The sequence below is a fragment of the Tachypleus tridentatus genome, chromosome 13 (genome assembly GCF_004210375.1).
Source record: "Tachypleus tridentatus isolate NWPU-2018 chromosome 13, ASM421037v1, whole genome shotgun sequence".
NCBI lineage: Eukaryota > Metazoa > Arthropoda > Merostomata > Xiphosura > Limulidae > Tachypleus > Tachypleus tridentatus.
In genome coordinates, this window is record NC_134837.1 from 6261970 (window position 1) to 6390973 (window position 129004).

At 32.6% G+C, this 129004-nt stretch overlaps 2 protein-coding genes across 2 annotated transcripts; both read left to right on the forward strand.

Annotated features, from left to right (window-relative positions):
• Positions 1–25822: 25822 nt before the first annotated feature.
• On the forward strand, positions 25823–66416 carry LOC143239825 (protein lin-10-like). Its single transcript, XM_076481367.1, has 7 exons — positions 25823–26202; positions 27661–27828; positions 30587–30769; positions 33338–33550; positions 35800–35919; positions 37429–37569; positions 63278–66416. The coding sequence occupies exons 1-7, from the start codon at positions 26179–26181 to the stop codon at positions 63347–63349; spliced, it is 921 nt and encodes a 306-aa protein (XP_076337482.1). The 5' UTR covers positions 25823–26178; the 3' UTR covers positions 63350–66416.
• Positions 66417–78674: 12258 nt separating this feature from the next.
• On the forward strand, positions 78675–109842 carry LOC143239215 (agmatinase, mitochondrial-like). Its single transcript, XM_076480106.1, has 7 exons — positions 78675–78988; positions 81363–81488; positions 88601–88785; positions 98317–98523; positions 106664–106808; positions 107557–107651; positions 108669–109842. Exons 1-7 carry the CDS (start codon positions 78757–78759, stop codon positions 108771–108773), a joined length of 1095 nt encoding a protein of 364 aa, XP_076336221.1. The 5' UTR covers positions 78675–78756; the 3' UTR covers positions 108774–109842.
• The last annotated feature ends 19162 nt before the right edge of the window (positions 109843–129004 follow it).

Sequence of the window (129004 nt, forward strand, 5' to 3'; positions counted from 1 at the left end):
CTTAATGGTGAGTTGGCTGTTTTGTAACATATTTGTTCTATACTTAGTAAATGTTAACTCTAATCTATTGGATTGTAAGTTTGACCTTCATTCAGTCCAGTTTCTCATATAACTCACAGTTTAAAGTGATTCCTGTGTTTAGTTTATTGCAGTTTTCCCAGATGGGTTGGTTTATTTTGAATCCTTTATGTGAAAACGTCTTTGTAATCAACCTTGTATGTTGATTGAATTCTAAGTTATTTCCTTAATTTGACAGCATGTTGTGTTTATTGATGTAGAGTTCTTTAGTGTATGTTCAGAACATTTCCCAGTTTATTGGTTACACAAATATCACACAACTCTTTGTTTCTCCTGTAGGGGCTTTAGAATAGACTGTATAATTAGAAAGATTAGGATATGTAATATTCTGCACTGATGCTTACTCATGAAAAAATATAGCTCTTAAGTGCCTGCCAAAGGATTCTTTGAAACTTGTTAAGTGTCTTATTTCAGTATAAAACAGGCACTGTTGATAAAAACTGCAACACTTATTTGAACTTGAGTCATTTTATATGGTGAAGAACTTGTCACATCCTGAAATTTGTTTAATAACTTTCTCAACAAGGCCAGGTTCACTATTCAGGTTATATGTTTGATATTGATGAGGGACCATTTTCAAAATTCATATTATCACCAACACTATTGAATAACTACTTTTTTTCCAGACTATTATTGAGTATTTAATTTACTCAAAGATTAAGTTCACATTGGAGCTTTAGTACAATCTGCTGTTAATTTCTAGCTATAAGTAACTTACTTATGATTCTATTTCATTTCTATGAACTAATGTAGCAGCCTTTATTCCTATACTGCTGACATGGCTCTGTTTTCTAGTCCCTGGTAAGTTAAAAATTTGTTATAGATAGTAGTGATAAGTAATTGATGACTAAATTGTGATTTCATTTAATAATTAAGTTTCTTGCATATTTCAGATTGGCTTTCTGTTTAAAGATAGAATAAATAATAATAATAAAATGTCTCAACATGTTGCCCTTTCATGAGAATATTAAAACTTGCATATTATTTCATGCTTAGTATGATTATTGTTTTATGTGTTAGAAACACATCTCATTCATGTTGGAGTTTAATTATAGTATTCAATAATCTTTTGCTCATGGATAGCTGAAAATGTGTTTTTACAGTTCCACACAATTACATGCTTTGTCTATGAAAATCTTTTTTGAAAAGTGTGCCATCTTACATTCATTGCAAGCTAAAGAGTTCTTTCAGAATTGAATTTTTCATGATAGTTTTGACTGCTTTTGTATACAGCAGGCTTTTACTTGGCTTTTCAAAGAGTAGTAGTAAACTTGCAGAATTTCTGAGGAAATAAAATTTGATGATAAATTACCAATAATTAAGTTGTTATGATGAACTCTGCATTATATTGTGCTTCTCTTAAGACTTCGTTCAAATCACATATTGGACCTTCAGTGATGGTTAACAATGTTTAAAGTGTAATATTCATTAACATAAGCTGTTTAGTTTAAAATTATAAGGACTGAGTCCTATTCCTTGGTCACAAAAAACAAATCATATTTATATAATAAAGTTAAGCAAGAGTAAGTATCTATAGCTTCTGCACATTAGTTAAATTGTTTGTTAGGTAAATAAATTGTACATAAAGGATGAAACATGGTGTTGTATAATGAAATAATACAAGTGTTGTAGATTCTCAGTTATAATATCTTCTGTTAGTTTCATGTATTCCGACATGGAATAACAATGTGAATTATTTATGGTATCATACACTAGTAGATTTTATCATTGAATTCACTCAGTGTGTAGGCTTAGATTAATATTATTATGATTAATAGCACAATATGTAGGTAATCTTATAACATATTAACTACAAGTGTCTTCAGAATAATTAGTTCTAAACATTTTTAGAAGAATTATGTTTATTTAACAAATGCAACCTTGTAAGATTTACAACAAAAACTTTTTGAACAACGGACATTGTAACATACAATTCCTCAGTTTGTTTGGCAATCTTCAAACTTTGGAATGATTTCTACTTTTGGATTGCCCATGGCTTACTCATGTGCCTGTTTGTCCCCAAGTGGCACAGCAGTATGTCTACAGATATACAGTGCTAGAAACCAGGTTTTGATACCCTTTTTGGGCAGAGCATAGATAGCTCATTCTGTAGCTTTGTGATTAACTATAAACAAGTGAAGGAACACATGCCTGTTTCATTGGCAGAACTACTTGAGTAAGATGTATATACTTAACACTTGTGGCGTAAGCAGGCAAAACCGTCGTATTTGTTATAAATGGCATGAGTAATAGGTGGAAGAACCTTATATAAAACTTCTACTCCGTTGAATTTTCTAGCCATTGTGGATAATGGAACAAATAAAATCAGGCCTAATTTGATTAATATGTTATTTTCATGGTACAAAGAAATTATCACTGAAACAGTAATGTTGTTAAAATTGTAATGATTATTAAACAAAGATTACATGAGATCTTAACATTGGTGTCACTGGTATATACGATAATTATCCTTTAAACATCACATGACTACAGTTAGTTTAAAAAAACCAATATCTGAAAAGGAATTTGTGCATGACTATTTATTTTAACTAATTATATTCATTTTGGAAATATCTAGAATAACTTCAAGTTTTTTGTGTATTCATATAAAAATATAATCATTAGAGCAGATGGATGGTGTGTTCCATCATTAGAGCAGATGGATGGTGTGTTCCATTAAGTAACAACATTTTAATTAATTTTTCTCATATATTTTTTGTACTCATATTTCTGTTAATTTCAGTACTGATGAATTAAAATATTGGTTGTAGTTTCCTCATTACCAAAGTCTCCAGCTGTAAATGTTGTTGAAACAACACATCATGGATGTTCTTTTTTGTCAGTAGTCCTGTCGCACTCCTTGTATAGATCTCTGGTCATCATATGTTCTTTTATATTCTGTTCCAATCCATGTATGGTTGTTCGACAGGATTTGATCCACATCAAGAAAGTATCAATAAGGATGGATGAGATTGTATAGAATTCATAACATGTCATGTTGAACAGCTTATAAGAAAGCATCTATAGGCCTCTTCTGGTAAATCTTCAAATATTTACAGATACATAGACCAGGAATGTCAGAATTAGTGTTTGACTGGTATAAAAAAAATCTTGCCTGGATTTATAGTTTGAGTGAGTATCCTGAACATTTCTGACTACTTTCAACAACAGTTTCTAATAAGTGCAAGACAAGATGGTATGAACCATGATGTCACACAGTTTCAGTTTAGTTCATGTGTAATGTTATCTTTATTTTTCTAGCAAAAGATATACCTAAAATATGAAGTTAAGAATGTTTGGATGGAACATTAAACAATACAGTAGATGATACAATTACAAATGAAAGCTGAAAGTTATCTGTGAAGCTTTTTGTAGTTATCATCTACACTATAGCATGTTAACTTACAAAATATAGGCTACTGTATGTATTCTCACCATAGCCCCTTGGTGTGGAGTCCTGTATGTGGTGAGGGGAACTTTCCAGGGAAGATTCTGTTCTTTCAGTTTACCTCCTCTGGGATCTGGAACATCCACCCATGTATTTTCCATGTGTGGCAACCCATGAAAGAGAGGAGAGGATCCATGTGGTTGAGGGGTCCAACCCTAACTCACCACTTTGGCCTTGAATTACTGAAGATGGGCAGTCTGGGGTAGCCCCTCTTCATTGGCTCGGCTGGTTAATCCTGGGCTAGGGTCAACCAAGTACCAGTGTTGGATGTTCTCAACAGGTGTTGTGACACATTGTATCTGAAGTTGGTGTTTGGTATAGTGCTCACAAAACCCTGGCATTGCTGCAGTGTCCTTGTTTGGCATTGCAGTGCTTCCCCTCATAGGGGCTTCATGGTGGGTGTGGGGTCAGTGGGCACTGAAATTTCCTTTTTTTATTATGGATCCTTCAAATAAAAAACTTAAATAAAATACTGAAAACACGGTCCATTGGTAAACAACCACATCTTGAAGATTCTGAGCAGCAATCTGTAACACCTGTTGTACCTCATTTTCTTATCCTACGTTCTTCTTCATGCAAACCTTTAGGGCAGATATCTCCCCTTTTCATTCAGAAGGAACTTGCTGCTCTCCAAAATCAGTAAAGAAGTTATGATCTGGTGACATATTGGTGGAAGCATCCAAATGTCAACACAGTGAACTTTGCATTCAAAGGCAATTGAGGATATATACCTATTGAGGTTATATCTCATGCTAGTTTGAATTCATCACGAGGTTATTGTTGAGAGAGGTTTGAAGAACATCTCTAAGTCAGATTCTTGCTGGTTTCTCCACTCAAGGAGTTTCTGCGAGTGGCGCATCTCCACTTGCAAAGATGGAATTACGATGCCGCACAGTATCCACATTCTGACATTTACATCACCACATCCATCTGCCACAATAAAGGCAGGTTATCTTAATTGCAGGGTATGGCCATACATTCCAAACCCTCTCTGATGTTTCCAGTGTCAGCAGTTCGGTCACTCAAAGATATATTGGGGTTCCTTGACGTGTGCTCATTGTGGTGGTAAGGACCAAGATGCCTATGAGAGTGAAATGGACCCTCATTGCATCAATTGCAATGGCTCTCACTTGTTCTACTTTTGTTCTTGCCCTAAATGCTTGTAAGAAAAAAGAGGTGCAGCATTTGAAAATGATTCATAACATTACTTATCCTAAGGCTCGAAAGTTGTTGTCCACCACTTCATCTTTGGACGTATGCTGCTGCACTTGGTTCCACTACTACATTGAAGTGCAGACAGATCTTTCTGTGCCTCCAAAAGAATTGTTGTCAAAACAAATTAAAAAGTCTTTTGACCTCCATGGTAAAAAAGCATTGATGAATCAACTTCAACACCCATTTCTGTCCCTCACATATATTCCAACAAATCCCAAGATCCACTTCCTGTGTTTCCAGGTACAGGCATTTCCTTGGACATCTCTCTCACCCCAAGATGCAAAACACTCATTCGCTTCGTCCTCTTAGTGACTGGAAATCCCTTCCAACAGCAAAGACCGCCCATTCAACCCAGTGCAGGATCCATGGATGTTGATAAACTTCCCTCAAATAAAGACAGTGAAGAAAAAAGTTGTGGTCGTAAACAGAAGGGTTCTCAACCCAATTTGCCTACATGTAAATAGAAATCACCACCTTAATACAATGGAACTGTCGAGGTTTATGTTCTAATATATCTGGATGATATCAAAACACTTATTGCTTCCTACCTTCCTGTATGTGTCTTTCCTTACAAGAAACATTTCTGAAACCTGCTGATACAGTCACCTTTCAGCAGTTTCCTTTGTACAGAAGTGACAAGCTGTGTGTGATGGACAAGTGCATGGAGGGGTGGCAATGTTGGTTGATCAGCACTTGCCCACCTGTTTTACCCACTCGACACACCCTTGGAGGACATAGCCATCCACGTCCTTGGGTCATACCATCACTGTTTGTTCTACCTGTTGCCTGAGAGGTGTATGATCAATGAGACCTTGATGCTATCATTTGAACAGTTGCTGTTTCCCTTTTTAATCCTGGGAGACTTTAATGGACATCATCCCCTCTAGGAAAGTCCTGATATTGATAGAAGGGTTGCTTCATAGAGCCGTATGCTCTCTGATCACTTTCTCTCTTTCAATACTGGTTCTTCTACTTATTTTCATCCACCTTGTCAGTCCTTTACTGCTATTGATCTCTCAATTTGCTCCCTTCACTATTCTTCCATTTTTCATGGAGGGTTGAAAGTAATCCACCAGACAGTGATCATTTTCCCATAATTTTGAGAGAGAGACTGGCTGTGGTCCATGCCACCTGACCCCTGTGCCCGTGGAAGCTGGATCACACAAACTGGCCCTCTTTCACTGCTCTTGCAGAACTCTATCCTGCCATCATCTGTAAACTATCAATAGATGACTGTGTGGCAGCAGTAACTGACTGTATTATACAAGCAGCTGCTCAATGTATTCCTGAAACCTCAACACATTTTCCACTATATAGGTCATCCATGGTGAAATCCTTTCTGCCACATGGCACGGAAGGCTAAAAACGGACTTGGGATACTCTTCTATAAATATTCTACACTCTCAAACCACATCACTTTCCATTAGTTTTGTGCACATGCTTGGTGAGTAAAGTCAAAGCCAGGAGGAATCTTGGATTCATTTCACAATCAGCATACCTTCTACCACCAGTTCCAAAGTCATATGGGACAAGATTCAAAGGTCAGTGGGCAATATAATACTGTTCCCCTCTCAATCTTGTTCTCAGATGATCAAGAAGTAACTGATCCCCTGAGTATCACCCGATACTCTAGGTGAAAGCTTTATTCGGGTATCTAGCACTTCTGCTTCTTCCTCCACCTTTTTAACCATCAAGACCTGGGCAGAGCGATCACATCTTTCATTTCTAGCTGATTGTCTCTATGACTATAATCATCCCTTTACACTGATGGAATGCAAACTTGCTCCATCGTCGGGTCTGGCAGTGCATCAGTTGGACCTGATGATGTACACTATGAAATGCTGCACCATCTCTCTCCTGCTTCTCTTGCTATTCTTCTGATTGTTTTTAACTGGATCTGGCAGGAGAATATTTTTCCTGATGTCTGGTGCCAGGCTATTGTCCTACCTTTCTCTAAGTCTTGGAAGGATACCAAAATTCCCTCAACCTACCGTCCATTTGCTTTCTCAAGAGCTGCTCTCTGTAAGACCTTAGAGAGGATGATTAATGCTCGCCTTGTTTAGTTCGTCAAGTCAAACAAACACCTCTAGCCAACCCAGTGTGGGTTCCAACAACAGCATTCTACAGTGGACCACCTGATTCGCTTGAAACGCCAATCAGAGACTTTCTCAAACAACATCTTGTATCAACATTCTTTGATCTTGAGAAGGCTTATGATACAACATGGAGATATGGCATTTTGCAAAACCTCCATATATATTGGTTACGTAGCCATTTGCCCATTTTTATTAAAAAATTTTTAATGAACAGGAGATTCTACGTTCCTGTGGGTTCGACACTTTCCCGTTCTTTTTACAGGAAATTGGAGTCCCTCAGGGCTGTGTTTTGAGTGTCACACTTTTCAGTGTAAAAATTAATGCCATCACTGAACAACTCTCTCTCTCACAGTTGAGAATGGGCTCTATGTCAAAGACTTTCACATCTTATGTCAGTTATCAAACATGGGGTATATTGAGCAGCAGCTACAGACTGCCCTCAATCATTTACTGAAGTGGACCACAGCAAATGGTTTTAACTTCTCTCTCTCTTAAACCATTTGCATGCACTTTTGCTGCCAACAGCGATTTATCCTGATCCTGAACTCCGTATCGGTGAAGTTGTGCTGCTTATGGTCCCTGAGACAAAGTACTTGGACCTTATCTTTGACCGTAAGCTGACCTTTTAACCACACATAAAGCAGCTATGGGTCAAATGTACAAGAGCACTGAACATCCTTTGTGTCCTCTCTTCCACCACTTGGGAGCAAATTGATGTTCTGTGCTAAAGATATATCGCGCTCTTATTTGATCGAAACTCAACTATGGATCACTGATCTCTGACAGAATCTCAGCCTTAAAGATGATGACCCCATTCATCATCAAGAACTTCAGCTCTATACTGGGGCTTTCTGCACTTCCCCAGTTCAGAGCTGAAGTTCTTGATGAACTTCAATGAACTATGAGCTTCTTTGCACCTCTGTCCTTTGCAACTGTCTTTACTATCTGCTTTGAAACTTCATTCCTCACCAAAGCATTCCATCTGGGGTTGTGTTTTCCTTCTTTGTTGGGCCAATTATTTTTCAGAACAGATAATCTGCCATTGCTCTTTTTGGCCTTTGTATCCAGGTGCAGTTGGATGAATTGGGGCTGTCCTTGGATAACATTCCTGTATTCACTGGTCAGCCCATCCCAGCATGGCTTCTTACAGTCTCCAAATCTTTAACCTATCTTTAAGTCATCTGAAAAAATCAGACATTTCAAATTGGAAATACTGTCTGTTATTTGCTGAACATCTTTCGAACCATCCTTTCATTCCTATTTATACAGATGGTTCGAAATCAGGTGACTGTGTGGGCTCTGCCATGGTTTGTCGTGGTTACTAACTCTCAACAACAGCACCATTTTAAACATGTTCTGTCCCAAGGTTTGTCCATAAGTTAGACGGTGTTATTGGTGATGGTGACACTGTCCACGGCCATTAATCTTTTTAATGCTATTTAAGTTTTTCATTTTTACATTAGACCTTTTTTAATGTGATTCCCTTTTAAGAATCAAAGTATATCTAGTTCAATTTGAAATTGGAAAATGGCTGTAATGTTAAATAACTTAGAACCAGGACTGGAAAGGCTAACTTCAAGTGACTAACACTGCTGTTTGAACTACCTGTTAGTCATCCTGGCAAGTTATTATTAAAATTTTGCTACAAGTCTTTTAAAACTTTTATTTCTTTACTTTTTTGAAAATGGCCATAATGTCAAGTAACTTGGAACCAGGACTGGAAAGGCCAACTTCAGGTGACTGATGGTGGTTTATGTACTTTCCTGTTAGTCTTCCTGGTGAGTTATAATAATTACAATTATGCTACAGAAAGTCCTTTACAACTTGTGTTACTGTAGTTTTGTTCTGACATTGTAGACTAGATGTAAACATTGGTTTTATGATATTTATTTATTTTTTTAACTTTTCGGTTTGTTTTACCTTAATTTCCTTTTATGAATTTTACTAAATTTACTTTAACCTTTTACTGGATGTTTGGTGTAGATAGTTTAGTTGTGCTATAATATACCAAATCAACCAACCAAGCAACTCATCACAGCCATTGTGTACAATATAGCATGTGCCTACAAAGTATAGGCTACTGTATGTATTCTTACCATAGCCATTGTGTACAATATAGCATGTGCCTACAAAGTATAGGCTACTGTATGTATTCTTACCATAGCCATTGTGTACACTGTAGCATATGCGTGCAAAAGTATTGGCTACTGTGTGTATCTCACCATTGCTATTGTGCAGGCTATAGCATATGGCTGTGAAGTTTAGGCTACTGTATGCATTCTGCAAGAGGAACAAATTCAAACATCTGTCTGTTTTTTTAAGTTTTTCCTCAATTAGTAATGAGCACTGATTTAGTGGTCATGAAATTAGTTTCAAGATATAAATCTTCCAACTGTTTATTGATTGGTTATTATTAACTTTGATGCTGGTAATAAAACAAAGTAATATTTGCTGACTGTCCTTACACAATACACCCATACTGTGAAGGCAATGTGTGCACTTTAAAATGACACTTAAGTTGGAATTATATGTTTATGTATGTACTTTACATCATCTACAGAGGCCTGGTAATAAAACACACTGAGAGAGAGTACAAGACTTCTGAGTGCACTTGCACTATCAGAAAAGTTAGCACAATTGATGGACAGAGTTTACCTCAAGTATTTCAATCAAACACTTATATACTTCCCATTGAGATTAGTGTGTGGATTTCTCACCTAAATAGTAGTGAAGTGAAACAATGACTCTCCTGGCAATGACTTCCATATCCTAACACTTCAAATTATGATGAGCAACAGCTAGCTACAGTTGAAACTAGTTATACAAAACTGTAGAAATGTTTGGAAGATGACATTTATATTGATACAATAATTTACTATATTTACTATTACAAATCACAGTTACCAGCTTTGAAAGTCTGTGAGATAGGTGTCATTTCTGTTCTAGAATGTCAGTTGTGTCACAATACCAAATGGTGGTAACCATGAACTGACTACATGTAGTGAATCAGTCAATAATCGTCTTACAAAGAAAAATTTGAAATAGATTATTCAAAATTTGGTGTCAATTCTTTGACTCCTATATTCATTCTTGTTAATGGGCAGAGGTAAAAGTTAGTTTGTTATTAGCAGACATAAGAGTTGAATAACTTGGTTTATAAGGCAGTTAAAGGTTTTTGTACATTATAAAATTAAAAGGTCAGTAACTTATTAACCAGCGTTGCTGATTCTCCCCTAGTATTTAATGTTAGTCTCTGTCACTATGATTGTTTCCCCTAGTATTTAATGTGAGTCTCTGTCACTATTATTGCTTCCACTAGTATTTAATGTTAGTCTCTGTCACTATGATTGTTTCCCCTAGTATTTAATGTGAGTCACTGTCACTATGATCACTTCCACTAGTATTTAATGTTAGTCTCTGTCACTATGATTGTTTCCCCTAGTATTTAATGTGAGTCTCTGTCACTATGATTGCTTCCACTAGTATTTAATGTGAGTCTCTGTCACTATGATCACTTCCACTAGTATTTAATGTGAGTCACTGTCACTATGATTGCTTCCACTAGTATTTAATGTGTCTCTGTCACTATGATTGCTTCCACTAGTATTTAATGTGAGTCTCTGTCACTATTATTGCTTCCACTAGTATTTAATGTGAGTCTCTGTCACTATGATCGCTTCCACTAGTATTTAATGTGAGTCACTGTCACTATGATCACTTCCACTAGTATTTAATGTGAGTCTCTGTCACTATGATTGCTTCCACTAGTATTTAATGTGAGTCTCTGTCACTATGATTGCTTCCACTAGTATTTAATGTGAGTCTCTGTCACTATGATCACTTCCACTAGTATTTAATGTGAGTCACTGTCACTATGATTGCTTCCACTAGTATTTAATGTGAGTCACTGTCACTATTATTGCTTCCACTAGTATTTAATGTGAGTCACTGTCACTATGATTGCTTCCACTAGTATTTAATGTGAGTCACTGTCACTATAATTGTTTCCCCTAGTATTTAATGTTAGTCTCTGTCACTATGATTGTTTCCCCTAGTATTTAATGTGAGTCTCTGTCACTATAATTGTTTCCCCTAGTATTTAATGTTAGTCTCTGTCACTATGATTGTTTCCCCTAGTATTTAATGTGAGTCTCTGTCACTATTATTGCTTCCACTAGTATTTAATGTTAGTCTCTGTCACTATGATTGTTTCCACTAGTATTTAATGTGAGTCTCTGTCACTATGATCGCTTCCACTAGTATTTAATGTGAGTCTCTGTCACTATGATCGCTTCCACTAGTATTTAATGTGAGTCTCTGTCACTATGATCGCTTCCACTAGTATTTAATGTGAGTCTCTGTCACTATGATCGCTTCCACTAGTATTTAATGTGAGTCTCTGTCACTATGATCACTTCCACTAGTATTTAATGTGAGTCTCTGTCACTATGATTGCTTCCACTAGTATTTAATGTGAGTCACTGTCACTATGATTGCTTCCACTAGTATTTAATGTGAGTCTCTGTCACTATAATTGCTTCCACTAGTATTTAATGTTAGTCTCTGTCACTATGATTGCTTCCACTAGTATTTAATGTGAGTCTCTGTCACTATGATCGCTTCCACTAGTATTTAATGTGAGTTACTGTCACTATGATTGCTTCCACTAGTATTTAATCTGAGTCTCTGTCACTATGATCACTTCCACTAGTATTTAATGTGAGTCACTGTCACTATGATTGCTTCCACTAGTATTTAATGTGAGTCTCTGTCACTATAATTGCTTCCACTAGTATTTAATGTGAGTCTCTGTCACTATGATTGCTTCCACTAGTATTTAATGTGAGTCTCTGTCACTATGATCGCTTCCACTAGTATTTAATGTGAGTTACTGTCACTATGATTGCTTCCACTAGTATTTAATGTGAGTCTCTGTCACTATGATCACTTCCACTAGTATTTAATGTGAGTCACTGTCACTATGATTGCTTCCACTAGTATTTAATGTGAGTCACTGTCACTATTATTGCTTCCACTAGTATTTAATGTGAGTCACTGTCACTATGATTGCTTCCACTAGTATTTAATGTGAGTCTCTGTCACTATGATCGCTTCCACTAGTATTTAATGTGAGTCTCTGTCACTATGATCGCTTCCACTAGTATTTAATGTGAGTCTCTGTCACTATGATTGTTTCCACTAGTATTTAATTTGAGTCACTGTCACTATGATTGCTTCCACTAGTATTTAATGTTAGTCTCTGTCACTATTATTGCTTCCACTAGTATTTAATGTGAGTCTCTGTTACTATGATCGCTTCCACTAGTATTTAATGTGAGTTACTGTCACTATGATTGCTTCCACTAGTATTTAATGTGTCTCTGTCACTATGATTGCTTCCACTAGTATTTAATGTGAGTCTCTGTCACTATTATTGCTTCCACTAGTATTTAATGTGAGTCTCTGTCACTATTATTGCTTCCACTAGTATTTAATGTGAGTCTCTGTCACTATTATTGCTTCCACTAGTATTTAATGTGAGTCTCTGTCACTATTATTGCTTCCACTAGTATTTAATGTTAGTCTCTGTCACTATTATTGCTTCCACTAGTATTTAATGTGAGTCACTGTCACTATGATTGCTTCCACTAGTATTTAATGTGAGTCTCTGTCACTATTATTGCTTCCACTAGTATTTAATGTGAGTCTCTGTCACTATGATCGCTTCCACTAGTATTTAATGTGAGTCACTGTCACTATGATTGCTTCCACTAGTATTTAATGTGAGTCACTGTCACTATTATTGCTTCCACTAGTATTTAATGTGAGTCACTGTCACTATTATTGCTTCCACTAGTATTTAATGTGAGTCTCTGTCACTATGATCGCTTCCACTAGTATTTAATGTGAGTCTCTGTCACTATGATTGCTTCCACTAGTATTTAATGTGTCTCTGTCACTATGATTGCTTCCACTAGTATTTAATGTTAGTCTCTGTCACTATTATTGCTTCCACTAGTATTTAATGTGAGTCACTGTCACTATTATTGCTTCCACTAGTATTTAATGTGAGTCACTGTCACTATGATTGCTTCCACTAGTATTTAATGTTAGTCTCTGTCACTATGATTGCTTCCACTAGTATTTAATGTGAGTCTCTGTCACTATGATCGCTTCCACTAGTATTTAATGTGAGTTACTGTCACTATGATTGCTTCCACTAGTATTTAATGTGTCTCTGTCACTATGATTGCTTCCACTAGTATTTAATGTGAGTCTCTGTCACTATTATTGCTTCCACTAGTATTTAATGTGAGTCTCTGTCACTATTATTGCTTCCACTAGTATTTAATGTGAGTCTCTGTCACTATTATTGCTTCCACTAGTATTTAATGTGAGTCTCTGTCACTATTATTGCTTCCACTAGTATTTAATGTTAGTCTCTGTCACTATTATTGCTTCCACTAGTATTTAATGTGAGTCACTGTCACTATGATTGCTTCCACTAGTATTTAATGTGAGTCTCTGTCACTATTATTGCTTCCACTAGTATTTAATGTGAGTCTCTGTCACTATGATCGCTTCCACTAGTATTTAATGTGAGTCACTGTCACTATGATTGCTTCCACTAGTATTTAATGTGAGTCACTGTCACTATTATTGCTTCCACTAGTATTTAATGTGTCTCTGTCACTATGATTGCTTCCACTAGTATTTAATGTGAGTCTCTGTCACTATTATTGCTTCCACTAGTATTTAATGTGAGTCTCTGTCACTATTATTGCTTCCACTAGTATTTAATGTGAGTCTCTGTCAATATTATTGCTTCCACTAGTATTTAATGTTAGTCTCTGTCACTATTATTGCTTCCACTAGTATTTAATGTGAGTCACTGTCACTATTATTGCTTCCACTAGTATTTAATGTGAGTCACTGTCACTATGATTGCTTCCACTAGTATTTAATGTTAGTCTCTGTCACTATGATTGCTTCCACTAGTATTTAATGTGAGTCTCTGTCACTATGATCGCTTCCACTAGTATTTAATGTGAGTTACTGTCACTATGATTGCTTCCACTAGTATTTAATGTGTCTCTGTCACTATGATTGCTTCCACTAGTATTTAATGTGAGTCTCTGTCACTATTATTGCTTCCACTAGTATTTAATGTGAGTCTCTGTCACTATTATTGCTTCCACTAGTATTTAATGTGAGTCTCTGTCACTATTATTGCTTCCACTAGTATTTAATGTGAGTCTCTGTCACTATTATTGCTTCCACTAGTATTTAATGTTAGTCTCTGTCACTATTATTGCTTCCACTGGTATTTAATGTGAGTCACTGTCACTATTATTGCTTCCACTAGTATTTAATGTGAGTCTCTGTCACTATGATCGCTTCCACTAGTATTTAATGTGAGTTACTGTCACTATGATCGCTTCCACTAGTATTTAATGTGAGTCTCTGTCACTATGATCGCTTCCACTAGTATTTAATGTGAGTCACTGTCACTATGATCCTTCCCACTAGTATTTAATGTGAGTCACTGTCACTATTATTGCTTCCACTAGTATTTAATGTGAGTCACTGTCACTATGATTGCTTCCACTAGTATTTAATGTGAGTCTCTGTCACTATGATCGCTTCCACTAGTATTTAATGTGAGTCTCTGTCACTATGATTGCTTCCACTAGTATTTAATGTGTCTCTGTCACTATGATTGCTTCCACTAGTATTTAATGTGTCTCTGTCACTATGATTGCTTCCACTAGTATTTAATGTGTCTCTGTCACTATGATTGCTTCCACTAGTATTTAATGTGAGTCTCTGTCACTATTATTGCTTCCACTAGTATTTAATGTGAGTCTCTGTCACTATTATTGCTTCCACAAGTATTTAATGTGAGTCTCTGTCACTATTATTGCTTCCACTAGTATTTAATGTTAGTCTCTGTCACTATTATTGCTTCCACTAGTATTTAATGTGAGTCACTGTCACTATGATTGCTTCCACTAGTATTTAATGTTGGTCTCTGTCACTATTATTGCTTCCACTAGTATTTAATGTGAGTCTCTGTCACTATGATCGCTTCCACTAGTATTTAATGTGAGTCACTGTCACTATGATTGCTTCCACTAGTATTTAATGTGAGTCACTGTCACTATTATTGCTTCCACTAGTATTTAATGTGAGTCACTGTTACTATGATTGCTTCCACTAGTATTTAATGTGAGTCTCTGTCACTATGATCGCTTCCACTAGTATTTAATGTGAGTCTCTGTCACTATGATTGCTTCCACTAGTATTTAATGTGTGTCTCTGTCACTATGATTGCTTCCACTAGTATTTAATGTGAGTCACTGTCACTATTATTGCTTCCACTAGTATTTAATGTGAGTCACTGTCACTATAATTGTTTCCCCTAGTATTTAATGTTAGTCTCTGTCACTATTATTGCTTCCACTAGTATTTAATGTGAGTCTCTGTCACTATGATCACTTCCACTAGTATTTAATGTGAGTCACTGTCACTATGATTGCTTCCACTAGTATTTAATGTGAGTCACTGTCACTATTATTGCTTCCACTAGTATTTAATGTGAGTCACTGTCACTATTATTGCTTCCACTAGTATTTAATGTGAGTCACTGTCACTATGATTGCTTCCACTAGTATTTAATGTGAGTCTCTGTCACTATGATCGCTTCCACTAGTATTTAATGTGAGTTTCTGTCACTATGATTGTTTCCACTAGTATTTAATGTGAGTCTCTGTCACTATGATTGCTTCCACTAGTATTTAATGTGTCTCTGTCACTATGATTGCTTCCACTAGTATTTAATGTGAGTCTCTGTCACTATTATTGCTTCCACTAGTATTTAATGTGAGTCTCTGTCACTATTATTGCTTCCACTAGTATTTAATGTGAGTCTCTGTCAATATTATTGCTTCCACTAGTATTTAATGTTAGTCTCTGTCACCATTATTGCTTCCACTAGTATTTAATGTGAGTCACTGTCACTATTATTGCTTCCACTAGTATTTAATGTGAGTCACTGTCACTATGATTGCTTCCACTAGTATTTAATGTTAGTCTCTGTCACTATGATCGCTTCCACTAGTATTTAATGTGAGTCTCTGTCACTATGATTGCTTCCACTAGTATTTAATGTGAGTTACTGTCACTATGATTGCTTCCACTAGTATTTAATGTGTCTCTGTCACTATGATTGCTTCCACTAGTATTTAATGTGAGTCTCTGTCACTATTATTGCTTCCACTAGTATTTAATGTGAGTCTCTGTCACTATTATTGCTTCCACTAGTATTTAATGTGAGTCTCTGTCACTATTATTGCTTCCACTAGTATTTAATGTGAGTCTCTGTCACTATTATTGCTTCCACTAGTATTTAATGTTAGTCTCTGTCACTATTATTGCTTCCACTAGTATTTAATGTGAGTCACTGTCACTATTATTGCTTCCACTAGTATTTAATGTGAGTCTCTGTCACTATGATCGCTTCCACTAGTATTTAATGTGAGTTACTGTCACTATGATCGCTTCCACTAGTATTTAATGTGAGTTACTGTCACTATGATCGCTTCCACTAGTATTTAATGTGAGTCTCTGTCACTATGATCGCTTCCACTAGTATTTAATGTGAGTCACTGTCACTATGATCGCTTCCACTAGTATTTAATGTGAGTCACTGTCACTATTATTGCTTCCACTAGTATTTAATGTGAGTCACTGTCACTATGATTGCTTCCACTAGTATTTAATGTGAGTCTCTGTCACTATGATCGCTTCCACTAGTATTTAATGTGAGTCTCTGTCACTATGATTGCTTCCACTAGTATTTAATGTGTCTCTGTCACTATGATTGCTTCCACTAGTATTTAATGTGAGTCACTGTCACTATTATTGCTTCCACTAGTATTTAATGTGAGTCACTGTCACTATAATTGTTTCCCCTAGTATTTAATGTTAGTCTCTGTCACTATTATTGCTTCCACTAGTATTTAATGTGAGTCTCTGTCACTATGATCGCTTCCACTAGTATTTAATGTGAGTTACTGTCACTATGATTGCTTCCACTAGTATTTAATGTGAGTGTCTGTCACTATGATCACTTCCACTAGTATTTAATGTGAGTCACTGTCACTATGATTGCTTCCACTAGTATTTAATGTGAGTCACTGTCACTATTATTGCTTCCACTAGTATTTAATGTGAGTCACTGTCACTATGATTGCTTCCACTAGTATTTAATGTGAGTCTCTGTCACTATGATTGCTTCCACTAGTATTTAATGTGAGTCACTGTCACTATGATCGCTTCCACTAGTATTTAATGTGAGTCTCTGTCACTATGATCGCTTCCACTAGTATTTAATGTGAGTCTCTGTCACTATGATTGCTTCCACTAGTATTTAATGTGTCTCTGTCACTATGATTGCTTCCACTAGTATTTAATGTGTCTCTGTCACTATGATTGCTTCCACTAGTATTTAATGTGAGTCACTGTCACTATTATTGCTTCCACTAGTATTTAATGTGAGTCACTGTCACTATAATTGTTTCCCCTAGTATTTAATGTTAGTCTCTGTCACTATTATTGCTTCCACTAGTATTTAATGTGAGTCACTGTCACTATGATTGCTTCCACTAGTATTTAATGTGAGTCACTGTCACTATTATTGCTTCCACTAGTATTTAATGTGAGTCACTGTCACTATGATTGCTTCCACTAGTATTTAATGTTAGTCTCTGTCACTATGATTGTTCCCCTAGTATTTAATGTGAGTCTCTGTCACTATTATTGCTTCCACTAGTATTTAATGTTAGTCTCTGTCACTATGATTGCTTCCACTAGTATTTAATGTGAGTCTCTGTCACTATGATCGCTTCCACTAGTATTTAATGTGAGTTACTGTCACTATGATTGCTTCCACTAGTATTTAATGTGAGTCTCTGTCACTATGATCACTTCCACTAGTATTTAATGTGAGTCACTGTCACTATGATTGCTTCCACTAGTATTTAATGTGAGTCACTGTCACTATGTTTGCTTCCACTAGTATTTAATGTGAGTCACTGTCACTATTATTGCTTCCACTAGTATTTAATGTGAGTCACTGTCACTATGATTGCTTCCACTAGTATTTAATGTGAGTCTCTGTCACTATGATCGCTTCCACTAGTATTTAATGTGAGTCTCTGTCACTATGATTGTTTCCACTAGTATTTAATTTGAGTCACTGTCACTATGATTGCTTCCACTAGTATTTAATGTTAGTCTCTGTCACTATTATTGCTTCCACTAGTATTTAATGTGAGTCTCTGTTACTATGATCGCTTCCACTAGTATTTAATGTGAGTTACTGTCACTATGATCGCTTCCACTAGTATTTAATGTGAGTTACTGTCACTATGATTGCTTCCACTAGTATTTAATGTGAGTCTCTGTCACTATGATTGTTTCCACTAGTATTTAATTTGAGTCACTGTCACTATGATTGCTTCCACTAGTATTTAATGTTAGTCTCTGTCACTATTATTGCTTCCACTAGTATTTAATGTGAGTCTCTGTTACTATGATCGCTTCCACTAGTATTTAATGTGAGTTACTGTCACTATGATCGCTTCCACTAGTATTTAATGTGAGTTACTGTCACTATGATTGCTTCCACTAGTATTTAATGTGAGTCTCTGTCACTATGATTGTTTCCACTAGTATTTAATTTGAGTCACTGTCACTATGATTGCTTCCACTAGTATTTAATGTGAGTCTCTGTTACTATGATCGCTTCCACTAGTATTTAATGTGAGTTACTGTCACTATGATTGCTTCCACTAGTATTTAATGTGTCTCTGTCACTATGATTGCTTCCACTAGTATTTAATGTGAGTCTCTGTCACTATTATTGCTTCCACTAGTATTTAATGTGAGTCTCTGTCACTATTATTGCTTCCACTAGTATTTAATGTGAGTCTCTGTCACTATTATTGCTTCCACTAGTATTTAATGTTAGTCTCTGTCACTATTATTGCTTCCACTAGTATTTAATGTGAGTCACTGTCACTATGATTGCTTCCACTAGTATTTAATGTTAGTCTCTGTCACTATTATTGCTTCCACTAGTATTTAATGTGAGTCTCTGTCACTATGATCGCTTCCACTAGTATTTAATGTGAGTCACTGTCACTATGATTGCTTCCACTAGTATTTAATGTGAGTCACTGTCACTATTATTGCTTCCACTAGTATTTAATGTGAGTCACTGTCACTATGATCGCTTCCACTAGTATTTAATGTGAGTCTCTGTCACTATGATCGGCTTCCACTAGTATTTAATGTGAGTCTCTGTCACTATGATTGCTTCCACTAGTATTTAATGTGTCTCTGTCACTATGATTGCTTCCACTAGTATTTAATGTGAGTCACTGTCACTATTATTGCTTCCACTAGTATTTAATGTGAGTCACTGTCACTATAATTGTTTCCCCTAGTATTTAATGTTAGTCTCTGTCACTATTATTGCTTCCACTAGTATTTAATGTGAGTCTCTGTCACTATGATCACTTCCACTAGTATTTAATGTGAGTCACTGTCACTATGATTGCTTCCACTAGTATTTAATGTGAGTCACTGTCACTATTATTGCTTCCACTAGTATTTAATGTGAGTCACTGTCACTATTATTGCTTCCACTAGTATTTAATGTGAGTCACTGTCACTATGATTGCTTCCACTAGTATTTAATGTGAGTCTCTGTCACTATGATCGCTTCCACTAGTATTTAATGTGAGTCTCTGTCACTATGATTGTTTCCACTAGTATTTAATGTGAGTCTCTGTCACTATGATTGCTTCCACTAGTATTTAATGTGTCTCTGTCACTATGATTGCTTCCACTAGTATTTAATGTGAGTCTCTGTCACTATTATTGCTTCCACTAGTATTTAATGTGAGTCTCTGTCACTATTATTGCTTCCACTAGTATTTAATGTGAGTCTCTGTCAATATTATTGCTTCCACTAGTATTTAATGTTAGTCTCTGTCACTATTATTGCTTCCACTAGTATTTAATGTGAGTCACTGTCACTATTATTGCTTCCACTAGTATTTAATGTGAGTCACTGTCACTATGATTGCTTCCACTAGTATTTAATGTTAGTCTCTGTCACTATGATCGCTTCCACTAGTATTTAATGTGAGTCTCTGTCACTATGATTGCTTCCACTAGTATTTAATGTGTCTCTGTCACTATGATTGCTTCCACTAGTATTTAATGTGAGTCTCTGTCACTATTATTGCTTCCACTAGTATTTAATGTGAGTCTCTGTCACTATTATTGCTTCCACTAGTATTTAATGTGAGTCTCTGTCACTATTATTGCTTCCACTAGTATTTAATGTGAGTCTCTGTCACTATTATTGCTTCCACTAGTATTTAATGTTAGTCTCTGTCACTATTATTGCTTCCACTAGTATTTAATGTGAGTCACTGTCACTATTATTGCTTCCACTAGTATTTAATGTGAGTCTGTCACTATGATCGCTTCCACTAGTATTTAATGTGAGTTACTGTCACTATGATCGCTTCCACTAGTATTTAATGTGAGTCTCTGTCACTATGATCACTTCCACTAGTATTTAATGTGAGTCACTGTCACTATGATCGCTTCCACTAGTATTTAATGTGAGTCACTGTCACTATTATTGCTTCCACTAGTATTTAATGTGAGTCACTGTCACTATGATTGCTTCTACTAGTATTTAATGTGAGTCTCTGTCACTATGATCGCTTCCACTAGTATTTAATGTGAGTCTCTGTCACTATGATTGCTTCCACTAGTATTTAATGTGTCTCTGTCACTATGATTGCTTCCACTAGTATTTAATGTGAGTCACTGTCACTATTATTGCTTCCACTAGTATTTAATGTGAGTCACTGTCACTATAATTGTTTCCCTAGTATTTAATGTTAGTCTCTGTCACTATTATTGCTTCCACTAGTATTTAATGTGAGTCTCTGTCACTATGATCGCTTCCACTAGTATTTAATGTGAGTTACTGTCACTATGATTGCTTCCACTAGTATTTAATGTGAGTCTCTGTCACTATGATTGCTTCCACTAGTATTTAATGTGAGTCACTGTCACTATGATTGCTTCCACTAGTATTTAATGTGAGTCACTGTCACTATTATTGCTTCCACTAGTATTTAATGTGAGTCACTGTCACTATGATTGCTTCCACTAGTATTTAATGTGAGTCTCTGTCACTATGATTGCTTCCACTAGTATTTAATGTGAGTCACTGTCACTATGATCGCTTCCACTAGTATTTAATGTGAGTCTCTGTCACTATGATTGCTTCCACTAGTATTTAATGTGAGTCTCTGTCACTATGATTGCTTCCACTAGTATTTAATGTGTCTCTGTCACTATGATTGCTTCCACTAGTATTTAATGTGTCTCTGTCACTATGATTGCTTCCACTAGTATTTAATGTGAGTCACTGTCACTATTATTGCTTCCACTAGTATTTAATGTGAGTCACTGTCACTATAATTGTTTCCCCTAGTATTTAATGTTAGTCTCTGTCACTATTATTGCTTCCACTAGTATTTAATGTGAGTCACTGTCACTATGATTGCTTCCACTAGTATTTAATGTGAGTCACTGTCACTATTATTGCTTCCACTAGTATTTAATGTGAGTCTCTGTCACTATGATTGCTTCCACTAGTATTTAATGTTAGTCTCTGTCACTATGATTGTTTCCCCTAGTATTTAATGTGAGTCTCTGTCACTATTATTGCTTCCACTAGTATTTAATGTTAGTCTCTGTCACTATGATTGCTTCCACTAGTATTTAATGTTAGTCTCTGTCACTATGATTGCTTCCACTAGTATTTAATGTGAGTCTCTGTCACTATGATCGCTTCCACTAGTATTTAATGTGAGTTACTGTCACTATGATTGCTTCCACTAGTATTTAATGTGAGTCTCTGTCACTATGATTGCTTCCACTAGTATTTAATGTGAGTCTCTGTCACTATGATTGCTTCCACTAGTATTTAATGTGAGTCACTGTCACTATGATTGCTTCCACTAGTATTTAATGTGAGTCACTGTCACTATGATTGCTTCCACTAGTATTTAATGTGAGTCACTGTCACTATGATTGCTTCCACTAGTATTTAATGTGAGTCTCTGTCACTATGATTGCTTCCACTAGTATTTAATGTGAGTCTCTGTCACTATGATTGTTTCCACTAGTATTTAATTTGAGTCACTGTCACTATGATTGCTTCCACTAGTATTTAATGTTAGTCTCTGTCACTATTATTGCTTCCACTAGTATTTAATGTGAGTCTCTGTCACTATGATTGCTTCCACTAGTATTTAATGTGAGTTACTGTCACTATGATTGCTTCCACTAGTATTTAATGTGTCTCTGTCACTATGATTGCTTCCACTAGTATTTAATGTGAGTCTCTGTCACTATTATTGCTTCCACTAGTATTTAATGTGTGTCTCTGTCACTATTATTGCTTCCACTAGTATTTAATGTGAGTCTCTGTCACTATTATTGCTTCCACTAGTATTTAATGTTAGTCTCTGTCACTATGATTGCTTCCACTAGTATTTAATAGTCTCTGTCACTATTATTGCTTCCACTAGTATTTAATGTGAGTCTCTGTCACTATGATTGCTTCCACTAGTATTTAATGTTAGTCTCTGTCACTATGATTGCTTCCACTAGTATTTAATGTGAGTCTCTGTCACTATGATTGCTTCCACTAGTATTTAATGTGAGTCTCTGTCACTATGATTGCTTCCACTAGTATTTAATGTGAGTCTCTGTCACTATGATTGCTTCCACTAGTATTTAATGTGTCTCTGTCACTATGATTGCTTCCACTAGTATTTAATGTGAGTCTCTGTCACTATGATTGCTTCCACTAGTATTTAATGTGTCTCTGTCACTATGATTGCTTCCACTAGTATTTAATGTGTCTCTGTCACTATGATTGCTTCCACTAGTATTTAATGTGAGTCACTGTCACTATGATTGCTTCCACTAGTATTTAATGTGTCTCTGTCACTATGATTGCTTCCACTAGTATTTAATGTGTCTGTCACTATGATTGCTTCCACTAGTATTTAATGTGAGTCACTGTCACTATTATTGCTTCCACTAGTATTTAATGTGAGTCACTGTCACTATAATTGTTTCCCCTAGTATTTAATGTTAGTCTCTGTCACTATTATTGCTTCCACTAGTATTTAATGTGAGTCTCTGTCACTATGATTGCTTCCACTAGTATTTAATGTGAGTCACTGTCACTATGATTGCTTCCACTAGTATTTAATGTGAGTCACTGTCACTATTATTGCTTCCACTAGTATTTAATGTGAGTCACTGTCACTATGATTGCTTCCACTAGTATTTAATGTGAGTCTCTGTCACTATGATCGCTTCCACTAGTATTTAATGTGAGTCTCTGTCACTATGATTGTTTCCACTAGTATTTAATGTGAGTCTCTGTCACTATGATTGCTTCCACTAGTATTTAATGTGTCTCTGTCACTATGATTGCTTCCACTAGTATTTAATGTGAGTCTCTGTCACTATTATTGCTTCCACTAGTATTTAATGTGAGTCTCTGTCACTATGATTGCTTCCACTAGTATTTAATGTGAGTCTCTGTCACTATTATTGCTTCCACTAGTATTTAATGTTAGTCTCTGTCACTATGATTGCTTCCACTAGTATTTAATGTGAGTCACTGTCACTATTATTGCTTCCACTAGTATTTAATGTGAGTCACTGTCACTATGATTGCTTCCACTAGTATTTAATGTTGAGTCTCTGTCACTATGATTGCTTCCACTAGTATTTAATGTGAGTCACTGTCACTATGATTGCTTCCACTAGTATTTAATGTGAGTTACTGTCACTATGATTGCTTCCACTAGTATTTAATGTGTCTCTGTCACTATGATTGCTTCCACTAGTATTTAATGTGAGTCTCTGTCACTATTATTGCTTCCACTAGTATTTAATGTGAGTCTCTGTCACTATTATTGCTTCCACTAGTATTTAATGTGAGTCTCTGTCACTATGATTGCTTCCACTAGTATTTAATGTGAGTCTCTGTCACTATTATTGCTTCCACTAGTATTTAATGTTAGTCTCTGTCACTATTATTGCTTCCACTAGTATTTAATGTTGAGTCACTGTCACTATGATTGCTTCCACTAGTATTTAATGTTAGTCTCTGTCACTATGATTGCTTCCACTAGTATTTAATGTGAGTCTCTGTCACTATGATCGCTTCCACTAGTATTTAATGTGAGTTACTGTCACTATGATTGCTTCCACTAGTATTTAATGTGAGTCTCTGTCACTATGATCACTTCCACTAGTATTTAATGTGAGTCACTGTCACTATGATTGCTTCCACTAGTATTTAATGTGAGTCACTGTCACTATTATTGCTTCCACTAGTATTTAATGTGAGTCACTGTCACTATGATTGCTTCCACTAGTATTTAATGTGAGTCTCTGTCACTATGATCACTTCCACTAGTATTTAATGTGAGTCACTGTCACTATGATTGCTTCCACTAGTATTTAATGTGAGTCACTGTCACTATGATTGCTTCCACTAGTATTTAATGTGAGTCACTGTCACTATGATTGCTTCCACTAGTATTTAATGTGAGTCTCTGTCACTATGATTGCTTCCACTAGTATTTAATGTGAGTCACTGTCACTATGATTGCTTCCACTAGTATTTAATGTGAGTCTCTGTCACTATGATTGCTTCCACTAGTATTTAATGTGAGTCTCTGTCACTATGATTGCTTCCACTAGTATTTAATGTGAGTCTCTGTCACTATGATTGCTTCCACTAGTATTTAATGTGAGTCTCTGTCACTATGATTGCTTCCACTAGTATTTAATGTGAGTCACTGTCACTATGATCGCTTCCACTAGTATTTAATGTGAGTCTCTGTCACTATGATTGCTTCCACTAGTATTTAATGTGTCTCTGTCACTATGATTGCTTCCACTAGTATTTAATGTGTCTCTGTCACTATGATTGCTTCCACTAGTATTTAATGTGAGTCACTGTCACTATTATTGCTTCCACTAGTATTTAATGTGAGTCACTGTCACTATAATTGTTTCCCCTAGTATTTAATGTTAGTCTCTGTCACTATTATTGCTTCCACTAGTATTTAATGTGAGTCACTGTCACTATGATTGCTTCCACTAGTATTTAATGTGAGTCACTGTCACTATTATTGCTTCCACTAGTATTTAATGTGAGTCACTGTCACTATGATTGCTTCCACTAGTATTTAATGTTAGTCTCTGTCACTATGATTGTTTCCCCTAGTATTTAATGTGATTCTCTGTCACTATTATTGCTTCCACTAGTATTTAATGTTAGTCTTTGTCACTATTATTGCTTCCACTAGTATTTAATGTTAGTCTCTGTCACTATGATTGTTTCCCCTAGTATTTAATGTGAGTCTCTGTCACTATTATTGCTTCCACTAGTATTTAATGTTAGTCTCTGTCACTATTATTGCTTCCACTAGTATTTAATGTTAGTCTCTGTCACTATTATTGCTTCCACTAGTATTTAATATTAGTCTCTGTCACTATGATTGTTTCCCCTAGTATTTAATGTGAGTCTCTGTCACTATGATTGCTTCCACTAGTATTTAATGTGAGTCTCTGTCACTATGATTACTTCCACTAGTATTTAATGTTAGTCACTGTGATTGCTTCCACTCTTTGTGTCCTGATTTTGTTTTTATTTATTTCTAATTTTTCCTTACTGCTTTGTCTTGCAGTTTGTTTGCTGCTCTGTTTACATTTACTTAAACTTTTGCATAGTTTTTCTTTAAAAAGCAGGTAACAGTTGAGATGGGTGGTTATGTGATGAAAACACTGGTGAGAGAGCATTGCTGATGAAAAGAACTTTGACACGTGTTTTTCCAACAATAAACCAGCTGTATGATTCAAGAAGATTCTGACAATCTAGAAACTAAAACCAATATTAAATCCTAATGTATTAGTTAAAGAAATTGTTTTGAAAATGTAAGCAGAGTTTTTTTGAAATATGGTCTAATTTTCTGTGTGAAACAAAAGCCAATGTTATAATTAATTATATTTTTTTGTACTTGAAATAACTTCTCATCATTGTATGGTGACTCATCAGTGATTTAACTGATACTATCTTAATAGGCTCCAGAAGGTGAAACTCAGCCAAATACAGAAGTAGACCTTTTTATTTCAACAGAAAAAATCATGGTGTTGAATACTGATCTTAAGGTAAAACATTTTTAACACTAAGGGAGTTAAAAGTTACATTAGTTTCTTTCTAAGAAGCACTCAGGTGTGAAATTTATCATTAGTGTTTTATATTTTTAAATAAGATTTTGGATCTATCTGTACAATTTATTCTCTAAAGTTCATATTTGTGACTCAGAAGGAAATGTTTGTGTATCTTAAATTTGTACTGTAAATTAGTTGGGGAAATTATTATTTTTGTAAATGGACAATTATCTTAGTGATATTTTAAAATAAAGGGTGTGTCTTAAAACACAACCAAAGGTTCTTGTCACTAGTCATCTTTATTATGTATGTACAAGATGTGATTACCTTGTCTACTTAGGTAGAAATTTGTTTTTATTACAAGATTCTTGATGACATATTTACACTGGAATTTAATATTTGAAGGTTTGGATAACTCCCTTAACTTCTTAAGTTGTTCATAGATTGTTTTTGTGGACACTGTTTGTTTGCAGTAACCCAATAGGAAGAAGTTGAGTTTTAACAGTAAATTGATGACAATAGAATTGAGTAGTTTAAAGTTAAGTTTCACTTCTGTATTCATCTCTAAGTTTTCAAATTCATTACTTTTTTGTAAAATTTGAATCTTTAGAATTAGAATTTGTCATTTTCTATGTTTAACAATGATAGTAAAAAATGATAAAGTAATCAGTATTCTAGATAATAAAAATAAGAAAGTAAAAATCAGAACATATTTAGAATTGAAGTAAGTTTATTTGTTCTTTCGAATGTGGAATTATAGATTCAAATAGTTCTTCACAGCTTAAGACTGTCATATGTATTTAGCTACAAAACATTCCTGCCTGTGACTGACTGGTATGTCACATGGTTGGTAATTAAACATTGGTTGTGGCTTGCTGATTAGTCACAGGGCAGCAAATGTATTTAAAGTTTGAATGATTTGTATCATGCACTGGGAAAGTATAATTACCATAGAGTGGTTTTGTAACATTAGGAACATGGACCCACAGAAGTCATGGGACCAACATTTCACATCTGATTTGAATACCAGTAAAAGCTTGAAAAAAGCTTTTGAAAATGTGTAAAGTTACTAAAACATGTGCATGATGGTGCCTGGCAGAAGCAGGGACCATGAACTGCTGGGTAGTTACTGTCATTCCTGGTCTTCAGTGTAACAAAGGATATAGTAAGGAGGAGGAACATTATAGTTTGCATAGTGTCTTTGTAGTAGTAATAGCATTTAGAGAAATGGTACATATAACAGGAAATTATTCTAACATTGCCAAAAATACCATGTGATCAAGCTGTAAAATTGTTGTTAAGAATAAATATAATTGTTATTAAGTTAGAACCTTGTAAGTATTGTCATGTTTTTGTGGTAATGTGCAATATTTGTTCACTTCCACTTATTTAAAGTGTATTTCATATCTTAATAATTATGTGTGTATGTGAAACCTGTTTTAAAAATTGTTTCAGGAAATCATGATGGATCATGCTCTCCGCACAATATCATATATTGCCGATATTGGTGACTTGGTAGTGTTGATGGCACGTCGTAGAATGATGAATGGTACTGATGATTCCACTGATTCAAAGATTAAGAGAACTCCTAAAATGATCTGCCATGTGTTTGAATCTGAAGAAGTAAGTTTGTGTTTGAATCTGAAGTTGTTGTGTTTTTTTTCAATTTATAATAATCTTATTAAGGTATGAAACACACATTAATCAATGTACATTTGATGCAAATTCTGGATGTGATGAAATATTTTTTAAAACCTCCCAACCTTGCTTCATTCTTAGTAAACACATCAAGTTTATCTATAAATGAAGCTACGTTAAACATCATCTGTTCTGATAACTGGTCTTTAGTATCTTGTGCTCTGACAAAGTTGTTTTTGTACCATTAACCTTATTTTGTTAAAAGAAGAGAAAAGGGAAGTAAAACTAACAAGTGTTGTGATTGGAAACTTTGTACTTAAAATAAAACTTGTGATTCTCACACAGTCTCTGATAGAGGCTGTAATGAAGGATTTTGTCCTCTCTTTAATTTTTTTTATTTACAAAGAAATGCATTTAATTCCACACAATCATAAAATCAAAAAATGTAACTTAACCATGAAAATTGCTATGTTTGCCATGTCATGTATCCTAAATGTTCAAATCCCAGCATTGTTACTTAGGAATGCCATCAGTGATTGTTCTAGCATCCTAAACACCTCAAAGTATACAATCTGGTCTTGTGAATTTCTGTTAAATTCATAGGTTCCACATTACTAATAATATTTCTGTCTTTAACACTTATCTTACTCCTATTTGACATGTAGTAATTTAGGTTGGTGTTTCTGTCATGCTAAACCCAAATAGAATACACTTTACTCGAAACAGTACTCTTGAAGAGTTTTGGGTTGTGTCTTGTATTGTTTAAGCATACATTGTACAAACAGAAGAATCAATTTCAATGTTGTTTATAAGAGTAAGGTAATAATGTATATATATTTCATTTAAAACTAGTGTGATAACATTGTTTCCCTCTTTGGTGTGGTTTATTCTTGATACCTACAAGTTCAGTATACTGAAGATTGGTGTGGTTTATTCTTTATACCTACAAGTTCAGTATACTGAAGATTGGTGTGGTTTATTCTTTATACCTACAAGTTCAGTATACTGAAGATTGGTGTGGTTTATTCTTGATACCTACAAGTTCAGTATACTGAAGATTGGTGTGGTTTATTCTTGATACCTACAAGTTCAGTATACTGAAGATTGGTGTGGTTTATTCTTGATACCTACAAGTTCAGTATACTGAAGATTGGTGTGGTTTATTCTTGATACCTACAAGTTCAGTATACTGAAGATTGGTGTGGTTTATTCTTGATACCTACAAGTTCAGTATACTGAGGATTGGTGTGGTTTATTCTTGATACCTACAAGTTCAGTATACTGAGGATTGGTGTGGTTTATTCTTGATACCTACAAGTTCAGTATACTGAGGATTGGTGTGGTTTATTCTTGATACCTCCAAGCTCAATACATTGAGGATTAGTATGGTTTATTCTTGATACCTACAAGTTCAGTATACTGAGGATTGGTGTGGTTTATTCTTGATACCTCCGAGCTCAATACATTGAGGATTAGTATGGTTTATTCTTGATACCTCCAAGTTCAATACACTGAGGATTGGTATGGTTTATTCTTGATACCTCCAAGTTCAATACACTGAGGATTGGTATGGTTTATTTTTGATACCTACATGTTCAGTACACTGAGGATTGGTGTGGTTTATTCTTGATACCTCCAAGTTCAGTACACTGAGGATTGGTGTGGTTTATTCTTGATACCTCTAAGTTCTGTATAGTGGGAACAACTTCCATGTATATTGATGTTTACAGTAACATTATTTTACAAACTCAAATTATATACAGAATTTTGTTATGTAAACATTTGAAGCATGGTAAATAGAACTTCCAAGTAAGTTTGAAAAGATCATGTTTAGTTATTACTCAAGTGTGAAATGCTTAACACATCATCAAGCTGAGACTTAATCAGTTAAATCATATTCAAATGTTAATCATCAGTTGTCAGAAAATCAAAGCCTTTTTTTTGCTACTGCATGTTTTTCCCAGAAAGTCAATCAAGTAATGTAAATGTAGTTGAAATGACTTCTGTTAGTTTCATTGTCATAGGATGAATAGCACTTAAAATAACAGTAGTGTTGATGGCACTTCCTTCAAACACCATGCCGAGCTAGAGGTTTTCAATATCCCTCTATGTGTTTTGATGTCCATGTTATCCCTGTACACATTCCTTCTGTGGGACTATGGATATTTCAGTTGCAATACATCAGTGTGAGAACTACAGTCACTTGCTAGTCAACACAGCAAAGCATAGAAGTGTCACAGTTTATTTGGTGTGGAGAGACTAAAGTTTCAAAGAGTGACAGTAGAAAGGTCTTCATATGTGTTGCCTAGTAACTAAATACTCTTTACCATATATAATAACAATGGAAATGTTTAAATATATATATTTTAAAATGTGCTCAAAACATATGTTGAAATATTAATGTGTAATGTTGAAATCTGTTTTTCCATTAGTAAACTGAAAACTATTTTAGTAGTTTGTGTTATAAAATGTATTACTACAAAAAAGGTCTTATGGGTGTGTAACTTACAGTTAGTTTGTTTTACTTAATTTTAAACTTATTTCATTCAAATCTTCATATAATTAACTTTTATCCTTTAGCATAGAACTGTGCTTTCATCTTTAAAACATTTGCTGGGATTGTAAAGATTCATTTTTCTAACTTACATATAATTCAGTAGTAAACAAAAACACATTTATTATACTTTATAAATGGAAGATAAAAGATTCAAATTACAATGAAATAGTTTTATTTTAATTACAGGCACAATTCATTGCTCAATCAATTGGTCAAGCATTCCAAGTGGCTTATATGGAATTCCTAAAAGCAAATGGTATTGAAGACAGTAGTTTTGTCAAAGAGATGGATTATCAGGAAGTACTAAATTCACAAGAAATATTTGGAAATGAGCTTGAGATGTTTGCCAAGAAAGAAAAACAGAAAGAGGTGAGAGTTTATAATAATGTAGCTTTGGGTAGAAAACAATTATAGATCAATACTACTAGTGCTTGGTGGCACTACATTTATAGGTTCACTTGTAGGTTTTTATAGTTGTTTGATTTCACTGAATACTGAGTGTGTAATTACATATATATTTCTTACCAATATACTTTTTTCCAAGTGGATCACAGTGGTTTTTGAGTGTGCTGACAAACTCAGAGAGTAGAGCCTCTATTAACATATTTCCATCTTGTCTTTTATTAGGTATAATATATTTATGTAACCAATAGTGCTTGTGTTTTGTTACATACAGTGTATTGTGTACTAAATAAAAGATCGCTGTAATTAATATGATATTAGGAACAATTCAGTTTCAACAGTTGGACTAATAGGAAATGGTGAAAGATGATGTCATTCAATGATTTTTATTTTTCTGCACAAGTTGGAGAAAACAAATTTGGATAAAGCCACAAAAATAACTTGTGTTGGAGTCATCGAGTTTTCTGACATGTGCTGGAGTTTGTTGCTCCCTTTAGAAAGCAGAATAAATGTAATAGCTTGCCTCATCTTTTCTGATAAGGTCCATTCAATGATGCTTCATGTATACCCTGATAGGGAACATGTATTTTCAACTTTGAACTTTAAAGAAAAATGTTCTATCACTGTCCTCTTAATCATCAGAGAGCTACAGTGTTTGATAGATGAGGTAATAGAATGATAGGAAAACAGTTATAGCATCAGACATTCTTACCAGGAAGTGTAAATCAGTTACTGTATAAAAAACAGTGTCAAGTGTGTTATGAATTATTCTGTGATTAGAAGTTATTTTTAACAGCTTACTGCTGAACTTCAGAATTGTTTCTGTAAAGGATTTCTTCAGCCATGATATCACAAGTATTATGGGGCATGTGTAAAGTTTATAAATAAATTTTAACAAAGGTGATATGTTGTTTATGTGATATGTTTCCATTCCTACACTTCAGAGAACAGGGGTTTTGAATGAAGTAGTCTTACAACAACATGTAAATGAAATCCATTCCACCGTGCACGCGTTATCAAGACATTGTTGAAAAAATCTTTCAAAGAGTGAGTGGTCATCAGATATTTTCCATAAATATTACTAACGGCCCGGAATGGCCAAGCATGTTAAGGCATGCAACTCGTAATCTGAGGGTTGCGGGTTTGCATCCCGGTCGCGTTAACATGCTCGCCCTTTCAGCCACGAAAGCGTTATATTGTGACGGTCAATCCCACTATTCGTTGGTAAAAGAGTAGCCCAAGAGTTGGCGGTGGGTGGTGATGACTAGTTGCCTTCCCTCTAGTCTTACACTGCTAAATTAGGGACCGCTAGCACAGATAGCCCTCGAGTAGCTTTGTGCGAAATTCCAAAAAACAAACAAACAAATATCACTAACACAGTATCCATAGCTCACTGCTGTTTGTTTACCATGAGGCACCCACTGTCTTTACAGAGCTGAAGGACATGTGACAGCAAGTAAAGGTCAGCTGTGTTGAAAGATAGATAATTGTGTATAATATTCACTGGATAAAAGCAGTATTGGACATGAATGGTTGTCACATTGATTATTATTAACATGTTAATTGTACAGATTTTTTGATCACTGACGTGGTGATAATTAAGTTAATTTATTTAACCCAATTCTGATGTAATTTGTAGTAAATAAAAATTGGGGGGAAGATTTCTTCTATCCAACTTAATTCAGTTCACTTTGTAGCAGTTGTTGTCAAGATAGTTTTTGCTAAACTTAATACTGTCTAAACCACGGTTTTTGTACAGTTGTCTCAGTCAGCGTGAAAAAGCTGTGTTAGCAGAGGTCAAATCTACCATGGTACCATTATTAGTCAAATCTACCATGGTACCATTATTAGACACTTACCTATCTATATCAGGCTTTGCATGAATCTGTTATGTGTTGACCTTTTCTTTATTATGTTAACAATCTATGCATAAAATATTAATTTCATATTATCTTTTTAGCTTTCTATTCAGAAATATTGTATATTGCTCTACTTAGTTATTCCTTTATACTACTAGTAGCCTTATTTAAAGTTTTCTCACTTATGTATATTAAACAACCTTAAGTTCCAAGTTGTTTGTGTGTTCACTTTCACTGAACCATGTTATTGTGTGTATTTAAAAGTAGGTTGTGTTTTTCATCATACAAGTTTGTGTATAATAACTGCTGTAATTGATGTGAAACTTTGGTAGAGGGATCCATTAATTTTGAACATGGTTTCATATTTCATCTTTGGTGAATGAAGATCTTCCAAATGCTTTGACTATCCACTCTTTTTTCTTTAACTGTGACATGTGTAGATCATATTATGAAAATGTCCATAAATTCTGTCATCACTGATTAATTAATTAATTAACTCTACATACAGTTGATTGTGCTTGTATATCCAAATTTAGTATTTTTGTTGGAAGTTGCTTTGCTTTAGTCAATTCATAGAAACTTAGGTGTTTACTCTTAAGATTCTACATAACTTGACAAAGTTGATAGTAGGCTTAGTTTTTTATGTCTGTATATGATTTATTTTTCATAATTTCAGGTTATTGTACCAAAACAGAAGGGTGAGATCTTGGGGATGGTTGTTGTTGAATCAGGCTGGGGATCAATGTTACCAACTGTGGTAATAGCCAACATGGCTCAGTGTGGACCTGCAGCCCGCTGTGGACAGTTAAATATAGGAGATCAGATAATAGCCATTAATGGAGTCAGCTTGGTTGGACTGCCACTTTCAACGTGTCAAAACTATATAAAGGCAAGTATGATTTGAATTTAAGTAACTATACAGATTTTACTCTTATGTCAGAAAAACGTGTAGTTTCAAGAAGTCTATACAGGGTTATAGAAACCCTATATCCTGAGTTTGCCCCTAAAGAAGAAAGGTCACTTTTTAAAAGTGCCCAGTTTATAGAGTTTTTATTATCTAATACAGATTTTGCTTGCTGTCCTCACTCATTGGGTCTTCAGGCTCACATTTCATGGACAATTTACAGTCTTCTGTTCACAGTCAGTCATAAGAAACCCTTTACTGGGAAGAACATACCTGTACCAGAAATAGTGATATACTCCACAGGTGTACCTCATACTTTCATCATGACACACCTGCTTTATATTTATATATATAATGGTTGCTCTCTGCTTGACCAATAGTTGTTTTTTTTTACATTCACCACACTTTTCAATGTGGGATTCTTGCTATTTGGGAATTGGAGGTTACTGTGTGGGAAATTAATATTTTCTGTCACTAAAAATGTATTACCAATAGGTGTATTCTCCACCTCACTTAGTTGTTGGTGTTTCTGGGTTTGTTTATGGCACTTCTTGAAAGTGAGGATTGAGTTGCAAGGATAGAGGGAGCTACCTACACTATTATCGAAGATGCAGCATGATTGATGGATGGTGGTCACATAATCAGCATGTGTCATGCATATTATGAACTCCAATTACTACTGTTATCAAGTTAGAATATAAAATTAGGATCTCCTATCTTTTTATTTTGCTAATATATACCTTATGCACTGAATGAAATGCAATGGCCCAGTTCATCTCTCTCCATTTTTGGAAACAGTGCTTTAAATACACTTACATAAATATATATGACATGTGAATAACCAATCAACAGCTTAAAATGTCCCTTGGGTGTTTTCCTCACCATTTTAATGTCTGAAAACATTACAACATTCTTTAAATTCAAGATTTCAATAATACAAGTGTTGTTGTTAGTCTGCTCGAACTTTTAATCTAAATAAATCTTACTTATAAGCTTAATAAATTATAGTGTAATTCTGTAGTATCAGTGTAGTTATATATGATTATTTGGTTATTCAACTGTATATATAAAACCTAAAAAAGTTTTGATATCCTTCACATGTGAAACTTTAAAAGGCTTAACAACCTGTGCCTAGCAACATCTGAGTTCAAAGGTCATAGTGAGAAGAGATAACTGTTTGCTTTATTGTTCTATATTAGAAGAATAAGTTTGATTTTTTGTAAGTAGTAATAATCTATATGTACAAAATGTACAATAATTGAAATGTGACTGTAGTGTTAGCTAGGCTTGACTGGAAGGTTAATGTACATATGTGTGTGTGTAAATATATAGTGTTATAAAACCTAAGCTACTTAGACTAAATATTTCTATTTTTGTGTCATAATATGTAGTCATTCTCCCTCGAAAAAAGCATAATTTATATTTATTTCCTAAATTTCTTATGGTAGTTACAAGATTGGTCAAGTGACAGACATCCACATAGTATGTAAAGTGTAAAAAATATAAAATCTTACTAAAAACAAATATTTGAAATGTATTTAGGAGGTTTTAGAGATTACAGAAGTATTATTTGAGATTTTTAAGACGAATAATAGTTTTTAATCATTATATGAACACTCATTCTACCTGAATTAGTAACAAAAGAAACTCAATTTTAACAAACAAATATTTCATCGAAAAATCTGATGTTTTGTATACAAAATGCATGTAATCTCTACTAAAAGTGTACCAGATTTTCTACATAAACATTTATTGTATTAAAAGTTGCAAATACCAAAGACATGCATATGTGTGTGAACTTGTATATATTATATTAAGCCTGTTGTGAAAGGATTAATGAAACTTGTGTAACACTGAAATTAAAATAATAGAGTAATAAATTTAAAAAAAATTTCAGTATTTCACTTTTCTTTAATAACTGATTGGTCTTACAAGTTTAAACCATGTTTTATTATTTAAATAACTGATTGGTCTTACAAACTTAAACCAGGTTTTAATATTTTAATAACTGATTACTGATTGGTCTTACAAACTTAAACCAGGTTTTATTATTTTAATAACTGATTACTGATTGGTCTTACAAACTTAAACCAGGTTTTATTATTTTAATAACTGATTACTGATTGGTCTTACAAACTTAAACCAGGTTTTATTATTTTAATTACTATCTGTTTAACTTCTTTAAATTTCAAGCACTAAAATAATCAAAGGGTTAAATTGTTGTTTAATTTCAGAATACAAAAAATCAGACAGTTGTTAAGATGACAGTTGTACCTTGTGCTCCAGTTGTGGAAGTTAAAATCAAAAGACCAGACACAAAGTATCAGCTAGGTTTCAGTGTACAAAATGGAGTGGTAAGTATACAGGTTTTTTTAATGAATTTTTTTCCATTAACACCTTAAAAGTAAATGTACAGGAGGTGTAACAACAGGACAGGCCACTTGAAGAAAGAACTATATATCTGTAATAAATCATGGATATGTACAGTAGGTGTAACAACAGGACAGGCCACTTGAAGAAAGAACTATATATCTGTAATAAATCATGGATATGTACAGTAGGTGTAACAACAGGACAGGCCACTTGAAGAAAGAACTATATATCTGTAATAAATCATGGATATGTACAGTAGGTGTAACAACAGGACAGGCCACTTGAAGAAAGAACTATATATCTGTAATAAATCATGGATATGTACAGTAGGTGTAACAACAGGACAGGCCACTTGAAGAAAGAACTATATATCTGTAATAAATCATGGATATGTACAGTAGGTGTAACAACAGGACAGGCCACTTGAAGAAAGAACTATATATCTGTAATAAATCATGGATATGTACAGTAGGTGTAACAACAGGACAGGCCACTTGAAGAAAGAACTATATATCTGTAATAAATCATGGATATGTACAGTAGGTGTAACAACAGGACAGGCCACTTGAAGAAAGAAGTATATATCTGTAATAAATCATGGATATGTACAGTAGGTGTAACAACAGGACAGACCACTTGAAGAAAGAACTATATATCTGTAATAAATCATGGATATGTACAGGAGGTGTAACAACAGGACAGGCCACTTGAAGAAAGAACTATATATCTGTAATAAATCATGGATATGTACAGTAGGTGTTACAACAGGACAGACTACTTGAAGAAAGAACTGTATATCTCTAATAAATCATAAATAAAAAATCATTGTTTATTAAACCTCAGTGTATACAGTTTTGAAATTGTCATTTATAAATGTGAAATTATTAATACATGCATATTTTTTGTTTATAATGAACAGAATAGATAGAATTGTTCTACTTCTGAAATCATGTTCATTCTTAATAACAATTCTTATGGTGCCCATGATTTAGTTCAAGCTGGCACAGCAGGATTATAAATAATTCACTTGTCATTACACATCAGTATTAAGCTTATTGTTAGCACTGCATCCTATATCTAGTGCTTTAGAAAGTTTCAATAATTGAAATACTTTCATTATATGTTCTAATTTTTGTTATAATGTACTGTATGTTAGAAATGGTAACTATTAAATAAATTATTACAAGTTCTTCTTTTAAACTCTTATTAATGTTTTACTTTATAAGTAAAATATTTTAGTGTATTTCTTTTTTATTCAGTGGTTTTATTATGCATGTAAACTAATTTAATATTTTATGTAATACTAAGGCTATTATTTTGCAAGCTATGTCTAAAAGATTGTATACAAAACTTCCAAACCTGCTTTTCACTAGTGTGTTATTGGTATTTTTATCTTTGTGTTTTACATTGACAGAAAAGCTCCTGAATTTTGTGCTTAACACTGTATCTTTTATAAAGATAGCTGGCATTAATGTTTATATAACTCTTAGATTTGTAGCCTATTGAGAGGAGGTATAGCTGAGAGAGGGGGTGTTAGGGTTGGACACCGTATAATAGAAATAAATGGTCAGAGTGTAGTGGCCGTGCCTCATGACAAGATAGTGAACCTGTTGGCCACCTCAGTAGGAGAAGTAAGTAATCCTAATATTTAATAAACATTAACAATGTTTGTATAAAACATTGGTATTCTGACAGTAGTCTTGTTTTGTCTCTTCAGTAACACATCACACTTGTCTGTAACACAGTTTTATCAGAATGTCTGTATAAAACATTGGTATTCTGACAGTAGTCTTGTTTTGTCTCTTCAGTAACACACCACACTTGTCTGTAACACAGTTTTATCAGAATGTCTGTATAACATACACTGGTTTTCTGACAGTATTGTGGTTTCGTCTTCCCAGCAACACATTCACTCTTTGTAACAGTTTTATCAGAATGATTGTATAATACACACTAGCTTTCTAACAGTTGCAGTTTTTGTCTCTCCAGTAACACATTCACTCTTGTCTGTAACACAGTTTTATCAGAATGTTTGTATAATACATGCTGGTTTTCTGACAGTATTGCAATTTTCTCTCCCCAGTAACACATTTACTCTTTGTAACATTTTATGAGACTGTTTATATAACATACACTGGGTTTCTAATAATAGTATGGTTTTGTCTTCACTAACACATTTACTCTTGTCTGTAACACAGTATTATCAGAATGTTTATATAACATACACTGGTTTTCTAACAGTAGTCTTGTTTTGTCTTTTCACTAACACATTTACTCTTTGTAACATTTTTATGAGAATGTTTATATAACATACACTGGTTTTCTAACAGTAGTATGGTTTTGTCTTCACTAACACATTTACTCTTGTCTGTAACACAGTTTTATCAGAATGTTTATATAACATACACTGGTTTTCTAACAGTAGTGTGGTTTTGTCTTCACTAACACATTTACTCTTGTCTGTAACACAGTTTTATCAGAATGTTTATATAACATACACTGGTTTTCTAACAGTAGTCTTGTTTTGTCTTTTCACTAACACATTTACTCTTTGTAACATTTTTATGAGAATGTTTGTGTAACATACACTGGTTTTCTAACAGTAGTATGGTTTTGTCTTCACTAACACATTTACTCTTGTCTGTAACACAGTTTTATCAGAATGTTTATATAACATACACTGGTTTTCTAACAGTAGTCTTGTTTTGTCTTTTCACTAACACATTTACTCTTTGTAACATTTTAATGAGAATGTTTATATAACATACACTGGTTTTCTAACAGTAGTATGGTTTTGTCTTCACTAACACATTTACTCTTGTCTGTAACACAGTTTTATCAGAATGTTTATATAACATACACTGGTTTTCTAACAGTAGTATGGTTTTGTCTTCACTAACACATTTACTCTTGTCTGTAACACAGTATTATCAGAATGTTCATATAACATACACTGGTTTTCTAACAGTAGTCTTGTTTTGTCTTTTCACTAACATTTTTATGAGAATGTTTATATAACATACACTGGTTTTCTAACAGTAGTATGGTTTTGTCTTCACTAACACATTTACTCTTGTCTGTAACACAGTTTTATCAGAATGTTTATATAACATACACTGGTTTTCTAACAGTAGTGTGGTTTTGTCTTCACTAACACATTTACTCTTGTCTGTAACACAGTTTTATCAGAATGTTTATATAACATACACTGGTTTTCTAACAGTAGTGTGGTTTTGTCTTCACTAACACATTTACTCTTGTCTGTAACACAGTTTTATCAGAATGTTTATATAACATACACTGGTTTTCTAACAGTAGTCTTGTTTTGTCTTCACTAACACATTTACTCTTGTCTGTAACACAGTTTTATCAGAATGTTCATATAACATACACTAGTTTTCTAACAGTAGTGTGGTTTTGTCTTCACTAACACATTTACTTTTGTCTGTAACACAGTTTTATCAGAATGTTTGTATAACATACACTGGTTTTCTAACAGTAGTGTGGTTTTGTCTTTCCACTTACACATTTACTCTTGGTAATATAGTTAACTAACCACCAGTTAGCTTTTCTGCTAAGAGTGAAAGTTTGTGATGAAATACACAGGTTTCTATACATTTAGGTGTCAGACAATGAGATTCTAATTATGTGTTTTACATAAATACTTAAGAGTAAATTTTGAAACAATTTCTTTCTCACACGTAAATTAATAGTTCTGTTGAACTTTCAATATGTTTACAGTTGTAAAGTAAACTTAGCTATTATACATAATTCATTAATCACAGGTAACTACAGAGAATTCTTATTTATGGTTATAGAACCAAGTAATATCTGCTGTAGTTACTTTAGTTTTCTCTCACAATGAAACTAGTAAAAGTTTGTTTTCAGTTGGCTGTATCATGGTATCTTATCTGTTAGTTTTTGTAAGTTAACTTTCTACTTAATGTTTATATTTATCAGTCACAGGTTATGGTAAACTTGTTGTATCTTATCTGTTAGATTTTGTAGGTTATCTTTCTACTTAATGTTTATATTTATCAGTCACAGGTTATGGTAAACTTGTATCTTATCTGTTAGTGTTTGTAAGTTAACTTTCTACTTAATGTTTATATTTATCAGTCACAGGTTATGGTAAACTTGTTGTATCTTATCTGTTAGTGTTTGTAAGTTAACTTTCTACTTAATGTTTATATTTATCAGTCACAGGTTATGGTAAACTTGTTGTATCTTATCTGTTAGTGTTTGTAAGTTAACTTTCTACTTAATGTTTATATTTATCAGTCACAGGTTATGGTAAACTTGTTGTATCTTATCTGTTAGTGTTTGTAAGTTAACTTTCTACTTAATGTTTATATTTATCATTTGCAGGTTATGGTAAACTTGTTGTATCTTATCTGTTAGTGTTTGTAAGTTAACTTTCTACTTAATGTTTATATTTATCAGTCACAGGTTATGGTAAACTTGTTGTATCTTATCTGTTAGTGTTTGTAAGTTAACTTTCTACTTAATGTTTATATTTATCATTTGCAGGTTATGGTAAACTTGTTGTATCTTATTTGTTAGTGTTTGTAAGTTAACTTTCTACTTAATGTTTATATTTATCAGTCACAGGTTATGGTAAACTTGTTGTATCTTATCTGTTAGTGTTTGTAAGTTAACTTTCTACTTAATGTTTATATTTATCAGTCACAGGTTATGGTAAACTTGTATCTTATCTGTTAGTGTTTGTAAGTTAACTTTCTACTTAATGTTTATATTTATCAGTCACAGGTTATGGTAAACTTGTTGTATCTTATCTGTTAGTGTTTGTAAGTTAACTTTCTACTTAATGTTTATATTTATCAGTCACAGGTTATGGTAAACTTGTTGTATCTTATCTGTTAGTGTTTGTAAGTTAACTTTCTACTTAATGTTTATATTTATCAGTCACAGGTTATGGTAAACTTGTTATCTTATCTGTTAGTGTTTGTAAGTTAACTTTCTACTTAATGTTTATATTTATCAGTCACAGGTTATGGTAAACTTGTTGTATCTTATCTGTTAGTGTTTGTAAGTTAACTTTCTACTTAATGTTTATATTTATTTATCAGTGTTTGTAAGTTAACTTTCTACTTAATGTTTATATTTATCAGTCACAGGTTATGGTAAACTTGTTGTATCTTATTTGTTAGTGTTTGTAAGTTAACTTTCTACTTAATGTTTATATTTATCAGTCACAGGTTATGGTAAACTTGTTGTATCTTATCTGTTAGTGTTTGTAAGTTAACTTTCTACTTAATGTTTATATTTATCAGTCACAGGTTATGGTAAACTTGTATCTTATCTGTTAGTGTTTGTAAGTTAACTTTCTACTTAATGTTTATATTTATCAGTCACAGGTTATGGTAAACTTGTTGTATCTTATCTGTTAGTGTTTGTAAGTTAACTTTCTACTTAATGTTTATATTTATCAGTCACAGGTTATGGTAAACTTGTTGTATCTTATCTGTTAGTGTTTGTAAGTTAACTTTCTACTTAATGTTTATATTTATCAGTCACAGGTTATGGTAAACTTGTTGTATCTTATCTGTTAGTGTTTGTAAGTTAACTTTCTACTTAATGTTTATATTTATCAGTCACAGGTTATGGTAAACTTGTTGTATCTTATCTGTTAGTGTTTGTAAGTTAACTTTCTACTTAATGTTTATATTTATCAGTCACAGGTTATGGTAAACTTGTTGTATCTTATCTGTTAGTGTTTGTAAGTTAACTTTCTACTTAATGTTTATATTTATCAGTCACAGGTTATGGTAAACTTGTTGTATCTTATCTGTTAGTGTTTGTAAGTTAACTTTCTACTTAATGTTTATATTTATCAGTCACAGGTTATGGTAAACTTGTTGTATCTTATCTGTTAGTGTTTGTAAGTTAACTTTCTACTTAATGTTTATATTTATCAGTCACAGGTTATGGTAAACTTGTTGTATCTTATCTGTTAGTGTTTGTAAGTTAACTTTCTACTTAATGTTTATATTTATCAGTCACAGGTTATGGTAAACTTGTTGTATCTTATCTGTTAGTGTTTGTAAGTTAACTTTCTACTTAATGTTTATATTTATCAGTCACAGGTTATGGTAAACTTGTTGTATCTTATCTGTTAGTGTTTGTAAGTTAACTTTCTACTTAATGTTTATATTTATCAGTCACAGGTTATGGTAAACTTGTTGTATCTTATCTGTTAGTGTTTGTAAGTTAACTTTCTACTTAATGTTTATATTTATCAGTCACAGGTTATGGTAAACTTGTTGTATCTTATCTGTTAGTGTTTGTAAGTTAACTTTCTACTTAATGTTTATATTTATCAGTCACAGGTTATGGTAAACTTGTTGTATCTTATCTGTTAGTGTTTGTAAGTTAACTTTCTACTTAATGTTTATATTTATCAGTCACAGGTTATGGTAAACTTGTTGTATCTTATCTGTTAGTGTTTGTAAGTTAACTTTCTACTTAATGTTTATATTTATCAGTCACAGGTTATGGTAAACTTGTTGTATCTTATCTGTTAGTGTTTGTAAGTTAACTTTCTACTTAATGTTTATATTTATCAGTCACAGGTTATGGTAAACTTGTTGTATCTTATCTGTTAGTGTTTGTAAGTTAACTTTCTACTTAATGTTTATATTTATCAGTCACAGGTTATGGTAAACTTGTTGTATCTTATCTGTTAGTGTTTGTAAGTTAACTTTCTACTTAATGTTTATATTTATCAGTCACAGGTTATGGTAAACTTGTTGTATCTTATCTGTTAGTGTTTGTAAGTTAACTTTCTACTTAATGTTTATATTTATCAGTCACAGGTTATGGTAAACTTGTTGTATCTTATCTGTTAGTGTTTGTAAGTTAACTTTCTACTTAATGTTTATATTTATCAGTCACAGGTTATGGTAAACTTGTTGTATCTTATCTGTTAGTGTTTGTAAGTTAACTTTCTACTTAATGTTTATATTTATCAGTCACAGGTTATGGTAAACTTGTTGTATCTTATCTGTTAGTGTTTGTAAGTTAACTTTCTACTTAATGTTTATATTTATCAGTCACAGGTTATGGTAAACTTGTTGTATCTTATCTGTTAGTGTTTGTAAGTTAACTTTCTACTTAATGTTTATATTTATCAGTCACAGGTTATGGTAAACTTGTTGTATCTTATCTGTTAGTGTTTGTAAGTTAACTTTCTACTTAATGTTTATATTTATCAGTCACAGGTTATGGTAAACTTGTTGTATCTTATCTGTTAGTGTTTGTAAGTTAACTTTCTACTTAATGTTTATATTTATCAGTCACAGGTTATGGTAAACTTGTTGTATCTTATCTGTTAGTGTTTGTAAGTTAACTTTCTACTTAATGTTTATATTTATCAGTCACAGGTTATGGTAAACTTGTTGTATCTTATCTGTTAGTGTTTGTAAGTTAACTTTCTACTTAATGTTTATATTTATCAGTCACAGGTTATGGTAAACTTGTTGTATCTTATCTGTTAGTGTTTGTAAGTTAACTTTCTACTTAATGTTTATATTTATCAGTCACAGGTTATGGTAAACTTGTTGTATCTTATCTGTTAGTGTTTGTAAGTTAACTTTCTACTTAATGTTTATATTTATCAGTCACAGGTTATGGTAAACTTGTTGTATCTTATCTGTTAGTGTTTGTAAGTTAACTTTCTACTTAATGTTTATATTTATCAGTCACAGGTTATGGTAAACTTGTTGTATCTTATCTGTTAGTGTTTGTAAGTTAACTTTCTACTTAATGTTTATATTTATCAGTCACAGGTTATGGTAAACTTGTTGTATCTTATCTGTTAGTGTTTGTAAGTTAACTTTCTACTTAATGTTTATATTTATCAGTCACAGGTTATGGTAAACTTGTTGTATCTTATCTGTTAGTGTTTGTAAGTTAACTTTCTACTTAATGTTTATATTTATCAGTCACAGGTTATGGTAAACTTGTTGTATCTTATCTGTTAGTGTTTGTAAGTTAACTTTCTACTTAATGTTTATATTTATCATCAGTCACAGGTTATGGTAAACTTGTTGTATCTTATCTGTTAGTGTTTGTAAGTTAACTTTCTACTTAATGTTTATATTTATCAGTCACAGGTTATGGTAAACTTGTTGTATCTTATCTGTTAGTGTTTGTAAGTTAACTTTCTACTTAATGTTTATATTTATCAGTCACAGGTTATGGTAAACTTGTTGTATCTTATCTGTTAGTGTTTGTAAGTTAACTTTCTACTTAATGTTTATATTTATCAGTCACAGGTTATGGTAAACTTGTTGTATCTTATCTGTTAGTGTTTGTAAGTTAACTTTCTACTTAATGTTTATATTTATCAGTCACAGGTTATGGTAAACTTGTTGTATCTTATCTGTTAGTGTTTGTAAGTTAACTTTCTACTTAATGTTTATATTTATCAGTCACAGGTTATGGTAAACTTGTTGTATCTTATCTGTTAGTGTTTGTAAGTTAACTTTCTACTTAATGTTTATATTTATCAGTCACAGGTTATGGTAAACTTGTTGTATCTTATCTGTTAGTGTTTGTAAGTTAACTTTCTACTTAATGTTTATATTTATCAGTCACAGGTTATGGTAAACTTGTTGTATCTTATCTGTTAGTGTTTGTAAGTTAACTTTCTACTTAATGTTTATATTTATCAGTCACAGGTTATGGTAAACTTGTTGTATCTTATCTGTTAGTGTTTGTAAGTTAACTTTCTACTTAATGTTTATATTTATCAGTCACAGGTTATGGTAAACTTGTTGTATCTTATCTGTTAGTGTTTGTAAGTTAACTTTCTACTTAATGTTTATATTTATCAGTCACAGGTTATGGTAAACTGGTGTTGTATCTTATCTGTTAGTGTTTGTAAGTTAACTTTCTACTTAATGTTTATATTTATCAGTCACAGGTTATGGTAAACTTGTTGTATCTTATCTGTTAGTGTTTGTAAGTTAACTTTCTACTTAATGTTTATATTTATCAGTCACAGGTTATGGTAAACTTGTTGTATCTTATCTGTTAGTGTTTGTAAGTTAACTTTCTACTTAATGTTTATATTTATCAGTCACAGGTTATGGTAAACTTGTTGTATCTTATCTGTTAGTGTTTGTAAGTTAACTTTCTACTTAATGTTTATATTTATCAGTCACAGGTTATGGTAAACTTGTTGTATCTTATCTGTTAGTGTTTGTAAGTTAACTTTCTACTTAATGTTTATATTTATCAGTCACAGGTTATGGTAAACTTGTTGTATCTTATCTGTTAGTGTTTGTAAGTTAACTTTCTACTTAATGTTTATATTTATCAGTCACAGGTTATGGTAAACTTGTTGTATCTTATCTGTTAGTGTTTGTAAGTTAACTTTCTACTTAATGTTTATATTTATCAGTCACAGGTTATGGTAAACTTGTTGTATCTTATCTGTTAGTGTTTGTAAGTTAACTTTCTACTTAATGTTTATATTTATCAGTCACAGGTTATGGTAAACTTGTTGTATCTTATCTGTTAGTGTTTGTAAGTTAACTTTCTACTTAATGTTTATATTTATCAGTCACAGGTTATGGTAAACTTGTTGTATCTTATCTGTTAGTGTTTGTAAGTTAACTTTCTACTTAATGTTTATATTTATCAGTCACAGGTTATGGTAAACTTGTTGTATCTTATCTGTTAGTGTTTGTAAGTTAACTTTCTACTTAATGTTTATATTTATCAGTCACAGGTTATGGTAAACTTGTTGTATCTTATCTGTTAGTGTTTGTAAGTTAACTTTCTACTTAATGTTTATATTTATCAGTCACAGGTTATGGTAAACTTGTTGTATCTTATCTGTTAGTGTTTGTAAGTTAACTTTCTACTTAATGTTTATATTTATCAGTCACAGGTTATGGTAAACTTGTTTGTATCTTATCTGTTAGTGTTTGTAAGTTAACTTTCTACTTAATGTTTATATTTATCAGTCACAGGTTATGGTAAACTTGTTGTATCTTATCTGTTAGTGTTTGTAAGTTAACTTTCTACTTAATGTTTATATTTATCAGTCACAGGTTATGGTAAACTTGTTGTATCTTATCTGTTAGTGTTTGTAAGTTAACTTTCTACTTAATGTTTATATTTATCAGTCACAGGTTATGGTAAACTTGTTGTATCTTATCTGTTAGTGTTTGTAAGTTAACTTTCTACTTAATGTTTATATTTATCAGTCACAGGTTATGGTAAACTTGTTGTATCTTATCTGTTAGTGTTTGTAAGTTAACTTTCTACTTAATGTTTATATTTATCAGTCACAGGTTATGGTAAACTTGTTGTATCTTATCTGTTAGTGTTTGTAAGTTAACTTTCTACTTAATGTTTATATTTATCAGTCACAGGTTATGGTAAACTTGTTGTATCTTATCTGTTAGTGTTTGTAAGTTAACTTTCTACTTAATGTTTATATTTATCAGTCACAGGTTATGGTAAACTTGTTGTATCTTATCTGTTAGTGTTTGTAAGTTAACTTTCTACTTAATGTTTATATTTATCAGTCACAGGTTATGGTAAACTTGTTGTATCTTATCTGTTAGTGTTTGTAAGTTAACTTTCTACTTAATGTTTATATTTATCAGTCACAGGTTATGGTAAACTTGTTGTATCTTATCTGTTAGTGTTTGTAAGTTAACTTTCTACTTAATGTTTATATTTATCAGTCACAGGTTATGGTAAACTTGTTATTTGTATCTTCACAGGTTATGGTAAACTTGTTGTATCTTATCTGTTAGTGTTTGTAAGTTAACTTTCTACTTAATGTTTATATTTATCAGTCACAGGTTATGGTAAACTTGTTGTATCTTATCTGTTAGTGTTTGTAAGTTAACTTTCTACTTAATGTTTATATTTATCAGTCACAGGTTATGGTAAACTTGTTGTATCTTATCTGTTAGTGTTTGTAAGTTAACTTTCTACTTAATGTTTATATTTATCAGTCACAGGTTATGGTAAACTTGTTGTATCTTATCTGTTAGTGTTTGTAAGTTAACTTTCTACTTAATGTTTATATTTATCAGTCACAGGTTATGGTAAACTTGTTGTATCTTATCTGTTAGTGTTTGTAAGTTAACTTTCTACTTAATGTTTATATTTATCAGTCACAGGTTATGGTAAACTTGTTGTATCTTATCTGTTAGTGTTTGTAAGTTAACTTTCTACTTAATGTTTATATTTATCAGTCACAGGTTATGGTAAACTTGTTGTATCTTATCTGTTAGTGTTTGTAAGTTAACTTTCTACTTAATGTTTATATTTATCAGTCACAGGTTATGGTAAACTTGTTGTATCTTATCTGTTAGTGTTTGTAAGTTAACTTTCTACTTAATGTTTATATTTATCAGTCACAGGTTATGGTAAACTTGTTGTATCTTATCTGTTAGTGTTTGTAAGTTAACTTTCTACTTAATGTTTATATTTATCAGTCACAGGTTATGGTAAACTTGTTGTATCTTATCTGTTAGTGTTTGTAAGTTAACTTTCTACTTAATGTTTATATTTATCAGTCACAGGTTATGGTAAACTTGTTGTATCTTATCTGTTAGTGTTTGTAAGTTAACTTTCTACTTAATGTTTATATTTATCATTCACAGGTTATGGTAAACTTGTTGTATCTTATCTGTTAGTGTTTGTAAGTTAACTTTCTACTTAATGTTTATATTTATCAGTCACAGGTTATGGTAAACTTGTTGTATCTTATCTGTTAGTGTTTGTAAGTTAACTTTCTACTTAATGTTTATATTTATCATTTGCAGGTTATGGTAAACTTGTATCTTATCTGTTAGTGTTTGTAAGTTAACTTTCTACTTAATGTTTATATTTATCAGTCACAGGTTATGGTAAACTTGTTGTATCTTATCTGTTAGTGTTTGTAAGTTAACTTTCTACTTAATGTTTATATTTATCAGTCACAGGTTATGGTAAACTTGTTGTATCTTATCTGTTAGTGTTTGTAAGTTAACTTTCTACTTAATGTTTATATTTATCAGTCACAGGTTATGGTAAACTTGTTGTATCTTATCTGTTAGTGTTTGTAAGTTAACTTTCTACTTAATGTTTATATTTATCAGTCACAGGTTATGGTAAACTTGTTGTATCTTATCTGTTAGTGTTTGTAAGTTAACTTTCTACTTAATGTTTATATTTATCAGTCACAGGTTATGGTAAACTTGTTGTATCTTATCTGTTAGTGTTTGTAAGTTAACTTTCTACTTAATGTTTATATTTATCAGTCACAGGTTATGGTAAACTTGTTGTATCTTATCTGTTAGTGTTTGTAAGTTAACTTTCTACTTAATGTTTATATTTATCAGTCACAGGTTATGGTAAACTTGTTGTATCTTATCTGTTAGTGTTTGTAAGTTAACTTTCTACTTAATGTTTATATTTATCAGTCACAGGTTATGGTAAACTTGTTGTATCTTATCTGTTAGTGTTTGTAAGTTAACTTTCTACTTAATGTTTATATTTATCAGTCACAGGTTATGGTAAACTTGTTGTATCTTATCTGTTAGTGTTTGTAAGTTAACTTTCTACTTAATGTTTATATTTATCAGTCACAGGTTATGGTAAACTTGTTGTATCTTATCTGTTAGTGTTTGTAAGTTAACTTTCTACTTAATGTTTATATTTATCAGTCACAGGTTATGGTAAACTTGTTGTATCTTATCTGTTAGTGTTTGTAAGTTAACTTTCTACTTAATGTTTATATTTATCAGTCACAGGTTATGGTAAACTTGTTGTATCTTATCTGTTAGTGTTTGTAAGTTAACTTTCTACTTAATGTTTATATTTATCAGTCACAGGTTATGGTAAACTTGTTGTATCTTATCTGTTAGTGTTTGTAAGTTAACTTTCTACTTAATGTTTATATTTATCAGTCACAGGTTATGGTAAACTTGTTGTATCTTATCTGTTAGTGTTTGTAAGTTAACTTTCTACTTAATGTTTATATTTATCAGTCACAGGTTATGGTAAACTTGTTGTATCTTATCTGTTAGTGTTTGTAAGTTAACTTTCTACTTAATGTTTATATTTATCAGTCACAGGTTATGGTAAAGGTTAGTGTTTGTAAGTTAACTTTCTACTTAATGTTTATATTTATCAGTCACAGGTTATGGTAAACTTGTTGTATCTTATCTGTTAGTGTTTGTAAGTTAACTTTCTACTTAATGTTTATATTTATCAGTCACAGGTTATGGTAAACTTGTTGTATCTTATCTGTTAGTGTTTGTAAGTTAACTTTCTACTTAATGTTTATATTTATCAGTCACAGGTTATGGTAAACTTGTTGTATCTTATCTGTTAGTGTTTGTAAGTTAACTTTCTACTTAATGTTTATATTTATCAGTCACAGGTTATGGTAAACTTGTTGTATCTTATCTGTTAGTGTTTGTAAGTTAACTTTCTACTTAATGTTTATATTTATCAGTCACAGGTTATGGTAAACTTGTTGTATCTTATCTGTTAGTGTTTGTAAGTTAACTTTCTACTTAATGTTTATATTTATCAGTCACAGGTTATGGTAAACTTGTTGTATCTTATCTGTTAGTGTTTGTAAGTTAACTTTCTACTTAATGTTTATATTTATCAGTCACAGGTTATGGTAAACTTGTTGTATCTTATCTGTTAGTGTTTGTAAGTTAACTTTCTACTTAATGTTTATATTTATCAGTCACAGGTTATGGTAAACTTGTTGTATCTTATCTGTTAGTGTTTGTAAGTTAACTTTCTACTTAATGTTTATATTTATCAGTCACAGGTTATGGTAAACTTGTTGTATCTTATCTGTTAGTGTTTGTAAGTTAACTTTCTACTTAATGTTTATATTTATCAGTCACAGGTTATGGTAAACTTGTTGTATCTTATCTGTTAGTGTTTGTAAGTTAACTTTCTACTTAATGTTTATATTTATCAGTCACAGGTTATGGTAAACTTGTTGTATCTTATCTGTTAGTGTTTGTAAGTTAACTTTCTACTTAATGTTTATATTTATCAGTCACAGGTTATGGTAAACTTGTTGTATCTTATCTGTTAGTGTTTGTAAGTTAACTTTCTACTTAATGTTTATATTTATCAGTCACAGGTTATGGTAAACTTGTTGTATCTTATCTGTTAGTGTTTGTAAGTTAACTTTCTACTTAATGTTTATATTTATCAGTCACAGGTTATGGTAAACTTGTTGTATCTTATCTGTTAGTGTTTGTAAGTTAACTTTCTACTTAATGTTTATATTTATCAGTCACAGGTTATGGTAAACTTGTTGTATCTTATCTGTTAGTGTTTGGTAAAGTTAACTTTCTACTTAAATGTTTATATTTATCAGTCACAGGTTATGGTAAACTTGTTGTATCTTATCTGTTAGTGTTTTTGTAAGTTAACTTTCTACTTAATGTTTATATTTATCAGTCACAGGTTATGGTAAACTTGTTGTATCTTATCTGTTAGTGTTTGTAAGTTAACTTTCTACTTAATGTTTATATTTATCAGTCACAGGTTATGGTAAACTTGTTGTATCTTATCTGTTAGTGTTTGTAAGTTAACTTTCTACTTAATGTTTATATTTATCAGTCACAGGTTATGGTAAACTTGTTGTATCTTATCTGTTAGTGTTTGTAAGTTAACTTTCTACTTAATGTTTATATTTATCAGTCACAGGTTATGGTAAACTTGTTGTATCTTATCTGTTAGTGTTTGTAAGTTAACTTTCTACTTAATGTTTATATTTATCAGTCACAGGTTATGGTAAACTTGTTGTATCTTATCTGTTAGTGTTTGTAAGTTAACTTTCTACTTAATGTTTATATTTATCAGTCACAGGTTATGGTAAACTTGTTGTATCTTATCTGTTAGTGTTTGTAAGTTAACTTTCTACTTAATGTTTATATTTATCAGTCACAGGTTATGGTAAACTTGTTGTATCTTATCTGTTAGTGTTTGTAAGTTAACTTTCTACTTAATGTTTATATTTATCAGTCACAGGTTATGGTAAACTTGTTGTATCTTATCTGTTAGTGTTTGTAAGTTAACTTTCTACTTAATGTTTATATTTTATCAGTCACAGGTTATGTTTATATTTAAACTTGTTGTATCTTATCTGTTAGTGTTTGTAAGTTAACTTTCTACTTAATGTTTATATTTATCAGTCACAGGTTATGGTAAACTTGTTGTATCTTATCTGTTAGTGTTTGTAAGTTAACTTTCTACTTAATGTTTATATTTATCAGTCACAGGTTATGGTAAACTTGTTGTATCTTATCTGTTAGTGTTTGTAAGTTAACTTTCTACTTAATGTTTATATTTATCAGTCACAGGTTATGGTAAACTTGTTGTATCTTATCTGTTAGTGTTTGTAAGTTAACTTTCTACTTAATGTTTATATTTATCAGTCACAGGTTATGGTAAACTTGTTGTATCTTATCTGTTAGTGTTTGTAAGTTAACTTTCTACTTAATGTTTATATTTATCAGTCACAGGTTATGGTAAACTTGTTGTATCTTATCTGTTAGTGTTTGTAAGTTAACTTTCTACTTAATGTTTATATTTATCATTTATCAGGTTATGGTAAACTTGTTGTATCTTATCTGTTAGTGTTTGTAAGTTAACTTTCTACTTAATGTTTATATTTATCAGTCACAGGTTATGGTAAACTTGTTGTATCTTATCTGTTAGTGTTTGTAAGTTAACTTTCTACTTAATGTTTATATTTATCAGTCACAGGTTATGGTAAACTTGTTGTATCTTATCTGTTAGTGTTTGTAAGTTAACTTTCTACTTAATGTTTATATTTATCAGTCACAGGTTATGGTAAACTTGTTGTATCTTATCTGTTAGTGTTTGTAAGTTAACTTTCTACTTAATGTTTATATTTATCAGTCACAGGTTATGGTAAACTTGTTGTATCTTATCTGTTAGTGTTTGTAAGTTAACTTTCTACTTAATGTTTATATTTATCAGTCACAGGTTATGGTAAACTTGTTGTATCTTATCTGTTAGTGTTTGTAAGTTAACTTTCTACTTAATGTTTATATTTATCAGTCACAGGTTATGGTAAACTTGTTGTATCTTATCTGTTAGTGTTTGTAAGTTAACTTTCTACTTAATGTTTATATTTATCAGGTTATGGTAAACTTGTTGTATCTTATCTGTTAGTGTTTGTAAGTTAACTTTCTACTTAATGTTTATATTTATCAGTCACAGGTTATGGTAAACTTGTTGTATCTTATCTGTTAGTGTTTGTAAGTTAACTTTCTACTTAATGTTTATATTTATCAGTCACAGGTTATGGTAAACTTGTTGTATCTTATCTGTTAGTGTTTGTAAGTTAACTTTCTACTTAATGTTTATATTTATCAGTCACAGGTTATGGTAAACTTGTTGTATCTTATCTGTTAGTGTTTGTAAGTTAACTTTCTACTTAATGTTTATATTTATCAGTCACAGGTTATGGTAAACTTGTTGTATCTTATCTGTTAGTGTTTGTAAGTTAACTTTCTACTTAATGTTTATATTTATCAGTCACAGGTTATGGTAAACTTGTTGTATCTTATCTGTTAGTGTTTGTAAGTTAACTTTCTACTTAATGTTTATATTTATCAGTCACAGGTTATGGTAAACTTGTTGTATCTTATCTGTTAGTGTTTGTAAGTTAACTTTCTACTTAATGTTTATATTTATCAGTCACAGGTTATGGTAAACTTGTTGTATCTTATCTGTTAGTGTTTGTAAGTTAACTTTCTACTTAATGTTTATATTTATCATCAGGTTATGGTAAACTTGTTAGTGTTTGTAAGTTAACTTTCTACTTAATGTTTATATTTATCAGTCACAGGTTATGGTAAACTTGTTGTATCTTATCTGTTAGTGTTTGTAAGTTAACTTTCTACTTAATGTTTATATTTATCAGTCACAGGTTATGGTAAACTTGTTGTATCTTATCTGTTAGTGTTTGTAAGTTAACTTTCTACTTAATGTTTATATTTATCAGTCACAGGTTATGGTAAACTTGTTGTATCTTATCTGTTAGTGTTTGTAAGTTAACTTTCTACTTAATGTTTATATTTATCAGTCACAGGTTATGGTAAACTTGTTGTATCTTATCTGTTAGTGTTTGTAAGTTAACTTTCTACTTAATGTTTATATTTATCAGTCACAGGTTATGGTAAACTTGTTGTATCTTATCTGTTAGTGTTTGTAAGTTAACTTTCTACTTAATGTTTATATTTATCAGTCACAGGTTATGGTAAACTTGTTGTATCTTATCTGTTAGTGTTTGTAAGTTAACTTTCTACTTAATGTTTATATTTATCAGTCACAGGTTATGGTAAACTTGTTGTATCTTATCTGTTAGTGTTTGTAAGTTAACTTTCTACTTAATGTTTATATTTATCAGTCACAGGTTATGGTAAACTTGTTGTATCTTATCTGTTAGTGTTTGTAAGTTAACTTTCTACTTAATGTTTATATTTATCAGTCACAGGTTATGGTAAACTTGTTGTATCTTATCTGTTAGTGTTTTAAGTTAACTTTCTACTTAATGTTTATATTTATCAGTCACAGGTTATGGTAAACTTGTTGTATCTTATCTGTTAGTTTGTAAGTTAACTTTCTACTTAATGTTTATATTTATCAGTCACAGGTTATGGTAAACTTGTTGTATCTTATCTGTTAGTGTTTGTAAGTTAACTTTCTACTTAATGTTTATATTTATCAGTCACAGGTTATGGTAAACTTGTTGTATCTTATCTGTTAGTGTTTGTAAGTTAACTTTCTACTTAATGTTTATATTTATCAGTCACAGGTTATGGTAAACTTGTTGTATCTTATCTGTTAGTGTTTGTAAGTTAACTTTCTACTTAATGTTTATATTTATCAGTCACAGGTTATGGTAAACTTGTTGTATCTTATCTGTTAGTGTTTGTAAGTTAACTTTCTACTTAATGTTTATATTTATCAGTCACAGGTTATGGTAAACTTGTTGTATCTTATCTGTTAGTGTTTGTAAGTTAACTTTCTACTTAATGTTTATATTTATCAGTCACAGGTTATGGTAAACTTGTTGTATCTTATCTGTTAGTGTTTGTAAGTTAACTTTCTACTTAATGTTTATATTTATCAACAGGTTATGGTAAACTTGTTGTATCTTATCTGTTAGTGTTTGTAAGTTAACTTTCTACTTAATGTTTATATTTATCAGTCACAGGTTATGGTAAACTTGTTGTATCTTATCTGTTAGTGTTTGTAAGTTAACTTTCTACTTAATGTTTATATTTATCAGTCACAGGTTATGGTAAACTTGTTGTATCTTATCTGTTAGTGTTTGTAAGTTAACTTTCTACTTAATGTTTATATTTATCAGTCACAGGTTATGTTATGGTAAACTTGTTGTATCTTATCTGTTAGTGTTTGTAAGTTAACTTTCTACTTAATGTTTATATTTATCAGTCACAGGTTATGGTAAACTTGTTGTATCTTATCTGTTAGTGTTTGTAAGTTAACTTTCTACTTAATGTTTATATTTATCAGTCACAGGTTATGGTAAACTTGTTGTATCTTATCTGTTAGTGTTTGTAAGTTAACTTTCTACTTAATGTTTATATTTATCAGTCACAGGTTATGGTAAACTTGTTGTATCTTATCTGTTAGTGTTTGTAAGTTAACTTTCTACTTAATGTTTATATTTATCAGTCACAGGTTATGGTAAACTTGTTGTATCTTATCTGTTAGTGTTTGTAAGTTAACTTTCTACTTAATGTTTATATTTATCAGTCACAGGTTATGGTAAACTTGTTGTATCTTATCTGTTAGTGTTTGTAAGTTAACTTTCTACTTAATGTTTATATTTATCAGTCACAGGTTATGGTAAACTTGTTGTATCTTATCTGTTAGTGTTTGTAAGTTAACTTTCTACTTAATGTTTATATTTATCAGTCACAGGTTATGGTAAACTTGTATCTTATCTGTTAGTGTTTGTAAGTTAACTTTCTACTTAATGTTTATATTTATCAGTCACAGGTTATGGTAAACTTGTATCTTATCTGTTAGTGTTTGTAAGTTAACTTTCTACTTAATGTTTATATTTATCAGTCACAGGTTATGGTAAACTTGTTGTATCTTATCTGTTAGTGTTTGTAAGTTAACTTTCTACTTAATGTTTATATTTATCAGTCACAGGTTATGGTAAACTTGTATCTTATCTGTTAGTGTTTGTAAGTTAACTTTCTACTTAATGTTTATATTTATCAGTCACAGGTTATGGTAAACTTGTTGTATCTTATCTGTTAGTGTTTGTAAGTTAACTTTCTACTTAATGTTTATATTTATCAGTCACAGGTTATGGTAAACTTATCTGTTAGTGTTTGTAAGTTAACTTTCTACTTTGTATCTTATCTGTTAGTGTTTGTAAGTTAACTTTCTACTTAATGTTTATATTTATCAGTCACAGGTTATGGTAAACTTGTTGTATCTTATCTGTTAGTGTTTGTAAGTTAACTTTCTACTTAATGTTTATATTTATCAGTCACAGGTTATGGTAAACTTGTTGTATCTTATCTGTTAGTGTTTGTAAGTTAACTTTCTACTTAATGTTTATATTTATCAGTCACAGGTTATGGTAAACTTGTTGTATCTTATCTGTTAGTGTTTGTAAGTTAACTTTCTACTTAATGTTTATATTTATCAGTCACAGGTTATGGTAAACTTGTTGTATCTTATCTGTTAGTGTTTGTAAGTTAACTTTCTACTTAATGTTTATATTTATCAGTCACAGGTTATGGTAAACTTGTTGTATCTTATCTGTTAGTGTTTGTAAGTTAACTTTCTACTTAATGTTTATATTTATCAGTCACAGGTTATGGTAAACTTGTTGTATCTTATCTGTTAGTGTTTGTAAGTTAACTTTCTACTTAATGTTTATATTTATCAGTCACAGGTTATGGTAAACTTGTTGTATCTTATCTGTTAGTGTTTGTAAGTTAACTTTCTACTTAATGTTTATATTTATCAGTCACAGGTTATGGTAAACTTGTTGTATCTTATCTGTTAGTGTTTGTAAGTTAACTTTCTACTTAATGTTTATATTTATCAGTCACAGGTTATGGTAAACTTGTTGTATCTTATCTGTTAGTGTTTGTAAGTTAACTTTCTACTTAATGTTTATATTTATCAGTCACAGGTTATGGTAAACTTGTTGTATCTTATCTGTTAGTGTTTGTAAGTTAACTTTCTACTTAATGTTTATATTTATCAGTCACAGGTTATGGTAAACTTGTTGTATCTTATCTGTTAGTGTTTGTAAGTTAACTTTCTACTTAATGTTTATATTTATCAGTCACAGGTTATGGTAAACTTGTTGTATCTTATCTGTTAGTGTTTGTAAGTTAACTTTCTACTTAATGTTTATATTTATCAGTCACAGGTTATGGTAAACTTGTTGTATCTTATCTGTTAGTGTTTGTAAGTTAACTTTCTACTTAATGTTTATATTTATCAGTCACAGGTTATGGTAAACTTGTTGTATCTTATCTGTTAGTGTTTGTAAGTTAACTTTCTACTTAATGTTTATATTTATCAGTCACAGGTTATGGTAAACTTGTTGTATCTTATCTGTTAGTGTTTGTAAGTTAAGTTACTTTCTACTTAATGTTTATATTTATCAGTCACAGGTTATGGTAAACTTGTTGTATCTTATCTGTTAGTGTTTGTAAGTTAACTTTCTACTTAATGTTTATATTTATCAGTCACAGGTTATGGTAAACTTGTTGTATCTTATCTGTTAGTGTTTGTAAGTTAACTTTCTACTTAATGTTTATATTTATCAGTCACAGGTTATGGTAAACTTGTTGTATCTTATCTGTTAGTGTATTTGTAAGTTAACTTTCTACTTAATGTTTATATTTATCAGTCACAGGTTATGGTAAACTTGTTGTATCTTATCTGTTAGTGTTTGTAAGTTAACTTTCTACTTAATGTTTATATTTATCAGTCACAGGTTATGGTAAACTTGTTGTATCTTATCTGTTAGTGTTTGTAAGTTAACTTTCTACTTAATGTTTATATTTATCAGTCACAGGTTATGGTAAACTTGTTGTATCTTATCTGTTAGTGTTTGTAAGTTAACTTTCTACTTAATGTTTATATTTATCAGTCACAGGTTATGGTAAACTTGTTGTATCTTATCTGTTAGTGTTTGTAAGTTAACTTTCTACTTAATGTTTATATTTATCAGTCACAGGTTATGGTAAACTTGTTGTATCTTATCTGTTAGTGTTTGTAAGTTAACTTTCTACTTAATGTTTATATTTATCAGTCACAGGTTATGGTAAACTTGTTGTATCTTATCTGTTAGTGTTTGTAAGTTAACTTTCTACTTAATGTTTATATTTATCAGTCACAGGTTATGGTAAACTTGTTCTTATGTTAGTGTTTGTAAGTTAACTTTCTACTTAAGTGTTTGTACAGTTAACTGTTCTACTTAATGTTGTAATAACTTTTACTTAATGTTTATATTTATCAGCAGGTTATGGTAAACTTGTTGTATCTTATCTGTTAGTGTTTGTAAGTTAACTTTCTACTTAATGTTTATATTTATCAGTCACAGGTTATGGTAAACTTGTTGTATCTTATCTGTTAGTGTTTGTAAGTTAACTTTCTACTTAATGTTTATATTTATCAGTCACAGGTTATGGTAAACTTGTTGTATCTTATCTGTTAGTGTTTGTAAGTTAACTTTCTACTTAATGTTTATATTTATCAGTCACAGGTTATGGTAAACTTGTTGTATCTTATCTGTTAGTGTTTGTAAGTTAACTTTCTACTTAATGTTTATATTTATCAGTCACAGGTTATGGTAAACTTGTTGTATCTTATCTGTTAGTGTTTGTAAGTTAACTTTCTACTTAATGTTTATATTTATCAGTCACAGGTTATGGTAAACTTGTTGTATCTTATCTGTTAGTGTTTGTAAGTTAACTTTCTACTTAATGTTTATATTTATCAGTCACAGGTTATGGTAAACTTGTTGTATCTTATCTGTTAGTGTTTGTAAGTTAACTTTCTACTTAATGTTTATATTTATCAGTCACAGGTTATGGTAAACTTGTTGTATCTTATCTGTTAGTGTTTGTAAGTTAACTTTCTACTTAATGTTTATATTTATCAGTCACAGGTTATGGTAAACTTGTTGTATCTTATCTGTTAGTGTTTGTAAGTTAACTTTCTACTTAATGTTTATATTTATCAGTCACAGGTTATGGTAAACTTGTTGTATCTTATCTGTTAGTGTTTGTAAGTTATCTTTCTACTTAATGTTTATATTTATCAGTCACAGGTTATGGTAAACTTGTTGTTAGTGTTTGTAAGTTAACTTTCTACTTAATGTTTATATTTATCAGTCACAGGTTATGGTAAACTTGTTGTATCTTATCTGTTAGTGTTTGTAAGTTAACTTTCTACTTAATGTTTATATTTATCAGTCACAGGTTATGGTAAACTTGTTGTATCTTATCTGTTAGTGTTTGTAAGTTAACTTTCTACTTAATGTTTATATTTATCAGTCACAGGTTATGGTAAACTTGTTGTATCTTATCTGTTAGTGTTTGTAAGTTAACTTTCTACTTAATGTTTATATTTATATCAGGTTATGGTAAACTTGTTGTATCTTATCTGTTAGTGTTTGTAAGTTAACTTTCTACTTAATGTTTATATTTATCAGTCACAGGTTATGGTAAACTTGTTGTATCTTATCTGTTAGTGTTTGTAAGTTAACTTTCTACTTAATGTTTATATTTATCAGTCACAGGTTATGGTAAACTTGTTGTATCTTATCTGTTAGTGTTTGTAAGTTAACTTTCTACTTAATGTTTATATTTATCAGTCACAGGTTATGGTAAACTTGTTGTATCTTATCTGTTAGTGTTTGTAAGTTAACTTTCTACTTAATGTTTATATTTATCAGTCACAGGTTATGGTAAACTTGTTGTATCTTATCTGTTAGTGTTTGTAAGTTAACTTTCTACTTAATGTTTATATTTATCAGTCACAGGTTATGGTAAACTTGTTGTATCTTATCTGTTAGTGTTTGTAAGTTAACTTTCTACTTAATGTTTATATTTATCAGTCACAGGTTATGGTAAACTTGTTGTATCTTATCTGTTAGTGTTTGTAAGTTAACTTTCTACTTAATGTTTATATTTATCAGTCACAGGTTATGGTAAACTTGTTGTATCTTATCTGTTAGTGTTTGTAAGTTAACTTTCTACTTAATGTTTATATTTATCAGTCACAGGTTATGGTAAACTTGTTGTATCTTATCTGTTAGTGTTTGTAAGTTAACTTTCTACTTAATGTTTATATTTATCAGTCACAGGTTATGGTAAACTTGTTGTATCTTATCTGTTAGTGTTTGTAAGTTAACTTTCTACTTAATGTTTATATTTATCAGTCACAGGTTATGGTAAACTTGTTGTATCTTATCTGTTAGTGTTTGTAAGTTAACTTTCTACTTAATGTTTATATTTATCAGTCACAGGTTATGGTAAACTTGTTGTATCTTATCTGTTAGTGTTTGTAAGTTAACTTTCTACTTAATGTTTATATTTATCAGTCACAGGTTATGGTAAACTTGTTGTATCTTATCTGTTAGTGTTTGTAAGTTAACTTTCTACTTAATGTTTATATTTATCAGTCACAGGTTATGGTAAACTTGTTGTATCTTATCTGTTAGTGTTTGTAAGTTAACTTTCTACTTAATGTTTATATTTATCAGTCACAGGTTATGGTAAACTTGTTGTATCTTATCTGTTAGTGTTTGTAAGTTAACTTTCTACTTAATGTTTATATTTATCAGTCAGGTTATGGTAAACAGGTTATGGTAAACTTGTATCTTATCTGTTAGTGTTTGTAAGTTAACTTTCTACTTAATGTTTATATTTATCAGTCACAGGTTATGGTAAACTTGTTGTATCTTATCTGTTAGTGTTTGTAAGTTAACTTTCTACTTAATGTTTATATTTATCAGTCACAGGTTATGGTAAATTTGTATCTTATCTGTTAGTGTTTGTAAGTTAACTTTCTACTTAATGTTTATATTTATCAGTCACAGGTTATGGTAAACTTGTTGTATCTTATCTGTTAGTGTTTGTAAGTTAACTTTCTACTTAATGTTTATATTTATCAGTCACAGGTTATGGTAAACTTGTTGTATCTTATCTGTTAGTGTTTGTAAGTTAACTTTCTACTTAATGTTTATATTTATCAGTCACAGGTTATGGTAAACTTGTTGTATCTTATCTGTTAGTGTTTGTAAGTTAACTTTCTACTTAATGTTTATATTTATCAGTCACAGGTTATGGTAAACTTGTTGTATCTTATCTGTTAGTGTTTGTAAGTTAACTTTCTACTTAATGTTTATATTTATCAGTCACAGGTTATGGTAAACTTGTTGTATCTTATCTGTTAGTGTTTGTAAGTTAACTTTCTACTTAATGTTTATATTTATCAGTCACAGGTTATGGTAAACTTGTTGTATCTTATCTGTTAGTGTTTGTAAGTTAACTTTCTACTTAATGTTTATATTTATCAGTCACAGGTTATGGTAAACTTGTTGTATCTTATCTGTTAGTGTTTGTAAGTTAACTTTCTACTTAATGTTTATATTTATCAGTCACAGGTTATGGTAAACTTGTTGTATCTTATCTGTTAGTGTTTGTAAGTTAACTTTCTACTTAATGTTTATATTTATCAGTCACAGGTTATGGTAAACTTGTTGTATCTTATCTGTTAGTGTTTGTAAGTTAACTTTCTACTTAATGTTTATATTTATCAGTCACAGGTTATGGTAAACTTGTTGTATCTTATCTGTTAGTGTTTGTAAGTTAACTTTCTACTTAATGTTTATATTTATCAGGTTATGGTCTTGTTGTATCTTAGTTAGTTTTGTAAGTTAAACTTGTTTATATTTTATCACAGGTTATGGTAAAGTTGTTTGTAAGTTAACTTAACTTTCTACTTAATGTTTATATTTATCAGTCACAGGTTATGGTAAACTTGTTGTATCTTATCTGTTAGTGTTTGTAAGTTAACTTTCTACTTAATGTTTATATTTATCAGTCACAGGTTATGGTAAACTTGTTGTATCTTATCTGTTAGTGTTTGTAAGTTAACTTTCTACTTAATGTTTATATTTATCAGTCACAGGTTATGGTAAACTTGTTGTATCTTATCTGTTAGATTTTGTAAGTTAACTTTCTACTTAATGTTTATATTTATCAGTCACAGGTTATGGTAAACTTGTATCTTATCTGTTAGTGTTTGTAAGTTAACTTTCTACTTAATGTTTATATTTATCAGTCACAGGTTATGGTAAACTTGTTGTATCTTATCTGTTAGTGTTTGTAAGTTAACTTTCTACTTAATGTTTATATTTATCAGTCACAGGTTATGGTAAACTTGTTGTATCTTATCTGTTAGTGTTTGTAATTTAACTTTCTACTTAATGTTTATATTTATCAGTCACAGGTTATGGTAAACTTGTTGTATCTTATCTGTTAGATTTTGTAAGTTAACTTTCTACTTAATGTTTATATTTATCAGTCACAGGTTATGGTAAACTTGTATCTTATCTCTTAGATTTTGTAAGTTATCTTTCTACTTAATGTTTATATTTATCAGTCACAGGTTATGGTAAACTTGTTGTATCTTATCTGTTAGATTTTGTAAGTTATCTTTCTACTTAATGTTTATATTTATCAGTCACAGGTTATGGTAAACTTGTTGTATCTTATCTGTTTGTTTTTGTAAGTTAACTTTCTACTTAATGTTTATATTTATCAGTCACAGGTTATGGTAAACTTGTTGTATCTTATCTGTTTGGTTTTGTAAGTTAACTTTCTACTTAATGTTTATATTTATCAGTCACAGGTTATGGTAAACTTGTTGTATTTTATCTGTTAGTGTTTGTAAGTTAACTTTCTATTTAATGCTTATATTTATCAGTCACAGGTTATTGTAAACTTGTTGCAGTGTGTTTTTAACTTTTGTACATGCTGTTTGTTCAGAATGTGTAATAAGAGTACAGAGATATTGATGACTTTGAATAGCTAGTCCTCACTGTGTACATGAATCACAGCTGTGTGTATATGTGAATATTTGTAGAGAAAAACCTTCACCTTTCTTTTATTAAGGTAAAATTAAAAATCTAAGATATTGGAAGTCTGTATGTTGAATATAGTGCTGTTTTATATTTTTTCTTCTTAGAGTTACTATTTTATTGACAAGTTTTGACAGGTGGGTTCTAAGTAGGTTACTAATGACAATGGTGCAGTACAATAGTTTTGACAGGTGGGTTCTAAGTGGGTTACTAATGACAATGGTGCAGTACATTAGTTTTGACAGGTGGGTTCTAAGTAGGTTACTAATGACAATGATGCACTACAATAGTTTTGACAGGTGGGTTCTAAGTGGGTTACTAATGACAATGGTGCAGTACATTAGTTTTGACAGGTGGGTTCTAAGTAGGTTACTAATGACAATGGTGCACTACATTAGTTTTGACAGGTGGGTTCTAAGTGGGTTACTAATGACAATGATGCAGTACATTAGTTTTGACAGGTGGGTTCTAAGTAGGTTACTAATGACAATGGTGCACTACATTAGTTTTGACAGGTGGGTTCTAAGTGGGTTACTAATGACAATGATGCAGTACATTAGTTTTGACAGGTGGATTACTAATGACAAGGATGCAGTACATTAGTTTTGACAGGTGGATTACTAATGACAAGGATGCAGTACATTAGTTTTGACAGGTGGATTACTAATGACAATGGTGCAGTACATTAGTTTTGACAGGTGGATTACTAATGACAATGGTGCACTGCATTAGTTTTGACAGGCTGGTTCTAAGTGGATTACTAATGACAATGGTGCACTACATTAGTTTTGACAGGTGGTTCTAAGTGGATTACTAATGACAATGGTGCACTACATTAGTTTTGACAGGTGGATTACTAATGACAACAGTGCAGTACATTAGTTTTGACAGGTGGGTTCTAAGTGGCTTACTAATGACAATGATGCACTACATTAGTTTTGACAGGTGGATTACTAATGACAATTGTGCAGTACGTTAGTTTTGACAGGTGGGTTCTAAGTGGATTACTAATGACAGTTGTGCAGTATATTAGTTTTGACAGGTGGGTTACTAATGACAGTGGTGCAGTACATTAGTTTGGGATATTTTGTGAATTATGAATTTTTAATTCATGTTAATGATTTTCATTACAGATCCTGATGAAGACGATGCCAACTTCAATGTTCAGACTTCTAACAGGTCAAGAAACTCCAGTTTATATTTAAAGATAGTTTTTATGCAACTGATAGAGTTGTTCCCAAAACTTATCAGATAAAGCCCATGAAATGGGAACAAAAATGGGTGAGAAACTTTCATTAAAACTGGTGGTTCAAAGACTTGGAGAACAGTGTTTAGTGTTAGTGCACTGAGTAGAAGGGAAAGAAATGTATGAATATATATTTACACACACATGACAATGTGACCTTCTATAAAGAGTTTATCAGTAAGTATGTGGTAAGTGGATGGTAACTGTGTAACACACCATATTCACACTTTAAGACACATTCAAAATTTGACTTGTGTATATTACATAATAGCTTATTCCTTTCTGAACTGTCTTCACCTAGGGTTCTCTGGAGAAACACATTTAAGGGGCTTTCAAATCAAAACCATTATTTAATCTTCTGTGAGTTGATTTCTGTTTACTTAACTTTTTGGACTTGTGTGTTACTATGGCAACACATGTGAAACCGTGATAGTTTACTGCTCATGATGTACAAGCTCTAATAGAAAAAAGTTATAATAATTTAAAGCTATGTGATGTAATTTGTAAGTTTCATGATACTGTCAGTCAGTACAATGGTGTTGCTCCATTGTTTTCTGTGGATATGTTTTTTAACATGAGGAGGAAAGGAAATTGAACACAATTTTGGTTTTGTTTACTTGAAGGTTCTTTGACAGTATGTCATTTTTAAACCTCATTTTTTTGATAATTTGAAATAAATGTAAGCTATTTTGATAGTATATAAAACAAACATCATGGTTAGCACCAGCAAAATAGTTGTGTAAGGTTTTCACTGAATAAACTTTGTTTCAGGTTTATATATGTTACAATAATGATCGTAGTTAAGATATTTATTATTAGAATTATTACCCACACTACATTGTAGAAATTCTACTCTGTAACTATGTGCTTCAAATGTCAAGTCAAAATTGTGTTGATGTATGTAATTTCAGCTTACATACACACGTAACTTTATTACACTTATGGTCATTTCTGGAGTGTCTGACAAAAATAGACAAATATACATTGTTTACGTTTTGAATGTTATATGAAATTTGTGTGTTTCAGTTAAGCCTAGGCTCTAATTTCATATTGGTGATCTGGCCCAAACCATATGGATGGATATCTTGTTGGGATAATGTATTTACACCCACCTACAACTTTACATATTCTCTAGACTGATAACTAATGCATTTATCATAAAACTAAAGAAGTAGTATTATTCAGTAGTTTTAATAAAAATTTAACAGAAGTTTTTCACTTTTTCTGAATTTTCAATAAAATTGTATTTCAAATATATTTAATTTTTGTAGTAAATATCAAGCTTTTTCAGATTACATGATATCCTTTATCATGCAGATTACATGGTATCCTTGCCAATCAATGTTTTATATTTGTAAAACTAATTTATCCTGTATATTATTCTGTTTGTGTCTACCTGTAATTCTACCAATTTAACATTACTTAGAATACAGTACACACAGCTAACTTATTTTGTTGTCAATATAATAATTATTGATGCTCCAGATAAAGTCATGTATCACTCCACAAAGTTCTCTTGGGTCCAAGTACTAGTCCAGATTGATGCACTAATTACTCTATTCAAATCATGTGACCTAGCATGCATCTTTGAAAGTAACATTGTCAGTTTTGGTGGAATACAGAATGTATTTGGAGACTATATAAAGTTAAATGGTAACAAAATCTAAATTTCATATATTTTATTATATATGATAATGAAACTTCAGTAGTTATGCTGTTTTCAGTGTTTAGTTGAAACATGGGCAGTAAATAAAATTGCTTTAATTTGCTTCATGTTTGTTACAAAAAAATAACCATGAGTTGCTAAACTAAAAGGGAATTTGAAATTAAGAATATCTTAATCCTGAAAAGCTTGGACAATGGAAGTGTGTTAAAAATAAATTTGTATATTTGGTAAAAGATAATAAGATGGCTCTGTTATTATTTCTAATGGAGTCAATAGCAATTAGTTGTGAGAGCATTTTACATTTTCTTACAAAAGACTTCATATTGTATGTAAGTTGAAGTAGAAAGCATATCAGAGGTTAATGACCATTCAAAAACTTTAATTTTTCTTTTTAAACCAAAGCTTTCTGTAATAAAATTCAAGTAATTAATAATTAAATAACCATTGGCTAGTGAGCTGAAATTTCTCTGTTGATATAACTGTCTTTAGCATGAATTAAAATTTAGTTATTTTATTACTGGTAATATAAAAACTTCTTCCATTAACTTTTTGATTAATGAACAATAATTAATGTTAATGGCTTTAACCTTTACTCAGGCCTTAAAGCAACGATAAATATTAGTCATTTTGAAGAAAGGTTTGAGTAGTCATTGTGCCATATTAGTTAGTTAGGCAGGTGTTTTAAGATTTTGGTAACTAGAACTAGTTGCTTTACATTAAGTTAGTACATTCTAATATTGCAGTGTGTGCCACTTAACTATGAAGTTATATTATAAAGTATCTGTGTCATAATATAGTTCTTAAACTGTATTTTCATGATAAATTGAGGTGTTGGTATAGCTTTTCAGGGACAGTCCTATAACCCCCTCATTTTGAAGATATTAACTCAACATAATATGAAGAATGATGTTTTCTTTCTCTCATCACATTGGTAAGAATATAGAGATTTACACTTGACAATAGTGTGCTTTGTGTGTATTGCAACGAATATCCACACCATTCTAACAAGCTTTCATATATCATTATAATGTCACGGTTCTCTGACGTAAGGCTCTTGTATTTGATTTTAAGTCAATACTGGACTGGTGATTATTCAACTTGTATTCGTAATGATTAACGATACAATAAAGTTTCTTGCATTTACTTTATGATAGGTGTTTATTGTTTGTAGGTTAAACATTTATTTATTTTTTGTTTGAGTGTGTACAAAAAATTAGTAAGTAATATATTGTCTGTGAAACCTTACTATAATTACATTGTATTATGTCTTGTAATATTATTGCTTACATCACTATGATTTTATCAGAGTTGTGTATTGAGTTGATAATTAAAGCCACTCAGTATGTATGTTTGACTCACATCAGTTGTATTTAGTAATTTTCCAAATGTTGCACCTAAATCAAAACTTTGCTATATTGTTACTGGTAGTTGGTGATGGGTTATTATAAGGACACAACTGCTGCTACTAAATATTCGAACGGATCTCTTTATTGTCTGAGGGCTGTCGTAAACAATTTTACTATAACAAAGCTAGTTCAAGTTTAGTTATAGATAAAGGAACATTTGTAGAATTCTGAGTAGAATGAACGTCAGTTAATAGGTCACTAAAACCAAGAGACTTGAAATAAAAAGAATAAAATTTTGTCACTAGTTTGAAAAATATTAAAATTTGATATAAAATCAAATGAAAAAGATGAAACTAAATTTTAATGGAAATTAACATATTAAATAACTAATAAAATAACAGTATTTATATTGATTAATGTGAGAACTTTACTGATTAAAGTTTAAAGATAACTGAAATACAATTAAATTTATTGTAACACTTTATTTTCGAAGTTGCCAAGTAATGGAAGAGTTGGTGAGACGTAAATGCCTGTAAACAAGTACACACAGTTTTTATATTACCTATTAGGTGACAGTAAGTGTGAAGTTTCCAGAAAGTGGGTTCCTCTTCATCAGATGAGGAACACCAGGTGGCCCTGTAGAAACACACTGTGAAGTTTCTAAAAAGTACGTTTCTTCTCATCAGATGAGGAACACCAGGTGGACCAATAGAAACACACTGTGAAGTTTCTAAAAAGTACGTTTCTTCTCATCAGATGAGGAACACCAGGTGGACCAATAGAAACACACTGTGAAGTTTCTAAAGCGAGGGTTCCTCTTCATCAGATGAGGAATACTTGGTGGCTCAATAGAAACACACTGTGAAGTTTCTAAAGCGTGGGTTCCTCTTCATCAGATGAGGAATACTTGGTGGCTCAATAGAAACACACTGTGAAGTTTCTAAAGCGTGGGTTTCTCTTCATCAGATGAGGAATACATGGTGGCTCAATAGAAACATTGTGTGAAGTTTCTAAAACGTGGGTTCCTCTTCATCAGATGAGGAATACTTGGTGGCCCAATAGAAACATTGTGTGAAGTTTCTAAAACGTGGGTTCCTCTTCATCAGATGAGGAATACATGGTGGCCCAATAGAAACATTGTGTGAAGTTTCTAAAACGTGGGTTTCTCTTCATCAGATGAGGAATACTTGGTGGCCCAATAGAAACATTGTGTGAAGTTTCTAAAATGTGGGTTCCTCTTCATCAGATGAGGAATACATGGTGGCCCAATAGAAACATTGTGTGAAGTTTCTAAAATGTGGGTTCCTCTTCATCAGATGAGGAATACATGGTGGCCCAATAGAAACATTGTGTGAAGTTTCTAAAACGTGGGTTCCTCTTCATCAGATGAGAAATACATGGTGGCCCAATAGAAACCTAGTGTGAAGTTTCTAAAACGAGGGTACCTCTTTATCAGATGAGAAATACTTGGTGGCCCAATAGAAACATTGTGTGAAGTTTCTAAAACGTGGGTTCCTCTTCATCAGATGAGGAATACATGGTGGCCCAATAGAAACCTAGTGTGAAGTTTCTAAAACGTGGGTTCCTCTTCATCAGATGAGGAATACATGGTGGCCCAATAGAAACATAGTGTGAAGTTTCTAAAACGAGGGTTCCTCTTCATCAGATGAGGAATACATGGTGGCCCAATAGAAACCTAGTGTGAAGTTTCTAAAACGAGGGTTCCTCTTCATCAGATGAGAAATACTTGGTGGCCCAATAGAAACATTGTGTGAAGTTTCTAAAACGTGGGTTCCTCTTCATCAGATGAGGAATACATGGTGGCCCAATAGAAACCTAGTGTGAAGTTTCTAAAACGAGGGTTCCTCTTCATCAGATGAGGAATACATGGTGGCCCAATAGAAACATAGTGTGAAGTTTCTAAAACGTGGGTTCCTCTTCATCAGATGAGGAATACTTGGTGGCCCAATAGAAACCTAGTGTGAAGTTTCTAAAACGTGGGTTCCTCTTCATCAGATCAGAAATACTTGATAGCCCAGTAGAAACCTTGTAAAAATTGCTTGCATATAAGCATTTTAATTATTTTGTGCTTTACCAAAGTGTTGCTATAAATCAAGCACAGTGAATTAAATAGGTTGCATATCAGCCACTAAACAGCACGAAGATTCCCCAATTAACGAATTACAGTGTATCTGTAATATTACGTATTAGATAGTAATAAAAATACACTGTGTATACAATATTAACTAATATGGCGGTACAATTACAATGTGTATATTATGGTTGGTATTCAGGGATCGAAATTTTCTGTTTAAAGCTGGACATGTCCGTTAAAAAATCAAGTTTGGCATTCTGACTGTTGGTCATATTCCTAACATATCGGACACAAATACATCGTCCCCTCAAAAATAAGCGAGGCAAAAGCTGTATATGCACAGCCCAAATATTTTGTTTAAAAGTATATTCTATAATGAGTGGAAAATAACTTGTAAAATTTAAGATTTAATTCAAGACAAAAAAAAAGCAAATTTTAAAAAACGGTCGTGAACGCTCACAAAATGCGCGTTTTAGGTCGCATTATCCGTGCCGTCCTGCATAGTCACGTGACTACCAAACATTCACGACGATCTGACCATGGCGTTTGATAGTAAAAAAAAACGGGAAAGTCTCACGATCTATTTCAGTTTGGCTTCACGAGTAAGACTAATGAATCAGAAGACAATACTATGGAACGAACCCCAAGTGAAAAAAACCCAAGCCCATGTGTCAAAGCAAAAACTGTTGCAGCTAATACTGGCGCTAAGCCTACTTGTCGTTTCCAGGATGAATGGAATAGAGGCCGACCATGGCTGGAGTATAATAACGCTACTGGACTGATGTTTTGCTCAGTTTGTCAGGAATATGACCAAAGTAGCAGAATGCAGAAGAACACCTTCATAACAGGACCTTCTAACCTGAGAACAAGTGCTGTTAAGGAGCATGAAAACAGTCTAATTTGTCAAGCTAAAACAGCAAAAGAAATACCTGATTTAACTCCCATGATGAAAGAATTGAGCAAACTTAACCAGACTGAGAAAGATTTGAATGCCAAACCATTCAGCGATTTTCAAGAGCTTCTGTTGCTGCAGGAGCACAACTTTGGTATGAACTTAACAGAACATTATGCCAATGACAAACAAGCAGTTATCTTTACGAAATATATTGCAGAAACAATTAGAATTAATGTCAGATCTCATCTGCACACCTCATTATTCTTTGGCATTATGACTGACGGCTCAACAGACACTGCCAACATTGAGCAGGAGATAGTCTATGCAAGATACTTGGACAGTGACTGTTACCAAGTAACCCACTTACTACAGGTACTTAGTTCAGGTAAAGGTTTCTTAATTACCTGGGATGAGAATTTTATGGATTTATCCTGAATTCCGAATTAAGAAAAATTAAAATGGACAATATTTCATGTACATTGTGTTTTAATTCAGGTTTACATAGTCATTCCATTATTAATATGCACCAGTGAAATCTCAAGCATTTTTCAATTGATTTAAACCAAGAAGAACCATGTATTTACCACTGACAGAATTGGAGCTTAACCTTGCACAACTAGAGTAATAGATAATGGAGCAATTGATTGTGTTAGTCACAGATTGGAACTTGCAATTAAGAAGACCATCAAGGACATCCCTTACCTTCATGGTATCCAAACCTTTTTTGAAAACCTATGGAAGTTTTATGACAATTCGCCACAGAACTGGGCTGACCTCAAAGAAGCTGGTAAAGCCAACAAAAGGAACAGGAACCCGGTGGGTGGCCTACAAAGAGCGTGCTCTGGAGTCAGTTTTTCATAACTGACCAGCTTTAGTGGAGCATTTGTATCAAGTAAAGCTGCATGACAAAGGGGAACGTGGACAGAAAGCTGCAGGATGATACAGTACTTTGACAAGCCTTAAATTCATCCTGTACATGGACATACCCTTGGCAGTTCTGCCTGTTTTCACATTTCTTAGTCTCAAAATGCAAGACAATTCTGCTACTGTGAACACTGTTTCTGACAAACTTGCTGTTTGCAAAGAGAAGCTAGGCAATCTGAATCATGTTGAGATCCCAGAAAATTGTTAGAGCTCACAACATGTGAACAAACTGGCAAGTGGTTACTTAGAGGAAAGGTGATTGTTATTAGTGGTCAGACAAGGACCAGAGGCTCAAAAAGTGCCACAAAAGAGGCAGTTGCTGAATCCATGGTTGAAGAAACTGCTATCTTCATAGGTAAAATTGTCACATATCAAATTCTTCAAATCTCTCATTCAGATAAGGATTTTATTGGTGTCTTTCAAATTTTTGAACCAAGCAACTAGCCTAAAAGCAAGGAAGCATTGTCATCTTATGGCCATAATGAACTCCAGACACTATTGGACCACTCTGGTGCTCTGCTAGAAGCTAAGGGTTTCAACATTGCAGCTGATATTTGCCAAGCTGACTTACATGAGACACTGCTCAAAGTCACAAGACTTGCCAAATCAGATGAGTCCCTGGCTAGTAGTGCAAGTGGATTGTGGGCCAACATGTTAAGTCAAATTACTGTTGAGGATGGTAAACCTTTCCCTGGATCAACAGTGTTGGCCTTGATATGCCTCATGCAGGTGATTTCCATGTCATCTGCTGAACCAGAACGTAGATTTTCCCAGATGGCAGTTATTAAGGATGACTGGCGGTCCAAACTAATAAATGATTCTCTTAATGACTTGATGACAATAAAATTAGCTAAAAGTAAGACCTGTGATCTTGCAAGCACAGAATTACTGTGCAAGTCTGTAGAGTCCTGGTGGAAGGAAAGTAAAAAAAATCAATTTGTGAGTCCACATGGAATTCACACATGTAGAGACAATAGAGATACTGAGTCTACATCAGCTGATGTATTGGTGTTGGATGACTAAATCTACCAGCTTGATTGATGTGTCATTTTTAATGGATACAAGGCTTATTGCCACTTGCGTTGAAATAATGTTTTAGGCCATAAATAAAATAATTTTGTTTTATATAATAATTGTCTCTACTTGATTTCTTGTTTTCAGTAATGTCTGGTGACAATTTTGAGGTGTCCTGCTAAAATTTCAAATGTCCGGCAAGTTTCACTGTCCAGCAGGACATGTGTCCTGCTGAAAATTTAGAATATTTCTACCCCTGGTATTAGATCTGTAACTTGGTTTTACAATATTGTCTGATACGTTGCACTAACAATTACACTATTATGTAATAAATTATATTATGACGACATTCTTCTCTGTTATTTACTTATGTTAAAAATTCTTTATTGTTAATTACTTTGAATGTAAAATGTAGACCCCTTTTACTCAAAGGTAATAATTTTTATACATGCATCTGTAGGCGCAATACAAACTTACCAATTGTTATTATTTTCTTGGGAGGCTCCAGTCTAGATGGTAAACATTTTCTGACAACACTGGTGGTTATTGCTGTTTCTCAGTTATTTCTGATTTATAATGCAGACATGTTAAAGTACAAGAAAGTTTAAATAAAACCATGTTTAATAACGTATAAAAATAAACCTTTAATAATACTATTAATAATTTTTAATAAAACATGAACTTTAGTTGTTTTTTTATTTATATTTTAAATTTTCGTCAGTTTTTCTTCCTCTGTGTTATTGTTTTGATGAAGAGCTGCACAGTGAGCTGTGTACACTGTATCGAACCCTTAATGTAGAACTATTGATGAAAAATGTCTGTTAATGGAACTGAGAAGGTTAAATGTACTTTAACGATAAAAAGAAGTTATCAGAGGTGTATTTCTTTACTGTGAATGCATTTGAAAATCCTTGCGAGAAATCTACGAAAAAGTCAAATATTCAAAATAAATGAAAGAATTTTGGAGTTTTAAAAAAAATAAAGTGTGTTTTGTTGTTTAAAAAAACAAAAAAAAACATAATTCAGTCATTATAGTTGGCCCAGCATGGCCTAGCGCGTAAGGCGTGCGATTCGTAATCCGAGGGTCGCGGGTTCGCGCCCCCGTCGCGCTAAACATGCTCGCCCTCCCAACCGTGGGGGTGTATAATTTGACGGTCAATCCCACTATTCGTTGGTAAAAGAGTAGCCCAAGAGTTGGCGGTGGGTGGTGATGACTAGTTGCCTTCCCTCTAGTCTTACACTGCTAAATTAGGAACGGCTAGCACAGATAGCCCTCGAATAGCTTTGTGCGAAATCCAGAAAACAAAAAAAACCAACTAAGTCTGTAGTTTTCTACAGATTAGAAACTCAAATTACTAATATTAACAAACTAGGATAAAAATAAGAATCTCATATCTTTTTATTTTTCCAGAGATATGGCTTATGCACTGAATCAAACTCATTGGCCCCGTTCGTCTCTTTCTATACTGGGATATAGTCCTTATATATACTCACTTCAATATATGGCATTTGAATAACCAGTCAACAGCTTAGAATGTCCCCCTTTTAATATTTGAAAAGGCCAGGACGTTCTTTCAATCCAAGATTTCAACGAGTTAAGTGTTGTTGTGGTGTTTTCAGTCTACTCAAGTTTTATATATTTTTTGAAATTTAATTACATCTTTGTTAATAAGTTGTAGTGGACTTCCATTGTATCAGTGTAGGTATTCATGATTTTTTGGTTATTTGACTGTATATGTATTAGGTTGTCCAGAAATAAATGTCAGAATTCTCTCAGTGACATTTAGAAGATGAATATTGAGTAACTTTTCGTTGGTTGGTTGGTTTAATTCAACGTTTGTCACTCACATGGTGTCTTAAGTTTTGCAACCCCAAGAGAGCATGAACAAGAAGGACTTTCGTCTGATTTTCCTCTACGACTTCAAACTTGGACGAAAAACTACCGAAACTACACGGAACATTAACCAGGCATTCGGCCATGGATCTGTTACTGAACGTACAGGTTTTGCTATGTAGATGTAAGTCTTAAAGACCACGAAGGTTGTGGAAGGAAGCCATCCTTAGATGAAACCACATTAAGGGAAGCAGTTGAGACAGACCCTTACACAACAGTACGTGAGCTTTCAGAAAAGCTAGGCACAAGCAAATCGAGCATTGCAAACCACCTGAGTGCGATTGGAAAGACGAGAAAGTTGGATAAGTGGGTTCCGTATGAGCTGACTGAAGATCAATAAAATCGGCATTATGAGACCTGTCAAGGATGACGCTCCAAAAAATTGAACGAATTGGGAATTGAGGTTTTTATTCGTCCACCTTATTCCCCAGACATTGCCTCTACAGATTTTCATTTTTTCAACTCTTTGATTACTTTTTGAACAATAAACGCTTTCAAAACCAGGCAGCTGCAGAAGAAGCTTTCAGGGAGTTCATTAACCATAGAAACTCTGATTTCTACAACAGGGGCATAATCAGTATCGTTACTCGTTGGTAAAAGTGTGTTGAAGCAAATGGTGCTTACTCTGATTAAAGCATGTTTTACAACACTGGTTTATACTTTTACAAACTTCGCAGTTCAAAACGGCATTTATTTCTGGACAACCTAATGAAACCTAATTATTTCTTTCTTTATTTTTTTGGTATCTTCAACGTGCCAAATTTTAAAAAAGGCTTAGCAATCTATATCCAGCAACAACCGAGTACAGAGGATGTAGTGAGAAGAGATAACTGTATTTTTATTATTCTATGTTTTAAGAAAAATAAGTTTAATAATTTATTTCTAAATAGTAATAATCTATATACATATGTATAATAATTGAAATGTGGCTGAACATTACAAAGTCCAATAAAACACAGCCAAGACAGGAAAGATTGAAGGTTGATTTTACATAACTGGATACGTGACATAAGTGCACGTGCACCGCGTCAGCACAAGCTATATAATGTTAGACAAGCAATACTGGAAGGCCAATATAATCGAAATAAATATAAAGCGTTATGAAACTTACGCAATTTAAACTAAACATTTGTATTTTAGTGTTATAATATGTAGTCATTCTAGCATGAAAAAAGCATAATTTTTATTTATTTCTTTATTTTTTTATGATGGTTACGAGGTTGGTCAAGTGATAGACTCCACATAGAGTATAGAAAATGATATGTAAATATGAGGTCTTACTGAAAAAAATCTGTTACTGTATTTAGAAGGTTTTAGAGATTATGTAAGTAATATTTGAAATTCTTGGACGAAGAATAGTTTTAAATAATAACATGAAATCACTTTGCACTTAGACTAATAACGAAACAAATTATTTTCACAAACCAATCTGTAAAAGTAGATTCATTACTATTCCTATTTGTTTGAAATATCTTCACACTCTACACTATCCCAACGTTCTCAAGTAAGTTTGAAGATCTAGTGAAAAGAATTGATTGTAAAAGAACACAGTGACAGCGATATGTGATTACAAGGAGCAATTTCTGTAAATTATGTACATCTGTATTCTGCTGCTTTGTGTCAATTTGGAACAGTCAAGTAAGCACGAAAATGTTAACAAATAAACCTTCATTACCCCAAAACAGTACAAGTGTACAGACTGCGCAACTCGTGTAAGAAATGTCGAGATGTCAAAATTCAGAAAACGAAGGCCAAAAGCTTGAAGTTCCAATAACAGTCCATTGTCAGTTGCTCCCTAAAACTGCATAAGTGTTTACTGTACTATTACAAATATAGACGTATTTAAAACACAATTATAGCCAATAATATTATTTTTATTATTACTATAGAAGCCACAAAGTCTATAATTATTTAACATGTTGTCGAAATCATACTGTCACAGTAGTTTTTAAATACACGTATGTTTCCACTGCTGCTTAGGTAACCCAAAGCAATAGAATAACTAGGCGGAGTGTTTAATTAATATTAAAATCATTGTGTATTATGAAACAAATATATACAAAAATTAAATGTTTCTATCGTCGTGGTATGCTAGTGCAATTACATGAACATCTCGTATGTTAGTATAGTAACAAGAACATTTTATTGTCGCTGATCACTCTGTGCACTTTGAGATAAGAAAGAGCTATAACTGTGACAGTGAATTTCCTTATCTTATTAAGATGAATAATATTTAGTTGGTAGGCTGCCCTTCCACTGGTTAATGTTAAAGTGTAATGTGAGTTAGGAACACATTCGAATTAATAATAAATTAAACGAAAGAACAATTTGAACTTGTGAATGAAAACAACAGTTACGTCAGCACAAAACGTTATCAGAATATAACAGAGATCTATATACATATATGACTCGTCATAGTTACATGGACAACAAATAGATTACGAGCAGTACAAAACTATCTTGTAACAACAGCCTACAGAGAACTCGGGTCCCCAAACTCAAGGTTCTAACACAGTCACGTAAACATACAGTCGCTATATGACAGTCTCTCATGTAGTATTTATATATAAACACTTATGTTCTAAAGATCGGTATTCTATACATGATGAAAGTAGTCCTAAGTACCACATGTATTATAAAGAAAAACAAATAAATGTATCATACATAATAAGTAGTCCTAAGTGCCACATGCATTGTTAAACAACACTTACAACTAGCTAATAAATATATCATACACAATGAAAGTAGTCCTAAGTACGAAGAGTATTACAAAATGACATTTACAACTTGCTAATAAATATGTCATACACAATTACAGTAGTCCTTACTACCATTAGTATTCTAAAAGGCCACTCACTGTGGGCTAATAAGTATACTCTTCAAAACAAGAAACGCAAAAGGGATATGTTTGTTATTTTAAAGATAAATATATGTAATAACGTTACAAGTTCATAGTATGTGATGTTAGACGTGTTAAGGCACTGATTGTCAGACCAAAATGACAATAAAAGTTGTGCACTTTGAAAACGGAGGAAAAATCGGATTTTTCGCCAAAACGCATGCGTGTCCAATAAATTTGTTTGAGAGATCTGCATGTTCTGCAAGTGCAACATGTGCAAAATCCCTATAAAAGTGACGGGTTCTCGGTTTCCATAGCTCAGTGTTAAGCCACCGACACGCAATACAGTTACGCCAAGACTGACTGAAGCACAACGCAACAACGCCATTGGTTGTTTGGAAGCAGGCGAATCTCGATCAGATGTTGCCAGAGCTGTGAATGTCCACCCAAGCACCATCACAAGGCTATGGAATCGTCACCAACAACATGGATCAACTCGTGACTGTCCACGATCTGGCAGACCTCGTGTGACCACGCCCGCACAAAATCGCAACATCCGGTTATGTCAACTTCGGTATAGGACCAAAACTGCGACGTCTACTGCCTCAACCATACCAGGGCTGCGTAGGATTTTCGAACAGACCGTACGCAACCGTCTACGAGATTCTTAGGCCCCATGTGCAACCCATCATGGTGAACGTCAATGACGTTTTTCAACATGACAACGCCCGTCCTCACACAGCCCGACTCACCACTGTCTTCTTGAGAGACCACAACATCAACGTTCTTCTCTGGCCCTCCAGATCACCAGATTTAAATCCCATCGAACATCTTTGAGACGAGTTGGACCGACGTCTGCGACGGCGACAACCTCAACTGAAGACTCTACCTCAGCTTGCAGCAGCTTTGCAGGCTGAGTGGACAGCCATTCCACAGAATGTGATTCGTCATCTCATCGCTTCCATGGGCAGGAGATGCCAAGCAGTTATTGATGCTCACGGGGGGCATACTCGTTATTGACGATGAGTGACGTTAAACTTCACCAAGTGAGCGTGGACTTCGCCTTTGCAGACTTTGGATGTTCAGCAGTGAATGTGCAAAGTTTCACACATGTCATACAGAACTACCCGGAATAAACTTGTTAACAATTTGTCTCATATTTTGCCTTTTGCGTTTCTTTTTTTGAAGAGTATATATCATTAGGCTAACTCATTAGAAGTGTATTCAAAATTAAAGTTATGTATAGTACACTTCTGGTGAAATAATCCAGTGAAAAATATTTATATTAATGGAACTATGTATTATTTATTATTTTATCAATGGAACTGTTTGTGATATATAGGAATTTCGCACTATCGGATAAAGCGAAGTGATATAAATAGACACTATGTTACAAGTGTTACGAATAGGGGAGTACAAATCCTGATTAATTTATACATAATTTTCTTGTGGCCAAATAAATGAAATGAAATAACTGTGATAAATCGTTAAGGTGAGAGGGAGAAATGTCCTTTGTACCTGACCTTATTTATCTAAAATTATACTTAAAACCGGACCATGACAACACTAACACAAAGCCTAGGATAAACTTAAAACCCATGACAACACTAACATAAAGTCTAGAATAGACCTAAAACCAGACTATGACAACACTAACATAAAGTCTAGAATAGACCTAAAACTCATGACAACACTAACATAAAGTCTAGAATAGACCTAAAACTCATGACAACACTAACATAAAGTCTAGGATAAACTTAAAACCCATTACAACACTAACATGAAGTCTAGGATAAACCTAAAACCCGTGACAACACGAACATACAGTGTAAGATAAACCTAAAACCCATGACAACACTCTCATAAAGTCTAGAATAAACCTACAACCCATGACAACACTAACATGAAGTCTAGGATAAACCTAAAACCAGACTATGACAACACTAACATAAAGTCTAGAATAAACCTACAACCCATGACAACACTAACATGAAGTCTAGGATAAACCTAAAACCCGTGACAACACTAACATACAGTGTAAGATAAACCTAAAACCCATGACAACACTAACATAAAATCTAAGATAAACCTAAAACCCATGACAACACTAACATAAATTTAAGATAAACCTAAAACCCATTACAACACTAACATGAAGTCTAGGATAAACCTAAAACCCGTGACAACACTAACATACAGTGTAAGATAAACCTAACACCCATGACAACACTCTCATAAAGTCTAGAATAAACCTACAACCCATGACAACACTAACATGAAGTCTAGGATAAACCTAAAACCAGACTATGACAACACTAACATAAAGTCTATAATAAACCTACAACCCATGACAACACTAACATGAAGTCTAGGATAAACCTAAAACCCGTGACAACACTAACATAAAATCTAAGATAAACCTAAAACCCATGACAACAGTAGTTTAAAATATCGTGATCTTAATGCTTAATCTATGTGAAATTTGAACTGCAGTGCGAGTGAAAAATATCAAATTCCGACAGACAAACATTTTTAGTTGTTTATTTTATTTTAGCCTTCAACCATAGTTTCGATGTTTTTAGAAGCTGCTATCTGATTTCATGATGAGTTATAAATGTGAAAGACAAATGTAACACAGGACACTCGAGTCCGAAACACATTTACTTTCTTTGCTTCCTAGAGCTTTCTTTAAAATGTATTTTACCCTAACAAGAGCTTTATCCCAGATTTCAAAATATAATCTTGCACACATAAGTAGCTTACATAAAAATGACAATAATTATGGATGGACGCTTTTCCGCATGCTTCACTTTTCGAAGAAAGAAAACCAGCAGTATAATAAACCTTTATCGGCGATGACTCAGATGCCACGGCCCGGTGGAATAGCATCATTTATGCGGCTACCAATTCAAGACACATCGCAAGGTAAGATACGATCAAAATATAACTTACAAATGTGAAGATATTTATTTATTAAAGTAATCGTTACTAAAACTTATTGTAAAAAATAAAGAGTTAGTTATGAACTATTTCTGCTGTGTCCAATGTGAAGAATTCAAATCCACCTTTAGTCTTACAAGCCCATAATCTTAGCACGTCCAATTAGGATACTAAAGATAAAAAAAAGAATTGCACGTTTCCATGATTAGTTGGTGTGTCAGAAGTATTTGTGTGTACTATACTATACATTATTAGTTGGTGTTTCGGTTTGTTTTGCATTAAGCACAAAGCTACACAATGAGCTATCTGTGCTCTGCCCACCACGAGTATCGAAACGCGGTTTTTAGTGTGTAAGTCCGCAGGCATACCACTGTGCCACTGGGGGAAGTTGGTGTTTCAAAAGTATTTGTGTGTGCTATAATATTATACATGATTTGTTGGTGTTTCAGAAGTATTTGTGTGTTATAATACTATACATGATTTGTTGGTGTTTCAGAAGTATTTGTGTGTTATAATACTATACATGATTTGTTGGTGTTTTGGAAGTAAACTAATGCAGTCTGTTTCTATTTTCTCACACCAAGTTCTATGTTTTAAGTAGTGTAACTAAACCAAAGAAGTCATCATAACTCGTTCGTTACGTTGTCAACAGAAGATATCAGGGCCTTGAACCAGCTCAAGAAACAAGTAGAACACGTGATAATGGGCCTGAAAGACCAAGATATTACAAAAGACGGTTGTGCCTTTTTTACAAAATGGAGGATCAAAACTTACTTTATTATAAGTAGTATGATGTCGGTAACAAAATGGGATTCAAACACACTATGTACAGTGGTGTCGGTAACAAAATGGGATTCAAACACACTATGTACAGTGGTGTCGGTAACAAAATGGGATTCAAACACACTATGTACAGTGGTGTCGGTAACAAAATGGGATTCAAACACACTATGTACAGTGGTGTCTCGGTTCTCGAACAATTCGGTTTTCCAACATGTTGTTTGAGAAAAAATGTTTTGGTTATCGAACATAAGCTTGGTTCCTAAACCAAACTGTCGTGGCCCGAACCCCCGAAATAACCCGACTGATGACCCGAACGACCCTTCGACCATTTTCGGCCCACGCCAAGCTTGCCCAAAACATTTTACCCGCACCTGTCGCTCAGTCCACACCCCCGATAAAATCTACTGTGAACGTTCTCGCTTTTCTTTTTGTTTGTTTTTCTAAATATTCTGATTAAATAAACCACCATGGAGTAAAAGAAGGATAATGAAAGCAGCAAACCATAAAGAAAAGTTGTTAGAACCACAATAAAGGTGAAAAAAGATCTCATAGCGAAGTATGAGAGTGGTGTTCACGTGTCTGACCTTGCTACACAGTTTGGTATGGTGAAGTCTACAGTCTGCACCATACTGAAAAATAAAGAGGTCATCAAAGGAACTGATGTTGCAAAAGGAGTGACACTGCTCACAAAACAAAGATCACAAACAATGGAAGAGGTAGAAAAACTGTTGTTGATTTGGGTAAACAAAAAACAGTTAGCTAGTGATAGCATTTCTGAGACCATCATTTGTGAGAAAGCAAAGCAGTTGCATGCTGACCTCCTGAAAAACACCCCTGGAACGAGTGCTGATACAAGTGATGCCATGGGGAGGGTGCCAGGCAGAAACAAACCTCATTAGACAAGTTTTTAGTGAGAAATAGGTCCAGTGAGTCTCAAACAGGTTGCAGCGGTACAAAGAGACAGAAAAGATAAAGAACCCCTGAAGTAGGGTTACCTAATGTTTTTATGGAAGGTGACTCCCCTTTCAAACAATAATAACCCTCATACTCTCTACGTTCCTCACCACCTTTCACTTACGCCATCAGCTCTCCTCAGCACAGGTAAAGTGCAGTTAAATTTTCATTTATTGTTTTTTTATTGTGTTTATAGTTTTTGTGGTTGACATGTAAGTATTATTATACAGGTATAAATAAAAATATTTTTACGTAAAATGCTTCATAATGCGTAATTTTTGGAGGTCTGTAACAGATTAATTTAAATTACAGTATTTCTTATGGGTGTGTGTGTTTTTTTTTTCTTATAGCAAAGCCACATTGGGCTATCTGCTGAGCCCAAAGAGGGGAATCGAATCCCTGATTTTAACGTTGTAAATTTCTTATGGGAAAAATTGATTCGGTTTTCGAACAGCCTTCTGGAACGGATTAAGTTCGAGAACCGAGGTACCACTGTATATTTATTTTAAAATTAAAAATATCCTACTTTATCTTTATATTATAATATTTTTTTATGTTTCTACATACAGATGTCGTAAAATAATTTTTGATTGAACATACAAAATTTTTCTTATTTTTCTAGGCCTCAATGTTTGTTTTGTTGGAGTTCCTTTAGATACTGGAGCTTCCAATAGACCTGGAACAAGATTTGGACCCAGACAAATTCGCACAGAGTCCGTATTGGTCCGGCCTGTAAATGGGAGAACAGGTATGATTAATATTTATATTTACAGATGTAGTGACCATTAACAATGCATTCTGGTCTTTATAAGTAGGGACGTATGTTTGATTATCCATACTCATGATTTTTAGTTTAGCTCTAATTAAATAATTGCTCAGTTTGAAAATTTATATTAATAATATCGTCAGCACATGATAATCAGTTGTGTTATACGAAACGCTCGTGTTTGGCCAAATGCCCATGCTATATATATTCAAAATATGAAGTATAAAAATATGGTCTCCAACCCATGCTCTATGTATATATACATATAAAATATAAGAAATATATAAATATGGTCACTAACCCATTTCGCAACGGGCTTGATATAATATACACGTGTTCGTCTATCTCCTAGTACACATTAAGTATTCACACTATAACTTTTAATAAAGTATGTGTAGCCTCACAAACTTTGGTAAGCGTTTAGTAAAGATTACAAATATTTTATAATGAAATACATTTACCAAAGATTTGTCTTTAAAAAATATTAGTGTGTTTCGTCACTAATCTGAATTCAAAGTGATTTCTTGTGATGATTAATTAAAAATATTCGTCTGTTTCGTCACTAGTCTGAATTCAAAGTGATTTATTGTGATGATTAATTAAAAATATTAGTGTGTTTCGTCACTAGTCTGAATTCAAAGTGATGTCTTCTGATGATTAATTAAAAATATTCGTCTGTTTCGTCACTAGTCTAAATTAAAAGTGATTTCTTGTGATGATAAATTAAAAATATTCGTCTGTTTCGTCACTAGTCTAAATTCAAAGTGATTTCTTGTGATGATTAATTAAAAATATTCGTCTGTTTCGTCACTAGTCTAAATTCAAAGTGATTTCTTGTGATAATTAATTAAAAATATTAGTGTGTTTCGTCACTAGTCTGAATTCAAAGTGATGTCTTGTGATGATTAATTAAAAATATTAGTGTGTTTCGTCACTGGTCTGAATTCAAAGTGGTGTCTTGTGATGATTAATTAAAAATATTAGTGTGTTTCGTCACTAGTCTAAATTTAAAGTGATTTCTTGTGATGATCAATTAAAAATATTCGTCTGTTTCGTCACTAGTCTAAATTCAAAGTGATTTCTTGTGATAATTAATTAAAATATTAGTGTGTTTCCTCACTAGTCTGAATTCAAAGTGATGTCTTGTGATGATTAATTAAAAATATTCGTCTGTTTCGTCACTAGTCTAAATTCAAAGTGATTTATTGTGATGATTAATTAAAAATATTCGTCTGCTTCGTCACTAGTCTAAATTCAAAGTGATTTCTTGTGATGATTAATTAAAAATATTAGTGTGTTTCGTCACTGGTCTGAATTCATAGTGATTTCTTGTGATGATTAATAATCCATTTCTCTCCCTAAAATCTCAAATATTATTTGTGTAATCTCTAAAATTTCTTAAACACATTTCAAATGTTTGTTTTCAGTGAGACTTTATGTTTTATGTTGTTCTCTATACTCAAACTCTGTGGGGTCTGTCACTTGACCAATCTCGTAAAGATCACAAAAAATTAGGAAATAAATATAAATTATGTTTTTCTCGTGCTGGAATGACAAAATATTAAAACAAAAATATCAATATTTAGTCTAAGTACCTTAAGTCTTGTAACACTCTATATTTATATATATATTTATTATTTGTTATTATGCTAACCTTCCATTCATTCCTAGCTAACATTACATAACTTGCGTTGACGAGATGTACGTACACTCAGGTTACGTACACAATTATGTAAAACGAACCCTTAGTCTTTCTTGTATTTTAGTGGATTCGAATTTTGTAATATACAGTAACATTGCAGCTATTACACATAATATATGTGTATAGATTATTACTATTTAGAAGTAAATTATTAAACTTATTTTTCTTAAACCATAGAACAATAAATAAAGAAGTAAAGCAAACAGTTATCTCTTCTCGCTATGACCTTTGAACTTTGAACTCTGATGTTGCTGGACATAGGTTGCTAAGCCTTTTAAAATTTCACATGTGAAGGACATCAATGTTTTTTAGGTTTTATATATACAGTTGAATAACCAAATAATCATAAATAACTACACTGATACTACAGAATTACACCATAATTTATTAAGCTTATAAGTAAGATTTACTTAAATTAAAAAAATATGAAACTTCGAGTACTAGCAACAACACTTAACTTATTGAAATCTTGGATTGAAAGAACATTGTAACGTTTTCAAATATTAAAATGGCAGAGAAAACCACACTGGAGACATTCTGAGCTGTTGATTGGTTACTCACATGTCATATATTGAAGTAAGTGTATGTAAAGAACCGTTTCCAAAAATGGAAAGAGATGAACGGGACCACCATGTTTGATTCAGTACAGAAGTCATATCTCAGTGATTCAGTACAGAAGTCATATCTCAACAAAATAAAAATATGTTTAGGTCTTATTTTGCATCTTAGCTTGTTAATATTGTTAATTTGAATTCCTAATCTATATGAAACTATAGACTTAGTATTTATTACACCAAAAACATCTGATTACAAACATTGCTCACTAAACTCTATATTTAAGTGTGTTCTTTTAATATTTACTTTTAAATTAACTAATATATAACATTAAGGTTTGAATTATAATTTACAATATGATTCCAAGTGAAAGTTAAGCACTTTTACAGCTTACTCTGATCTTTACCTAATTCAATAAAGTGCGTAATGCTTTTTAACAACATCGAACTGATTATACATCTAGACGAACTACCGCAGAATCCACGACAGTTTTCTGTTTCACGACTAAATAAAACGAAAATTATTAGTAACAAATATTTATATTTCTTGCTTTTGAAGTTCATATGTCATGCAGTGTTGTAACATATAAACCCTTCTCGTAATTTAAGGCACATTCTATTGACGTCATGACAGTATAAGTTGCAACGTTGAGTGTTTGTTGTCTGCTGACTGACTGACTGACCCCCTCCAGGCAGTTTCGAGCAAACAAATTTATCCCAGTAAAACATATTAACAAAGATATAAATGTTTGTTTGTAATTAAACACAAAGCTATACAATGGGCTATTTATGCTTTGCCCACCGTTGGTATCGAAACTGGTTTTTAGCCTTGCAAGTCCGCCGGCATGTCGCTGTGCCACTGGGAGACCAAATATAAATGAATTTTACGTTTTAAATGCATAAATGTGCCTGGCATGGCCTAGCGCTTTAAGGCGTGCGCTTCGTAATCTTAGGGTCGCGGGTTCGCGCCCGAGTCGCGCCAAACATACTCTCTCTCCCAGCCGTGGGGGCGTTATAATGTGACGGTAAATCCCACTTTTCGTTGGTAAAAGAGTAGCCCAAGAGTTGGCGGTGGCTGGTGATGACTAGCTGCCTTACCTGTCTTACACTGCTAAATTAGGTACGGCTCGGTGCAGTGGGCTAACAACCTATTCACTTAAATACCTGTTCATGAAACCGCAAGTGATTGCGGCCTTATGTTCCTTGATGGAACCGAGTGGTAAATGCTGATGATGAAATGAATAAAGAGTGTAATTTTATAAATACAATTTTATTTTATTATAGAAATTATATCAATAATTATAACTAATAATCATAGATATTTATATTACAGTATTTAATATCCATAAAAATAACGTTTAAATAAAACATAACCAAGCACTAAAGAAATTCACAAGTTATATAAAATTCAAATTACTTCCAGTTTTATTTGTGAAATAGGTTTCATTTAATAATATATTTTACTGCTTATCACAAGACCAAAATGGAAATCAAAGAGTATTTAACCTAGAACTGTAACAGTATTCAAACTACCTTAACGGTTTTTTAACATGGAACTTGTCTTAATTCATTTTGGGAAGGCCTTTCACCAGATTTTGGAACATGGCTGCGGGGATTTTCACCTATTCAGCCACAAGAGTATTAGTGAGGTTGGGCACTGATGTTAGACGAGAAGGTCTGGCTCGCAGTCGGTGTTCCAATTCATCTCAAAGGTGTTCAATGGAGTTGGGGTCAGGGCTCTGTGCAGGCCAGTCAAGTTCTTCCACACCAACCTCGGAAACCGTGTCTTTATGAAACTTGCTTTGGGCACGGGGATTGCCATGCTTAAACAAAAAGGGTCTTCCCAAACTGTTGCCAAAGGTGGAAGCACACAATTCTCTAGAATGTCATTGTATGCTGTAGCATTAAGATTTCTCTTCACTGGAACTAAACAGCCAAGCCCAAACCATGAAAAACAGCCTCACACCATTATTCATCCTCCACAAAACTTTACAGTTGGCTCTATGCATTCAGGCAGGTAGCGTTCTTCTGCCATCTGTCAAACCCAGATTCATCTGTCAGATAGACACAACGTTCAGTAAGGAAGTTGATACAACGACTGAAGCTAGTTTTGTTATATCATGGAATATTGCTAAATACCCATATTCTGATGGTGAATTTGTTAAGAAGAATATAGCTGAAGTTGCAGTGTTAGATCCAAATAACACAAAACTTCAGCGACTAATAGCACAACCAGTAGCTTCACGCCACACTACAGAGATACGTATCTCCCAAGTCAGTGCTGACGTTACAGGCAAAATGGAAAATTACGAATCTACAGACACACAAAACAACCCACAACTGGCAGTATTTATTCGTTATGTTTCCTCTGATGTAACTGTGAAAGAAGAGATGTTACACTCAGTGGCACTAAAAGAAACAACTCGTGGTGTTGACATTAAAAACGCGCTTGACAGAGCCTTAACAAATGCTGATATTCCACTGAATAAACTGGTCAGTGTTGCAACAGATGGAGCACCTGCAATGGTGGGGAAAAATGAAGGATTAATTGCACTTATGAAAAGTGATCCCAGCTTTCCAGAATTTCTCCCTGTTCATTACATTATTCATCATGAACACCTGGCAGTCAGATACTTCAACTATGAAAATGTTATGAAATTTGTTTTTGAAATTGTTTATTCCACACGCTTAAATGGGAAGATCCACCGACAGTTCAAAAATTTTATTGAAGAACTGGAGTTTGAAGATAAACTCAGTGATGTCTCTTTTTTTCGGTATTATGATGTGGCTGTCAACCAGCAGTGTCTTAAATAGGTTTGTGGATCAGTTGGAGTCTATTATTACTTTTCATGTATTAAAAAAAAATGATCCTATCTTCAACTTGGCACTCCAGAGGAAGAATAAGATTGTTTCTGATCTTACTCAGGCAATTTTCAGCTTTCAGAATAAAATAAGACTTTTTCAAAGAGATATATTGTCAAGAAACTTCAGTCACTTTCCCAATCTCACAAGGTGTGTAAATACATTCTCTGATATTGAAATAAAAGACCACAAACTGGAAGAATACAAAGACAGATTACAAGGACTGCTTGATAATTTCTTAGACAGGTTTGAGGACTTGCAGAAGCTGAAGCCCTGATTCGTCTTTCTTGTAAATCCATTCATGGTTGATGTGACCAATGATGGTTGCCCAATTCTCAAACCTCTGGTTACAAAATCATCTGCTTTGGAAATGGAACTAATAGCACCACAGAAGAAACTGGGTCTAAAGATGATCTATAAATCCCATTCTACAGTTGAGTTCTGAAAGCAAATTCCAGAATTAAAATATCCTGAACTGAAGGAAACCATTGTGCAATTCATCTCAATTTTCAATACAACATATTGCTGTAAATCACTGTACTCTGTAATGAAGTTTCTGAACTTGAAGCATCGTGCAGTCCTTACAAACTAACACCTGACGGAGCTAATTCGTACAGCCTTGACAACATATCAGCCGGAATTTCAACGACTCACAACCAAGATGGAAACTCACAGAATCTCTACTGGCATTAAATTGCCTGATAATTGTATCAATGTCTGTTTGGTTTGTTTTGAATTTCGCGCAAAGCTACTCGAGGGCTCTCTGTGCTACCCATCTCTAATTTAGCAGTGTAATACTAGAGGGAAAGCATTTAGTGATCACCAACGAAGAGTGGGATTGACCTCACATTTTAACGCCACACAGCTAAAAGGGCGAGCGTGTTTGGTGTGACGGTGATTTAAACCCGTGACCCTCAGATTACGAGTTGAGTGTCTTAACAACCTGGCCGTGTTGAGCCATCAATGTCTGTTTGTGTCAGAAAAAAATATTATGACCAGACTACAATTTTGTAAGGTGGTATCTGATTAAAATTACCCTAATTTTATAGTTTTACATATTTTCCTCCATGTTCTGACCAGATATTTACTGAAACAAATAAATATCATTAAAAATATCTGTTTTACCCCTTTTATTTCTATTTTTGGCTGTCTCATTTAATGTTAATGAAATGCAAATTTGCATATTTTTCTTAGATATTTCTGTAGTTTATTACCATATTAAATACGTTCAATATAGTTAAAACAACAATCAGAAAGGATTTTGAAAACGTTTGGTATATATATGTGTACTTTGTGATTATTGAAACTAACAGTATCTGATAATTTAAAAACTACATACATAAATAAATATTATTACGTTCATGTATTTCTTAATACTTACATAAAATGTATGTAACAAAGTGTACGTGTAACAATAAAAACGTGTGTGTAATATTTGTTCATGTCTTGTGGCTCTCAAACATCTGAAGTTTATGGTATGTAGGTTTAATGTTAAGGAATGTTGGCCACCCCTGGTATATGAGTACTGACATGTATATATTGGTATATATGATATACATTTTAAGCTACATATATATGCATACATTGTGGGTGAGGTTAATGTCAATATATGTATTACACATTGTGCATTATGTAATATAAATATTAAGGTGCGTATATATATAAACGTTGTATACACTGTGTATTATATGTATGGATATAGATATATATATATATACCTTGTGTGAGGTATAAGTATTAACATGTATATACACCAAAATCTATATATACGTTGTATGTAATGTAATTATCATTTCCTTTCAATGTCCTAGTTAAGCATAAAGGAACCGATTGAACGATCTCAGCTATTTTATATGTAATATCCATGAGAGTATTTTTCTCAGGTAAAGTATATATATCTTCATCACTAGCATAAGTTTTAAAAAGTTTGATCTCTATGTTACTGATTATATCATTTCTTTCATGCACTATTAAAGGAGCTATGCCTTTAGAAACTCTTCAAGTTGCAGATATTGGTGACATTCCAATCGCAATGTATGAAATTCAACAAGCAGTCAGAGATATCAGATCAGGAATACAGAAAATATTAAATGATGACTGTACACCACTGACGATGGGAGGTGACCATACAATCACTTATCCCATTTTACAGGCGATTAAAGTAGGTAAAAAGTTCGAGTTACCAGAAATGTTCACACTTGTATTTCCATAAAGTACTATTTTAGTTGAATAATGCTACAAATTCAATGGTAGTCAAGAAATATATAATTTATAATAAACATTTCTATAAGAACATCTAGGAATTTAAAAATCATACAAGTAGAACTAGTACAACAACTTAAGGTTCAGCAACACTTGTTAGAATATTTAAATCATACAAGTAGGACTAGTACAACAACTTAAGGTTCATCAACACTTGTTAGAATATTTAAATCATACAAGTAGAACTAGTACAACAACTTAAGGTTCATCAACACTTGTTAGAATATTTAAATCATACAAGTAGAACTAGTACAACAACTTAAGGTTCATCAACACTTGTTAGAATATTTAAATCATACAAGTAGAACTAGTACAACAACTTAAGGTTCATCAACACTTGCTAGAATATTTAAATCATACAAGTAGAACGAGTACAACAACTTAAGGTTCATCAACACTTGTTAGAATATTTAAATCATACAAGTAGAACGAGTACAACAACTTAAGGTTCATCAACACTCGTTAGAATATTTAAATCAAAGAAGTAGAACTAGTACAACAACTTAAGGTTCATCGACACTTGTTAGAATATTTAAATCATACAAGTAGGACTAGTACAACAACATAAGGTTCATCAACACTTGTTAAAATATTTAAATTATAAAAGTAGGACTAGTACAACAACTTAAGGTTCATCAACACTTATTAGCATATATTTAAATTATACAAGTAGAACTACTACAACAACTTAAGGTTCATCAACACTCGTTAGAATATTTAAATCAAAGAAGTAGAACTAGTACAACAACTTAAGGTTCATCGACACTTGTTAGAATATTTAAATCATACAAGTAAAACTAGTGCAACAACTTAAGGTTCATCGACACTTGTTAGAATATTTAAATCATACAAGTAGGACTAGTACAACAACTTAAGGTTCATCAACACTTATTAGCATATATTTAAATCATACAAGTAGGACTAGTACAACAACTTAAGGTTCATCAACACTTATTAGCATATATTTAAATCATACAAGTAGAACTACTACAACAACTTAAGGTTCATCAACACTTCTTAGAATATTTAAATCATACAAGTAGAACAAGTACAACAACTTAAGGTTCATCGACACTTGTTAGAATATTTAAATCATACAAGTAGGACTAGTACAACAACTTAAGGTTCATCAACACTTATTAGCATATATTTAAATTATACAAGTAGAACTACTACAACAACTTAAGGTTCATCAACACTCGTTAGAATATTTAAATCAAAGAAGTAGAACTAGTACAACAACTTAAGGTTCATCGACACTTGTTAGAATATTTAAATCATACAAGTAGGACTAGTACAACAACTTAAGGTTCATCAACACTTATTAGCATATATTTAAATCATACAAGTAGAACTACTACAACAACTTAAGGTTCATCAACACTTGTTAGAATATTTAAATCATACAAGTAGAACTAGTACAACAACTTAAGGTTCATCAACACTTGTTAGAATATTTAAATCATACAAGTAGGACCAGTACAACAAATTAAGGTTCATCAACACTTGTTAAAATATTTAAATCATACAAGTAGAACTAGTACAACAACTTGAGGTTCATCGACACTTGTTAGAATATTTAAATCATACAAGTAGAACTAGTACAACAACTTAAGGTTCATCAACACTCGTTAGAATATTTAAATCAAAGAAGTAGAACTAATACAACAACTTAAGGTTCATCGACACTTGTTAGAATATTTAAATCATACAAGTAGGACTAGTACAACAACTTAAGGTTCATCAACACTCGTTAGAATATTTAAATCAAAGAAGTAGAACTAGTACAACAACTTAAGGTTCATCAACACTTGTTAGAATATTTAAATCATACAAGTAAAACTAGTGCAACAACTTAAGGTTCATCGACACTTGTTAGAATATTTAAATCATACAAGTAGGACTAGTACAACAACTTAAGGTTCATCAACACTTATTAGCATATATTTAAATCATACAAGTAGAACTACTACAACAACTTAAGGTTCATCAACACTTGTTAGAATATTTAAATCATACAAGTAGGACCAGTACAACAACTTAAGGTTCATCAACACTTGTTAAAATATTTAAATCATACAAGTAGAACTAGTACAACAACTTGAGGTTCATCGACACTTGTTAGAATATTTAAATCATACAAGTAGAACTAGTACAACAACTTAAGGTTCATCAACACTCGTTAGAATATTTAAATCAAAGAAGTAGAACTAATACAACAACTTAAGGTTCATCGACACTTGTTAGAATATTTAAATCATACAAGTAGGACTAGTACAACAACTTAAGGTTCATCAACACTTGTTAGAATATTTAAATCATACAAGTAGGACTAGTACAACAACTTACGGTTCATCAACACTAGTTAGAATATTTAAATCATACAAGTAGGACTAGTACAACAAATTAAGGTTCATCAACACTTGTTAGAATATTTAAATCATACAAGTAGAACTAGTACAACAACTTAAGGTTCATCAACACTCGTTAGAATATTTAAATCAAAGAAGTAGAACTAATACAACAACTTAAGGTTCATCGACACTTGTTAGAATATTTAAATCATACAAGTAGGACTAGTACAACAACTTAAGGTTCATCAACACTTGTTAGAATATTTAAATCATACAAGTAGGACTAGTACAACAACTTACGGTTCATCAACACTAGTTAGAATATTTAAATCATACAAGTAGGACTAGTACAACAAATTAAGGTTCATCAACACTTGTTAGAATATTTAAATCATACAAGTAGGACTAGTACAACAACTTAAGGTTCATCAACACTTGTTAGAATATTTAAATCATACAAGTAGAACTAGTACAACAACTTAAGGTTCATCAACACTCGTTAGAATATTTAAATCAAAGAAGTAGAACTAGTACAACAACTTAAGGTTCATCGACACTTGTTAGAATATTTAAATCATACAAGTAGGACTAGTACAACAACTTAAGGTTCATCAACACTTGTTAGAATATTTAAATCATACAAGTAGGACTAGTACAGCAACTTAAGGTTCATCAACACTAGTTAGAATATTTAAATCATACAAGTAGGACTAGTACAACAACTTGAGGTTCATCAACACTTGTTAGAATATTTAAATCATACAAGTAGGACTAGTACAACAACTTAAGGTTCATGAACGCCTTAAAGAATATTTAAAAGTCATACAAGTAGAAGTAGTACAACAACTTAAGGTTCATGAACACTTCTCAGAATATTTAAAAGTCAGAAAGAAGAACTTAAGATTAATAAACACTTGTTACAATATTTAAAAGTCACACAAGTACAACTACCACAACAAATTAAGATTCATAAACACTTTTTAGAATATTTAAAACTCAGAAAGAAGAACTTAAGGGTCATAAACACTTGCTTCTATATTTAAAAGTCATACAAGCAGAACTAGTACAACAACTTAAATTTGATCAACACTTGTTAGAATATTTAAATCATACAAGTAGAACCAGTACAACAACTTAAGGTTCATCAACACTTGTTAGAATATTTAAATCATACAAGTAGGACCAGTACAACAACTTAAGGTTCATCAACACTTGTTAAAATATTTAAATCATACAAGTAGAACTAGTACAACAACTTGAGGTTCATCGACACTTGTTAGAATATTTAAATCATACAAGTAGAACTAGTACAACAACTTAAGGTTCATCAACACTCGTTAGAATATTTAAATCAAAGAAGTAGAACTAATACAACAACTTAAGGTTCATCGACACTTGTTAGAATATTTAAATCATACAAGTAGGACTAGTACAACAACTTAAGGTTCATGAACGCCTTAAAGAATATTTAAAAGTCATACAAGTAGAAGTAGTACAACAACTTAAGGTTCATGAACACTTGCTAAAATATTTAAAAGTCATACAAAAAGAACTAGTACAACAACTTAAGATTCATGAACACTTCTCAGAATATTTAAAAGTCAGAAAGAAGAACTTAAGATTAATAAACACTTGTTACAATATTTAAAAGTCACACAAGTACAACTACCACAACAAATTAAGATTCATAAACACTTTTTAGAATATTTAAAACTCAGAAAGAAGAACTTAAGGGTCATAAACACTTGCTTCTATATTTAAAAGTCATACAAGCAGAACTAGTACAACAACTTAAATTTGATCAACACTTGTTAGAATATTTAAATCATACAAGTAGAACCAGTACAACAACTTAAGGTTCATCAACACTTGTTAGAATATTTAAATCATACAAGTAGAACTAGTACAACAACATAAGGTTCATCAACACTTGTTAGAATATTTAAATCATACAAGTAGGACCAGTACAACAACTTAAGGTTCATCAACACTTGTTAGAATATTTAAATCATACAAGTAGGACCAGTACAACAACTTAAGGGTCATCAACACTTGTTAGAATATTTAAATCATACAAGTAGGACCAGTACAACAACTTAAGGTTCATCAACACTTGTTAAAATATTTAAATCATATAAGTAGAACTAGTAAAACAACTTAAGGTTCATCAACACTTGTTAGAATATTTAAATCATACAAGTAGGACCAGTACAACAACTTAAGGTTCATCAACACTTGTTAGAATATTTAAATCATACAAGTAGGACCAGTACAACAACTTAAGGGTCATCAACACTTGTTAGAATATTTAAATCATACAAGTAGGACCAGTACAACAACTTAAGGTTCATCAACACTTGTTAAAATACTTAAATCATACAAGTAGAACTAGTACAACAACTTAAGGTTCATCAACACTTGTTAGAATATTTAAATCATACAAGTAGGACCAGTACAACAACTTAAGGCTCATCAACACTTGTCAATGTCGATATTCACAACTCACCACAGTATTTTTATATTATTTATGCACTGCTAGTACAGATAGTCACACCTTAATTCAGTATTTTTATATTATTTATGCACTGCTAGTATAGATATTCACACCTAAATTCAGTATTTTTATATTATTTATGCACTGCTAGTACAGATATTGACACCTAAATTCAGAATTTTTATATTATTTATGCACTGCTAGTACAGATATTCACACCTAAATTCAGTATTTTTATATTATTTATGCAATGCTAGTACAGATATTCACACCTAAATTCAGTATTTTTATATTATTTATGCACTGCTAGTACAGATATTCACACCTAAATTCAGTATTTTTATATTATTTATGCACTGCTAGTACAGATATTGACACCTAAATTCAGTATTTTTATATTATTTATGCACTGCTAGTATAGATATTCACACCTAAATTCAGTATTTTTATATTATATATGCACTGCTAGTATAGACATTCACACCTAAATTCAGTATTTTTATATTATTTATGCACTGCTAGTACAGATATTCATACCTAAATTCAGTATTTTTATATTATTTATGCACTGCTAGTACAGATATTCATACCTAAATTCAGTATTTTTATATTATTTATGCACTGCTAGTACAGATATTCACACCTAAATTCAGTATTTTTATATTATTTATGCAATGCTAGTACAGATATTCACACCTAAATTCAGTATTTTTATATTATTTATGCACTGCTAGTACAGATATTCATACCTAAATTCAGTATTTTTATATTATTTATGCACTGCTAGTACAGATATTCACACCTAAATTCAGTATTTTTATATTATTTATGCAATGCTAGTACAGATATTCACACCTAAATTCAGTATTTTTATATTATTTATGCACTGCTAGTACAGATATTCACACCTAAATTCAGTATTTTTATATTATTTATGCACTGCTAGTACAGATATTGACACCTAAATTCAGTATTTTTATATTATTTATGCACTGCCAGTACAGATATTCACACCTAAATTCAGTATTTTTATATTATTTATGCACTGCTAGTACAGATATTCACACCTAAATTCAGTATTTTTATATTATTTATGAAATGCTAGTACAGATATTCACACCTAAATTCAGTATTTTTATATTATTTATGCACTGCTAGTACAGATATTCACACCTAAATTCAGTATTTTTATATTATTTATGCACTGCTAGTACAGATATTCACACCTAAATTCAGTATTTCTATATTATTTATGCACTGCTAGTATAGATATTCACACCTGCCTATAGTATTTTTAAACTATTCAACCCCAGATAGTGTAAATATTTAAATCTCATTACAGTATTTTAAATTATTCATTCTCTACTAGTGTCAGGCATGGCCAGGTGCGTTAAGGCTTTCAACTTGTAATCTGAGGGTAACTGTTACGAATCCCCATCACACCAAACATGCCATTTCATCTGTGGGAGTGTTATAATGTGGCATCCAATCCCACTATTTGTTGGTAAAAGAGTAGCCCAAGAGTTGACGGTGGGTTATGATGATTAGCTGCCTTCCCTCTAGTCTTACACTGGGACGACTATTGCAGATAGCCCATGTGTATATTTGAGCGAAATTCAAAACAAACAAACAATCTACTGCTACTGTAGATTTTACACCTGAATAGTTTTATTCACATGCTGCCGGTGTAGATATTCACACCTACCCACAGTAATTTAAAATTATTCATCTGCTGCTAGTGTAGATATTCACACCTATCCACAGTATTTTAAAATTATTCATGTGCTGCTATTGTAGATATTCACACCTATCCACAGTATTTTAAAATTATTCATGTGCTGCTAGTGTAGATATTCACACCTACCCACAGTATTTTAAAATTATTCATGTGCTGCTAGTGTAGATAATCACATCTGACCAGAGTAATTATAAAATACTGATCCCCTACTAATGTAAGTATTCACAGCTGAGTACAGTATTTTTAAATTATTCACCTTCTAGCTGGTGTAGATATTCACACCTTACTATAGTTTTTTTTTAACTAGAGTTGACCTAGGTAGGTCGAAACGTTATTCTAGCTTACCAATAAAAGTGTTGATACATATGCCAGTCGTTCTGAAATAAATTTGTGTTTAAAGTAGGTTTCTTGTAACCGAGAAGTGATTTTAAAATATATTATAAATGCTCCAATGACAGTAAGTGTTAAAATCTAATTACAAGTCAATGACATAAAGTCATTAAATCACGAAAAAAACGAATCTCACTGGAATCTAAAAATATCAAATCATAGTTATAATCCAGACAAAGCACAATAAGTTATATATTAACAATTTTTCTCTCACATAAATAAGTTAAAACAAACATTATTAGTGTAAAATACAAATAGTGTGAATTTTAGCTAAATTAACACAAAAATCACACTTTTGAAACAAAATATTAGGACAAAGACAAGGAATTGTTCCCCACCTAACACGTGTTCAGAAACTGTTCAACTTCAAGTGACCTTTATAGGTGTTAAAGTTCAGTACAATTTAAATGACACAAGTTTATTGTATGGAAGAACTGCCTCATTTGTTTTTCGGTTTATAATGTCCTTCTTATGTGTTTCAAACTTCCTTCTGTTTCACATGATTGTAACAATAAGGACGCCATGTTTGAAGTCAAATTATGGTTACTAGAAACAGAATATTCGTGAGTGACAAGAAAACAATTTGACTTTAGAATTTTCCCTTCGAGCTCAAATTCTTTTACGTTGTACTCCACGCAGATTTGTTCTTTCTTTTAATTTATTGGATATTTCAGAAAGGGATTCTTGACTTTAGATTTGGATTTTCAATTAATTGAATACAATAAATTCTTCAAAGGTATTTCTTCGTTGAATTTCAAAGGATGGCATGTTGTGTGGGCTCTTAGAAATACTGGGCCCAGCATGGCCAGGTGGATAAGGAACTTGATTTGTAATTTGAAACTTACGGACTAGAATCCCCGTCACACCAAACATGCTCGCCCTTTCAGGTGTAACAGCGTTATAATGTGACGGCCAATCCCACTATTCGTTGGTAAAAGAGTAGCCCAAGAATTGGCAGTGGGTGTTGATGACCATCTGCCTTCTCTCTTGTCTTACATTGCTAAATTGGGAACAGACATATTACCGTACATGTTTTGTACTTTTTTTGATGACATTATAAAATTAAAAGAACTGTGTAAATACAATAAAACAAACAAATAAAAAATTCCAGACACATTACGCATCCAGGTCTTAAGAATTTCATAATACGATACAATTCCAATCTAACAAATCACAAAAACAGAATAGATTCCATTCTGTAATACACACTGAAATACAGATTAACAAAACCAACAACAAATGGCTAATCCAATACAACCGAAAACTATTTGATAAGAAAAACCTAGTAGAGTTTGTCAAAGTTTTATGTATAATATGATGCAAGTTTAATTCAAAACAAAGGATATCAGCAAAAAATAAAAACAAACTTATGCAAATCCAAACTAGTTATACATAGTACAAATCCAAACTACTAATACGTGGTACAAATTCAAACTAGTTATACTTGGTACAACTCCAATCTAGTTATACATGGTTCAAATTCAAACTAGTTATACTTGGTACAACTCCAATCTAGTTATACACGGTACAAATCCAAATTAGTCATACTTGGTACAACTCCATTCTAGTTATACACGGTACAAATCCAAACTAGTTGTACATGGTACAAATGCAGTCTAGTTGTACATGGTACAAATCCAATCTAGTTATACAGGATACAAATCCAACCTGGTTATGCATGGTACAAATCCAACCGAGACATACATGGTAGAAATCCAAACGTTACATCAACCGATAAACTTTGCAAGTCTTCACATTTAATTCGTTTAAACTGGTAATTCAAACTCATATTTTTTTACTTGTACGGTACAAGTGTCATTAAAGGTATGGCGCCATATTAAAAGTTAAGACAGTATATATATATACACACACACGTATATATATATATATGTATGTACTTTTTATCCGTGGAATATTCTTTTATGATAGTTAACAAAACTAAATATCTAAAACAAATGATTTTTATTTTGAAAATTTTAAGATGTTAGTGCTTGTATTATTATCAGCTTGAGAAACTGTTTGTTTGCAGTTAACCATGAAGCTACAGTTTGGGGGTTATCGAAACCATCACGGGTATCGAACCTTGGTTTCTGGGATAGTAAGTCCGCAGAGATATCACTTAGCCATTAGGGGCTAACTAACCGTATAATTAAACATAATTGTTGCATTGTGTTTACCTTTTATCTAGCCCCCAGTGGCTCAGCAGTATGTCTGTGGACGTACAACGCTAAAACCGGGTTTCGATACCCGTGGTGGGCAGAACACAGATAGCTACTTGTGTAGCTTAATTCAAAACGACCTTTTATCTGTCTTCATGATATGATCCCTATTGATTATCAGTTTGTTAAATACAGAGATAAAATTCTTAGCTTAGGTAAATTACATGCTGACTGTATGATACTGTAATATGAGTTTAATAAGTAATGTTCTAAGCTATTGTTTTAATTATTTCAGGATAAACATGGTCCCGTGGGGTTGATCCACGTTGACGCTCATGCTGATATCAGTGATGAAGTCCTTGGATGTAAAATACAACATGGAACTCCCATCAAGCGAGCAGTAGATGAAGGACTTTTGGATTGTAAGAGGGTAGCTCAGATTGGACTTCGAGGAACTCTCTATATAGATCAGGATTTCCGATACAAGTGGTCAAGAGATCAGGTGAGACTTTAAAAATTGTTGTGTTTGAAAAACAACTTTGTCCAAAGTTTGCAGACATGAACAGTTTAAAGCATTTTTAGATTTTTTATCTTTGTGTCAAAGTAAACATTCTTGGTTTTCTTTCGAATCTCAGATGGGGATTTGAATATAAACCGATAATCAAGATGCTGCTACTGAAGTGCACTGTGTTTGCAAGGCTCTTCATTTCCCTATGAAGATATGGGTCCAAACTAGGCTAACGGGATATGGGTCCAAACTAAGCTAACGGAATATTGGTCCAAACTAAGCTAACGGGATATGTGTCCAAACTAAGCTAACGGGATATTGGTCCAAACTAAGCTAACGGGATATTGGTCCAAACTAACCTAACGGAATATTGGTCCAAACTAAGCTAACGGGATATTGGTCCAAACTAAGCTAACGGGATATGGGTCCAAACTAGGCTAACGGGGTATGGGTCCAAACTAGGCTAACGGGATATGGGTCCAAACTAAGCTAACGGAATATTGGTCCAAACTAAGCTAACGGATATGTGTCCAAACTAAGCTAACGGATATTGGTCCAAACTAAGCTAACGGGATATTGGTCCAAACTAACCTAACGGAATATTGGTCCAAACTAAGCTAACGGGATATTGGTCCAAACTAAGCTAACGGGATATGGGTCCAAACTAGGCTAACGGGGTATGGGTCCAAACTAGGCTAACAGGATATGGGTCAAAACTAAACTAACGGAATATTGGTTCAAACTAGGCTAACGGGATATGGGTCCAACCTAAGCTAACGGAATATTGGTCCAAACAAAGCTAACGGGATATGTGTCCAAACTAAGCTAACGGGATATGGGTCCAAACAAAGCTAACGGGATATTGGTCCAAACTGAGCTAACGGGATATTGGTCCAAACTAAGCTAACGGATATTGGTCCAAACTAAGCTAACGGGATATGGGTCCAAACTAGGCTAACGGGGTATGGGTCCAAACTAGGCTAACAGGATATGTGTCCAAACTAAGCTAACGGGATATTAGTCCAAACTAAGCTAACGGGATATTGGTCCAAACTAAGCTAACGGGATATTGGTCCAAACTAAGCTAACGGGATATGGGTCCAAACTAGGCTAACGGGGTATGGGTCCAAACTAGGCTAACGGGATATGTGTCCAAACTAAGCTAACGGGATATTAGTCCAAACTAAGCTAACGGGATATTGGTCCAAACTAAGCTAACGGGATATGGGTCCAAACTAGGCTAACGGGGTATGGGTCCAAACTAAGCTAACGCGATATAGGTCCAAACTAAACTAACGGGATATGAGTCCAAACTAAGCTGACGGGATATTGGTCCAAACTAAGGTAACGGGATGTTGGTCCAAACTAAGCTGACGGGATATTGGTCCAAACTAAGCTAACGAGATATTGGTCCAAACTAGGCTGACGGGATATTGGTCCAAACTAGGCTAACGGGTATGGGTCCAAACTAAGCTAACGGGATATAGGTCCAAACTAAGCTAACGGGATATGGGTCCAAACTAAGTTAACGGGATGTGGGTCCAAACTAAGCTAACGGGATGTTGGTCCAAACTAAGCTGACAGGATATTGGTCCAAACTAAGCTAACGGGTATGGGTCCAAACTAGGCTAACAGGATATGTGTCCAAACTAAGCTAACGGGATATTAGTCCAAACTAAGCTAACGGGATATTGGTCCAAACTAAGCTAACGGGATATTGGTCCAAACTAAGCTAACGGGATATGGGTCCAAACTAGGCTAACGGGGTATGGGTCCAAACTAGGCTAACGGGATATGTGTCCAAACTAAGCTAACGGGATATTAGTCCAAACTAAGCTAACGGGATATTGGTCCAAACTAAGCTAACGGGATATGGGTCCAAACTAGGCTAACGGGGTATGGGTCCAAACTAAGCTAACGGGATATAGGTCCAAACTAAACTAACGGGATATGTGTCCAAACTAAGCTAACGGGATATTGGTCCAAACTAAGATAACGGGATATTGGTCCAAACTAAGGTAACGGGATATGGGTCCAAACTAAGCTAACGGAATATTGGTCCAAACTAAGCTAACGGGATATGGGTCCAAACTAGGCTAACGGGTATGGGTCCAAACTAAGCTAACGGGATATAGGTCCAAACTAAGCTAACGGGATATGTGTCCAAACTAAGCTAACGGGATATTGGTCCAAACTAAGCTAACGGGATATGGGTCCAAACTAAGCTAACGGGATATGGGTCCAAACTAAGCTAACGGGATATTGGTCCAAACTAAGCTAACGGGATATGGGTCCATATTAAGCTAACGAGATATTGTTCCAAACTAAGCTAACGGGATGTTGGTCCAAACTAAGCTGACGGGATATTGGTTCAAACTAAGCTAACGGGATATGGGTCCCAACTAAGCTAACGGGATATAGGTCCAAACTAAACTAACGGGATATGTGTCCAAACTAAGCTAACGGAATATTGGTCCAATCTAAGCTAACGGGATATGGGTCCAAATTAAGCTAACGGGATATTGGTCCAAACTAAGCTAACGGGATATGGGTCCAAACTAAGCTAACGGGATATGGGTCCAAACTAAGCTAACGGGTATGGGTCCAAACTAAGCTAACGGGATATGGGTCCATACTAAGCTAAAGAGATAATATTCCAAACTAAGCTAACGGGATGTTGGTCCAAACTAAGCTAACGGGATATGGGTCCAAACTAAGCTAACGGGATGTTGGTCCAAACTAAGCTGACGGGATATTGGCCCAAACTAAGCAAACAGGGTATGGGTTCAAACTAAGCTAACGGATGTTGGTCCAAACTAAGCTGACAGGATATTGGTAAAACTAAGCTAACGGAATATGGGTCCAAACTAAGTTAACGGGATGTGGGTCCAAACTAAGCTAACGGGATGTTGGTCCAAACTAAGCTGACAGGATATTGGTCCAAACTAAGCTAACGGGATATGGGTCCAAACTAAGCTAACGGGATGTTGGTCCAAACTAAGCTGACGGGATATTGGTCCAAACTAAGTTAACGGGATGTTGGTCCAAACTAAGCTGACGGGATATTGGTCCAAACTAAGCTAACGGGATATGGGTCCAAACTAAGCTAACGGGATGTTGGTCCAAACTAAGCTGACGGGATATTGGTCCAAACTAAGCTAACGGGATGTTGGTCCAAACTAAGCTGACGGGATATTGGTCCAAACTAAGCTAACGGGATATGAGTCCAAACTAAGCTGACGGGATATTGGTCCAAACTAAGGTAACGGGATGTTGGTCCAAACTAAGCTGACGGGATATTGGTCCAAACTAAGCTAACGAGATATTGGTCCAAACTAGGCTGACGGGATATTGGTCCAAACTAGGCTGACGGGATATGGGTCCAAACTAGGCTGACGGGATATGGGTCCAAACTAGGCTGACGGGATATGGGTCCACATTAAGCTAACGGGATATGGGTCCAAATTAAGCTAACGGGATATTGGTCCAAACTAAGCTAACGGGATATTGGTCCAAACTAAGCTAACGGGATATGGGTCCAAACTAAGCTAACGGGATATGGGTCCAAACTAGGCTAACGGGGTATGGGTCCAAACTAGGCTAACGGGATATGTGTCCAAACTAAGCTAACGGGATATTAGTCCAAACTAAGCTAACGGGATATTGGTCCAAACTAAGCTAACGGGATATTGGTCCAAACTAAGCTAACGGGATATGGGTCCAAACTAGGCTAACGGGATATGGGTCCAAACTAGGCTAACGGGATATGTGTCCAAACTAAGCTAACGGGATATTAGTCCAAACTAAGCTAACGGGATATTGGTCCAAACTAAGCTAACGGGATATGGGTCCAAACTAGGCTAACGGGGTATGGGTCCAAACTAAGCTAACGGGATATAGGTCCAAACTAAACTAACGGGATATGAGTCCAAACTAAGCTGACGGGATATTGGTCCAAACTAAGGTAACGGGATGTTGGTCCAAACTAAGCTGACGGGATATTGGTCCAAACTAAGCTAACGAGATATTGGTCCAAACTAGGCTGACGGGATATTGGTCCAAACTAGGCTAACGGGTATGGGTCCAAACTAAGCTAACGGGATATAGGTCCAAACTAAGCTAACGGGATATGGGTCCAAACTAAGTTAACGGGATGTGGGTCCAAACTAAGCTAACGGGATGTTGGTCCAAACTAAGCTGACAGGATATTGGTCCAAACTAAGCTAACGGGGTATGGGTCCAAACTAGGCTAACGGGATATGTGTCCAAACTAAGCTAACGGGATATTAGTCCAAACTAAGCTAACGGGATATTGGTCCAAACTAAGCTAACGGGATATTGGTCCAAACTAAGCTAACGGGATATGGGTCCAAACTAGGCTAACGGGGTATGGGTCCAAACTAGGCTAACGGGATATGTGTCCAAACTAAGCTAACGGGATATTAGTCCAAACTAAGCTAACGGGATATTGGTCCAAACTAAGCTAACGGGATATGGGTCCAAACTAGGCTAACGGGGTATGGGTCCAAACTAAGCTAACGGGATATAGGTCCAAACTAAACTAACGGGATATGTGTCCAAACTAAGCTAACGGGATATTGGTCCAAACTAAGATAACGGATATTGGTCCAAACTAAGGTAACAGGATATGGGTCCAAACTAAGCTAACGGAATATTGGTCCAAACTAAGCTAACGGGATATGGGTCCAAACTAGGCTAACGGGTATGGGTCCAAACTAAGCTAACGGGATATAGGTCCAAACTAAGCTAACGGGATATGTGTCCAAACTAAGCTAACGGGATATTGGTCCAAACTAAGCTAACGGATATGGGTCCAAACTAAGCTAACGGGATATGGGTCCAAACTAAGCTAACAGGATATTGGTCCAAACTAAGCTAACGGATATGGGTCCATATTAAGCTAACGAGATATTGTTCCAAACTAAGCTAACGGGATGTTGGTCCAAACTAAGCTGACGGGATATTGGTTCAAACTAAGCTAACGGGATATGGGTCCCAACTAAGCTAACGGGATATAGGTCCAAACTAAACTAACGGGATATGTGTCCAAACTAAGCTAACGGAATATTGGTCCAATCTAAGCTAACGGGATATGGGTCCAAATTAAGCTAACGGGATATTGGTCCAAACTAAGCTAACGGGATATGGGTCCAAACTAAGCTAACGGGATATGGGTCCAAACTAAGCTAACGGGTATGGGTCCAAACTAAGCTAACGGGATATGGGTCCATACTAAGCTAAAGAGATAATATTCCAAACTAAGCTAACGGGATGTTGGTCCAAACTAAGCTAACGGGATATGGGTCCAAACTAAGCTAACGGGATGTTGGTCCAAACTAAGCTGACGGGATATTGGCCCAAACTAAGCTAACGGGATATGGGTTCAAACTAAGCTAACGGGATGTTGGTCCAAACTAAGCTGACGGGATATTGGTAAAACTAAGCTAACGGAATATGGGTCCAAACTAAGTTAACGGGATGTGGGTCCAAACTAAGCTAACGGGATGTTGGTCCAAACTAAGCTGACAGGATATTGGTCCAAACTAAGCTAACGGGATATGGGTCCAAACTAAGCTAACGGGATGTTGGTCCAAACTAAGCTGACGGGATATTGGTCCAAACTAAGTTAACGGGATGTTGGTCCAAACTAAGCTGACGGGATATTGGTCCAAACTAAGCTAACGGGATATGGGTCCAAACTAAGCTAACGGATGTTGGTCCAAACTAAGCTGACGGGATATTGGTCCAAACTAAGCTAACAGGATGTTGGTCCAAACTAAGCTGACGGGATATTGGTCCAAACTAAGCTAACAGGATATGAGTCCAAACTAAGCTGACGGGATATTGGTCCAAACTAAGGTAACGGGATGTTGGTCCAAACTAAGCTGACGGGATATTGGTCCAAACTAAGCTAACGAGATATTGGTCCAAACTAGGCTGACGGGATATTGGTCCAAACTAGGCTGACGGGATATGGGTCCAAACTAGGCTGACGGGATATGGGTCCACATTAAGCTAACGGGATATGGGTCCAAATTAAGCTAACGGGATATTGGTCCAAACTAAGCTAACGGGATATGGGTCCAAACTAAGCTAACGGGATATGGGTCCAAACTAAGCTAACGGGTATGGGTCCAAACTAAGCTAACGGGATATGGGTCCATACTAAGCTAAAGAGATAATATTCCAAACTAAGCTAACGGGATGTTGGTCCATACTAAGCTGACGGGATGTTGGTCCAAACTAAGCTAACGGGATATGGGTCCAAACTAAGCTAACGGGATGTTGGTCCAAACTAAGCTGACGGGATATTGGCCCAAACTAAGCTGACGGGATATTGGCCCAAACTAAGCTAACGGGATATGGGTTCAAACTAAGCTAACGGGATGTTGGTCCAAACTAAGCTGACGGGATATTGGTAAAACTAAGCTAACGGAATATGGGTCCAAACTAAGTTAACGGGATGTGGGTCCAAACTAAGCTAACAGGATGTTGGTCCAAACTAAGCTGACAGGATATTGGTCCAAACTAAGCTAACGGGATATGGGTCCAAACTAAGCTAACGGGATGTTGGTCCAAACTAAGCTGACGGGATATTGGTCCAAACTAAGTTAACGGGATGTTGGTCCAAACTAAGCTGACGGGATATTGGTCCAAACTAAGCTAACGGGATATGGGTCCAAACTAAGCTAACGGGATGTTGGTCCAAACTAAGCTGACGGGATATTGGTCCAAACTAAGCTAACGGGATGTTGGTCCAAACTAAGCTGACGGGATATTGGTCCAAACTAAGCTAACGGGATATGAGTCCAAACTAAGCTGACGGGATATTGGTCCAAACTAAGGTAACGGGATGTTGGTCCAAACTAAGCTGACGGGATATTGGTCCAAACTAAGCTAACGAGATATTGGTCCAAACTAGGCTGACGGGATATTGGTCCAAACTAGGCTGACGGGATATGGGTCCAAACTAGGCTGACGGGATATGGGTCCAAACTAGGCTGACGGGATATGGGTCCACATTAAGCTAACGGGATATGGGTCCAAACTAAGCTAACGGGATATTGGTCCAAACTAAGCTAACGGGATATGGGTCCAAACTAAGCTAACGGGATATGGGTCCAAACTAGGCTAACGGGGTATGGGTCCAAACTAAGCTAACGGGATATAGGTCCAAACTAAGCTAACGGGATATGGGTCCATACTAAGCTGACGGGATATTGGTCCAAACTAGGCTGACGGGATATGGGTCCACATTAAGCTAACGGGATATGGGTCCAAACTAAGCTAACGGGATATTGGTCCAAACTAAGCTAACGGGATATGGGTCCAAACTAAGCTAACGGGATATGGGTCCAAACTAGGCTAACGGGGTATGGGTCCAAACTAAGCTAACGGGATATAGGTCCAAACTAAGCTAACGGGATATGGGTCCATACTAAGCTGACGGGATATTGGTCCAAACTAGGCTGACGGGATATTGGTCCAAAGTAGGCTAACGGGGTATGGGTCCAAACTAAGCTAACGGGATATGGGTCCACCAAAACAATACTTCTAGTTACACTTCTCATTCAACTGTAGTGTACTTCAAGTCACTGGATAAAACATCTCCAGCTCTCTGTACGATTCTAACAGGTGTTTAGAAAATGTCATTTATACACTAACTGGACTACGAAATGAAATCAGTAAAGAATGGTGTGTTTTGGACAGGAAACCTGTACCACGGAGCCTTCAGCAATAGAAACTATGCTGCAAAGCTATTGTTAAGGTGCCTCTAATGTCGTGGTGAGGCTCCGAAATCGTTCTAAAATAACGCATTTTATCTCTGTGAAAATGAGTTTGGACTTACCATAAAAACAGCTTGAGAGACAAAGGTGAACAGGGTTATTTTAACCATAAAAACAGCTTGAGAGACAAAGGTGAACAGGGTTATTTTAATTCATTTCTTCAAACTGAAACTTATAATCTCGACAAAATTGTGTGAGCTAGTTTTGTTTTTATTATTCACTAACTATCACACCCATGTAGCCGAACAAGTGATTCGTACATTGTTTGAACATAATTCTGTCAACATGTGAAATCTATTACTTTTATAACTGTTCTTCGTTGTTAGGGTTTCAGGGTTGTGCACGCAGAAGAATGTTGGCACAAATCTTTAACTCCGTTGATGAAGGAAATTCGAGAACAGATGGGAGATGCGCCAGTCTACGTCACAATCGACATTGACGCACTTGACCCCGGACATGCTCCTGGTACAGGTGAGCACATTTGTATTAATGAAAGAAACATTTATATTTCATTAGTTTTTAAAGGAAAAATATTGAAGTGTACCTAACTTAATCTTAGGCAACAAAGACCAAGTCATTAGACGTCTAAATTAACAGTCGACATTGTCGCTTATAATCGATATTTGTACGTGACCTGTGGCCTGTCATCATTGTTTAGTTAACTCTCTGCACTTGTATGTAAGTTACTGTAAAATGCCAGAATGCATTTTTCGTTTTCTACGTGTATTTACTTTTTGATTTTTTCCAGCAAAACGTATTTTAAATTGCTTTAATTCAATATAAAGTGTGTAAGTTTTATTTTTTCTAGGTTTTAAGGGTTTACAAATTTATTTGTTTTTGAATTTCGCGCAAAGCTACACGAGGGCTATCTGCGCTAGCTGTCCCTAATTTAACAGTGTAAGATTAGAGAGAAGGCAGCCAGTCATCACCACCCACCGCCAACTCCTGGACTACTCAATTACCAACAAATAGTAGGATTGACCGTCACATTATAATGCCCCGACGGCTGAAAGGACGAGCATATTTAGTGCGACGGAGATTCGAACCCGCGACCCTCAGATAATGATTCGAACGCCTTAACCCAGCTGGCCATGCTGGGCATTATGAATTTGTATGTCTTTTAATTGATTATTGTATTAAAGTGTTTTCCTACGAAGTTTCTTGAAAGTTATATTGTTTACTTATCAATAAAGTGGATAAATGTTCTCTTTCATTCCAGGTACTCCAGAAATAGGTGGGCTAACCCCAATCCAGATTTTAGAGTTAGTACGTGGTTGTAGAGGTTTGAACATTGTCGGTGGCGATCTGGTTGAGGTAAGTTGTGCAAAGAATTGTCCACAAAGTTTGATTATGCGTTAAGGTTCTAAAGTCTAATTACAATAACTATACGTTAATATTTTATTTGATTGTTGTTTTGGGGTATTTTGTAAAATATCAGTCACTTTCTCAAACTGTTGTACACCGATAAACATTTTTATAACTATGTGAAAGGAAATGTTAAGAAAGTTTGTCTTTTTTTAATTTCGCGAAAGCTACACGAGGGCTATCTGCGCTAGCCATCCCTAACTTAGTAGTGTAAGACTAGAGGGAAGGCAGCTAGTCATCATCACCACCCACCGCCAACTCTTGGGCTACTCTTTTACCAACGAATAGTGGGATTGACCGTCACATTATAACGCCCCCACGGTTGAAAGGGTGGGCATGTTTGTTGGGACAGGGATTTGAACCTGCGACTTTCAGATTACAAGTCGAACGCCTTAACACGCATATGTTAAGAAAGAAAACTCTTATTATGAACTATTTTTAAAATTCTTTGATTTGTTAAAAATTAAACAATTTCTATGAAATGCTATTTTAAATTTTTGGTAATAACCATGTTTTATATTAGATTTAGTATGATTAGGAATAATCATGTTTTATATTAGATTTAGTATGATTAGGAATAATCATGTTTTATATTAGATTTAGTATGATTAGAAATAATTACGTTTTATGTTCGATTTACTATTATAATGAATAATTATGTTTTATATTATATTTAGTATAATTAGAAATAAATACATTTTATATTAGATTTGGTATAATTAGAAATAAATACATTTTATATTAGATTTAGTATAATTAGAAATAATTACCTTTTATGTTTGATTTAGTATAATTAGGAGTAATTACGTTTTATATTCGATTTAGAAAATTCACATAAAACTCAAGTAGTTTTACAATACACTGTCGTATTAATTCTTTCATATTTGAGGAAATATTAATTTAAAACTCAAAGTAATTTCACATATGTTCGAAAATAACAACAGACACTTTTTTTATACTTTTTAGGTTTCACCTCCCTATGACGTATCCGGTAACACAGCACTTGCTGGAGCGAACATTCTGTTCGAACTGCTTTGTGTTCTTCCAGGAGTAAAATACTTGCAATGTTAGCTTCCCAAATCACTAGCAAACTAACACTTACATTTTCATTAAACCACAAACAACAGGTAATTAATTTATCAGCGTAAGTTTAAAGTTAGAGATATGCTTCATGAAACAGGTCATACAAACACTGAACCACAGTTAGCCTAACGAACTTCTATATTATGTGTACAATAACTAATGTGAGAAGTTTGATTATAAACATATTCGTTTTTGCTCGCATGATGCTTATCGTGTATATAGTACAGTAATGCCCCGTTTGGGGCTCAGAAAGGATTCCCGATAGCCACATTAGGCTATCAGCTGAGTCTACCGAGGGGAATTGAGCCCGCTCTAAACGAATTAGCTCCAAACAATGTCATTTAACATCACATATATAGAGGTGTATAACTGAAGTCACCGTTTCTTACATGTTAGTGACGTACAAGCACTTTATTTAGGTTGTGGTAAACATATATTGAAACTCTACAGTATTATTTATTGAACTAAATGCCAGAAAATTGTAATGGTTATGGAACATTGACTGCTTTTGCTTGTTCATATGTTGTATTATTTGATTAAATAAAAATTACTTAGTTCACTACTACCATTAGTAAGAAAAATTAGTGTTCAGAGAGTTGTGTATTTTCATTTTTTTTATTCTCTCTCTTGAAAAATAATGCCCCAATAAGACAAGAACACTGTAACAAATCAGTTTAAAGCGAGATGGCGCTAAGCAGAGTCTAACTGTATTCCAGTCACCTCGTGTCTAAGTCGTAATTTCTATTGTTGGTTCTTTCTTTGTCATCGCATGACCTTGCCGCGTCCACTATAATTTTTATTCGCAGAAAGGTAATCGTTAGTGCTATAATAAAAATGTTAATATATTACTACCTTATCTGTAAATCTACAAACCATATACCAACGTAGTAACCAAGCATCCCATCTAGGACTGATCTAGTTAATTTTAGGTTTACTTTTGTTAATCGCACATATTCAACATATTACAAAATTCTAATTGCTGCAAGTTTCGATTTTTTTTATTTGTTATTTTCAGGTGTAACAAATTAATTCAAATAAATGAATATTTATACGTGTTTCTCTTATTTGCTTTATTTTTTATAAATTACCAACCTTTAAGTTGTACAGGTTTTACCTTTCTTTTACGTTTACCACTTACAAGTAATCTAAAACTTATACCCTGTAATGTGGGAACGTTTACGTGCAAAACTGTAGCAGATAGATAATAATTAAGGTAAACAAACTTCCACTCAGCCTGAACAGAAAACTGTAGCAGATAGATAATAATTAAAGCGTGAACAAACTTCAACTCAGCCTGAACAGACAAAGAATGAGAAAATCCTCCATGATGGTCATGAAGAATTAAAGAAATGATGAACGGCATCATGAAGATGAAGAGCAGAGATCTGTAGTGTAATACAAAAGAATCCAGCAATGGTAAAGTCGTCGAGAAATGGAAACTAGAGAGATTTGTTCCACAATGAACAAACTAGTGTGTTTAACTAATTCTACCTAGAATCGAGCACATGAATACTTATTTAGTTAGCCCTATCTTCGTGGTTACTTCTTGTCACGAAATGTGATTAGCATGTTGTTTAATTTCTCCTATGTGACTTAAGGTGTTATCTGATAAGATGAAGAAGACATTTCTATTAATAAGGCTGAGAAGCAAAACCCGTGTTGAAAGGTGTCAAGGTGAAATACCAGTTGTCAACAACAAAACAGACGCCAATGCCACTAAACATCAACCAACCACATAATTAACAGATTCGACCAACAGTTAAGCACTGAAGAGACATCTGCTCAACAAAGGACTCAAGTCGCAGTAACACCAAGAAGTATTCCATCCATCGAAATGAAAGCCTATCTGGAAGACTTAGATACAAGAATAGTGATTGATTCTACACAAACCAAAAGCACCAACAAAACAACAGAAAACAGCCACCAGAAAGAAGACAACTTTGACAGTAATTCCATCGATAACCAACAACCTGTCTTTCCAGATAGAACTGAAAACACATGTTTCCCCGAAACACCTCAAAACAGTATCTCAAACAACTTTCTAAAGAATGTTCATTAATCCCTTGAATGGTTTGGTTACCCCTAACAGACTCAGTAATCACTTAAATGACTGGGTTACTCTCGAACTGACTCACTAATCCCTTCGATGACTTGGTTACTCTCTAACCGACTCACTAATCCCTTGGATGACTTGGTTACTCTCTAACTAACTCACTAATTCCTTGGATGGCTTGGTTACTCTCTAACTGACTCACTAATCCCTTGGATGACTTGGTTACTCTCTAACTGACTCACTAATCCCTTGGATGACTTGGTTACTCTCTAACTGACTCACTAATCCCTTGGATGATTGGTTACTCTCTAACCTACTCACTAATCCCTTGGATGACTTGGTTACTCTCTAACTGACTCACTAATCCCTTGGATGACTTGGTTACTCTCTAACTGACTCACTAATCCCTTGGATGACTTGGTTACTTTCTAAACGACTGGAAGTTTTATTTTATTAACCTTTTTCTCAGTCCAGATGACTCAAAAAGTCACATGAAGTGTAGACTTATGAAATGTCTAGACGTCACACACCGTCTTGACATCATGCCAAAATTCCCTTTACCAAACATCTAAACATAATATTAAAATTATAACCAACAATACTGCCCTTTCTTTGAACAATGCTGATAAGCAAATAAAACAGTAATATATTAATTTTCAGTAATTACTAAAAAACTTACCATTTACAATTAAAAGATATAAATAGTTATTTGGATCAACGAATCGTGAATTAAATGCGTTAAAATACAATGAAAATTGTAACTAATAGAATAAAACATTCTTCAAATACAATGAAAATTGTAACTAATAGAATAAAACATTCTTCAAATACAATGAAAATTGTAACTAATAGAATAAAACATTCTTCAAATACAATGAAAATTGTAACTAATAGAATAAAACATTCTTCAAATACAATGAAAATTGTAACTAATAAAATAAAACATTATTCAAATAAAATGAAAATTGTAACTAATAAAATAAAACATTCTTCAAATACAAAGAAAATTGTAACTAAGAAACTAAAACATTCTTCAAATACAATGAAAATTGTAACTAATAAAATACAACATTCTAAAAATACAATGAAAATTGTAACTAATAAAATAAAACATTCTTTAAATATAATGAAAATTGTAGTTAATAAAATACAACATTCTAAAATACAATGAAAATTGTAACTAATAAAACACAACATTCTAAAAATACAATGAAAATTGTAACTAATAAAATACAACATTCTTCAAATACAATGAAAATTGTAACTAATAAAATAAAACATTCTTCAAATACAATGAAAATTGTAACTAATAAAATACAACATTCTTCAAATACAATGAAAATTGTAACTAATCAAATACAATGAAAATTGTAACTAATAAAATAAAACATTCTTCAAATACAATAAAAATTGTAACTAATAAAATAAAACATTCTTCAAATACAATGAAAATTGTAACTAATAAAATACAACATTCTTCGTTATCTGATAAATAGTCCAATCACCAAAATGTTTGTGATTTTATTTTTCGTGATTATAGTAAGGATACCTCTATTCATTTCAGCATCAGTTCTTTTTTGTCTTTGGGGTATTCTCTCCAGATAAATGGTGGAAAGAGTTCACTAGAGGCTCCATTTATAGAATTGAATTCTCCTGTAGGTTCCCTCACCACTGATAAATTCTTCACCGAGGCTCTTTTTTATAGATACCATGGTCTCTTTATAGATCTGATTTACCACTGAGAAATTCTATCATTCTAGTATTGGTGCATACCACCTGTTTTCAGAATTACTAATGGGATGTACAAATATCAATGTATTAAATGTTTTTAGGTCGTATTAGTTCCACCACTAGGTGGCTAACAATTCGCATACAGTAATATGTCAATTTAAGATCTTTGTTGTATTCAATAGTTACAAACATGCACTGAATGAATGTAATGAAACTATAAAAATAAACATTTAAAAAACTCAAACCGAAGATAAAAGAGCAAAACTATGCGGTTCCTTTACTGTTTAATTTGTGAGTATAAGCAAGGTATTAATCAATACCCAAGATACGCGTAAATGTTAATGATCGAGAGACTTTGCAAAATATATAGAGACAGGGATAACTTCAAAACACAATAATAACTGGAGTATTGGGTTTCAGTTCTTTCAGTGAAGTTGTTATTGAAGAGAAACTAATGAGTGAGTTAGATAAGTGGCAGAAACCTTACTCAGTATGAATGATTGTTTATACTCACTGACTTCATTGGTTGTCTGTGGAATTGTATAAGTAAGTTTATTTTGCACCTTAGTCCAGAAACCTGTGTTTGTGAAATACTGATAGCAGCCAGTAGTGTACAAGAAAGAAATAAACGAATTTGTATCTTTTCTGGACTTTGCATTACAAATAATTTAAAAGAAACCTCCAAACTAGAAAACACATTAATGATTACAGTTTTAAGTCTTAATCACTAGACAATTAAAAAAATAAACGAACTCTACCCGCACCAACATTGTACTTATAGCAAAAGCAAATATGGGTCGGTCAGTTTAAGATGAGCGTTATATACAAACCAATGTACATGACAAATAGCTATCCAGGTGGTATTTTAGGATTTTCAAACTGTATTGCTTGTAGATAAATATATAAATATGTTTGAAGGCTGCACTCGTGGTGTTTCAAACTGTAGTGAGCGCGTCTGTTTTTCTAAAGGAGCAAATAACTGCAATATATTTAGTATTTTAAGCATACTTCAGTCAAAGTGTTGTAGTCGTTTCACGAGGAATGTCACTAGTATCTTAACCATACTTCAGTCAAAGTGTTGTAGTCGTTTTACGAGGAATGTCACTAGTATCTTAACCGTACTTCAGTCAAAGTGTTGTAGTCGTTTTACGAGGAATGTCACTAGTATCTTAACCATACTTCAGTCAAAGTGTTGTAGTCGTTTTATGAAGAATGTCACTAGTATCTCAACCATACTTTAGTCAAAGTGTTGTAGTCGTTTTACGTAGAATGTCACTAGTATCTCAACCATACCTCAGTCAAAGTGTTGTAGTCGTTTTACGTGGAATGTCACTAGTATCTTAACCATACTTCAGTCAAGATGTTGTAGTTGTTTTACGTGGAATGTCACTACTATCTCAACCATACCTCAGTCAAAGTGTTGTAGTCGTTTTACGTGGAATGTCACTAGTATCTCAACCATACTTCAGTCAAAGTGTTGTAGTAGTTTTACGTGGAATGTCACTACTATCTCAACAATACATCAGTCAAGATGTTGTAGTCGTTTTAAGTGGAATGTCACTAGTATCTCAACCATACCTCAGTCAAAGTGTTGTAGTCGTTTTACGTGGAATGTCACTAGTATCTCAACCATACTTCAGTCAAAGAGCTGTAGTCGTTTTACGTGGAATGTCACTAGTATCTTAACCATACTTCAGTCAAAGTGTTGTAGTAGTTTTACGTGGAATGTCACTAGTATCTCAACCATACCTCAGTCAAAGTGTTGTAGTCGTTTTACGTGGAATGTCACTAGTATCTCAACAATACCTCAGTCAAGATGTTGTAGTCGTTTTACGTGGAAAGTCACTAGTATCTCAACCATACCTCAGTCAAAGTGTTGTAGTCGTTTTACGTGGAATGTCACTAGTATCTCAACCATACTTCAGTCAAAGTGTTGTAGTCGTTTTACGTAGAATGTCACCAGTATCTTAACCATACTTCAGTCAAAATGTTATAGTCGTTTTACGTGGAATGTCACTAGTATCTTAAACCATACTTGAGTCGAAGTGTTGTAGTCGTTTTACGTGGAAACTCACATGTATCTTAACCATACTTCAGTCAAAATGTTGTAGTAGTTTTACGTGGAATGTCACTACTATCTCAACAATACCTCAGTCAAGATGTTGTAGTCGTTTTAAGTGGAATGTCACTAGTATCTCAACCATACCTCAGTCAAAGTGTTGTAGTCGTTTTACGTGGAATGTCACTAGTATCTCAACCATACTTCAGTCAAAGAGCTGTAGTCGTTTTACGTGGAATGTCATTAGTATCTTAACCATACTTCAGTCAAAGTGTTGTAGTCGTTTTACGTGGAATGTCACTAGTATCTTAATCATACCTCAGTAGATGTTGTAGTCGTTTTACGTGGAAAGTCACTAGTATCTCAACCATACCTCAGTCAAAGTGTTGTAGTCGTTTTACGTGGAATGTCACTAGTATCTCAACCATACTTCAGTCAAAGTGTTGTAGTCGTTTAACGTGGAATGTCACTAGTATCTTAACCATAGTTCAGTCAAAATGTTATAGTCGTTTTACGTGGAATGTCACTAGTATCTTAACCATACTTCAGTCAAAGTGTTGTAGTCGTTTTACGTGGAATGTCACTAGTATCTTAATCATACCTCAGTCAAGATGTTGTAGTCGTTTTACGTGGAAAGTCACTAGTATCTCAACCATACCTCAGTCAAAGTGTTGTAGTCGTTTTACGTGGAATGTCACTAGTATCTCAACCATACTTCAGTCAAAGTGTTGTAGTCGTTTTACGTGGAATGTCACTAGTATCTTAACCATACTTCAGTCAAAGTGTTGTAGTCGTTTTACGTAGAATGTCACTAGTATCTTCATCATACCTCAGTCAAGATGTTGTAGTAGTTTTACGTCGAATGTCACTAGTATCTCAACCATACCTCAATCAAAGTGTTGTAGTCGTTTTACGTCGAAAGTCACTAGTATCTCAACCATACTTCAGTCAAAGTGTTGTAGTCGTTTTACGTGGAATATCACTAGTATCTCAACCATACTTCAATCAAAGTGTTGCAGTCGTTTTACGTGGAATGTCACTAGTATCTTAATCATACCTCAGTCAAAGTGTTGTAGTCGTTTTACGTGGAATGTCACTAGTATCTCAACCATACTTCAGTCAAAGTGTTGTAGTCGTTTTACGTGGAATGTCACTAGTATCTTAACCATACTTCAGTCAAAATGTTATAGACGTTTTACGTGGAATGTCACTAGTATCTTAACCATACTTCAGTCAAAATGTTGCAGTCATTTCACGTGGAATGTCACTAGTATCTTAATCATACCTCAGTCAAGATGTTGTAGTTGTTTTACGTGGAATGTCACTAGTATCTCAACCATACCTCAGTCAAAGTGTTGTAGTCGTTTTACGTAGAATGTCACTAGTATGTCAACCATACTTCAGTCAAAGTGTTGTAGTCGTTTTACGAAGAATGTCACTAGTATCTGAACCATACCTCAGTCAAAATGTTGTAGTCGTTTTACGTGGAATATCACTAGTATCTCAACCATACTTCAGTCAAAGTGTTGTAGTCGTTTTACGAAGAATGTCACTAGTATCTCAACCATACTTCAGTCAAAGTGTTGTAGTCGTTTTACGTGGAATATCACTAGTATCTCAACCAAACTTCAGTCAAAATGTTATAGACGTTTTACGTGGAATGTCACTAGTATCTTAAACCATACTTCAGTCAAAATGTTGTAGTCGTTTTACGTGGAGTGTCACATGTATCTTAACCATAATTCAGTCAAAATGTTGTAGTCGTTTTACGTGGAATGTCACTAGTATCTCAACCATACTTCAGTCAAAGTGTTGTAGTCATTTTACGTGGAATGTCACTAGTATCTTAACCATACTTCAGTCAAGATGTTATAGACGTTTTACGTGGAATGTCACTAGTATCTTAAACCATACTTCAGTCAAAATGTTGTAGTCGTTTTACGTGGGGTGTCACATGTATCTTAACCATACTTCAGTCAAAATGTTGTAGTCGTTTTACGTGGAATATCACTAGTATCTCAACCATACTTCAGTCAAAGTGTTGTAGTCATTTTACGTGTAATGTCACTAGTATTTTAACCACACATCAGTCAAGATGTTGTAGTTGTTTTACGTGGAATGTCACTACTATCTCAACAATACCTCAGTCAAAGTGTTGTAGTCGTTTTACGTGGAATGTCACTAGTATCTTAACCATACTTCAGTCAAAATGATGTAGCCGTTTTACGTGGAATGTCACTAGTATCTCAACCATACTTCAGTCAAAGTGCTGTAGTCGTTTTACGTGGAATGTCACTAGTATCTTAATCATACCTCAGTCAAGATGTTGTAGTCGTTTTACGTGGAAAGTCACTAGTATCTCAACCATACCTCAGTCAAAGTGTTGTAGTCGTTTTACGTGGAATGTCACTAGTATCTCAACCATACTTCAGTCAAAGTGTTGTAGTCGTTTTACGTGGAATGTCACTAGTATCTTAAGCCATACTTCAGTCAAAATGTTATAGTCGTTTTACGTGGAATGTCACTAGTATCTTAAGCCATACTTGAGTCGAAGTGTTGTAGTCGTTTTACGTGGAATGTCACATGTATCTTAACCATACTTCAGTCAAAATGTTGTAGTAGTTTTACGTGGAATGTCACTACTATCTCAACAATACCTCAGTCAAGATGTTGTAGTCGTTTTAAGTGGAATGTCACTAGTATCTCAACCATACCTCAGTCAAAGTGTTGTAGTCGTTTTACGTGGAATGTCACTAGTATCTCAACCATACTTCAGTCAAAGAGCTGTAGTCGTTTTACGAAGAATGTCACTAGTATCTCAACCATACTTCTGTCAAAGTGTTGTAGTCGTTTTACGTGGAATGTCACTAGTATCTCAACAATACCTCAGTCAAGATGTTGTAGTCGTTTTACGTGGAAAGTCACTAGTATCTCAACCATACCTCAGTCAAAGTGTTGTAGTCGTTTTACGTGGAATGTCACTAGTATCTCAACCATACTTCAGTCAAAGTGTTGTAGTCGTTTTACGTGGAATGTCACTAGTATCTTAACCATACTTCAGTCAAAATGTTATAGTCCTTTTACGTGGAATGTCACTAGTATCTTAAACCATACTTGAGTCGAAATGTTGTAGTCGTTTTACGTGGAATGTCACTACTATCTCAACAATACCTCAGTCAAGATGTTGTAGTCGTTTTACGTGGAAAGTCACTAGTATCTCAACCATACCTCAGTCAAAGTGTTGTAGTCGTTTTACGTGGAATGTCACTAGTATCTCAACCATACTTCAGTCAAAAAGCTGTAGTCGTTTTACGTGGAATGTCATTAGTATCTTAACCATACTTCAGTCAAAGTGTTGTAGTCGTTTTACGTGGAATGTCACTAGTATCTTAATCATACCTCAGTCAAGATGTTGTAGTCGTTTTACGTGGAAAGTCACTAGTATCTCAACCATACCTCAGTCAAAGTGTTGTAGTCGTTTTACGTGGAATGTCACTAGTATCTCAACCATACTTCAGTCAAAGTGTTGTAGTCGTTTAACGTGGAATGTCACTAGTATCTTAACCATAGTTCAGTCAAAATGTTATAGTCGTTTTACGTGGAATGTCACTAGTATCTTAACCATACTTCAGTCAAAGTGTTGTAGTCGTTTTACGTGGAATGTCACTAGTATCTTAATCATACCTCAGTCAAGATGTTGTGGTCGTTTTACGTGGAATGTCACTAGTATCTCAACCATACTTCAGTCAAAATGTTATAGTCGTTTTACGTGGAATGTCACTAGTATCTTAAACCATACTTGAGTCGAAGTGTTGTAGTCGTTTTACGTGGAATGTCACATGTATCTTAACCATACTTCAGTCAAAATGTTGTAGTAGTTTTACGTGGAATGTCACTAGTATCATAACCATACTTCAGTCAAAGTGTTGTAGTCGTTTCACGTGGAATGTCACTAGTATCTTAACCATACTTCAGTCAAAGTGTTGTAGTCGTTTTACGTAGAATGTCACTAGTATCTTAATCATACCTCAGTCAAGATGTTGTAGTAGTTTTACGTCGAATATCACTAGAGTCTCAACCATACCTCAATCAAAGTGTTGTAGTCGTTTTACGTCGAAAGTCACTAGTATCTCAACCATACTTCAGTCAAAGTGTTGCAGTCGTTTTACGTGGAATGTCACTAGCATCTTAAACATACCTCAGTCAAAGTGTTGTAGTCGTTTTACGTGGAATGTCACTAGTATCTTAACCATACTTCAGTCAAAATGTTATAGACGTTTTACGTGGAATGTCACTAGTATCTTAACCATACTTCAGTCAAAATGTTGCAGTCATTTCACGTGGAATGTCACTAGTATCTTAATCATACCTCAGTCAAGATGTTGTAGTTGTTTTACGTGGAATGTCACTAGTATTTCAACCATACCTCAGTCAAAGTGTTGTAGTCGTTTTACGTAGAATGTCACTAGTATCTCAACCATACTTCAGTCAAAGTGTTGTAGTCGTTTTACGAAGAATGTCACTAGTATCTCAACCATACTTCAGTCAAAGTGTTGTAGTCGTTTTACGTGGAATGTCACTAGTATCTCAACCATACCTCAGTCAAAGTGTCGTAGTCGTTTTACGTGGAATGTCACTAGTATCTGAACCATATTTCAGTCAAAGTGTTGTAGTCGTTTTACGTGGAATGTCACTAGTATCTCAACCATACTTCAGTCAAAGTGTTGTAGTCGTTTTACGTGGAATGTCACTAGTATCTCAACCATACTTCAGTCAAAGTGTTGTAGTCGTTTTACGTTGAATGTCACTAGTATCTCAACCATACTTCAGTCAAAGTGTTGTAGTTGTTTTACGTGGAATGTCACTAGTATCTCAACCATACCTCAGTCAAAGTGTTGTAGTCGTTTTACGTGGAATGTCACTAGTATCTCAACCATACTTCAGTCAAAGTGTTGTAGTCGTTTTACGAAGAATGTCACTAGTATCTGAACCATACCTCAGTCAAAATGTTGTAGTCGTTTTACGTGGAATATCACTAGTATCTCAACACTACTTCAGTCAAAGTGTTGTAGTCGTTTTACGAAGAATGTCACTAGTATCTCAACCATACTTCAGTCAAAGTGTTGTAGTCGTTTTACGTGGAATGTCACTAGTATCTCAACCATACTTCAGTCAAAGTGTTGTAGTCGTTTTACGTGGAATGTCACTAGTATCTTAACCATACTTCAGTCAAAATGTTATAGACGTTTTACGTGGAATGTCACTAGTATCTTAAACCATACTTCAGTCAAAGTGTTGTTGTCGTTTTACGTGGAATGACATATGTATCCTAACAATACTATAGCCAATATGTTGCAGTCGTTTTTTGTTGTTTTTTTTTGTAATGTCACTTTCACATGATGATACAAGAACAACGCCTGTTTACTGTTAGACATGACTGATCAAGAAGAGAGTTTGAACTCTAGAAGTGACATTCGTTTATCTGCCTTTGATAGTTGGTCAGAGAAAGTGTGATTGTAGAGAAAAACATTCAAATCTAAAATATAATGTCCTTATTATAGAAATATAGCGACAAAACATTATAATGTTCTTATTATAGTGATAAAACATTATAATGTTCTTATTATAGTGATAAAACATTATAATGTTCTTATTATAGTGACAAAACATTATAATGTCCTTATTATATTGACAAAACAGTATAATGTCCTTATTATAGAAATATGGTGACAAAACATTTTATGTTCTTATTATAGAAAAATAGTGACAAAACATTATAATGTCCTTATTATAGTGACAAAACATTATGATGTCCTTATTATAGAAATATAGTGACAAAACATTATGATGTCCTTATTATAGAAATATAGTGACAAAACATTATAATGTCCTTATTATAGAAATATAGTGACAAAACATTATAATATCCTTACTATAGTGACAAAACATTATAATGTCCTTATTATAGTGACAAAACATTATAATTTCCTTATTATAGAAATATGGTGACAAAACATTATAATGTCCTTATTATAGAAATACAGTGACAAAACATTATAATGTCCTTATTATAGAAATACAGTGACAAAACATTATAATGTCCTTATTATAGAAAAATAGTGACAAAACATTATAATGTCCTTATTATAGTGACAAATCATCATAATGTCCTTATTATAGAAATATAGTGACAAAACATTATAATGTCCTCATTATAGTGACAAAACATTATAATGTCCTTATTATAGTGACAAAACATTATAATGTCCTTATTATAGTGACAAAACATTATAATGTCCTTATTATAGTGACAAAACATTATAATGTCCTTATTATAGTGTCAAAACATTATAATGTCCTTATTATAGTGACAAAACATTATAATGTCCTTATTATAGTGACAAAACATTATAAGGTCCTTATTATAGTGACAAAACATTATAATGTTCTTATTATAGAAAAATAGTGACAAAACATTATAATATCCTTATTATAGTGACAAAACATTATAATGTCCTTATTATAGTGACAAAACATTATAATGTCCTTATTATAGAAATATAGTGAAAAAACATTATAATGTCCTTATTATAGAAATATAGTGATAAAACATTATAATGTCCTTATTATAGTGACAAAACATTATAATGTCCTTATTATAGTGACAAAACATTATAATGTCCTTATTATAGAAATATAGTGACAAAACATTATAATGTCCTTATTATAGTGATAAAACATTATAATGTCCTTATTATAGTGATAAAACATTATAATGTCCTTATTATAGTGACAAAACATTATAATGTCCTTATTATAGAAATATAGTGACAAAACATTATAATGTCCTTATTATAGTGATAAAACATTATAATGTCCTTATTATAGTGACAAAACATTATAATGTCCTTATTATAGAAATATAGTGACAAAACATTATAATGTCCTTATTATAGAAATATAGTGATAAAACATTATAATATCCTTATTATAGAATTATAGTGAAAAAACATTATAATGTTCTTATTATAGTGACAAAACATTATAATGTCCTTATTATAGTGACAAAACATTATAATATCCTTATTATAGTGACAAAACATTATAATGTCCTTATTATAGTGACAAAACATTATAATATCCTTATTATAGAAATATAGTGACAAAACATTATAATGTCCTTATTATAGAAATATAGTGATAAAACATTATAATATCCTTATTATAGTGACAAAACAGTATAATGTCCTTATTATAGTGACAAAACATTATAAAGTCCTTATTATAGTGACAAAACATTATAATGTCCTTATTATAGAAATATAGTGACAAAACATTATAATGTCCTTATTATAGAAATATAGTGACAAAACATTATAATGTCCTTATTATAGTGACAAAACATTATAATGTCCTTATTATAGAAAATAGTGACAAAACATTATAATGTCCTTATTATAGTGACAAAACATTATAATGTCCTTATTATAGAAATATAGTGACAAAACATTATAATGTCCTTATTATAGTGACAAAACATTATAATGTCCTTATTATAGTGACAAAACATTATAATGTCCTTATTATAGTGACAAAACATTATAATGTCCTTATTATAGTGACAAAACATTATAATATCCTTATTATAGTGACAAAACATTATAATGTCCTTATTATAGTGACAAAACATTATAATGTTCTTATTATAAAAAATAGTGACAAAACATTATAATATCCTTATTATAGTGACAAAACATTATAATGTCCTTATTATAGTGACAAAACATTATAATGTCCTTATTATAGAAATATAGTGACAAAACATTATAATGTCCTTATTATAGAAATATAGTGATAAAACATTATAATATCCTTATTATAGTGACAAAACATTATAATGTCCTTATTATAGTGACAAAACATTATAATGTCCTTATTATAGTGATAAAACATTATAATGTCCTTATTATAGTGATAAAACATTATAATGTCCTTATTATAGTGACAAAACATTATAATGTCCTTATTATAGTGACAAAACATTATAATGTCCTTATTATAGTGACAAAACATTATAATGTCCTTATTATAGTGACAAAACATTATAATGTCCTTATTATAGTGACAAAACATTATAATGTCCTTATTATAGTGACAAAACATTATAATGTCCTTATTATAGAAATATAGTGACAAAACATTATAATGTCCTTATTATAGTGACAAAACATTATAATGTCCTTATTATAGTGATAAAACATTATAATGTCCTTATTATAGTGACAAAACATTATAATGTCCTTATTATAGAAATATAGTGACAAAACATTATAATGTCCTTATTATAGAAATATAGTGATAAAACATTATAATATCCTTATTATGGTGAAAAAAAACATTATAATGTTCTTATTATAGTGACAAAACATTATAATGTCCTTATTATAGTGACAAAACATTATAATATCCTTATTATAGTGACAAAACATTATAATGTCCTTATTATAGTGACAAAACATTATAATGTCCTTATTATAGAAATATAGTGACAAAACATTATAATGTCCTTATTATAGAAATATAGTGATAAAACATTATAATATCCTTATTATAGTGACAAAACATTATAATGTCCTTATTATAGTGACAAAACATTATAATGTCCTTATTATAGTGACAAAACATTATAATGTCCTTATTATAGAAATATAGTGACAAAACATTATAATGTCCTTATTATAGTGACAAAACATTATAATGTCCTTATTATAGTGACAAAACATTATAATGTCCTTATTATAGTGACAAAACATTATAATGTCCTTATTATAGTGACAAAACATTATAATGTCCTTATTATAGTGACAAAACATTATAATGTTCTTATTATAGAAAAATAGTGACAAAACATTATAATATCCTTATTATAGTGACAAAACATTATAATGTCCTTATTATAGTGACAAAACATTATAATGTCCTTATTATAGAAATATAGTGACAAAACATTATAATGTCCTTATTATAGAAATATAGTGATAAAACATTATAATATCCTTATTATGAGTGACAAAACATTATAATGTCCTTATTATAGTGACAAAACATTATAATGTCCTTATTATAGTGATAAAACATTATAATGTCCTTATTATAGGGATAAAACATTATAATGTCCTTATTATAGTGATAAAACATTATAATGTCCTTATTATAGTGACAAAACATTATAATGTCCTTATTATAGTGACAAAACATTATAATGTCCTTATTATAGTGACAAAACATTATAATGTCCTTATTATAGTGACAAAACATTATAATGTCCTTATTATAGTGACAAAACATTATAATGTCCTTATTATAGAAATATAGTGACAAAACATTATAATGTCCTTATTATAGTGACAAAACATTATAATGTCCTTATTATAGTGACAAAACATTATAATGTCCTTATTATAGAAATATAGTGACAAAACATTATAATATCCTTATTATGGTGACAAAACATTATAATGTCCTTATTATAGTGACAAAACATTATAATGTCCTTATTATAGTGACAAAACATTATAATGTCCTTATTATAGTGACAAAACATTATAATGTCCTTATTATAGTGACAAAACATTATAATATCCTTATTATAGAAATATAGTGACAAAACATTATAATGTCCTTATTATAGAAATATAGTGACAAAACATTATAATATCCTTATTATAGTGACAAAACATTATAATGTCCTTATTATAGTGACAAAACATTATAATGTCCTTATTATAGTGACAAAACATTATAATGTCCTTATTATAGAAATATAGTGACAAAACATTATAATGTCCTTATTATAGAAATATAGTGACAAAACATTATAATGTCCTTATTATAGTGACAAAACATTATGATGTCCTTATTATAGAAATATAGTGACAAAACATTACAATGTCCTTATTATAGAAATATAGTGACAAAACATTATAATGTCCTTATTATAGTGATAAAACATTATAATGTCCTTATTATAGTGACAAAACATTATAATGTCCTTATTATAGTGACAAAACATTATAATGTCCTTATTATAGAAATATAGTGACAAAACATTATAATGTCCTTATTATAGAAATATAGTGACAAAACATTATAATATCCTTATTATGGTGACAAAACATTATAATGTCCTTATTATAGTGACAAAACATTATAATGTCCTTATTATAGAAATACAGTGACAAAACATTATAATGTCCTTATTATAGAAATACAGTGACAAAACATTATAATGTCCTTATTATAGAAAAATAGTGACAAAACATTATAATGTCCTTATTATAGTGACAAAACATTATAATGTCCTTATTATAGAAATATAGTGACAAAACATTATAATGTCCTTATTATAGTGATAAAACATTATAATGTCCTTATTATAGTGATAAAACATTATAATGTCCTTATTATAGTGACAAAACATTATAATGTCCTTATTATAGTGACAAAACATTATAATGTCCTTATTATAGTGACAAAACATTATAATGTCCTTATTATAGTGACAAAACATTATAATGTCCTTATTATAGTGACAAAACATTATAATGTCCTTATTATAGTGACAAAACATTATAATGTCCTTATTATAGTGACAAAACATTATAATGTCCTTATTATAGTGACAAAACATTATAATGTCCTTATTATAGAAATATAGTGACAAAACATTATAATGTCCTTATTATAGAAATATGGTGACAAAACATTATAATGTCCTTATTATAGTGACAAAACATTATAATGTCCTTATTATAGTGACAAAACATTATAATGTCCTTATTATAGTGACAAAACATTATAATGTCCTTATTATAGTGACAAAACATTATAATGTCCTTATTATAGTGACAAAACATTATAATGTCCTTATTATAGTGACAAAACATTATAATGTCCTTATTATAGTGACAAAACATTATAATGTCCTTATTATAGTGACAAAACATTATAATGTCCTTATTATAGAAAAATAGTGACAAAACATTATAATGTCCTTATTATAGTGACAAAACATTATAATGTCCTTATTATAGAAATATAGTGACAAAACATTATAATGTCCTTATTATAGAAATATAGTGACAAAACATTATAATGTCCTTATTATAGTGACAAAACATTATAATGTCCTTATTATAGAAATATAGTGATAAAACATTATAATATCCTTATTATAGTGACAAAACATTATAATGTCCTTATTATAGTGACAAAACATTATAATGTCCTTATTATAGTGACAAAACATTATAATGTCCTTATTATAGAAATATAGTGACAAAACATTATAAAATCCTTATTATAGTGACAAAACATTATAATATCCTTATTATAGAAATATAGTGACAAAACATTATAATGTCCTTATTATAGAAATATTGTGACAAAACATTATAATATCCTTATTATAGTGACAAAACATTATAATGTCCTTATTATAGTGACAAAACATTATAATGTCCTTATTATAGTGACAAAACATTATAATGTCCTTATTATAGAAATATAGTGACAAAACATTATAATGTCCTTATTATAGTGACAAAACATTATAATGTCCTTATTATAGAAATATAGTGACAAAACATTATAATGTCCTTATTATAGAAATATAGTGACAAAACATTATAATGTCCTTATTATAGTGACAAAACATTATAATGTCCTTATTATAGTGATAAAACATTATAATGTCCTTATTATAGTGACAAAACATTATAATGTCCTTATTATATAAAATATAGTGACAAAACATTATAATGTCCTTATTATAGATATATAGTGATAAAACATTATAATATCCTTATTATGGTGACAAAACATTATAATGTCCTTATTATAGTGACAAAACATTATAATGTCCTTATTATAGTGACAAAACATTATAATGTCCTTATTATAGAAATATAGTGACAAAACATTATAATGTCCTTATTATAGTGACAAAACATTATAATGTCCTTATTATAGTGACAAAACATTATAATGTCCTTATTATAGTGACAAAACATTATAATGTCCTTATTATAGAAATATAGTGACAAAACATTATAATATCCTTATTATAGTGACAAAACATTATAATGTCCTTATTATAGTGACAAAACATTATAATGTCCTTATTATAGAAATATAGTGACAAAACATTATAATGTCCTTATTATAGTGACAAAACATTATAATGTCCTTATTATAGTGACAAAACATTATAATGTCCTTATTATAGTGACAAAACATTATAATGTCCTTATTATAGTGACAAAACATTATAATGTCCTTATTATAGAAATATAGTGACAAAACATTATAATGTCCTTATTATAGAAATATAGTGACAAAACATTATAATGTCCTTATTATAGTGACAAAACATTATAATGTCCTTATTATAGTGACAAAACATTATAATGTCCTTATTATAGTGACAAAACATTATAATGTCCTTATTATAGAAATATAGTGACAAAACATTATAATATCCTTATTATGGTGACAAAACATTATAATGTCCTTATTATAGTGACAAAACATTATAATGTCCTTATTATAGTGACAAAACATTATAATATCCTTATTATAGTGACAAAACATTATAATGTCCTTATTATAGTGACAAAACATTATAATGTCCTTATTATAGTGACAAAACATTATAATGTCCTTATTATAGTGACAAAACATTATAATATCCTTATTATAGTGACAAAACATTATAATGTCCTTATTATAGTGACAAAACATTATAATGTCCTTATTATAGAAATACAGTGACAAAACATCATAATGTCCTTATTATAGAAATACAGTGACAAAACATTATAATGTCCTTATTATAGAAAAATAGTGACAAAACATTATAATGTCCTTATTATAGTGACAAAACATTATAATGTCCTTATTATAGAAATATAGTGACAAAACATTATAATGTCCTTATTATAGTGACAAAACATTATAATGTCCTTATTATAGTGATAAAACATTATAATGTCCTTATTATAGTGACAAAACATTATAATGTCCTTATTATAGTGACAAAACATTATAATGTCCTTATTATAGTGACAAAACATTATAATGTCCTTATTATAGTGACAAAACATTATAATGTTCTTATTATAAAAAATAGTGACAAAACATTATAATATCCTTATTATAGTGACAAAACATTATAATGTCCTTATTATAGTGACAAAACATTATAATGTCCTTATTATAGTGACAAAACATTATAATGTCCTTATTATAGTGACAAAACATTATAATGTCCTTATTATAGTGACAAAACATTATAATGTCCTTATTATAGTGACAAAACATTATAATGTCCTTATTATAGTGACAAAACATTATAATATCCTTATTGACAAAACATTATAATGTCCTTATTATAGTGACAAAACATTATAAGTGACAAAACATTATAATGTCCTTATTATAGTGACAAAACATTATAATGTCCTTATTATAGAAATACAGTGACAAAACATCATAATGTCCTTATTATAGAAATACAGTGACAAAACATTATAATGTCCTTATTATAGAAAAATAGTGACAAAACATTATAATGTCCTTATTATAGTGACAAAACATTATAATGTCCTTATTATAGAAATATAGTGACAAAACATTATAATGTCCTTATTATAGTGACAAAACATTATAATGTCCTTATTATAGTGACAAAACATTATAATGTCCTTATTATAGTGACAAAACATTATAATGTCCTTATTATAGTGACAAAACATTATAATGTCCTTATTATAGTGACAAAACATTATAATGTCCTTATTATAGTGACAAAACATTATAATGTCCTTATTATAGAAAAATAGTGACAAAACATTATAATATCCTTATTATAGTGACAAAACATTATAATGTCCTTATTATAGTGACAAAACATTATAATGTCCTTATTATAGTGACAAAACATTATAATGTCCTTATTATTGAAATATAGTGACAAAACATTATAATGTCCTTATTATAGTGACAAAACATTATAATGTCCTTATTATAGTGACAAAACATTATAATATCCTTATTATAGTGACAAAACATTATAATGTCCTTATTATAGTGACAAAACATTATAATGTCCTTATTATAGTGACAAAACATTATAATGTCCTTATTATAGTGACAAAACATTATAATGTCCTTATTATAGTGACAAAACATTATAATGTCCTTATTATAGTGACAAAACATTATAATGTCCTTATTATAGTGACAAAACATTATAATGTCCTTATTATAGTGACAAAACATTATAATGTCCTTATTATAGTGACAAAACATTATAAT

Coding starts and splice junctions, on each gene's coding strand:
- LOC143239215 (XM_076480106.1), top strand. CDS start 78,757: ATGTATTTTACCCTAACAAGAGCTTTATCCCAGATTTCAAAATATAAT. Junction 78,989..81,362: donor AATTCAAGACACATCGCAAG/GTAAGATACGAT, acceptor TTATTTTTCTAG/GCCTCAATGTTTGTTTTGTT. Junction 98,524..106,663: donor ACAAGTGGTCAAGAGATCAG/GTGAGACTTTAA, acceptor CTTCGTTGTTAG/GGTTTCAGGGTTGTGCACGC.
- LOC143239825 (XM_076481367.1), top strand. CDS start 26,179: ATGGTGTTGAATACTGATCTTAAG. Junction 26,203..27,660: donor TGTTGAATACTGATCTTAAG/GTAAAACATTTT, acceptor AAATTGTTTCAG/GAAATCATGATGGATCATGC. Junction 35,920..37,428: donor TCAGTGTACAAAATGGAGTG/GTAAGTATACAG, acceptor TATAACTCTTAG/ATTTGTAGCCTATTGAGAGG.